General features: G+C 49.1%; 1 protein-coding gene across 1 annotated transcript; it reads right to left on the bottom strand.

Moving 5' to 3' along the window:
* Nucleotides 1-45656: 45656 nt before the first annotated feature.
* Nucleotides 45657-103366, bottom strand: XDH (xanthine dehydrogenase). Its single transcript, XM_021697708.2, has 36 exons — nucleotides 103325-103366; nucleotides 96933-96990; nucleotides 94106-94202; nucleotides 92542-92650; nucleotides 89272-89398; nucleotides 88269-88330; nucleotides 85194-85262; nucleotides 84791-84877; nucleotides 83601-83742; nucleotides 81202-81294; nucleotides 80481-80632; nucleotides 79346-79439; nucleotides 77895-78004; nucleotides 75562-75746; nucleotides 74459-74633; nucleotides 72857-72940; nucleotides 71235-71404; nucleotides 69019-69142; nucleotides 67240-67359; nucleotides 66705-66801; nucleotides 65731-65855; nucleotides 65276-65409; nucleotides 64763-64850; nucleotides 63499-63585; nucleotides 59282-59473; nucleotides 58936-59081; nucleotides 58053-58134; nucleotides 57401-57496; nucleotides 55991-56119; nucleotides 55251-55325; nucleotides 53762-53814; nucleotides 51926-52040; nucleotides 51119-51184; nucleotides 49522-49710; nucleotides 47938-48114; nucleotides 45657-46457 (listed from the first exon to the last, which is right to left on the bottom strand). The coding sequence occupies exons 1-36, from the start codon at nucleotides 103364-103366 to the stop codon at nucleotides 46407-46409; spliced, it is 4002 nt and encodes a 1333-aa protein (XP_021553383.1). The 3' UTR covers nucleotides 45657-46406.
* Between the last annotated feature and the right edge of the window lie 3147 nt (nucleotides 103367-106513).

Below are 106513 nucleotides of genomic sequence, written 5' to 3' on the forward strand. Positions count from 1 at the left end.
TTTTCCCTAGGAGAGGTTAACTGACTCTATACATATTGAATCCTTTATTCTTTCATTTGTCCATCCATCCATCCATCCGTCCATCCATCCATCCATCCATCCATCCTTTCTTTTACTCAGAAGACACTGAGATACTCCTTCAGGAAAGGCCCTAAGGTAAAGACAGAGATTCATTCTTTGACCTACTCAAAAATACTTAGTAAATGCCATCTGTGTAGCAGGGACAATTCTAGATGGATCAAATCAAGTTCTGGCTCTCAGAGAGCTAATGGGGGAAGTGAGGCATTTATACAAAGGTTGATCATGCAATGAGGGACCGGGCCAGGATGGGGGGGTGTGGGAGGCACAGGCAAAGTAGGGACTCAGGAGAGCAGATGGCTTCCAGCTGGGGAGGAGGTGGTCAGCGCAAGCCTGGGTGAGGCACTCGGGCTGAACCCGAGAAACCACCTGGGTTACGCCTCCTGTGCCAATCACCTTCTCCCCCTAATTCAAGAAAGATAAGCAGGGCTTCTATACAAAAGTAAACACGCAGCATTCCCAGCCCACAGAGTCATGACAGACTGAGAACCACAGATGTATTTGAGGAAAAGCATGAGGAGAATTTTGCCTCTGGGGACCGTGCCTGGTTTTTCACAGGCCATTTTCTTTCTTTCTTTTTTTTTAATTTTATTATGTTAGTCGCCATATAATACATCATTGGTTTTTGATGTGGTGATCCATGATCCATTGTTTTCATATAACACCCAGTGCTCCATGCAGTACGTGCCCTCCTTAATACCCATCACCGGGCTAACCAATCCCCTCTAAAACCCTGTTTGTTTCTCAGAGTCCATAGTCTCTCATGGTTCATCTCTACGGCCATACCACCCTGAACGCGCCCGATCTCGTCTGATCTCGGAAGCTAAGCAGGGCCGGGCCTGGATAGTACTTGGATGGGAGACACAGGACATTTTCAAGTAAAAATGGTATCCATATCTTTGAAGCTGTACTTGTCAGGGCCTGAAGGGAAATGGTAATGGGGGAATGTTGAGTGGCCCCAGCTGGAGTGACAGGGAACCAGGACGGTGTAAGGGGTATGGTGCAGGGGGCATGGCTCTCCCTTCCACCTTCCAGCAGAGGTAATCAGTGCTGTTCACCGCACTTTGGTTCTCTGGTCCCTTCAGCACAGGGATGACTACAGTTCTGCCGCCTTGACTCTAGGCGAGCTGGGGGACTTGCTTTGGTTAGTGAAACATGAGTGTCAGCAAATCCTTTCGTCCTTTCCTTGCCAGAAACGAGTGTGTGGTTTGCCACACTCTGTTTTTCCTGCCTCACCAAGAATGCATTTGGGAGCAGGTGTGAAGGTAGAGCTGTGGTCAGCCCAAGGCCCTGGGGCACTCTGAAATCCAGGCCACATTGGACAGGTGGCAGGAACCTGGTGGTGTTAATGCTAAACCCCTGATGGTTGTGGGCTATTGATCCTGCAGCATAACCTAGACTATCGTGACCAAAATACTATCACGACTAAAGTTCTTCCAATGGTTGATTCCCCTGAGTGGGTGTAAAGGAAAGAAAGCCTGGGAGACTGAGTTCCTGCCTTCTTAATGACCAAGGTTGCCTGAAGCTGAAGGCATGTGAGATTTGCACAAGGACCTTCATTGTCTGAGCCATGTTCTGCAGCGTCTCAGAACATCACTGATGGCCCTTCCATGTGGCTTTTTAGGCTGGGGAACTTGGCATGAATGGAGTCAAATACGGATGGGACTTACTTTTCTCCTGTGATGATACAGATACCGGGGATTGACTGAGCATGTGTCTGCCTAGAGCTGAAGAGATGGGGTACAGCTTGGACAAAGAAACACTGCAATTCCCAGACCCCCTTGCAACCAGGTTCAGGGTGTGATTTTAGGTCCTGCCAACCAGACATACTCATGGGAGAGTTTGCTGAAGCAGACCATGCCAGAGGCAGACCCGGTAGCTAATACAACAGCTTCCCCGGCTTCGCAGCTTACTTTCTGTGCTCAAGAAGCTGGAAGCCTTGTTTGTGAGGTCAGATGGAGCAGTGGGCTGCACCAGGAAGCAGCACGGGAAATGGCCACGTGCCACCTTGTGTCTGCCCACATAAGCATGCTGCCTGAGCACCACTGTGATGTGCAGAGGGGGCCCGGGCTGCAGCAGGGGAGGCTCCCTGGAGGGTTGTGTGTGTGTGTGTGTGTGTGTGTTGCGAGGATGTGCTGAAGTGGGTCTTACCAGGTAAGTGAGGAAGAGAGGGTATGGCAGGGCTCCCCAGAGAGACTGATGGCTGGGGAACTTTCAAAGTAATAATCCCATTTCTAAGCATCCAGAGGCTATGAATGTCTGCACTTACAACACTTGAGACTATAGAATAAGGAAACATCAAAAATAGCAGTTGTGTCTCCTCACTCAGAATTTCACGAGGGGCAGGTCCACACCCCTGCCCCATCCCCTGGGGTAGAACTGTGGCCTGAGGCCAGGTCAGCCTGGAGCTGATTGGGGATGCCGGCTGCTTGAATTCTAGCTCAGGACAAGGTGTGTGGCCTCAGGGCCTCCATTTATTTTCCCTCTAAGTGGGGGTCATCTCCATCTTTTGGAGTTTTGTGAGGATGCTGACAGAGGGGAAAGTTCACCAAGAACATAAACACCACACATGTGAATTCTGTTGGGGTAGCTAGAAGAGGCTCAGCTCTGGGAAGAGGTGAGAATCCAATCTACAGGAAAGAAAGCCCTGGAAAGGCACAGAAGAAAGAGTGTGGAAGATCCAGGAAGAGCAAGCGTGCCTGAATACCCCCGCCCAGGGGGTATTCTCTGTGGGCACCTGCAGGCCCTGGCCCACTGTGGCCCCTACACAGCCCGGAGTCCCTGCCTGGCCTCCCAGCCACCATGAGCTCGTGCTGACAGCGGACTTGGAACCCACAAGAAGCACCCATTGGGGTGGGTTTGGGGGGAGGGTGGCTACACAACAGCCTGGGTCCAATGCAGACCACCTGAGACTTTCATAGGCAACAGCAGATCCTCCGATGTCATGAAAGCATGACCCAAATGGCAAATATTTATCTTCATCCATAAAGTCTCAGACTCATACTGTTGTGTAAGGTGAAGGCTCCTTTTCTCCCAGCCAGGGTCTTGTCTGTCATAGCATCTCTCAATCCCTGTCTGAGTAGCAAAAGCCAGCTCAGTGTAGAGAGATGACCCTCACCGCACCCCGATCCCATCTTGGCTTAGGACTGGGATTTGGTTCACCTTTGAGAGAATCGCAGACATGCTGGCACAGTGATGACCCTGGTGAAATCAGGCCTCCTTTCTCCAAGGCCACTGTCTCTTTCATCCCCGTTCCTCCTGCTCTCCTTCCCACCCCCATCCCAGGAGGCCAGAGGCCAGAGGATCTCCCTTCCCCTGACTCCACTGACCAGCGATGCACGCACGCACACATGCACACAAGCATACAAGAACACACACACACACACACACATACACACCATTCCCGTCACACATGTCTCCCCATCCCACGGAGATGGGTCTCACTATGCTGATCTGAGGAACCAAGAGTCTGCTTGTGTGACCATGGGATCCGATGCTGTTGCCACGACTCTGGTCACAGGTAAGTCACAGCAAGGAATGAAACAGAAGCCCTGTGGAAGAGGGTCCTGGTAGCCCACCAGAGAAGAAGGGGAGTGGTTCACGGTCAGGCAGGTGTCGGGCCAGGCCACCAGGCAGGCACCTGCTCACATGCGGGCAGCCTGGCCCTCTGGATCTTATCTGCTTCCTAAATGCCTGCACAGCTTTCTCGGCAGGATGAAGAAACTCCCCTCATTCCAGAAAATCCTACTCCGCAGGAACGTGGCAGGGAATGAAGTGCTAGAATTTGCTGCAGGGAAGTCAGCGGGTGCCCCCTGCTCCGAGCAGAATAGCTGCCCAGGCCCCAGACCAGATGCAGCTTGTCCTCTTACCCTGGCGTGGCCAGTGGCAGCAGGAAGTGAGGCTGGAGATAACTGGAGCCCTGAACTCTTGAGCTACATTTCCTGGAACTTCTTGAGATAAAGCAAGAATAAGCAAACTGCCTCTGAGCTGCGGCACTTGACCAGATGGCCCTCGTCAGCCCCAGGGACTGACTGAGGCCCAGGGGGCTGTGTCAGGGAAGCGCCCCTTGGTGCACCGCATATTTCAACCGGACTACCTGGACTGCATAGTGACAAAACTGCTCAAGGAAGGATTCTCCAACACTCAATTCAAATACTGTCCCCAAGCAAATGCGACACCTCTATGTCCCCCATCGATCCCTCCATCCACAGCTCCCTAGGGCTCTGGGATCTCCATCTGCATACTGCCACCTTAGAGCTCTGGTCACTCGCATTCTTATTTAATTCCACCATCCAGACATTACGCTCCTTAAGGGCATAGAGCGGGCTTAGCACGGTCCCGTGGGTGCCTTGCTGTGCCACCAAAATTGTCCTTGAGTGGTTACTGGCCCACAGCTGCCAGCCCTCAGCCTCAAGCTGACTCTAGAAATTGCCCGCGGCTGCAGAAATCTGCTTCCGCCAGTGCCGCACCCTCTTCCTGAGGCAGCTGCCTTGAGCGGTCCGTGAGGAAACAGAAGGCCGGCTCCCCTCGTCCCAAGCTGGAACAGTTCTGATGGGCCGCCCCACGGCGGGGGAGCTGAGCCCCGTGACCACACGGCAGCCTGACCACTCCCTCCGCCCACCCTGCCTCCCTCCCTTCCCCTTCCCCAGTGCTGAGCCCAAGAGCACTAACACGCTTCCCGCATGCCAACCTCCAGGTCAGAGCCAGCTTCCCGGGCAGCCCACCTCCAACGGGGGTCCTGGCAAGTAGGAGCCGCTCAGTAAATCCCGGCTGGCATCCCATCGAACAGCCAACGCCTCCGTGATAAATCCGATCAGAGGATGGCCTCATGGGGACTAGGCCGTTGACCACGCAAGCAGGAGCCGTGGCCTACGTGGCAGGCCACTGTGAATTACTGGGAGAATCTGGAGCCGCGGAACACAGGGGAAAAGGCAAAAATGGTCCCAGAGTCACACCTCAGGCAGCTCTGGCCAGAAGGCTGTTTCATAGTGAAGGATAAGGACCACAAAACCCTTATTCTGTGCAGAATGAGACCATTGTGCTAATCACTCTCAATCTGTCATTTCTGCTATTCTTACCGACAGAAAGTCCCTGGCATTCTGGGACATGCCACAGTGGAGAGAGACAGAGAGCGAGAGCTGAGGGAGAGAGCATTCTTTCCTGGACTGTGGCTCCAGCCTGGGCTTCTCAGGAAGTAAGCATTGGAGGGGCACCTGGGTGGCGCAGTCGGTTTAGCGTCCGACTCTTGATTTCTGCGCAGGTCGTGATCTCAGGGTCATGAGATCGAGCCTCGTGTCGGGCCCTGTGCTGGGCCTGTAGTCTGCATGGGATCCTCTCTCTCCCCCTCCTTCTACCCTTCCCCACTCCCTCTCTAAAAAAAGGAAGAAGAAGAAGTAAGCATTAAAGGGAAGGAGGCTTCCTGAGGAATGAAGGTGAGGAAGACACTGTCCTTAAGCAGCAACCCAGACAACTGCATACAGAGACTGAAATGTTTCTACATTTGGTATAAAAGCCCTGGTGATAAGCTGGGTTTTGGTTTTTTTTTTTTTTTTTAATTCCAGAGTCATAAGCTATGAAAGATCAGTGGATGACAAAGAACTGGTACAACAAAAGATCTGATGGGGATCAGAACCCCCTCAGCTGCTTTCCACGTCCAGTGGCCACGGATTGGTAGCAGCTGTGGGGACGCCGATGGGAGGACCTGAGTCGCAGTGTGGCTGCCCGATCGCTCAGCAATGTCTTCACCGCCACTGACGTGCGGAACTGTGGCACATTCGTCCTAGGCTAACGTGCCTCCAGGTCCTCAGTGAAGAGGAATCAAATTTAATCCCAGAGCCATACTGTACATTATCTCTGGTTTATTATATACATAATTATATTATATATATGTAATTATATATGCATAGTTAATTAAGTTTAATAAGCCATACAGATCTTATTCCATGTCCTCAATCATTTTATCATCTTTGAAAAGTGTGGAGACAAACAATCCTCTTGAGACATTACCAAACAAATAGAAGCCCAGACACCATGAATCCTGACTGATCCTTATGTTAAAGCCCCATCGGCAGGAGTGGGCAGAATGGGGAAGCAGCACCCCCACAGGATACGGCTTCACGGGTGTGTTCCTCATGGTGGACGGCCAGGTTATAGAAGCGCGGGTCTTGGAGCTGAATGGGCCCTCAGAAACCATCATGTCCCCCCAGCCCCAGACACCCACCAAGTTCTATCTCCTTACAACTGTCCCTGGCCACCCACATGTCAGGACCCATTTCTTCGGAATCCAGTATCTTCTCAGAATCACTCTCTAGTTATTATACTTTGCCTTATAAATATGCACACAGAACCGCATCAGAAAAGAAAGTAGGGTCAACACACATTTGTCAAAACCCATAGAGTATATCACACTGAGAGGGGCCCCTAATGTAAACTGTGGGCTTCACATGATAATGATGTGTTCTCTAGGCTCCTCCAGCCTAACAGTGGACCCCTGCTGTGTGGGATGCCTGTGTGGGGACAGGGCAGATGGGACTCTCTGCACTTTCTTTTTTTTTTTTAAGATTTTATTTATTTTTTTATTTGACAGAGAGAGAGAGAGAACACAAGCAGGGGGAGAGGGAGAGGGAGAAGCAGGCTCTCGCCGAGCAGGGAGCCTGACATGGGGCTCGATGCTTAATCGACTGAGTCACCCAGGGGCCCCTCTCTTCACTTCCTGCTCAGTTTCTCTGTGAACCTAAAACTGCTCTGAAAATAAAGTTTATTAACTTTAAAAAAGGAAGAAAGAAATCAGGCCTTCCCTGTGCATGTGGAGCTCAGCATCTGCACACAGCAATGATGGGGGTGCTGTGGGCGTGAACTCGGGGCTCAGCCGGCTGGGTTCCCTGGCTCTTTCATCCCCTTCTCACTTAAGCAAAATAAAATCCATGCCTGGTAAGTATTGTGAGGGACTGAGTTTTGAGTTGGCGGAATTTGGGTCTAGAAAAGAAAGAAGATGTAAATAGATACTTGTTGAATTAATTATGTGCAAAGTCCTCATCTTTACAAGGGCAGCTAATCTGGGGCACACAGGGATCCCCTTGTGCCCAGATCCCCTTCTCGGCACCCCACTTCAGTTCTTAGAGGGCCTGCCTTCCACCGTGGCTAAGCTTTGAGATCAACTTGTCACTTCCCTTCGTTGTTGGTCTCATTTGATCTAGGCATGGAAAAAAAAATAACCCAAGTTGACTTACTGTTGAAAGAAAAGAAGATAAGTTTCAAGAAGGGAAAGAATTTTTTTTTCTTTACAGCTCAGGAAATGCAACTCTCTAGATAAGTTTAAAAAAAAAAACTACATTTCTTCCAATACAAAAATAAAATTTCCTTTGAAAACCAAATGTATCATTCATGTGTCTCAAACCACAGTTGGGTTTTTTTTTCAATAAAAAGAGCAGATTTGGGATGGGAGGGGGGTGATTAATTTCAGTCTGCTCCCTTTCTCTGTGAGCATTAAACAAGCATGAAGAGTCAGATAATCCTTCTCATGCCCTTCCCCTGGCTCTTCCCACTGCCCCCAAGGGTTTCTTCCAAAGTTATTTCAGTTATTGTAGTTTCTGGCCCTAATCCAACATTTTTGGCAAAGTATGTATTGGGAGCACTGCAGCGTCTACAGGGCTTCAGCATCCGTCTGTGTGTGTATGTGTATGTATTTGTGGGTGCGTGAGAGTCTGTGTGTCTGTGTGTCTGCCTTGTGTGTGAATTTGTGTTTGTGTGTGTGTGTGTTGTTAATTCCTCTCGTCCTGCTTCTCTAGTGATACAACAATTTTGGAGAGTCCTTGGGAACAACTTTGCAAAACGCCATACCAGAACCTTCTTGCCCTGTTTCTATTAAGTAATTCTGGCTTTGGAAAGACAACATTGAAAAGTGCCTCCAGCTGAGCAATCTGCAGATCCAGGACAAGGTTTACATGTGATGAAACAGTCACCTCTCAAGGCCACCAAACCCATCAGCAGTGCCTCTGTAGCATATCATCTGGACAGATAATTGAACCCATCTTTGAACCACATCTGTAAAACACAGATAATTAAACCCACTGTCACAGGGTTGGCATGAGAATAAAACGGGACCCTGTCGGCAAGGGACCCAATCGCCCTCTCCTGCTCCCCTCCGTGTGGCGCTAGACCCTGTCCTCCTTGCACTGGCTGCCAACGTGCTTCCACAGAAAGTGGCCAGGGGATGAGCCCACTCTGGCTGTCTCCACTTTTCCCACTTTCCAGCCTGGTCACAAGTCCACGGTAACTCTCCGAGAGCACCCACGAAGTCAGCATCTCATCACAAAAGACTGAGCGGCTTCTTAAGGGTCTCAAGTGTCTTTGTTTTGTCTGCCAAGCAGACCACAAGGTACCGGAAGATAGGCTTGGGTTTCCTATTCCTGTTCTTCCTCCCAAACCACCTAGACTAAGCAAGGCAATCCACTGGTGTTCGGTGCCGGACGAACTGGCCCAGGCCCAGTGAATGCAGTCCCTGGAGGGCTCACATGACAGCCCTGGGAGCCTGAGGTTTGGGCCACTGGAGGAGAGATCTCCAGCCCTCCCATACTCAAAGCTCATGCCTCTTCTGTCCTCTGCAATTGAGGCAGGCAAATGGTGACAAGGACAAATCTTGGAAGGCAGGCATATGCCTGATGTTGGCAGCTCCCTTTCTTCATGGAGACTCCCCTACATCCACCAGACACCCCGAGACCTACGGAACCTCAACTTCTATAACCATCACTCACTTCCAGACCAGTTGTGAAATTCACCTCCTTGAGCACTAAAGCCTTCTATTTTACTTTCTAGAAGCTCTTGGTGTTATGGGGGGGGGGGGGGCCACTATTACTCTGCACCTTAACAGTGTGTAAATACTGATTCTAGGAAGTCAGAAGCCCAAGCTGGAAGCCCAAATCCACCATGAGCAACTAGTTTCCATGAGCAACTAAATATCAGTGTTCTTCACCTATAAAATAAAGGTAATAATGCTTCTATCACCAAAACTTCTGTAAGAATTCAAGTTATTAATGATCACTAACATTTGTTAATCCATACTGTATACGGGCTGGGCTGCTTACATGCATTTCATCTGGACCCCAGAACAACCCTGTAATGTGATCTCTGTTATGACGGGTGAGATACTTAAAGAGTAAGTCTCAGATGAGACATCAGAGTTACTTGCCCAAGTTTGACATCCATGACGTGGCAGGGCCAAGAGAAGCAGCAAGAAGTCTTTTCAAGGGTTGTTAATCTTATGTATACCTTGTCTTCCCATCTGTAATTGGAGACTTCTCAAGGATAAAAAATATACCTTCCACCTCTTTTATATCCAACTGTATAGTTTTTTAAAACACACAAAAAATTCCTAGTATGAAGGAGTTTTTTGGGGGGGGGTGTTTTTTAAAGAAGCAAAGGGCACAAACTCTTCATGGAAATAAGAATTAGAATATAGAAAATCAGAGATTATTTACATACAGCTCCACTAGAGACAAGAAGAATAGGCAAATTATTCCTCAAAGTCCTTCCTAGACTTGTAACACTGGTACTAAAAATAGTTTAATCATTCAAGTTGTTGACCTTGTTCTCACCTGTGATTTCTTGTGATCTACCTGCTCATTAGTTTCTGACCATCGTTGCTCACTAGAGGGCCACGCTCTGCCCCTGAAGTCCAGTGGAAAAATGAATGAGCCCATGATGAGTGAAAAGGCCTTCATCAACTAGGAGAATTGAACAGAGCTCCCAGGATTTGACTAGCTGGTTCTCTCCTGTCCCTATCAGGGTCCTGACTGTACTGTGAGAGCCTTGTGATTAGGGTTGGGGGGAGGTACAAAGGCAGGTGAAGAGAGAGACTTATGCCACTGTAAGGAGGAGAATTCTTCTCCCAAGTCAAGGACGGGGTATTTCCAAACACTCTCAGAATTCTTGCCAAAGATATATCCAGATCTCCTTCTATGCCTTTGGGTGGAAATATTCCAGTCCCAGGTTGGATGATAAAGCCTCCTCCTCCTTACTTCATGTAGCAGCTGAAATTCAAAAGTGGTGCACTGAAACCAAGGGTAGCCAACTGTCATGAAAACCTGCAAAATAAAAACCTCTCTAAATGGAGCCCATAGTTTCTGGTTCTTCCCATCCTTACTCAGTCTGTCTAATGGACTGCCTTTCCTGCCTGACTCTTGTAGGCATCTGTGCAGATCAGTAAGGACACAGTCCAAGACCTGAGCCTTGAGGGCTATTGCAAATGGGCAGAGAGATAGAGCAGAGGTAGCACTCATGCCCTAGACCTGGGACAGAGAGGCACCTGCTTCACAGCTAGAGGGAGAACATGGGATCCCAGAACCCAGTGGTTATCAAGAATGAGGGCTGGTAAAGTTTGATAGGGAAAGTTCAGGAGTTGTCTGGAAGGTGAGGAGACAGTGAGATGGACTCCAAGTAGAAGAAGTCTAGCAATCCATAGATGAAAGAGAGTGGACTAGGAGCTTAAGGGGAAGCAGAATTGTTTAATGAAGAGGAGTCATGGGCCTGTCCACAGGTTAGGAAGGAGTCAGTGGAGGGAAAGATCTTTAGGGTGACCTACCATCCTGGTTTGCCCAGAACTGAGGGGTTTCCTGGGATGTGGAACTTTCAGTGCTAAAATCGGTAAGATCCCAGGCAAACCCGAACAAGTCGGCCATCCTACAACATGCAAATAGACAGTGTGGGGATGGAGAGAGATCCTGGAAGAGGCAGAAAGGCTAACTGGAAAAGGAGAATGAATTCTCCCTACATTACCAATTTTTATGCTACCAAGAAGTATCTTGGTGCGCAAAGAACACCTGGGTTTGCAGATTATAGAAACACATTCTCAGCTGCTCAGTGAGTTTGGTGCAGAGCTAAAGTCTCAGTGTCCATTCTAGTCCTCATTTCATGCTCTGGCGTAGCTCCCTCTGCTATCTAGAGCCTTCTGGTCACTGACCTTCCAGCTCTCTGCTCTCCATCTCCAAGTCAAGCTTTCGCTGTTAAGTCCTCAGCTCCTGACAAATACAGCTCCCGAGAGCTGAGGCCCCAGGCCCAGCCTCTCCCAAATGCTGCATGGGTGAGAGGCACTCAGGCCTGCAGCAGGTGTGTGGGCGCTAGAATGTCCCCTTTCTTCCCCTCCCACCTGGCCCACATCCTCAAATCCCCCTTTGACACTGTCTCATATCCAGCCTCCCCCATCCTGGGCCCACTTGTTTCAATCGTGGCTTCACGGGAGCAGACTTTAGACACACAATTCCTCTCTAGGGCATATTCTCTTAGAATTTAGGAACTTCTCCAAAGCCGAAAAAGCTCTCCCCCTTGTATCTGGCAGGAGTTAGAAGCAAACAGGAGTCCTGAAAAGACGGGCCAGAAGATCAGGGAATAGCTGTGGCTCTGGGTATTAGCCACATCAGACTCTGGTTAAGTAATTCAAAATCTCTAAGCCTCCATTCCCACATCTGTAAAATGGGTATATAATGCCTACCTCCCAGGGTCAGCCTAATTGAATTAGAGGGATAAAATTCTTATACACACTATAAAGAATTGTAAATTCTTAGACGTGCCATAAATAAGCTAACAGCACAGAAGGTAATACTCAAGTTAAATAGACATACTGAAAAACCAGCAATAAACATTCACTGAATAGATGACTAAAGGCATGGATCAATATGGAATTGCTGAGGTCAGTCAGACCTGCAGAGGACCTAAATACCAGTCAGTGCTGAGGTAGGCATAAAAACAAGGGTGAGTAGTCCCAAGTTCATGAAGGTGGAAATTTAAATTAAGTCAGAGGTGTGAAAACTGACAAAGTGGCAGGATGACAGGTGCCAAGCCCTGGCCGCAGAGGAGGCCTCGCGGGGCTGGGCCCTGCCCTGGCCGTGACAAGCCTCCTGGGCATGAGGCCAAGCACAGGGTAAGCTGTGTGCTAAAGCATCCTAGAATCCCATAACAGAGGCTGGTAGAGCCAGAAGTGGTTCAGACTTGAGTGTAGATGGGTAAAGCAGACAGGAATAAGACCATAGGTATACCGGCTAGTGGAGAGCTGGAGAATGTGTGTCCTTTAAAAGGGAGACATTTAAAAATCAGTTAAAAACAAAACCTTTGCCAGCCAAACAAATATGGATGAAGAAATCGGCTGAGAGAGTGGAACCTGCCAGCTACTGGAAAGTAGATCTTCTGACCTTAAGCAACGCATTGTCCAGACAACGGGGGGGAGAGCGGAGCGTCTGTGAGCAAGACAGGTGGACATAATGAGACACTGAGAGAGACCAGCTGGATTCATTTGCTGGGGCTGCCATAATGGACTGCTCACAGACTGGGTGGCCTAAACAACAGAAATTTCTATCCTCAGAGTCCTGGAGGCTAAAAGCCCAAGATCAAGGGGGCATAGTTTCTTGTAAGACCTTTCTCCTTGGCTTATCTTCTCCATACATCTCCATATGATCTTTCCTCTGTATGTCTCTGCGTCCTGACTGCTTCTTTTTATAACGACACCAGTCACACTGAATTAGGACTCACACTAATGATCTCATCTAACCTTAATTACCTCCTTGAAACCATATTTCCAAATACAGTCATATTCTGAGGTACTTCAACATATGAATTTTGGAAGGGACTCAGGTCAGGCCATAACACTAGCTAGCCCTTGGTAAAAACCAATGATCCTTCAAAATTTTAATGAGATGTGTTTTCTTTGGTGCTATAGACATAATCAAAAGACTTTATGGGAACAGAATGAGGGAGCCTAGGCATAGGATGTCACAGCAAAACTAAGATAATCAGCCTCCCCATTCCCCTCACACCTTAATTCTTCCATTCAAGAACTATTTTGGGGGCTGGAAGCTACTATATTCCAGGCACTGTGCCAGGTGCTGCGGACACAGTGGTGAGCAAAGCCGACCTGGCCCGGGCCTTCAGGTAATTCAGAGTCTACTGAAAACATTATTCTTCTCATTCCAACCTTTCCTACTTAAGTGACTTAGACCAGATTACTTAACCTCGGTGAACCTCAGTTTTCACATCCGTGAGATGGGGAAAATAATCCCCATAGTTAGAGAAGATAACATGACAAAGGGTCTGTCACAATATCTGGAACTCATATGTCCCCAATAAATGTAAACCTTCCCCCCTAAGTCATATTATCTCAGATTCCTCATAAAATAATACATACTAAGGAATTAAACTTTTCAAATTTGAAAAGGAACATCTTTATTTTGCCTAAATTTGGCACTTCCCATTCCAGGGGCAAGATGAAAACAGGACCATAACTTATTAGTGGAGACAATGAACATGTTATCAACAGAAATGCACATTCTGAGATAATGCAGGCCCTGCTTCCCAGGGTCCAGCTTATCCCTCCCTTGTCTACCGCAGTGGGTTGAGGAAGGACTGGCGCCATCTTGAACCATAAATCATTTCCAAACAGTTCCTGGAGGGCACAAACCCCCAGCACAGCACCTTCCACGCAGCTAAAGAATTTCCTGCCAAAACGGATAAGAATTTCCTGTTTTGCTTTTCATTATTATTTTAAATAATCATACTCAGAGTCTTGGATGATCATGAGCAGCAGGGGTTGAGAGGGTGTGTCAATATCTTTTCTAGATTAACTCAGGACAATTGCTTTAGAAGCAGCAAGTTGAGATCTGGACAAAATGCACAAAATGACAAGTCAGGAATGAGCCGGACCTCTGATACACGGACCTCCCCTGGGCTGAGCCCTGGACTTTGCCCATGCCTTTGACCAGGACTCCAGACCAGGCAGGAGTACCGTCCGTGCCCTTGGCCTGATTCTCACTTTAGAGTTCAGGAGGGACCCCTGAAAGCCCTCAGGTTACCCCTGTCCCCTCTCAGGAAAGCCCCGGGTGCCCTTTGGGGCATCTGCACATGATGAGACGACACAGGCTGTAGGGCTAGAGGATCCTCCCTGGGGGTCCTGGGAATACTGACATGAAATTTCACACCCAGGAGGATGGCTCCAGCCCACTGACACACCTGACAACCATCTAGGGCTCTTCGCATGCTCCCTTGCCTTCTGCCTTCCCTGGAGAAGAGAAGAGAGACCCCCTGGTTTATCTCTAGAACTGAGCACAGCTCCGCACCTCCCTCACTCCAGACCAGCTCCCCATCCTGACTTCCTTCTTTCTGCAGATGCCACCTTCCTTCCAGTCGTATGAATTCAAAACCTCCTGCGTATTTTTATTCCTCCCTTTACACCATCAACTGTCACCCCCTTATCACCTCCAGACCCAAGAATACCAATGGCCTCCTACCTGGTGTCCCCCACCGCGATGCCATCCTTACCCCCACTGCCTGGGGCTGCTACCACCATCCCCACACTGCTTCATAAGTTCACAGACCTGCTCAGAACTTTCAGAGCCTAGCAGATAAGGCACACACCCCTCCTTCTGGCACTCCAAGCCCTGAGTGATCTGGTCTCGAATTTCTCTCTGGTTATTCCAGCCTGGTGTACCCACCCTTCAGCCAAACCAGGCAGATCCCCATTAAGTTAGCATTCTTTGTGCTCTTTGCCACACCCTCTAGATTCGAAGATCTCCACACTCTGCCTCCCAGAGTACAGCCTCTTCCAGGAAGCCTTCCCATCAAGTCCACAGGGGGGTGCTCCCATCCCACCTGTCCCACACAGCTCTATTGTTTTGTCACAAAGTAAGGACCCTTAAGGGTGGCAGGACTGCTTTTCAATATTTCCAGTCTCCTCTCCTGGCATATGGTGGATGACCCTGCGACTTGCTCCGGCAGACAAAATATAAGTGAAAGTGATGTGTCAATTTTGGCGAGAAGCTTTAAAAGCCAGGGGGTACTTGCCACGTTTTCTTCCCCACAAAACATGTGTCAAGGTGGAGCCTCCATCGGTCTATGTCCCTGCTGACCTGCCACGATCATATAATGTGAGCAAGAAATAAACCTTCTTCCTAAGCCACTGACATTTGGAGGTTGTTCATTATCCCAGCACAATCTAGTTTGTCCTAATCGTTATAACGTGAGACCTAACAGGCCATCTGGTTCCATCCTCTGCTTCACAGGTAAGGAAACGAAGGGTTGAAGGAAGTAAAATGACCTGCCCAAGGTCACATCATTAGTAGTGGCTCAGAGCTAGCACCAAGTCCCCTTCACATCTGGTCCAATACTTCTCTCAGGACACCATCCTGTAGGATCCTTGAGACAAGAACCTAAAACAGCGGTCTGGGATCCTAGCCCCTGCCTCTACCCCACCCCCCTGACTTAGCTATGCGATCCTAGGTAAGTCACTCCTGGCCAAAGGCCTCCGTTTCTCCTCTTCTAGAACGATAATATGGGACAAAAGTCCCGCTAAGGCGGTCTTGCTCTGTGCCTCTCTGTGTGCATGACCTGCCCCACAGGGTTCATTATGATGCCTCCTACAGAGGAGGCACCTATGATGTGCTCATGATCCCTAGTGGTCTCAGGCATATCCTAGCTTTCCCAAGGGAACGACCAACACTGTGTTCTTCAGGTGGGGCAAAGGCTGGGCAGGTGCGCTGACCCACTCTCGCATCTCCCTTCCCATCTCCTGGGTCCTCATACGGTTGCCCGCAGGGAGGAGGGTATGCTTGAGTCTCATCTACCAGACCCTGCCTTTAGCTGCCCCCCATTGAATTAACACTCACAGACCTTAGCTGATGCCACAGAAGTATGGGCCCTTGGTGACAGGTGCAGCCTACAATGAGAGGCGGGGGCTTGCTTTGTCCCGGATGCGCTGCTTTTGTTTTCTCCTCACACCCCTATTCTTGAGTATCCTAAGAGCTTTCAGCCTTTTCACCTGGTCATTGGGTTTCTGTCTAGGACTAGCTCTTAATTCCTTTTTCTTTGTCTTTTGATCTTTCTTTAGGCTGCCTCTGCATGAAAAGAACCAATTATTTTTATTTTTTTAAGACTGTATTTATTTATTTGACAGAGAGGATGAGTTGGGGGGAGCAGGGTCAGAGGCTGGGGGGGAGGAGGCTCCCCACTGAGCAGATGTTGGGCTCCATCCCAGGACCTTGGGATCATGACCTGAGCTGAAGGCAGACACATAACCGACTGAGCCAGGTGCCCCAAGAACCAATTCTTTAGAAGTTAAGACAGCTATCAAGGTTCTAAAATGTGGCAGACTATCTCTTACTCCTGGACATCGTAGCAAAAATTGAGGCTGCCCCTCAGCCATTAGCCACCTGCCTGGCTAAGGGGGTGGTTAACCCAGAGCAGGAAGGATCTCAGAGTACGCGTGACCTCTTCTTCTTACTGGGGGGCAGACAGCACAGGCCATGAGCTGGTGCAGGGCCTGTCGGGGCAAACATTTTGCCATGGACACCAGTTCGCAAGGACACCTCCGTGGGCCAGCGCCATGGAGGACATTGGAGCGATGACAGAGGAGCAGCGGAGGAAGGGGTTCCTGCAGCCTCAACAGCCTCTGTTAAGCTCCCCAGTCACCTAGCCCTGGACAAGTTACCTGACCAGACCGCAACTGGAAAGGAACCCAGAAGGTCTAGTTCAACCTGTCCATGAGAAACATAGTCCCAATCACATGTATATTTCTAATGTTCTGATAGCCATATTAGTACAAAGAAACAGGCAGTGAAATTAATTTTAACAATCTATTTTGTTTAACCCATTATACCTGAACGATTATCATTTCAACATGTAATCGATATAATTATGATTCATAAAAAGCTGACATTTTTTCCAAGGGTTATTTTCGAAATCCAGGGTGTATTTCGCGTTTGCAACACGTTGCAGTTTAGACGAGTCACGTTTAGGGTGCTCCCGTGTGACTCGTGGCCTCTGGATTGAGAACACGGGTCCTAGTCAAGCCTCTTATTACCACAGATGAGGAGACTCAGGCCCCAAGATGAGAAGTGAATTCCATCAAGATCCCAGCTTCAGGGGCAGAGCTAAAGCCTAGGTGTCGCGCAATGTTCTTTCCGCCGCACCTCTAAAAAATAAACCAAACTAGAACAAACCAAAAATGCCACGCAGCAAGCAAATAAGATGTTGGCTTCTACAAATCCCAGACCAAAGGCTAAGGGTACATTAGCAGGGTTACAAGAAGGAGTCCCATGACTTTCAAGTTGGAGCAAGCGGCCGTTGAGGGAGTTTCTCATCGCCCCCCTGCATGAGGTAGTCACTTGTCCTACAGCGAAAGCCCAGCAAAGGCATCCACCCTGCAAAACAGACCGACGCTCCTTCCAGGAGAAAGGAGTCCTGCAGGGCTGCGAGCCAGCCAGCAGGCAGCGCCCACACGAGTGGCCACTGGGTTCACGGACTTTGCTTCAGACCTGCAGCAAGAGGTTGAACAAAGTACTGGGGGTAAGGAGAAAAGGGAATCTTCTGGAATCACGTCGAGCCAGGTTCCAATCCCCGAGAACCTCTGTGAGTGTCTGCTCTTTCCTCTGTAAAGTGGGGAAGATGCTGACGCTACTTTCTCTGGATGGCTGCTGGACAGATCGAAAGGCCCGGCTCCGCTAGCACCCACCAGTACGTCCCTGGCATACAGTCAGGCCTCAAGAAATGTTGGCTTTCCTTCCCTGATCTTCTCAAGGCTGGTTTCTCACAGCCCATCAATGCCATTCTCCTAACTGCTGGGGGGAAACGGGTCCTCTGACTGAAGGGCCACTCTTGGCCAGGACCTCTGAGGTGGCTTTGGAGTGCAGCCAGCTGGAGCTGAGTGTCTCTGCGGGAGCTCCCCGAGCCTGACCGTGACCTCACGGCCACAACACCGCTGCCTGGGATCAGAGAGAAAACCCAGTGGGGAGGTCACAGCTCCTTGTCTCACCAGGCTGTTGGGGCCAGTCTCGGAGGGTGCAAACCCAGGACCAAGTGCCAGGAGCAACAGTTTTGGAGGGGAGCGCCTTGGTTGGGGAGGGAGGGGGTATATCTAGTGCCCCACGTGGATAGGAGAGTGTCCCTCTCTCCCTGTGGTATTTTTAATTCTAACATCAATAAGGATAGAATTTCCTGTTGATCTGATGAGAAATTCCTGTTTTCCCAGGAAGCGGGGCACCCTATCCTGGGGGGCATGGACCGCAGATCTTACCAACCGCTTCCGACATGGATGATTAAAGGGTCTCAGTTCACATTTATTTATTTTTAAAGTGTAAAGACAACTCATACCAAGAAGAATTGCAGGGTGTGATTAATAGTTTCCTACATACATTGAGGACCTTGGCTGGCTTTGGAAGACCTCTTTCTGCTGATTCCCTGGAGCCAGGGTATTTTTAGTTGGTCCAGACCTCTCAGGCGGAGCTGTCAGACCTCACACAAGGAACATGGCACAGAAGGGCGGCACCTCCCTGGAGCTAGGCAGGTGCCAGGCCCTAACCTTCTCCCCAAATCCCTGGTCACCCAGACTTCTGCTCTGCTCCTAGGACAGACCCAGAGCCTGTGACGCCAGAGCCCCTGCTGTGCTCCCTTCTGCACAGCCCGTGCAAAGAGTTGATCTCTGGTAGACATTTGAGGTTCGGGGGCCTCCCAGCACCCACTTCCTCTTCCTTCTGTTAACAGCTCCCTTGTTGGCATTGGAGAACCACCTCCTCCCCCCCAGGGTGCAGGCCTGATGGAGCTGCCATTCGGGGCATCTTGCCCTCCCCTAGTCTGGTGGCCCATCATCCGGCCCCTCTCCTGGGACCAGGAACCTTGAGTGGAGCCAGGCAAGGAAGAAAAATGACCATCGTTTCTTTGCCCCAGCAGTCAGGCCCGATCCCTGGCGCCCCCAGCCCTTTTGAGGCCAATTATTCATTTCTCCAATTTCTGTGAGCTCCCCAGGAGCCTTCTGAAGATTTTCATTTTCTAATACTTGCCAATAACACCCTGTGACTAACACACAAGTGTACGGAGAGTGGCTCAGGAGTGTCAGCTTGCATGTCTTCTAACAGGGAAATGACAGTTACAGCACAAATGTGTGATCCATCACTGCTTGAGACGCTCCCAGGGAATACAGGTCCTGCAGCCTTCCACGGCACGGTGGGACGGTCTGCAGGGGCCACAGCATATCCTGAGAAAGGAGGTGGTTGAGCTTCAGAGACCTACCCAGCTACTTCCTACCCAGCCTGGGAACAGCAGGGCCATCACTTAAACACCACCCTGCCTTCTGACCCCAGCCTAGAGTGCTCTCCCCTGGACCACACAGTCTCTCCCAGGCCTCTTGAGCTGACTTGGAGCTGTGTCCCCAGGATGGGGGACACCCACCATTTAGCTTCCTCTGCCTACCGACGCCTGTGTCCTGGCTCATCAGTGATTGAAACTGCACGCCTAACCTCTGAAATACATGTCACAGGCTGACTTGTCACTGCATCCAAGCAAAGTACGCATAAAGACACAGCATCAAAGTCATCTTCAAAATGTCATCAGGATGGTATGCTATGTTCCTACTGACTATTCGCCAAATTGTGGAACGGCCCAAATGTCCATTAATGATGAATGTATAAACAAATTCGGTCTATGCACACAATGGAATATTATTCAGCCATTAAAAGGAATGAGGGACTGATGCATGTTCCAGTGTAGATGAAACTCGAAAACACGCTGATTGAAAGATGCCGGATATCAAAGGTCACATATTGTAGGATTCCATTTCTCTGCAATATCCCAGAGAGTTAAATCCATAAAGACAGAAGACAGCTGGTTAGCAGGGACTGGAAGGAGGAGGAAATGGGGAGAAATTGCTTAATGGATACAGGGTCTTACTTGGGAGTAATGGAAAAGTTTGGACCTTGATAAAGGTGGTGGTTCCACAACATTATGAATATCTGAAACCCCTGAATTGTTCACTCTAAGATGGAACTCTAAGACATTCATCTTATGTGAATTTCATGAAAATCATATAAAAAACTTAAGTCGATAAAATAATAAAACTCATTTGAACAAAACAAAAAAATATCGTTAAGACCCATCCCTTCCTTTTTATTCCTATTCGTCTCCCTTTCCCTTCTTTCCCTTCCTTGTTGAAACATTCACTCACCTGTCATCACAGGGCTCCCTTCACCCCGTTTTTAATCACCATGCTGGCTCTCTCAACAACGCCCAATGGCACCCAGGGACTACAGATGAAGGCTCAGTCTGGTGTTCAAAATCCTCCGATCTCTGCATCTAAACCTCCCAGCATTCCCGTCTGCTTTAGCCAGGCTGCTCTCCCCGCTGTCACTGGTCCCTGAGGCCCATGTGCTCTTCCTAACCAGCCCCCGCAGGAGAAAAGATCCTCATGGACTTTCATCCTCCATAAAGATGGAATGATGACAGCAGTACCCATTTACTGGGGCTGTACCACTAAGCGCCTCCGGTCGTCCACAGCCTTCTCTGTCCCAGCTCTCCTAGGTGTTGATATTGGGGTGCAGACGCATCCCCTCAGAACTGAGACCGTCTTCCCGAGCTCCCTGCTTGTGTGGCAGGCTCTGGTGTTAACTCCGCTCTGGCAACTATTTCTTCCCCTTTTCCTTCTGCATTAGATCTGGTGCAGCCTTCTCTCCCCCTGCATTTTGACCATGAACCTCTACTCCTCTTTGTTTTACATTTCCCCTTGACTTCTCCCCTAGTTGATATGTACGATGTATATGGTATTTTTATGACCTACTGAAACCGGACAAGGACATTGGAGCCAAGATCTCAGGACAATCATCATCTATCGGGAACTTTCTCATGGGGTGGTGCTGTGTGTTCACAGGCCAAGAGGTCCTAAGAAGAAGATAAAGTGAGATCTCCTGAGAACAAACATCTCTGCCTGGAGGGCAAAGTTCCATGGGCCGGCTGGCCTTCCCCGTCCACTGCTGGACTGAGAATGTGGCTTAACTACAGTGATGGGAGGGGCTGACTGGGAGAGAGTTGTCAAATGCTGCCATGGGGGTAGGGGGATATTTGTTTGAGGTTTTGACTGAATGGCTGGTTGGTTGCTTGGTTCCTCCTGACTTATATGTCTTTGTCAAACATAGGCATCATGGAGCCAAAGAGAGCTAAGATTCTGAGAGCCAAATTGCAGGGACAGGGCCACCAAAAGAAGAGATGTTCTGGCAACACTTTACATATAGGATTTTACCTAATATTTATAATAATTGTAGCTCGAGAGAGATAGAACTACCTTCACATTAGAGGTGAGGAAACCAACGCTCAGAAAGCTTTGGCCAAGTTGCCCGAGCCACATACCGGTACCCACGGAGTGTAGACTGAGTTCCAAAGTCCCTGCTTTCTCTTCCAACATCAGTGCTGCTTCTCTTCTCCTTTCCTACCCATTCCTTGGACTTTTCTCTCGGAGAATTAACTTGCCCTCGATCAGCTCTCCCACCTTGGAGGGGGGGGTGGGGGTCCCTTTCCTGGACTCCTATGGTACATACTAGCTCCGTTATTCACTTGAACATTGATTTCTTAATCTTCTAATATATTGTGATCTACCCTAATCTTTTAACGCACTACCCCCTGTTTCAAGAGTGTGTATCTTTTATCCTCAGTAAAAGCATAGATTCTGGAATGCCTAGGTGGCTCAGTCAGTTAAGCTTCTGCCTTCGGCTCAGGTCATGATCCCAGGGTCCTGGGATTGAGTCCCGCATCGGGCTCCCTGCTCCACGGGGAGCTTGCTTCTCCCTCTGCCTGCAGCTCCCCACGCTTGTGCTCACACACACTCTCTCTCTCTCTCTCTGACAAATAAATAAATAAACTCTTTTAAAAAAAATCATAGATTCCTTGAGGAGATGACTGGTCTGCTCTCCTTTCCCCAGTCCTGCCTAGCAAGATGCTGAACAAGCAGGAAGTGACCACGACACCCTGGGATCTGGGAACTGAAATCGTCTTAAAAGCTAGTCTCATCTAGGACCAGATCCCTACAGAAACTCTCCAATGATCACAAGAGCAAAGCAGCAAGAGATATATTGTTTCAGCTGTCTTCGTTACTTCTCATGCTTTCCGCCCTTACATATCAATCTGCAATTTCTTTGAGAAGAGTTAATTCCATTCCTTCCAGGGTTTTGGCTCTTGAGAGTTCCAGACCTGACAGTCACTGCTATTGAAAGTCGGTCAGAGGACACGCTGCGCTTAGAAGTAACCCAGGTTCACAATCCCTTGTCCCAAACCCTGGGAACCAGGTGCATTGCAGAATTCAGACTGCTTCAGACTTTAGACGGGTAATATGGCGTGTGTGCAATGCATTATGTTAACAGCCCCAGCAGGCTCCAGAGCCCTGCCTCATTAGCGTTTCTAAATATAGCTCTGTGCCACTTCACGATAGGCTTTGCTTCCAAATGAGTTTTGACACCAACCATACAATTTTCAGAGCTTTTCTGACTTCAGAATTGTAGATAGCAGACCGTGGACCTGTAATAGATAGTAACTATTGCACGCTTATTCTATGTCAGCTCTGCTAAATGCAGCTCTGCAAGGTACCTCATATAACCCACCAAGAGCACCATGAGGCAGATTCTCATTTTACTTCCATTTCACAGATGAGGAAACTGAAGCTTTAAGAACTTGCCTAAAGATCATGCAGGGAATGGGCATTGGAGCAGGACTTCATGCATAGTTTTGGCATCATCCCCCTCCTATGGGTGGTCCCCCCCTCTGCGGACATTTACGATGGGGGACCTAGAAAAGGTAAGTGACTCTCTTGGGATCTGTGGGCCATAGGCGTGGGCAGGTTTCACCCAAGAGCTCGGAGAGGTGGAGCCTCAGGTCTTGTAAGCAAGAGACAAGAAAATACCAGCCACCTTCTTGAAGTACTTGAATGACAGGTTCATGGACAAACCTTAGCCTTGACCATGAATGAGACACACATGACAGGGGCATCACCTGTCCTGAAGGGTCTGCAGCATAGTGCAGTGATTAGGGCAGGAGATCTGAGGTCAGACCATGGGGGTCAAACCCTGTAAGAAGTTGGGGGGTACTGGGCACCCTTGCTTCCTTGGACAACTTCAATTCCCTCTTCCGTAAACTAAGGTTTCGTGATGCTTCTTCACAAGACTGTCTTGAAGATTCCATGAAACAATGCATATAAATGCAGCTCCCAGCATGGAGTGGGCCCTCAATAGTAGCTTCAAATAAAAGCATGTGAGAGAAGAAAATGGGAGAGTACACTGAGAAAACCACAGAGGGAGGGAATCACTGGTCTGATCCTGTTCAGGTGTCCAATGTGAAAAAGAAAAAGAAAATAATCCCAACTTAGGAAAAAGAAAACCACAAGTGGAGTAAATGAGGCTCTGACCTCTAGCTTGAACACAAGTGCAATTATCCTTCTGCACATACACACGTGTGCGCGCACACACGTCATGGCCATCTGGGACAGCATGAGCCGTCGCCCTGTGACTGGCCCCGGAGGCCATCTGGGCAGCCACGATTTGCCTGCGGGGCTGCAAACAGGACCCTGCTCCTTCCCTGGGGTTTTCCAGGGCCAACACCAGAGCCACCTCAGACCTAGGCTACATTCTACATCACGCTGTAGACGACGGAGGCCGTAGAGCCTTCCTTCACTCCGTAAACTCCCGGCCAGACCCCAGCACCAGCTGAAGGGCCCTGGAGAACAAAAAGTTTCACAAAGACAGGGCATTTGGCCCTTCACCGCAGAGATTCACCGTTCACTCTCAGGCCCCCAGGAAAGGACAGCGATTGGCAAACGATAGGTAATTGATCAATGTTTGTTGAGTGACTAGATGAAAAGGACGTGCACAGGTTGGACGTTGCAATGGAGGCTCAGCTTCCCTTGAGGGGCGGGCCCACCTCCCTCTGCCCCTCCTGGCAGGCCCGGGAGCTCAGCGAAGCACCACGCCTGACGCCTGAGGCAAGGAAGGAAGGGAGCCGAGGCCTGAGGAGTCTGCCGGGACTGGCTGGTCCGACATGACGGTCAGCAGTGGCCCGTCAACCGCTTCTTGAAAGCTCACCGTGTCTGCTCTTGTTGCACACAGACCTGCCATTAGGAGCTTTCCAGACCCGACCGCGGCTGCTCTGTAGAGCAGTAATTAAATCAGCTGACTGTGATGTCTGCTTTCTGTTCTTCTCACACCTGTCTGCCCACAGCTGGGTTGCTGGGTAAAAGAAGATCTTGGCCCGGCCCAGACTGGTAAGCACCCTAGGAAAATAACTAAGGCCTGAGGCCAGTGGGGAGGGAAGTGGTGGTCAGCCTGTGCAGGCCAGCCTCTAAGACCAACAGCAACGGGCTGACATTCCCCTGGGGGCTGCCACGTGGCCTGGGGGAGCCGTGGCTGGGGCTGGGATGAAAGAGGCTCACATACAGAGGCAGCAATAGACTATTGACGTCAGCCAGGAATAATCGCCCACTTCCTGAGTATTTACTGGGTGCTCCTAGGCACCAGAGGCCATGCTGACATCTCCGTCTCTCAGGTCCCTCCTTAAGTGGCCCAGAGTTGAGCGATTTCCCCGGGCAGAGGAGAGCCCAGCAGGCCCACAGGAGACATTCTGGAAATACCTTGCAGACGGGGAAGGGGCAGAGGTGGGTGACAGCCCAGAGCCCAAGGCAGGCCCATGAGAGACTCTGCTGCCAGGTTCTCCTCCCTCCCTGGACAGGGTCCTGGGTTTGGAGCACCAGGAGTGGAAAGGAGAAGCCTCTAGACTCCCAGGGGCTCATCAGAATAGAGGTCAGCGTGTCACTTTCCTCCCTGAGGATCCCTGTGGCCTTCTCTAAATACACACAGCCTGGAATTCCTTCTCCGCTGATTGTCCAAGAATAAGAGGAAAATTACCCACACAGCCCCACTGAGCCCTGCCCCATTCCAGGTCACATAAATACTCGATGACTGAAAATACCCAGAGCCCTTAAAGGGGCACCTTCCTCACCAGAGCCCGGTGGGGCCAGGACCCTGAGGCCAAGGGCAGCCCCTAGAAGAGGAAGTAAGGCTGCCTCTGGGCATCTCCAGGGGGGCCTGCGTGCCTCTGCTCTGAGGGGCCACAAACAGAAGTGTCTCTGGGGTCTGCAAGGCCCTAGAAGAAATGATACAGGAGGTCTGTTGATTCCTACTTAGCAAGAAACCCAACTAAGGTCTGTGTATTTCCCTCGGAGCTGAAAAGTTCAGTGAAGTAAGAAACAGAAAAGCCTGTGTTACCACTAAGTGGGGAAGTCGGTACATTTTCTTCCCCACGACTCTACCTTCCAGGAGCTTCCTTGCCTTTTCAGTGTGAGGACAGGCCTGGGTCTGTGTGTGTAGGGGAGAGCCAGCCCTGGAGAGGGGCTGAGGCCAAGGGAAGTTTCTACCCTGGGAAGCAGACTGTGGTCCAAGGCTACACCCCACAGCTGGTGTATGTGTGGATGTGTGTGTGTTTGTGTGTGTATGGGGGGTTGAAGTCTACACCCCACCACTAGGATGTGTATTTGAGGGCGGGTCCAAGTCTGCACCCCACTGCCGACGTGTGTGTGTGTGAATGCATAAGAATGTGTGAGGAAGTGTGTGTGTGTATGAAGGGGGATCGAGGGAGAGAGGGAATATGAATGGGGACTAGACAGGGTGGGGGGTACACAGACACCCGGGAAGGCAGCCACGGACTCCGCAGAAGGGTGTCCCGGGGAGGTGGGGGCACAGTGCGGGAACGCCCCACTCACGCCACACTCCTGGCCCTCGGGCAGAGCGAGCGGGGGCCAGCCAGCCCACTCTGCCTGGAAGACAGCCACCGTGGGAACTGTGCCTCCTCCCTGCGTCCTGGAGATCGAGGGAGCTCTGCAATATTTTAGTTGGAAGTGCATTTGAAACTGCAAAGGGCTATGCAGAAATTCGAGAATATCATTCAGCAAATGGCTGAGGCACTGTGCTCCCTAACTGGACTCAGGGCGCCTGCTGGACACACAGGCCCCTGTGTGGGAGCAAATGGACATCTGGGGGCACCAGGTGGCTCAGTCGGTTAAGCCTCGGACTCTGGACTCTGGCTCAGGTCATGATCTCAGCATTGTGAGATCGAGCCCTGCCTCAGGCTCCACACTCAGTGGGGAGTCTGCTTGAGATTCTCTCTCTCTCTCCCTCTGCTTCTCCCCCTGCTTGTGCACGTGCTTGCTCGCTCTCGCTCTCGCTCTCGCTCCCGCTCTCAAAATCAGTAAATAAAATCTTTCAATGCAATAACCTTCCCCCCACACAAAAAAACAACAGACATCTGTATGACCACCCTAAATGCACCCACCATCCTCCTCATCTAGTTCACCTTGAGACTCACAGATGATAATGAACGTGAGTGCTTTGAACACTGGGCTGGCGGCCGCAGGTGTGAAGCACCGCGTGTGCGCGTGGGGGTAGTGTGAGCTGCACCAGAACCAGGAGAGAAGACCAACTTCCGTCCTTTCTCTACCACTTACCACTCAGTGCCCTTTGGGAAAATCACTTAACTTTTCCTCTGTTAAACAGGAATGGGGACCCATGCTTTGTGCTCCTTACAGAGCTTTTTTCCTTCTCTGTGTGTATGAGGGTCAATGAAAATATGTATTTGGAAGCATTTTGAGGTGGGTCCATTGAGGCCAAGAGACTTGCAAAGTTATTACCTCTTACAGGTGGAGAAGTTAAGTTGGATTGAACCTGGGGGCCATGACTCCCAAGCTCAGCCTCTTTCCATGCCATGCCAAGCAATATTTAGGAATAAAAATAACAGTAATGCAGGTTATAAACAGTGATCACCATTGCTTTTGAAAACACCTCAGGCCACCTGGCACTTCCATGTTCATTAGAGACGCCCCTCTGGGCTGAGGGGACCTGGCTTGGTCAGGACAGCAAGGTCTCCAACTCAGACCCCACTCATCACTCATCCCCTCCACCAGCCACCCTTGGACAGTGCACAACCTGTCCAACTCCACATTGGCAGCCTTGATGGTTATCACCTTAAGTTCTGAGCTCCTTTTCTACAGCAGAGTGGCTGTGCACTCAACATTTTACTGTCATTCAGGTTGTCCCCCGACAGAGAGCAGTGAAATCAGTGGGCTAACGGGTAGATTTTGGCCAAGAAAGAGAGGTGCCAGACTGCCAGCCAGCCAGACATGGGCAGCACCCTCCACCTTTCCTGAGAGAACAGGGAAGGAGGTGAGGCCTACAAGCAAAGGGAAGAAAGACTAGAAGGAGAGGAAGACCACTGTGGTCAGGATTTACATCAGGCACATTCCCAGCCCACAGAGGAGGAGAAGGCATTGTCAAACTTCCCTCAAAAGAGGAGACAGAGAGAGAAAGGAGTCTTGAATTTTCCCAGGGTTTCTAAAGAGCCTCTCCATCCCTGTTGCCAGCTTCCCCCCACAACCAGGAGATCCGGCCAGCACAGAATCCCAATACCCTCAAGGGAAGAATAGCTGAGCCTTCTCTGGTGAGAAGTGAGGGAAGCCCAGTGACTTCCCTTGCCTCTTCTCTCCATCTATTACACACCCCTTTCTTCAGGGTGTGGACCAATGACAAAGCTGTTTTTTGTGCATCTTGCCTTGGTGAAGACATGACCCAAGTCCTAGGGTTCATGGGACTCCCTCCACACTCAGCAGCTGCTGGAATAACTCAACACAGAGCGAAAGTCATATAGTACCTGGTAGGTGGAGGCAACCAGCCGAGACACCACTCTGTATGCTTCTAGGCCAAAGGGTCAATTAATTACCTGACGAGAACACAGAGTTTTGAGTCAGCTGACCTAGATTCAAGTTCCCACTCAGCTAGTCACCCACCCAGCTGGTGACTCGAGTGAGTTAACTAACCTCTCTGAGCCTACTTCCTTATCTGGAAAACAGAATTAATGGCCACTTGATGGAATCACTGTCAGTTAAAGTATGAAAGCCTACAGTGGGGTAGGTCAGCATGAAAGTGAAGAACAGGGTATTTGGAATTAAAGAGCCCTTCATTGGGGTCCCAGTTCCATTGTCCCATTCATTGGGGTAGTTCCTTAGACAGGTACTGACATTTTTTTTCCTTTTAATATGGACTCTATTTCTTAGAGCAGTCTTAGGGTCACAGTAAAGTTGACTGGAAATTACAGCATTCCATATACCACAACCCTACCCCCCGGAAGAGCCTACCCCGTCAGAGTGGCACATTTGTTACCATCAGTGAACCTACACTGACACATCATCACCCAGAGCCCAGAGTTTACATCAGGGTTCACTTCTGGTGTACATTCTATGGGTTTTGACAAATGAATAATGATATGTATCCACCATTACAGTACCACACAGAATGGTTACACTGCCCTAAAAATCCTCTGAGCTCCACCTATTCATCCCTCCCTCCCCTGAATTCCTGGCAGCCACTGGTCTTCTATTCTCCCCGTTGTTTTGCCTTTTCGACAATGTTGTATGGTTGGAATCATACTCTATGTAGCCTGACCAGATTGGCTTTTTTCACTTAGTCATGTGTATTTAAGATTCCACCATGTCTTTTCATGACTTGATAACTCATTTCTTGTTAACACTGAATAATAATCCACTGTTTAGATAGACCACAGTTTATTTATCCTTCCACCTACTGAAGGACATCTTGGTTGCTTCCAAGTTTGAGCAATTATGAATAAAGCTGCTATAAACATCCATGTGCAAGTTTTTGTGTAGACACAAGTTTTCCACTCATTTGAGTAAACACTGAAGAGCACCATTGCTGGATCATATGGTTGCTCTCACTTTCCTGAGCCTCATTTTCTTCACTAGTGAAGTGGAGAGAATATAGTCCTTCAGGGTATTGTGAGGTTTCTTTGAGCTAATGCGCGAGAAGCATTTAGCACAGTGCCCAGCACGTAGGCAGTGCTCAGCTAAAGGTTGTCCTGCTCAAGCGCTGATGGGAACACGAACATGAGAAATGCGCATCCAAGCACAGACCGGAGGAGAGGACGTTAGGGTGTCATAGCCATGGGTCATCTGTCCACAGTCCAAGAAGGCACAGGGCAACAGGGAACGGTGACAAGCCAGCAGAGTACTACTCCCTCCATCAAGGGGGAATATGGTGGCCTCCTATGGGCTGTGACCCCGAGTGCTGCAGGCCTGAGCAGCCTGAGCTGGGAGGGGAGGTGGAGATAAACCCACATCACTGGTCACAGGGAAGCTGTCTTTCTCAGGTTCAGCAAGTCAGAGCCCCCGGGGATCACGGACCCTCAGACATCTGCTGTCCTCTACTGAGTCCTCCTCAACTTCCCAAGCCCTCTCTCCCCTTCCTCCACTTGACTCATCTGAAGCTGAGCCCTGACCATAACCAGAAGCTCAGAGGTGACAAAAACAAGGGTTTTGTTTTGTTTTGTTTTATCTTTTCACCTACTTCCTGTGTACTCACTTCATTGTTCCCAGAATTACCAAGTCACCAGGAAGCTTTGCTAGCTCAGGACTTTTTCTTGTTGTTTTTCTTTTTGCTTCTCTGGAGACAAGGCCTACTTGGGGTCTAGACTCATATACAGAGTATGAGCTGGTGGTAGTTCTTTGGAACCCACTTCTTTGGGATGTCTTTGGAGACAGAGTGAGGCCATGGGGCTGAATAACAAAATGAGCCCCACTGTGTGGTGTGTGGTTTCAGAAGGCCATGCATTTTTTTCTACAGAAGGGACTGGAGCCCCATTCCCTGGGCCTCGGGCGCTGGGCCATGCTAGCTGGAACTGGTTGTGCTTTGCTGTTTATATCTCACTCTTCCTTCTCTAGGCTACCATGGAATTATTAAATGGTTTGAGTCAGAATCAGGCCTGAGCCTTCCGGGAAGCTTTGCTTACTCAGCCCCTGCCTGTAGCTCCTTACTTCACCTTCTGTCCAACGGGGTCATCAGGCCATCCGCACACCCTTCTCCCCTGCCCCCGTCCCCCTCCTCACTGACAAACCTTGGGGAACAGTGAGAAGCACTTGTTCTTGAAGCAAAGCCTTTTGGAGAGCTGGCGCTTCTGCCAACAATGCTTACAAAGCAGGCACGTGGAGGAGGCTGCCGGCTGAGAGCCTGGCGTAGGCACCACTCTAGTGACATCTACAGAGCATCCTCGGGCACGTCGCCTCCAACAGGAGGGTGTTGGACTTGATGACCTCTTCGATCTCCTCTAGGACCTAAATAAAAGTATTTTAAATACTTTTCCAAGTGACCCCAGCACTGTCCAGTAGAAGTTTCTGCAATGGTGGAAAAGTTCACTAAAGCTTCACTGTCCGATAAATGGCCACTGAGCACATGAAATGTGCCTAAGGCGGGCAAGCAGCATTATTTCATTTATTTTATTAAAATTTATTATTAAAAATTATTAAAACTATTGGTAAAATTAATTATTTTAATTAATTTAAATTTAAGCAGCCACGGTGGCTACCGTATTAGACAACACAGATCTAGGAAGCTGGATTCTGTCTTTAAAACCGTGGATTCTGTCAATTATACCTGAAAATTATATCACAAATCCACCCACTTCTCTTCATTCCCATTTTCCACCTTCAGCTGAACCACCAGCATCTTGTCCTCCTTCGTTTCTCTTCTCCCACTTTCACCCCCTATGATGCTTTTGCCCCAGCCCAGAGCAATATTCTTAAGACATAAAATTGACCAAGATACGCCTCTTCTCAAAACCCTTCAACATCCCCATCGCAGTAAACCTGAAAACCCACATGAGGCCCGCAGGTGTCTGTACTCTGAAGGCTATTTCCTACAGGCCTCATCTGGCTCCCGCCTCCCCATTGTACCCTACACCTTAGGCTCCTGGAAGCCACCAAACCCTTTTTGAGCTCAGAGGCTTTGCATAAACTTTCCCATTGTGCTGCCCAATACAATGGCCACTAGACACATGAGGCTCTTTACATATCTATATTTAAATGAAGTAAAACTAAATAAAATTAGAAATTCGGGTCCTTGGCCACACTAGACATATTTCAAGCACTCCATCGTCACAAGTGGCTTGTAGCTACCATGTTGGATTGCACAGACATGGAATATTTCCATCCTCACAGAAAGTTCCTTTGGACAGTGCAGTTCTGGAACATTCTTCCCCACACTCGAGCTAGGCTAATTCCTACCCATTTTCCAAGTCTCAGCTCAATATCACATTCTCACAGAGGCCTTTTCTGGTCCCTCAGTCTAAATGAAGAGCCCCTGCCGTCTTTCTTATAAAGCCTGCAATTTTCCTTTTTCGTTCTTACAACTGTTTGCAAAGTGATAGGTACACACATGGTTGTCTAATGTATGTGTTTTCTTTCAAAGTCTCAGAAAGTGTCGTTTTTGTTTACCAATCAATCCCCTACCCTTATCTCAGCTCTTCACACTTAGTAGAAGCTCATTCATGCTGAGTGAATGAATGAAATAATGAATAAATGTTGGATGGAGTGGTTGCGTATCATTTACTTGCCTGACAAAGCACTAGATAAAGAGCAAGAGCTCAGGAACTCTATGAACCTGGGATGAAGTCCTGACTTCCATACTTATTTTGGCCAATTGATTAATCATTCCAAGCACCGTCTCCCCACTGGTATGAAGGTATGCTAATGCCCAGCTCAGAGCACAGTGGTGAGCAGTGAATGAGGTGGGTAATCAGTGCCGTGTGTATTTCTTTTCCTTTACTACTTCCCCTATGTCCTTCCAGTCTTCTCCATGGTCCTCTCCCTCTCACACGGCCTCTCTGGCCTTGACCTCTAGTCTCTCATCCCTCAGTCCCACCCTCACTAGGAGGCCTTTATTTCTCTCCAAGCTGCCACCACTCATTGATCAACCACAATATTCCTCCCACAGAGAGAGCCCCCCTTGTTTGGGCCCTTCTTCACTGCCTTCCCTGCCTTTGGCTATATGAACCAGCCTGACCCCCCACCCACCCAGAACTCATAAAAGCACACATCCCTCCTGGAGATGCTCTCAGAATAGCAGGTGCACACAGCACCTGGCCTAGATACCAATCAATTCCTATTTGTGGACCACCTACATCAGCTTCCCTTCCAGTGCTTGTTTAAAATGCAGATTCCTGAGTCCCAATCCTGACTCATCTAATCTCTACAAGGGGAGCCCTGGAAGCTGCATTTTTCAATAACCACCTCAGGCAACTCTATTGCTGCAGGCCAAGTCTTGGCAGTGTATAATATTTAATCCCATGGAGCGCTGGGAGGATTCATCTGATGAGTCACTCACCGATCCTCCCTTTAACTTGTATAAAATTTCATTTTACATCGAAAGATGACTTAGCAAATACCTACCTAGTAAGTTATGAAGTGAATTACTAGTATTTGGGACTTGTAAACCCATGTTAAAAATTTACTGAGATTTACAGTGAGCCCCACCTCACTGCTCTCCCAGGGAAGGAGGCAGCCACACTGTACGAGGCCTTCCTCTGGACTGCATGAGGCATGGGTCCAAAAAAGTCACTGCAAGTCCCCAGTGAGTTTAGAAGGATTTGCTGCAATAAGAGGACGATCACCGTTGTCTTGAGGGTCATGACTTTAAATTGCTGCTCTTCTTGGTCTTTGAGGATAATTTCTGGTTGGTTCATCTTTGCTGATTAATTTATTATGGGCTGCATGGTGAGCCCTGTAGTTTGTAGGGGTGCAGGTTGATAATGATGCAAGCGTGGCCTAGACATACACTCTCAGGAACTAGACTTTAAGGCGTACAGCTTGCTGTTCAAATAGGAATAATCAGAATAATGTTAAAACTAAAGCCGATGTGTATTTATGTAATCTCTCCAAAATTTACTTTAGATTAGTATTTCATTATTGTAACCAGGTTCATGTTCCATGTGGCAGCATAAAGGGTGGGGTGGGCCGGCTTCAGGCAGAGTCACGTGACCAGCACTCTGCTGCACGCAGCTATGTGGCTCCTTTTTATCTGCTTTGCACCCCAGGCCGCCTCCTCCGGTCAGAACTGCCAGGTCCCCTGGGCCCCTGCCTCACCCCCCTGCAGAGTCTGTCTCCACTGACCACTTTCCCTGGTACCTATCCCAGAAAGGCACTGAGCGGCAGTCCTAGGTGGGGGTTTCTCAGAAGTAACAGTTAGAAGCATCCCCAGACCCTATCTTCGTTCTCCTCTTCCTGGGGGTCCCCTTGTGACTCTTCCCCACCCTGCCTAGGAAATTACAGAGCACAGCATCTGCCTGATATCCCTGGAAAAGTTTCAGGATGACTCCCACATGTTGACGCCCTGTCCTTCAGCAGACACCACGCTGGGCTGTTATACACAGGATCTGAAACCCTTACCCCTTACCACAGCACCAGCCTGCAAGGCGGGGCTGTGTCTCCTTCACCCACATGAGGGCTGAGGGTCAGAGCCCGCTATGCTGAGTTTCTCCCCGGGGAGCCCAAGGAGGTCAGCACCAGGACAGCCCCTCCTGTGCCTTCCTTCCTGTTTCTCCTCCACCTTATCCCATTTATATTAACTTGCACAAAAATAGCAAGATCCTGTTGGTTTGCAAATGTAGAACACTTAAATTTTTTTGTTAAATATTGAGGATCATTTATATACAGTGAAATGCATAGCTCTTAATTGCAACAGTCCCTGGGTTTTAATACATGTGTAACCCACACCCCAGTTAACATACAGAATGTTTCCTCACCCCAGAAGGATCCCTGTGCTCTTTCCCAGTCAATCCCCCCCCAGCCCCCCCCCCCCCCCAGCCAGAGGAACACATTTAGTTCTCAGATCTTCCATTCTGTTCAGGCAGCTGGGAGCAAGGGAGGAGAAAACAGAGTAGCAGGAGTTGGATACAGGCAAGGAAGTACAAATATTGTCACTGTCCTAGTTACAGCCCACAGCAACTCTTTGTCCATCCTCCTTCAGCCTATTAAAGCAACATGTCTTTGCTGTGTTCTTCCCTTTCCTTCCAAAGGAAACAACTTCCAAGAGGCATCCTGGGAAGCTCGGGTGCGTCTCCCTGGGGGTTCCGCTCACCAGGATTCAGGGCCTGCTCAGCCCCACCGACCCTGGGGGCTCACACCCAGCTGAGCTCCCACGGTCCTCCACAGCCCTCAGCTGCTGCTCTGAGGCCCCTCTTCATGCCACAGCTCCAGCATCCCCTGCAGAGCCCTCAGGTGCAGCCGGATCAAGTTAACAACAAACAACACACCTGGGGACAGCCAAGAGGCCCGGATGAAGAAACTGGGCAAGGGGCCACGCACCCTAGCCGCTGGGACTGCGCCCAGGCCCCCCCTCTGCATTCCTGCTGAGGGTCTCATGACATCCTGTTCAACATGCCTGTACAAACAATCCTTGTTGTGGTCATCTCAGAGTTGTTTATGATAGTGAAACAACTCGGCACCGAGCCAAATGTCAACATCGGGCAACTCGTTAAATAAACCATGGTGCCACCCATACAATAGAAAACCACCTAGCCAGTAAAAATAACATCGAGGGAGACTATTAATAGACCTGGAAAGCCAGGCGCATCTATCACTAACTTTTAAAGGCATCTCACAAAAAACATAGCATGTACAGTTCCGTCTGAGTGCTCAGGTGACAGGTGCTTGTCACATTCTTCTTCTGATTTGCCAGTACTCTGTACAACGGATATGTAATAATACATAAAAGTTACTTACTGCAGGTGCCCAGCTTTTACACTCATAAATCACGAGGAACGAAGCATACACAGGAAGCGTAGAAATGCTACAAGAGCAATTTCACCCCCAGGGCTGAGGGGAAGGCCCTGCACTCCCCCATGCTCCCGGGCAGGAGTCTGCGGCTCTCTTTCAGAAGGTCTTACTCTGCCCAAGAGCTTGCACACGTATCTCATCATTTGCAAGAAACTGGCCCGCTTACGCCCAAGCAAAGCCAGCTATTCGCAGGGCTCCGTGCACGTGGTCTCCTGCCTCCTCAGCCTGAGAGCCCTCTGGCATGGCCCAACATAGGTACATTCTACCCATCGGTGCTGGGCGGGTAATGGCTCTCCCAAGACGTCCACGCCCTAATCCCTGGATCCTGTAACTGTCACCTTGCATGGCGAAAGGGAGTCTGCAGATGCAGGGCAGGTTACAGACTCGGAAATAGGGAGACTAGCCTGGCTTCTCCAGGTGGGCCCAATATAATCACAGGAGCCCTTAAAAGCAGAGAAGGTGCTCCAGCTGGGGTCAGAAGAGATGTGGCAAAGGAAGTCAGAAAAATCCACAGCATGAGAGGGACTCGCCTCCCACTGCTGGAGGTGACCGCATGTAAAGCATAAAGGGGAGTGGGGTGGCCTCAGGGAGCAGACAGGCCCCCAGCTGACAGCCAGCAGGGAGGCGGGACCTCAGTCCTGCCACCATAAGGAACTAAACAACTTGAACGAGCTTCGAGCTTGGGGGCAGATTCATCCCCAGAGCCTCTGGAAAGGAATGCAGCCCTGCCAGCACCCTGATTTTGACCTTGTGAAACAAAGCAAAGGACCTAGGAGAGCCACACTGTACTCACACGTCAGACCCACAGAACTGTGGGACACTAACTCTCAACAGCTTTCAAACAGGCAATACCGTATTACTACCTATAGTCCCAGGCTGTACCTTACAAGGTGTTGTTTTAATGCACTGAACTTGCGGTAATTTGTTACGGCAACAATGGAGAATGAACACACCATCCTTCAGCACCAGTACAAATGCCACTTCCACGAAGCCTTCTCTGATTTCTCCATGTATGGGTGAGGTCCCCTCTGAATTCTCAAAGCATTCTGCTCCTGAGTTTCTTCACCCATTACCATGGTCCACCTGTATCGGGGGTATATTTCTCCCGCCAGACTGTGTGCTCATCGGGGCAGTAGCTGAGGCTTCCTCATCTTCATTTTCCTTCCAGGGCAGAGCACACACCTCATATGTAGTCAGTGTTAAATTTTCCTTGGAAGGATGTCTCATGACCTATATGCGTGGTTACTGTTTAATAAAATGAATTGCTGTGGCAATGGACCGTAGAAATATTTGCAGATATACAAAGGAGTAGCTGACTGATGACGGAAACCGACAGCATAAGAAAAACCAGAATGTGCAGAAGTAGGATATGCTAATTTTCGGATGCTTGGAATCTGAGCGCCCTGGCAGTTGGCTCTGAGATGTAAATTCATACACAAAATAAACAGGATTGAAAGTTGGGATCGAAAATGTTTTAGAATATAACCTCTTAAAACATTTCAACTTCTGGCACCATGAAGTTTTAATTAAATGAATGTTCTTCTTCTGCTTCAAATGGATATAAATATTGTCGAACATGCAAAATGATGTAACACCCAGCTGAGCTCAAAAGAAAGAAAGGGAAACCTCCCAAGTTCCAGAAAAGAAGAATGTCCAGAGCGCAAGCTCCAAAAGAGCTCCTATCCCCATTGGTGAGACTCCTCCTACATGAGGGAGCCTCTTATCCTTGGTCTCTGAGTGACTGTGTAGAATGGACCCCCACCAGCATCCTCTGATGCCGACATAGGAATGAAGAAGCGAGTGAACCCCAAGCATAATAAAAGTTTCTCCATACCTAGGTAGCAGAATACCTTAAAATAAACTACCTTCACAGAAGAAAAGCAGGCAGTGAGCCAGAAGATATCTTGCCTGCAAAGGAATGGCTGTTGGACTGACATCAGAAAACTATGGTCCAAGGACTGGGAGAAAGAGCTGAGACCTACCATTCGGTGCCCAGAGAAGCCGTCATTTGGGGAGGAGGGGAAAATAAAGATGTTTTGACAAAAGACGGAGCTGACCATTCACAAACTCTGACTGGAAAACTGCTAACAGGTGTGTTTCTGAAAGAAGGAAATTGAACCCAGAAGGAAGGAGTGGGTTATAAAAGCAGAGATGAGAAAAACAAAGGTAAACATATGAGTATAACTAAACACAGGACTGCGCAAGCGTCACGCCACCGACGACTAATGGGAGTGTTCAAACCAGGTGAGACCATGGCGCCCAGGGATGGAGGCATGGTGGAAGGGAGAGATCAGAGTGAATACGTTCAAAGGCTCTTCCACTGTGTGGTGACAGCATGTAAATCTTAAATAAGCGCTGGCCTTGCTAAATACAGTGGGCAGGTGAAAAATGTACCAAAGACCTTTAAAAGAGTAGAAAGAAAATGCAGAACTGCCGAACTAGCAGAGAGAACAGGGAGGGAAGGGAAGAGAAAGCTTGACACCGATGGAAGACCATGAGAAAAAGAGAACATGGTCAGTAGAGAAACACCAAATGGTGTCGTTTGTAATCATGAAAGATTGGAAATAGCATGAACATCCCTTAGCAGAGGGATGAAAAAATACATTTTGACAAATACATTTAAGAAAACACAATGTAACCGATAAATGACTGAACCAGATCAAATGAGCCAAGATGGCTACATATCAAAAGGGTAATGTTGAGGGGTGCCTAGGTGGCTCAGTGGGTTAAGCCAGCTGACTCTTGATTTCAGCTCAGGTCATGATCTCAGGGTTGTGAGATCGAGCCCCGCATGGGGCTCGGTGCTGGACGTGGACTCTTCTTGAGATTCTCTCTCTCCCTTTCCCCTTACCCCTCCCCCCACACGAGCTCAAGCACACATGCACTCTTTCTTTTAAAAAAAGGGGGGTGAGGTAATGTTGAATAGAAACTCCAGTTGGAGAAAGTTATCCCCATATGATATCATGGACGTAGATTTTTTCAAAGGAAACTTTATATCAAAGAAAAATATACATATATGAAAGTGTACAAATCATAATGGACAGTTCGATGAGTTTTCACAAAGTGACAGGCCCTTGTACCCAGCACCCAGATTAAGAACTAGCACATTCCCAAGCATCCCAGAAAGATCCCTTCACTTTCCTTCAGGTACTATCCCCCTCCAAAGGTAACTACTGTCGTAACCCCGTAGGTTAGTTTTGCCTGGTTTTGAATGTATATACATGGGATCATACACACAAAAAGTTTGTGCTCACCTTCTGTCTCACCTCTTTCATTCCATATTATGTGTGTGAGCTACATCGTTGCTGAAGCATGAAGCTACACCTTATTCACTCTTGCGTGAGCTCGGGTTCCCCTGCATGAATATGCCACAGTTAATTTATGGACTCCATTAGTGATCTACCCTTGGGGTTTTTCAGTTTGGGACTGTACAAGCAGAGCTGCTGTGATCAATCTTGGACTTCTCCTTTGGTGCACATGTGCACGCATTTCCCTTGGGTATAGCTCAGCAATTGCTGGGTCAGTGGGTATGCGTGCTTTCTGCTTCCGCAGACTCCCAGTTCTCCAAAGTGGTTTTACCAATTTACTTCCCTAACATTATAGGAGAGCTCCAGTAACTCTACATCTTATTTACACTTGAGTTTTTAGTCTTTCAAATGTGAGCTATTCTGGTGGTTAATGGGTATGAATTTTAAAACACACTCACACACAAGCACTGTAACTTGCCCATGGATATATGTATATATACAGTAAAAATATAAAAACATGAATTGATAGACACCAATCTTAGGATACTGATTACCTCAAGGCAGGAGAGGAAAGCCTGAGGGTGGGAGATACATTGGAAAGTTTCAACTGTTCTTATAACATTAATTTTTAAACATAGGAAACAAATATGGACAAACATTTTTGGAACTAGATGGGAAGTATATATTTGTGATTTTTCTATGTATTACTTATGTTTGATATATACTATAATTAAAGAAAAAAGTTCTTAAAAGAAAAAAATAGACCATAAAGAAGCAAACAAATTCACAGTATATCTGGTTATAAAATTCAACACTTGAAACTTGACTAATAGACCAGATATTCCCCCATTCCCCTTCTGGGGAATATATATATATCTATACATATATATATAGATAGATAGATAGATATATATATGTATATATATGAATAGATACATATGAGATATATATGTATATCAGAGATAGAGATATCTGTAGATAGATGATAGATAGTTGATAGATATGATATATAGATCTATGTATAGATCTATATTTTGCAGGGAGGGTAATTCCTCATGCTGAGTGGATACCACTTGAGTGTCCATTTAGAAATAAGAACTTCTGGGTGTGCTCTTGCACTAGGAGGTTTCCATTCTACAAGTTTGGAATCTCTACAAGAGATTGTTGTCACACGCTTGCTACACAGAACTGAAGCTATAACATATAGAGACAACAGGTCAGTAGAAAGAACAAGTCAGGCTCGAATTCTGCCACCGCCATCTCTGGAGCCCTCAGTCACCTCCTTGATATCAAGGTGGTCGGATGGACTAGGGTTTCTCAACTTCAGCAATGTTGATATTTGGGGCCAAGTAATTCTCTGCTTCAGGGGGCTGCCCTGGGCATTGCAGGATGTTAGTGGCATCCTTGGACTCTACCCACCAGATGCCAGGAGTCACCACCCCCTCCCTAGTGGTGGCAACCAAAGAGGTCTCCAGACATTGCCAAATGTCCCCTGAGGGACAAATTGGCCCCACCTGAGGACCACCGAGCTGTTCCAGCTCTAAAATGTTTTGCTTTTGGTGTATACCACTGGAGCAGTGCCTGTCATTGTCTCAGAGCCCAGGCACATGGGAACATAGAAGGAACCAACAATGGCAAGGCACACAGCCCTGGTCGCTTTTGTGTGGGGCTCATCTGCTATCTGAGGAAAAGAGGAGGATTCAGTGGAACAGTAGAGGAAACTGATGATGCTTTGACCAGAGGACATTTTTGTGAGAATGGGGCAAGTGGCCCTGAGTAATGAAGGAGACTCGGGAGAGACTCAAGGTACTGTCAAGAGCAACCAAGCACACACACCTGATCTCATTAGACTGACTTTGAACTCCCAGTAAGTTGGGAATCCCCAGCCACACATTACCTTACAAGACAGTGAGGACTTCCAGCCATACAGTACCCAGAGGGCAGGGATACAAGAATGTAATGTGGTTTTAAATGATGCGAGTAGAAAACAGCCTACGACCTATCCTATGGTGGGTTCCCAAGAAGCCAGGATTTAGAAGAGATTGACTGCAGTGATTTGGGGAGGGGAGGGGGAGCTGCTCTCAGGACAGAGAGAATGAGCAGGGCAGGGGAAGGTGCAAAGCAACTCTGGGGGCTCAGCGGGAGTCTAGTTTCAGCCTTGTCCCCTAGACAGTCAGCAGCAGAAATCGTACCACCAGGACAGGTGGACAAATCTTGAGGCAAGGGCCCATTCTTCTGCACCTGCTGACAGTCAGTCGTTGTCTGTGAGCTGCGCTCAGGGGTGAGGGGTGCAGAGGGCTTCTAACCTTCTAACCTCCCTAGAGCTTCTGTTCTAGCTGCAGGCAATTCTCCAGATAACAGGCAGCAGATACGAGACATCAGCAGCCAACACTTAGAGAAACTGGTAACTCGCAGCCCAGTAGGAGGATTTCCAACAGTGTCTCCTGCAAGTACACAGTATAAACATGTTTGCCACCAAACTTACAACATTTTGTCCAGAGGCTGGGCACGTCTTGCAACAGCAACGGGTTGACTTTATGGAGCGGCCAAGTGGGGCCAAGTACGGTGCTGGACGCTTTCACAGTTGACCTCACTGAGTGTCAAAATACTGACAGCAGGTCTTGCCACTTTGCTTTTCTCAGCGAGGAGATTGAGGCTCAGAGGGTGAGTCACTGACCCAAGGGAAGAGAGCTCAGATGCTGCCGGAGCAGAGAAGAGGCTTCATGGGCAGCCCATGCTCCTTCCACTCTAACCCTGGGCTCAGCCCAGTGCCTGGCCATTAAGCAGCACAGGGAGCATGCTCTGAGCAATGAGAAGACCATGTGGGATTTCGGCAAATGAGGGCTGAGCTCCTCTCAAGCCAGTGTCCTCATCAGCTGAGGTCCGCACATCACCACCGGCTGGACCACAGCCCCATCACCCAGAGAGGTGGCAATCCCAGGCCCCAGGGGCAGGGTGGGAGTGAGCACTGGTGAGGAAGGCTATTGCCAGATTAGAGGGGAAAGTACAGTACAAAGATTTGAACAATTTGCTCAAGATCACAGAGCAACTAAGTGAGAGACCCAAGATGGGACCGTATCTGTGGAGGTCACAGCTAGTGCTCTTGACTGCACCACCACCTTCTTGCCCTGAGCCTCTGCTCCCTCATCGGTAAAATGGGTATGATTGTAACACACTGCATAGGTTTACTGCAAGAGTTCCATTAAACAGTAAAAGGTCAAGTGCCTTGCAAATTTCTTTAAGAATGTCAGTTGTCATTATCAGACAAGATTAAATGGCTGAGGTGACAGAAGTGAAGGACTGTCTCCTTCCAGCCTTTTGGTAAAGGCCTGGGGAGACGCCAGATGTGCTCTGCCCCCACTCTCATGGGTATCTCTTAGTTAGCCGTGGGGAGCTGAGAGCCAGCTCTCCTCCCCAGGCCAGTGTGCTGGGAAAGTCGCATCAGTGTGAAAAGCTGAGACATGCTAATCAATCATCTTTGTCATTTGTGCCAAAATATAATGACATGAAACGGTCTTACTTGGTTTAAGACCACAGCCATCTGGCAGCAGAGGAGGTGATTATCCATCCCCATTTCACAGATGGGAAGACTGAGGTTCCGAGCAGCTAAGCGAGTTGCCCAAGAGAGAAGAGGGAAGAGGAGAAGCAGAGGGTCTCGGCCCCCGGGTGTTACACTCAGCTCCTACATAACCCAGCGTGGGCCCAGGCAGGGAGCCTGCCACCGCCCCAGGGTAGGCCCTCAGTCCAGCCTAGGTGGGAAGCAAGGAACGGCAGTGCCCCACAAGGCTGTCATGCAGCAAGGAGGACCCCTGGACCACCTCATGGAGGAAGAACACAGGGAAATGCGTGGGCCAGTTCAGTATTTGTCAAAAGTTCAAAGGTTGAGACAACTGGCTGCACAGGGGAAGAGCCCTGGTCTCCACCCCAGGTAGGATGTGTGGGAGATGGGAAAGCAGGGGAGGGAGATATATGCTGCTCAGACTCTCAAAAATGTGCTCTGTGCTCCCTGATCTGAGCCAGGAGCCCATCAGGACAATGGGAGTGGCCCAGGCCCAGCCTCCTTATGCTCCCTACTCCCAACATCCAGGGGTCAAGTTCAGGAAAGGGACTCTTGGTCTCAGTGTCAGGCTGTCATCGAGGCACAGGCAAGAGCTCTGCTACCTTCCTCCCTGCAAAAGGTCTGTGTGTGGTGGGGCTGGGTGGGGCGAGGGGTGTTAGAGAGCGGCTGGGTGGATGTCCGGCTGGGTGGATGTCCGGCTGGGTGGATGTCCGGCTGGGTCAGAGGAGGCAGGCCATGAGGTGTGAGTATTTCCCATGGGCCACACTGGAGAAAGCTCACCTGAGGCCATTTTGAGTCCTGGGCATAAGACTGTCCCACCATCGTATTTACCCCAAAGACACAGATGTAGTGAAAAGAAGGGCCATATGCACCCCAATGTTCATAGCAGCAATGTCCACAATAGCCAAACTGTGGAAAGAGCCGAGATGCCCTTCAACAGATGAATGGATAAAGAAGATGTGGTCCATATATACAATGGAATATTACTCAGCCATCGGAAAGGATGAATACCCAACTTTGACATCAACATGGATGGGACTGGAGATTATGCTAAGTGAAATAAGTCAAGCAGAGAAAGTCAATTACCATATGGTTTCACTTATTTGTGGAACATAAGGAATAGCATGGAGGACATTAGGAGAAGGAAGGGAAAAATGAAGGGGGGGAAATCGGAGGGAGAGATGAACCATGAGAAACTATGGACTCTGAGAAACAAACTGAGGGTGTTAGAGGGGATGGGGGTGGGAGGATGGGTTAGCCCGGTGATGGGTATTAAGGAGGGCACGTACTGCATGGAGCACTGGGTGTTATATGAAAACAATGGATCATGGATCACCACATCAAAAACCAATGATGTATTGTATGGTGACTAACATAACATAATAAAATTAAAAAAAAAAAAAAAGACTGTTCCACTGTCTCCAGGCAGTCCTCCTAGGTGACACCCAGTGGGGCCACACTGGAGGATGTGCGGCTCGCTCAAGCTCCCTCCCCGTCTCTCTCCTGCTGCCTCCAGCTGATTCAACTGCAGCTTCTCAAGCAACTGTCATGGTTCGGGTCTTTGAGTGGTCCCTTTGAAGTTGCCCCTCCAACGGCCTGGTCGGGGAGACCTTCCCCCCTAGAATACATTCTCATTCTCTCTCTCTCCTCTTTGGCAGAGAGGATGTACAGCTTGCTATCTTCAGAGAAATCCTCTCTCCAATCTCTCAAACTCCACTTGAACCCTTTATTTCCTTGAGGTAGGGGATGAGCTACAGGGGGCACAATCAGTTTCCGCCCCTGCAAGTCTTGCATAGACGTCTTTGCATCTCACTCTGGAACGAAGGGATGTTTTCCACTAACTGTTTTGTTCCTGTCGGTGGGGCTTAAGAAAGAAGCCCGTTTTAGGATCCTGCCCTAGGACTTGAAGCAACAGTAAGGCACATGCCTCCTTTGCCACAGTGTTTCTCTCAGGCCCCAAGATCTCTGTATCTTCTTCCCAACCAGCATTAAGTAGATTTCCATCAGATCCCCCAGCAATCTGACCCAACTGCATAAGAGAAGGCTCACTATGATTTAAAGAGTCTGGACCTGCAGTCAGGCATCCTTGTCTTAAGCCTGCCCCTCTCACTGAAGGGCTGTGGGACCCTAAACAAGTCAGTTACCCTCTCTGCTCTGAAACAAAGAGCTTGAGCTTGATGGTCCCCATGCTCCAGAAAGCTAAGTCGGTCTGGGGAAATGTGCAGGGCCGGGGCTGGGCCAGTTCAAGGGCAAAGCCTGACATCTCCACTCCCATCCGTGGGCTGCTTTGTTCCAGGTGACAAGATTGTCACAAGATCTGTCTCCCGCCTTAGGGGCATGTACTCCTGCAGTTCAGGATAGAGACAGAACAAAGGGGCAGGCCCCGTGCCTGGGGCCCCAGGGCTATGTCAAGCCTCTGCCAAGGAAGCCGCATGTTCCAAATAGCCTTATCCCAGGATCTAAAATAGTCAGCCAGTGGTTTCCAGGCTCCCCCTCAACTAAAGATAAAAATATCATGGGCTCGGGGATGTTCCCAGTCATCAGTCAATAAGCTAGGACTATTTCTGTCCTCATCCTTTGCCTGGGGCTTCTCCTACGCCCTCCATCCATCCTGTCCTTCCCGTCCTGGCCTTTCAGTCACCCCAGCTCTGAGTAGGGTGTCATTCCTCAGCTGCCTTCAGACAACAGCTCGGCAGCCTGGCCACGCCGACGTTTGAACCCAACACTGCCTACAGGCGAAAAGATAGCATTCAGGTGCCTCCCATAGCCTCTGGGAGGCTGCCTAGCCCGAGTCCACTCTGTCAGGCTGATCAGCTCCAGGTCTACACCAGCTTCCTGGCTGCGTGGCCCGTGGGGGCTCTCCGGGAGTAAACACCACCGGCTGAGGAAGTCCTCTGTGTAGCTGTGGGTCGGGCTTCTTCATGCGGCTGCAGAGATTAAATGAACACCTCTTAGGGCCACGGGGCGGATCAAATGACAACCCTGTAGGTAAAGCACTAAATGTGGCACCTGGCAAGTTACAGACAGAAAAGAAGACTCGCCTTCCCCCTTCCCCCAAGTAGCCGTTCATCAAGAGCTCAGGCTGCCATGGCTGACCCACATCGTCTGAGGGCTCTTTTGAGATCTTGTCATCCTGAAACCCTAAGTCAGCTTTAAGTCCAGGTAGTGGAGAGGCCTTTGAAGACACTCCGTCTACACGGAGAGCCTCGGTCAGTTTCCTGGTAACTAACCCCAGATGCAGCGGGGCTGGGCCCGCTGAGGCTTTGGTTTCATGTCCGGTCTTCCATCGCCCTCTGCAGGTCGCAGTGGGATACTGCAGGCAGTGTTGGCCGCATTCCTTGTGCAATACCAGGAAGACCAAGCACCCTCCCCTTACAGACTTCAGACAGTTTTGTGTTTTTTTAAGATTTTATTTATTTTATTTTGACAGAGAGAGAGAGAAAGCACAAGCAGGGGGCAGAGGGAGAAGCAGGCTTCCCCGTAGAGCAAGGAGCCTGATGTGGGACTCGATCCCAGAACTCTGGGATCATGACCTGAGCCCAAGGCAGATGCTCAACTGACTGACTCCAGACAGTTCACAGATTAAGATGGCAGGGTGAGGCCAGGTGTCTGAGAGAACAGCCCCTCAGCATAACACAGTGATGTACAGCTCACAAAGCACCTGCTTGTTGGATTTTCACAACCATTCTGCCTTGCCTCTGTTCCTAAGCTCAGAAGAAAATTCAGTCATTGTTTAGTCCTTGCAGGCTCACTAATGACAGCACACATCTCAGTCTTAGGCTAGTGTCCTAATGTCCTAGAACATTCCAGAAAGTCAATGAAATGGACATGCATGGATCTCCATGTAAATATCAGTTCAATCTCTAATGTTCTTTACTCTTACTGTGCTGTAAAAGAGCTGGCTTATCCAGAATACTCTGAGGAAGGGAATTTTGTAAGAAAGTGTGTGGGGCACCTGGGTGGCTAAGTCGCGATGAATCACCTGTTGCAGCAACTAGATGGATGTTTGCTCCTCTCCTGTTCTCTTTACCAACCTCAGGAACTTGGGAGAATCAAAGCAGGATTCATTAAGCCCAGAAAGCACATCACAGTAAGGAAGCCAAGTTTCTGATAGCTGCAGATCCCTTATATAACTGGAGTTTTCAGGTCATATATTTATAGACTTTTGGAGCTGGAGAAGGCCTTAGAGATTATTCCAGTCTAATCCTTTCATTCTGCAGTAAAATGAAGCACAGAAAAAGAAATGACAGACCAAGGTCACACAGATACACAGCTGGGATGAGAACCCAGGCTCCTTGACTGTTATTCCTCTGGCTGATCTTGATTTTGGTAGCATGACTTCTAGATGGAAATTACTCTGGCTTCCATTGAAGATTTTCAACCTGATTTTTTTTTTTTTTTTTTAACATACAAAGGGGAAGAGAAAGAAACCTAGCATGATGTAGGTGCTCAATAACTGGGTTGGTTGGCTTTTGATGGTATAGAATAATTTACTTTCTGCCACTTAACAAGATCAGATTCAATTAACCTTGAATTTGTTTCATTGTTCATTTTCTTCAATGACCCAAAGGTGGTTAGAGGTTTGAATCTCACCCCACTGTCCCACTGCAAATTGGAGTATGGATCTGAGGTTATAATATGATGTTCATTGGTTTGAAGGGGAGGCTTTCTGAGGATGGCACGTGGATTTAGAATTTAAGCTTCCGGAGGTTTGTGGGCATCCTCCTTGAAGGACAGACACTGTCAGCACCTGAGGTTATACAGCCTGTGAGTTAGGATTATGGCACAAATACTTCTTAAACCTATTTTAAATGCATGATTAAAACAGACATAAAAAGATTCTAATTGCATATTAGTTACATTAGTTACAGTTCTGAATTGGCTTATCATTAAGTTTGCAAAGCAGATTTTTGATCAACATCTTCCAGTGCATTCAGTGTTCTTCCAAACACCATCCTGATGAATCAAGCATCATCATCCCATGACTTGTACAGGCTCATGTTCTGCAGGGAATGTCCCATGCTCCATGGAAGCTCCAGTGTCGCATAAGAAGGCTCTGCTTGGGGCCTTCTCTTCAGACCCTCACAGACCAGGGCTTACAGTTTTCTGGTACACCGGTGACACACTAGGAAGGAATGGCAGAGAACTCATTGCCAGGGTCTTCCCATAGCACAGGACGTGTGACCCCCTCTGATGCACATGCCACCTCCAACCACTGCCAACCCCCATTCCAAGACCAAACACCCCTCTGTAGTCCCAGCTGTTGGAAGTGCCCCCAGGGCAGGACCCCTTAATTTCCTAGCCATTCATTTATTTTTGCTAAGCACTTTCCATGTGGAAATCTTTGCTTTAGGTCTGGGGACCCAGAGGGGCTCATTAAATCAGTGAGTTCTGCATCGGACTGTTTGCAAGGAGCTAACTTGCAACCTGTGTAAGCTTACAGGGAGCCACGCAGCACCTCACCTCCCAGGGAACGGAGTTTGGGGAACTGTCAGCATCGTGGCCATGGTGGGAAGGTTCTGGGCTGTGGGAAGGTTGCTGCAGAGCTGTGGGCATTCCTCACTGCCTGGAAGCTCCACACATAATCTGGTGGTTCTTACCCCATAGCTGAAGCTACTGGCAGAGGAGGGTGGCCTACCTGGGGTCCCGTCGGCCTCCCTCACCCTCAGTGCTGAGGCCTGGGATGGCAGGTCTGCCTGCTCTGGAGACTCTCCTGGACCCTCCCCATCCCTGGAACACTTTGGGTCCATGAGTACCCATTTCACATCTAAACCCAAACCCCAAAAGGCCTATCAAATCTGCTATCAAACGCCCGGGAGGAAATCCAACTTGGGTTGGCAGGAAGAGCCGGGTCCTGCTAAGTCAGCAGAGACAGCTGCGGCAAAGGCAGCCAGAGAGTCCTGTGTGTGCGGCGCCCACTTCAGCTCAGCTCAGGGGCAATGGCGAGGAAACTGTCCTGCACGGTCTTCTTTTGCCAGGCATTGCCCACTACAAGTACCTTCTAGGGACTTCCCAAAATGATTCCAATGGCCACAGAACTCCTGCTACATTCTGCTACGTACACTGACATAGTAACCAATCGCCCTGTAACACGATCACCTGGTTTCCTGCAAGACCGCCAAGTCTTCCCGGGCACCCACATGTGCCCGCCTCAGCCTGGCCCACAGCCAACCACAGAACAAATGTGCTGCCTCCAGTTCATTCATTAACTCCCCTTTTTGTCTCTGGCTCCATAGTACGCACACAGTGGCCTTCACAAAGAAGGGTCTCAGGAGTGCCAGGGATGGACACGAGAGATTAGGCTCTTGGGGACCTTTATCCATCACCCTCGTCTTCATGGGAAACAATGAAATCGTGGGTGATAGCTGTGTACCAAAGAGCCTCTTCCCTCAGAGAAGGCCCAGCTGCAAGCGGCAGCTTTAAGGAGATTTCTTGCTGTTTTCCAGCAAGTTCGAGGGGGTGCCTCAATGGCAGAAGGAAGGCAACATGGACCCAAGGCTGCCCAGTGGAGAGAGAGAGCCTGGCATCCCACTGTCCTCTCTGTAGTGCTCAGGCCTCTGCCCCAGCCTCCCCCAGACTGAGTGGGTGCTCCAGGGGCCTCATACCAGGGTGGTGAACCTGTCCACACAGGCGTTGCGGATCTTCTCTGGGGTGGCGGGGCTGTCGAGCCGGAAAAGCTTCTCCATCTTACAATCTGCGTTCTTAGTTCGAGCTGCACGGATGGCGTCTTTGATGGCAAAGAAGATAGAAGCTGCCAGGAAGAGGGGCGGCTCCCCGACGCCCTGGGCACACAGAGCGCAGGACAGGGAATCAGGCAACGGGACCCCAGCCTCCACACCCGGAGGGCTGGTGACGCCGGGAACCCCAGCCAGCACCAGCAGGCTGCACCCAGTAAGGCAGGGAGGATGGTCAAAATTCCTCAGGGGCAGAGAACAAGCAACCCTAGTAAATGATTCAACCTCATTGGCATATTTCTTTTAACTCTCACTATGTGATTTTCTCTGATGCCATCATGCAAACAAAATGCCATCATGCAAATAAAATGTACCATTAAAAGTTGTGTTAAATACTTATATTTTATGGACAAAAATGTCTGACAAGAATTTTGACCCTTTCCTCACAGTTATGAGGCTAGGGGCCTCATCTACCTGCGACTCTGCCCACATTTGCAGGCACCATCATCATATTTACAGGCAACAGCATCGTCCAGAATATAGGCATCATGACCAACAGGAATTGAACATCTCCTAGCAGAGGCTGTTTTGTCCCCGGAAGCTCAGAAACTTCCCACAGAGACACGGTCACTCTGCTTCCCCCACCCTCGAAGGACAGATAACTGCTTCCCACATCAGGCACCAAGCCTCAGAAACTGCCTGTATCAAAATCACTAGGGACACTGGTTAAAAACGCACATTCCAGGGCCCTACTCCTTCTACTACTGAATCAAAATTTCTAGGGATGGGCCCCACAGAGCTGCATTTTTATCACGCGTCCGCAGTGATCCTGATGCGTGCCACGGCGTGAAAGTCGATGGCAAGGATCAGAGTGTCCAGCCCCAAGCACAGTAAGTAAACCATGAGATGAGCAAATGGGTGTGTTTCACTGGTTACAAGTGATCATCTGTCTTCCTTCTTAGATCCAGGACTATATCAATCAGCTTATTTGATTTTCAACCATTTTTTCATCCTTACTGGGGACAGCAAGGAAATAGAGGATGGCTACAATCCTTCAGGCATGCAGATCAAGTTTAAGGTCAGATGCCAGCCACTGAAGGGGGTAACGGGTTTGCGCGGAGGTGTTGCCCGATCTGCAATGGACAGGCTATTCTTGTGGGATAACTGGGAAGGGTGTGTATCTGCGGGATCATCTTTAGGACCAAGCATCAAGATGCACACCTGAGACATGGGTGGAGGTCAGGCCTTGACCTACAGGACTGGATTAAGGAATCCCTCTGAGTGCACGCAAAGGAGCTAGCTTTGACCACACAGAGGTGGTGTCATTCCAGTTGTTTTCTCAGGCAGGGACTGCCCACCCCCCTGCCATCCTCACCAAAACTAGTGTCAAGCCCTCTTGTCCTTCCACACGAGCCGCCTGCAGACCCACAGGGTGGGTGGCTGGAGCCCCTCCTTCCCACCCGGAGCCTCCCACGGTGCAGACCAGAAGGCAGCACAGACCCAGGGCAACAGTACCTTGGACGCATAAATGGCCTTCTTGTTGGGGCAGTCACGGAGCAGGGACACCCTGAACTCAATGGGGATGCTGCCAAATGCGGGGATCTTATAGGTGCTGGGGCCACGGGTGTGCAGGCTTCCCTCTGGGGAGTAGTGCAGCTCTTCCAGGGTGAAGAGGCCAAGGCCCTGCACAAAGGCCCCTTCCACCTGCAAGGCAGACAGAGACCATGGTCACTCTGCTTCCCCCCAAGGACAGATACTGCTTCCCACATCAGGCACGAAGCCTCACCTGGAGTGGGCCTGGAAAGAAGCTGAAAACAGCCCTCCACAGCCTACCTGGCTCCTGCCCATCCAGCTGGGCCTTTGCCAGGCATTGAGGTAGGCCGGGCAAAGGCATTAACACTGAAGGTTAGTTTTAGAATTGGGCAGCAATTCCAGAAGGGCCACACCGTGGAAGGCATAATTTTTCACTAAAATCTGCTGCAGGGTGGGCGGAGCTGTTCCCTCCATGTCACTACTGGGGAAACGGCAACTTGGAGCTGAGAAGCAGGCTCCCAGGCTGACAGTTGCCCAACGTCCCTCAGGGGCCCACGCGCCTCCTGTGTGCCAAGTGGGGCCATGCGCTTGCAGGCAGCCTCACAAGACAGGAGGAATTTCTGGGACCGTAGACTTAGGCTTTGTGAACTCCCAGCCCTGCCTGCCCTCTGGGAGAAGCAGTGCCCCTGCTGTGGGCTTACGGACCTCTCCGAGGGCACCTGCCACGCTCTGCGGGCCCACACGTCTGTTCCCCCAGCCTCCCTGCTCACCACGAAACTCGGGGGGCCCACCGCCAAACACGTGTGTTCTCCCGACCAGGTGCTCATCATCTCTGGGTCCGAGGCACCGGGCTCAGTGCCTGCCTCCAGGAGGGGCTCCCCCAGTGGTTGTGGAGTGAATTAATGAACACAGCGACTAATGACTAAGTTTCCGTATACTCGTAACTGTCCGTTTTTGAGGAATACAACTTCTGTTTTCTACCAGATGCTCAGTACTCCAGTTCTCGATGCCTCCCTCTGTCTCCTGTTCCACCCGTCCTCCCCATCACTCTCATATTTTCCAAAAGTGATTTTCTTCGAGCCATCCCTTTGGTCCTCTTGATTGAACCCGTGTCTTTTGCCCCAGTGTTCTCTAGCATTCCATTGACGTTTACTTCCTAGAGGACAAAATGCATCCTGGGTGTAAGAGGTACGAGGAGGGAGAAGCTCCTCTGGCCTCAGACCCCACCACCTGCACACCAATCCCAGACTCAATCTCCATTCCACAGTGTGCCCCTTCTCACACTGTGCATGTGTGTGCATGCATGTGTGCGTGCGTGTGCACCCAGTGTTTGCACCATTCATCATCTTGTCCTCTGAGGTGTGAGTGCCCTTTCCAGAACCTACATTAATGTGTCTTCTACCTCAAGAGGTGGGTGTGCTCTCATCAATCTAACTCCTGCTGAGGGAGACTCACATGGTACCCTGGTCAGACCTGCTTTACAATGATGTTGGACAAAATGCGGTTGGCTGGTGACCCTAGGAGAAGGGACACGCCCGTGGCTGAGTCCATCACCACCCTGGTCACCCATGTGCCTTACCTGTCCAATATCAATGGCAGGGTTCAGACTGGAGCCAACATCCATGACAATGTTGGTGCGGAGGTTCTGAAGTGGGGAGGAGAATGAAAAAGCAGGGTGAGAAGAAAGGAAGGTGTGGGATGATAATGGGGCTTGGTGACCCTTAAATTACTGTGTCAACCAAACAGCACTTTCAGAAGCAGAGTGCCCCGGGCATGCTCAGTTGGCACTGGCATTGTTGATGCTCAAGTTTGAGTTGGGGCCAGCTGGGCAGGGCACGGCAGTGGCCACAGTCTCCTGGTGAGCATGAGTCACCGTGCACACACCTCCGCATGAGTGGGAAGGCCAGGTCCCAGGTCCCTGGGCTCTGAACCCGGGTCTGGGTTGATTGTGTCAGGAAGGGGACATGGGCTGATTCCAGCTTGAGCCCCATTTCTGTAGGACCTGTGAGCTAATAATGGTGTTTGCCTTTTTAAATGACAAAAATAAGAGGAATATGGTGCGACACGTGAAAATTATATGAAATTCACAGCCAGCGCACACAAACCACTTCGTAGGGGAACATGGCCGTGCCTGTTCGTTTGCATTCGTCTGTGGCTGTTCTCATGCTTCGGGGATGGGGCAGAGGATTGAGGCAGAGTCTTTGGGGCCTAGAAAGCTTCAAATATTTGCTCACCGGTCCTTTCTAGGAAGTTTGCCAGGCTGTGATGTCAAACTTATTATTTTCCAAGCCAGAAAGTGTGTCTCTATCAGTTCTTGGTGTTTGCAATTCACTTGTTTCTCCTCTCTTCCCCCTAACTTAGTGCAAAGGTTTTGCAAACTCCTTACTTTGTGATCCCCTGTTAAGCAGTCAATTTCCACTTCGGAGCAAGCCACCCCATAGGAGAAGTAGTGGAAGGGATTCCCTGAGTTTGTCTCAAAGCTGTAGCCGAGGTTGGGTGTCCTGGGGAAGAAAAGAGAAAACATTGCACATGTGTTAAGATGAGCATCCCCCCACACCATACACACATACACACACACACACACACACACACACAAGCTTGATCCACAAAATTCTAAGACTCCAAAGGTTTTATTTTTTCATTCAGCTGTTCTTCATAAAAGTCCATGTGTTTTTAATACTTTGAACCTGTTAATGAAATCCAGGGTTGCAGAGCATTCTGCCTCCTGTCTGCTCAATTCTGCCCAAGGCCCTTATGTGAATCATTCTGTACAGCCAAGCGGCAGATAGCATCAGAGTGCTGCCCTCTATGTGGTAGAAACGGGATACATTTGCCCAAGCTCACGAAGGACATGAAGGCCACGCTCCAAAGGATCTGCTGAATTGGAATTCAAGGTCTCAGAACCAGAGATCCTGCCTGTACCGCCTCCTGGGCTGCTCACCTTTCTCCAGGTGAGAGCTGAGATCAGCATCTCATGCCTCTTTAACCACTTGCCTGCATTACTCCTTGGCTACGGGCCCCTTCTCAGTTGCAACAAATGATTTGAGGAAAGTGTTATTGATAAAAGCAGATGCTCTCTTATATTCCTTCTTCTTTAATCCTGAGTATCTTACACAATTCCAGGTTCACATGAGTCATACGTGTGTGTGTGTGTGCATCTTCTCACACCCGGAATTAATAGTCGCCCATACCCATGTTTTTCTATGCATGACACAGAAAACTGTGAGCTGATGGGATCAGAATCTCCATGAACACAAAACCAGCACAGAGTTGAGGGAAAAGACTTCTCCCAGGAGAACCTGCCACCTTCTCTGACCTCTGATTTCACCATCTTCACTTGGGTGTTCCTTTATATTACCCAGTTTTATCAACTCTGAAAATGAAGCAAGAACTTCTGAGAAAATCTGCACGTGTGCATGTTTGCACAGGTCAAGTATCACATAACCCAGGGAGCACTGGCAAAATGTAGCTTTGCCTAAAATACATATTGAACTATTTCTCCAAACCATTGATGTGTGAAAGAAAAGGTCCTAGTTCAACTTCCCAGAGAAAGCTAGAACGTTATGGCTGGTAGGAAATATAATCGCATCTTTTTACAACCTTGGAATCAGATTGGCACTTTACAACCTCAGAATCAGATTGGCATGGTCTCTAGCTCTTCATGCTGCTACTGAATTTCAAAGTAGCTGAAGGTATGTGCTCTTTTCCAAATCTCACTTTCAGCTCCACCGAATTCTGCATTTTGTAACGAGGCCACGTGCTCTAAATCCTCCTGTGGTTCTTTCCAAGGAAAGCCTCCATGCAGAAATCCAATGCATGGTACAGAGGAACATACACGGGTAACTCCGCCCCTGGTTCTAGGAGAACGCCCAGGGAGGGGTGGCTGGGGATGGTCCCACTATGTCATCAATGAGGAAACAGGCTCAGAGAGATCCCTGATTTCTCCAAGTGCAACAATACACTTCCAGACCAGAACTAGAGCGCAGGTCTTCGGATACAGCAGCTCATGTTTTTGCCTCCTTGGCACATAGACTGGTGATGCCGGGTATCTTAGAGCATCTTCAGAGTGAAATTAGCAGCAGTCCATTGAAGAGATAGGAGTTTCAGGGGACCAAAACCTGAGAGCCTGACCAAAGGCTGAGAGCATTCGGTGCAAGAGGGGACTTCAGAGGTTAGGATGACAACACATGATGAGGAAAGCTGACATCAGCTCTGTACTTACTTATAAAACCCAGTTGCAGACAAGCTCACTGCATCAAGGTAGGCAGCTGAGACCTGAGGAGAGGAGATAGACAACAGGAAGGGCTGAGCATGGTTTCAGAATCCCTGCCCCAGCACTAAGATTTCATGGGTTCACCCTCCTCATCTGGAAGCTGACCAACTCTGTGAACCACAGCTTGCCTCACACACTCACTGCATTGAGGAGACTGCACCGGAAGCCTGGGGGCTACAGCACCCTCTCAGCTGGTCTTCGGCCTTCGAGTAGCCTCCCCACCCCGCCGGGGAGCCCAGCCCAACCACAATGAGCATCTTAATGTACCACGCTGCCCACGTCACCCCCCTGCTCTAGAGCTTTGGATGACTCCCCATTGTCTCTAGAGCACATGCTTGACATTCAGGACCCCAGTGTTCTCTCTGGTTTCAGGTCGCACACACATCATGGCCGCACCAGCCAAACTCAAGTGTCAGCTCTCTCCCAGCCGCTCCGTATCCCCACAGCTCTACACCTTCGTTCACGCGGTTCCTCCACTGTATCTGCCCAAATCCTTTTCTCCCCTCAACGTCCAGCTCAAGCTTGCCTCTCCGTGTCTCTGTGCTGAACTCCAAACTACCAAAACCAACCTAGATTCATATGGTATTTACGTGTGTGGTATCTGTGAGTGTGGGAAGGGAAGTGGAGGTCAGTCACATAAGGCACAGTAAGGTGAGGGGATCTGAGAGAAATAGCTTATTTTCTTTGGGTCTGTTGAGGGAAACGTATACTATCTGACTGGGTCATGTGTGGGCTCATGCTATATGTTACCATTGTGCCCACTTTTCCCACCCCAACTCTGGGAGATGATAAAGACGGGCTGTCACTGAGGTGTCTGCTTGTTGGAAGAGATGCAGTCTCCCGCCAGAGAGAGACATCCTTGCGGCTTCCCTCTGAGGGTTCCCGACACACAGCCTCCAAACCAGAAACCAGAGAACTGGGCTCCTTCTTATTATGAGTGCTTGCCTGTCACTTCTAAAACCACAGGAATGATATAAACTCCTGGGTAATGTCTTTTTCCCCCACTCCTTCACAGACGGAGCCTCAGTGGACCCAGACTACAGAGCTGCTAGCAGCAGTCCTCTGACAGCAGGAGGTTTGAAGAAAACCAGGCTCATCAAGACTGAGGATGAGCGGGGTGTGCAACCAGGCCCGAGTGAGGCACATTCAGCAGTCACCCCACCTTCTGAGGCTCAGGGCAGTCAATCCCCCAGTCCCCACAGGGTTGTCAAGATCCTGGATCAAAATTTTTCCTCAGGTGCCTTCCTTCAACTATGAAAACCACAGACCAGGGGGCCCAGCAAGGTGGAGCATTTCCTTGTCCTGTGAAACCATACACACCACTTCAGCTTCTCTGCCTGTGACTAGACCACGACCCTATTCCTGCAGCGGGAGGGACAGAGAGCCTGCCTTTAATGTCTCTCATTTTCAAAAGCAACTTGGATCAGCTCAGACTTACCCATTCTTCCCAGGTGCCAGTAGGATTCTTTTTCTTGAAGGGTTCCAGCCTTTTCAGGATGGTCTGACAAGCTTCCTAAGAACACATCCACCACATACCAGACATATTAATCTTCTGCATTTCCTGGCCCGGGCAAAACCCCAAGGACCTCAGCGAGGCCACCTCCAAGTAATGTTGTGCCATTCAGATAGCCTTTCCACCTTCTCAGGAACGACTGAGACCCAGGGTGGAAGCCACAAGACCCCGCCAAAGGAAACGGCATTGACCCTTGCTGGGAGAACACCCAGTTCTTAGGCTACAGAAGATGAAATATTTGAGGGTTCTCAAAGGAGATGACTTCTCCCATCAAACCGTTTTCTTAATTACATCCCTCACGTGGAAAGAGAAGCAAGTGAGTCTGACCTGGCCAACGCCAAAATCCAATTCCAATCTCAGTCCATAGTCTTACAGCCAGTTCTAATGCTGGGGAGTATCTTTCCAGAACGCTCCCTGTGACCCTCCAAATCTCCTCCCCATCCTACACTCATCCTTCTTGGCTTTAATGGAAGCGATATGGCTCTTAGGTATCTCTTTCAGCTTGGTGTCAGGAGGAAGAGCATTCTCCTGGATAAGAGAGCCCAGGCATGGCCACAGCCCAAGAGCCTACGAGGACCATTCCAGCTCCCACCCCAGGGTTCTCTCTGGGCCCAAAGCCCTGGGCTGGCCCTCAGCTCTGGTGGCTGCCCAGGCTCCTTACTTACATAGATAGCCTGTCCGTTGAGGTCAGAGCTGACGGAGGCGGCCGTGGGAGAGGTGTTCGGCACGGTGTTAGTGCTCGTCTCACTGATGTAAATCTTAGAGATGGGGATTTTCAGAGCTCTGCTGGCCACCTGGGAAAAGAGACAATATCACCCTCTCAGGGAGGGGTTAGCACGGGGCTTGGATGCCTTCTTCCCAAGCCAGACTCAGGTTCGCTGTTGCAAGCAACAAAATAATTTTATAAACTATAATCCTATTGAGACTGGGATGTTTTCATACCTGTCTCAGTTTGAAGCAGAACTTTATGGATTGATTTTGTTGGATAAAAAAATTCATAAACCCAATGGTGACTCACAGCACTTTTTAAAGCTAACCTTGGTTTTTTATTTTTTTAATTTTTTTTAAAGATTTTATTTATTTATTTGACAGAGAGAGATACAGCGAGAGCAGGAACACAAGCAGGGGGAGTGGGAGAGGGAGAAGCAGGCTTCCCAAGGAGCAGGGAGCCCGATGCGGGGCTCGATCCCAGGACCCTGAGATCATGACCTGAGCTGAAGGCAGATGCTTAAAGACTGAGCCACCCAGGTGCCCCTAACCTTGGCTTTTTTTAAAAAAAAATACAATTTGGCCAGTCCATGAGCCAAGCAGGTGTGCCAACTCTAATCCAGTTCCAATATCCGAGCTCCACTGTGTGGGGGAAACTGGCTACCTTTTTACCCACAACACACCCACTTATACACTGTTAGGGAAGGGCATCCAAAAGATGTGACCCCCAGTTGACCCTTGAGCTGGACCTGGGGGATCGGAGGCTCCTCACCCCTTCCCCTGTCCTTGGAATATGGGTTCCGCTTGCCTTTCCTGCTCCCAAAGGCTACTCCAAGGACACGGCCTCCAAGGACGATGATGTGGGGTTGAGCACACCTGCACAGGACCTTAACTAAACCCAGTTAAGGCCTCTCTCTCTATGACCTTTTAAGACTCGGTGGGCAGGCGTGGGGATCATTCATCTTGCCACCACCCAAGGCAAGTCTCTTCTGTAAGTTCCTTTTGCTTATTAAAACTGTGACCTGCCAACCTGGGCCTCTTTTTTCTGTCTCTGAGTAAAGGGACCAGTGTCCGATCACACCCGGGAAGCTCCCCCAGGAGCTTGCAAACCAACACAATCACAGAGCCCTAGAATGTTGGCAACGGAAGTGACCTCAGGGGTCACCTGGTCAACCCCTTTGCACAGATGAGGAAACAGAGGCCAGGAGGGGAGAAGACTTGCCCATGACCTCATGTCGGCAGAGCCTGGGCCAGAGCTGGGGCCTGCTTCTCCTTCTGCTGTGCGCCGCGGCCCAGCATCTCACCACACCCTCCCTCCCCTGGAAGCCACAGGGCCAGAGAGGGCTCCCAGTCTCCAGGTTGCTCACCTGGATCATCTTGGTGTGCAGGCCTTGGCCCATCTCCATGCCCCCATGGGCCAGCAGCACGGAGCCATCTGTATACACATGAATCAGGGCTCCTGCCTAAGGGAAAACAAGGACACCAAACACAAAATTCGGTAAATCCTAACTCAACTTGAGGCTTGGGACCAACGGTGCTGGAGCCCAGGAGGAAGAAAACCAGTGGCAGCATTTTGGATAGAAATCTCAGATGAAAACTGAAGCGGTATAAATCTTGGGATTTAATGATGTAGCCATTCAACAGTTTGTGAACATTTTCCTATTTCTCTACGTGTATCTCCCATCCCCAGAAGGAAAGAGGTCAAATAAATGTCTTTGTGTTCACTCTACGGATGAAGCCATAGGATCAGAAAGGCAGAGTAGCTGTCTGTGGCCCTACAACCAGGAAGAGTAAGAACTAGAAGTTGACCCCAGATCTCTGAGTCCCATGCTGCCCTCACTGACCTATGACATTCTGGACAAACAGGAATATGCAAGTTCAACTTCATTTAAACAGCAGAGAGCCCTTCCACTCAGCTCTGTTACCAGGGACAATGGCCCTTCCCTTGCAATACTGCAGACAGAGGGGAAATGGGGCCCCAGCCCAGTGGAGAGGGACAAAACTATAAAAAGTAATTACCTGGTTCAGAAAAGGAATACTGAAGCTTATTCCAAACTTGGTAGGAATGATGCACAATCCTCTCTTCTTCCAACAATTCTCCCTGGAGAAAAAGGGAGATTCTCATAGAACCTTCTCTATCATGTTTGTGTCAGCTCATAGTTTCAGACAACATCTTTGCAAAATTGGAACAAGGCATCCTTGGAGCTGCCCACATAGTACTTATCATAACTGAGTTATGCCCCACTTAGGTAAACCAAATGAGAAAAGTCGGATTTGGGTTCTGGGTCCTTCCGCACAGCTGAAGCAGGGCCCACCCCTGAGAGCCTGGACTTCAAAGTATTGTCACTTCCCCCCAGAGTGGAGTTGAGATGGGGTCAGGGTGCCCTGGTGATCTCGGACTGTGACTGTCCCAGGATGAACTGTGCTCAGTGATGATACTGGTAACACTTCCTTGGCGCTTTCTACCTGGTTTTCTGGGTAAGTCAGTGAGGAAACAGAGCCAGTGTCATTATCCCCATTGTGCAGATGTTGAAACTGAGGCCCAAGCTGATGGAGTGACATAAATGTGGCAAGGTCACATTTATAGATTCATGTCAGAGGCAGACATATAACTGTGGTGTTCTGAGTTCTGGGCCAGTGTACCCCTAAGGTGGACAAATGCATAAAGACGAACCATACTGATGGGCTATGATGCTGAGGGCAGGCTGGAAGCCTATCTGCTCCCAGGCTCAACATCATTTCAGAATCTTAAAGAGATGGCTACAAAAGGGGCAGCACTCAGCACTCCCACAAGTTATCTGTTAAATTCTTAGCCTGGTATTCTGAGTTCAGCAAAGAGGCTGCAGAATAGGAGACCTGAGAGAGCACCAGAACACTGGACTCCTCCCCTCCCCGTGCTTACTCATTGAACTTGTCAATCTCACTCCTCCGGGCGTGATACTGAGAGCTTGCGAGGCACTCATCCCAGCACCTGGACAAGGTGAACGCCTCAAGCTTCTGGTTGAAGTGTGTCAGGTCCCCTTCCTTATACAGGTTTTTCCTCCGCACCTTTGCAAGGAGAGAGAGACACTGAGGGCTCGCTGGTGGCAAGGGATGAAGGGGTACAACCTCAAGTTAAGCTTCTGACCCCCTCCACAGCACCTGCCTCTCCTCTGCCCCCCTGGGAGATGCCCAAGACACAAAGCCACTGTCCCCTCAAAGTAGGTTAACCCCTCTGACCCGCGCCACCAAACTCCCGGCTGACTCACTTCCTCTGCAGGCAGCCCGCAGGTCAGAGCGACTTCACTCATCCAATACTCGGCAATGAGCATCCCCTGGGGCCCCCCAAAGCCCCGGAAGGCTGTGTTGGAGGGCAGGTTGGTCTTACAGAGCCGCCCAGTGCCCAGGATGTTGGGGATTTTGTAACAGTTGTCCATGTGGAATAGGGCTCGTTCCATTATCTGGAGCAGAAGAAACCAAAATGGGAGAGAAGAGTGCGCCAATGTCATTGGCTCCTCAAAAAAAGGACTTCAAGGGCTGCACCCTCTCTGTCTTCCCCAGCCCTGCTTGGCCCCTCAGGCCCAAGTTACTTCTTCCCTGGTATGCAACCCAGGACTCCTGACTGGGCTCCCAGCCTCTGTGTCTCTCCATCCTCTAACCTACTCCTCAAACGAAAATATAAGGTCATCTCAGCTCAACCACTTGCTTAAAAATGCCCCTTACTCTCTTTGGAATGAAGTCTGTATATCTCTCAGCATGGAATTCAAGACTCTTTATGACCTTCCCCCAGTGTATTCTTTATCCTCTGACTATACATATGTTCCTCTTACCTGGTATGCCTCTCCTCACCTTACCCACCTACTACCTAACATCCTCATTCAGCTCCTCCCTGGGGAAGCCCTTCCCAAACTCTCCAGTTAGGATTGATCACTTGCCTATTCCAAAAAAAATAGGTGATCTTATGAATTAATTTTAAAGTAGTTCGTATTCCCATTAGAGTTGTATGGCAAACAGTTTCAAGAGTCAAATATTTCTGTAAGTTTGTGTTATGCAAAACAGCAACCCCCACTTTCCTTCTTTCTACTCCACTTACAATTCTCCTAGCTCATTCTTTAGCAGCTCTTTACATTAACTTCCACATCTCTAAATAATGCCTTACACTGAAACTTCTTGATGTTTTCAGCTGTAGATGCTTAGACTGTTTTCTTGTTACAGAAAAGGGGGATTTCATTCCCGCCTAATCCCCTTCCCCTGAAAATACATCACCTTCCTGTCCCCCGTCCTCCCCATATAGTTCTATTTGGATCTGATCAATAGTCAGTTTGATATCATCCGTAAACATTACTGACAGCTGAACCACATAGTTATACTATGATTACTTCTTTCTTGATAACATTTCTCCCCCCCCTGGAGTTAACAATTATCTTTACTTTTTAATTTTCTTAGTTTTCTATGCAATTATTACTAATCAACTTAAAGTTTTCCCCAGTGCTAGAAATCTGCTCTCAAGATGTTTGAACACTTTAGACTTTCTAGCAGCCTTATCTTTTTAAAGAAATTGTTCCTGGAGCCTTCTGGTCGACTCCAATTTCAACGGGCAGCCCATTAGACCCACTGTTCAGCTGTTACCTTGGGATCTTCCTCTCACATTCATCCCAGATTGTCTTTGCCTCTCTCCATATTGAATCTCCCCTTCCTGGAACCCATATCTTCCCCTTTCCTAGTCATACACCCTTATTTTGTTGGAGTACATCTTTGAATATCTTCTCAAAAAAAAAAAAGTGTGTAGAGAGGAACATTTTTGAGACTTGCATGCCTGAAATGTCTTTCTGAAACTCTCATCCTTAATGATTCGGCCATATATAGGATTCTAGGTTGGAAATAGGTCTTCCAGTTTCCCTCAGCATTCTGAAGGCATTTTACTGGCACATCCTAGCTCTCCAGTATTGACAAATCCAATCAATATCCTTCCAATTCTTGGAAACAGTTCTGCTTTTCTCCTTCCTGAAAATTGTAAAATCTTCTTTATCCCCAGGTTTCTCAAAGTTACCAATGATGTAACTTAGCATAGGTCTATTTTCCTTCATTGTGCTGGTTACTGGACAGGCTCTTTTAATCTCAAAATGTATGCCCATCAGTTTGGGGGGATTTCCTGAGTCACTTCCTGACAGTTTCCTCCTCTTTCTTGTTTCCATTCTTTCTCTCTGAAACTTTGATTATTTGGATCTCCTGGACGGGTCCTTGAATTTTGTAGTATCTTCTCTCCTATTTTTCCATATTTTTTGTCTTTACTTGGGGAGATTTGCTCAAGTTTCTTCCAACCCTTCTGCTTTCAGAGTTTTAATTCACCAGAGTTCATTTTTATTCTCTGACTGTTCCATTTTTATGGCATCCTATTCTTTCTTGAAGGTATAATAATTCATCTCTCTGATGAGACCAATGGCAGCTTTTATTTGTTTGTTTCATTTGGGGTTTGGTTTACTTCCCTGTGTATAGACTCTCTTTCCCACAGGTTGCTTTTTGTGTCTTTGGTTATTTCAGTCTTAGGCATCCTAGATGCTTTTAGTATGTCTCAATTAATTCCACTTTTGCTTTCCCTTAGCACTCTATCAACTTGTACTTCTATTTCATTTTGTCTTTTATTATCTGTCTCCCCCGCCACACTGTGAACTTCCTGAGGGCAGAAACAATGCCGTATATTCTTCTTTATGTTGCCACTCTAGGCACTCAATAAATGTTTGCTGGATTGAATTTAAAAGCTTCTAAGATCTTTGGGGACAAGCACTGTATCTTTTTCAACCTGATTTTTCCTACAACACCAAGAGGCATGTGTTGCAAATGGTGAGAATGCTAAATGTGTTTCTTTTTTTTGAGACGTTTTCACACTAGATCTGAAGTGTGAAGTTTTCTAATTGAGCCAGTTAGCCCCTAGCAAAGAAGAGAGGCACAGGGGGTGTGGATTCATGGGAACTTCTGTTTTTCCTGAAATGTGACTTATTGTTACAAGAAGAATCTATGCATATATAACTAATATGGTTATAAAATTAAGACTTTTAAAAAATTATAAAAAGTAGTATCACAAAGGTAACTGTTAACTTTCAAAATTAACAAAAATACATGTCTACATAAGACTCAAAGGAGGGGGCCGCCTGGGTGGCTCAGTCGTTAAGCGACTGCCTTCGGCTCAGGTCATGATCCTAGCTAGAGTCCCTGGATCGAGTCCCGCATCGGGCTCCCTGCTCGGCAGGGAGTCTGCTTCTCCCTCTGACCCTCCCCCCTCTCATGTGCTCTCTCTCATTCTCTCTCTCTCTCAAATAAATAAATAAAATCTTTAAAAAAAAAAAAAAAGACTCAAAGGAGGGGCGCCTGGGTGGCTCAGTCATTAGGCGGCTGCCTTCGGCTCGGGTCATGGTCCCAGGGTCCTGGGATCGAGTCCCACCTCGGGCTCCCAGCTCAGCAGGGAGCCTGCTTCTCTCTCTCTCCCCTGCTTATGCTTTCTCTCTCACACTCTCAAATGAATAAAATCTTTAAAAAATAAATAAATAAATAGCCTTTATCCATAAAGGCTAAACACTGGAAACAACTCAAATGCTCATCAAGTGGTGAATGGAAAACAAAATATGGTCTATCCATATGATGAAATATTATCAACAGAAAAGAATGAAGGACTAACGCATACTATAACATGGATGAACCTAAAAACTTTAATCTGAGATAAAAAACCAGACACAAAAAATTACATAGTATATGAGTCTGTTTATATGAATCAACTACAGGAGGAAAATCTATAAAGACAGAAAGTAGACTGGTGGGTGTCTAGGCCTGGGGTTGGGTGGGGGTGAGAACAGGAGCAACTGCAAGAGATCACTTTGAAGTGATGAAAATGTTTGAAAACTAGATCATGATAATGGTTGCATGACTCTTTAAATTTACTAAAAACCATTAAATTATATACTTCAAATGGGTGAATTTTATGGTGTATAAACTATACTTCAATGAAACTGTTACCAAAAAAAAGAAATTCAATTCATTACTGAAAATTCAAACATTACAAAAATGTATTATATAGGAAATGACAGTGAGTGCCCCCCCCCCTTTGTCCCACCCAATCATTGTTTAGTGTATGTTCTTTTGGAATCTTCCATGCATATCATTATATATATATATAATAGAGGCATATGTTAATTTTACATATACATACATGCAATATCACCAGACTATGCATCAAGTTTTGTAACTAACTTTGCTTGTTTGGCAAAGTATCTTGAAAAAGCAGGAAGGGTTTCCAATCAGGAAAGTAATATGATTATCTTTGTGCTTTAGAGATGAGCCAAGGGTGGAGAACCTGAGGATGGGGACCAATGAGGAGGCTACTACCACAGTAACAGGCAGGAACTGAGGAGGCCCATGCCAGGATGGCTGTGGGGCCCGCCCTTGACCTCCCAGTCACCCCCCCCGCCGGGATGCAGGGGTGCCTTGTACTTACACTCTGGGAGAGATCCAAGGTGTTCCCCGCATTGCTGTAGTGCTCCACCTTCAAAGCCACCACCTTCCCATCCTTCATGAAGCCAACCTGTTGAGGAGAGGGGTTTCTCACCAGTGCCCTTCCTCTGCTAACCCGAGTCATCCCCTCCCACCTATGCTACCTGGAGGAAGCAGAAAGAATAAGACATCACACCATGAAAACGAGGTCACCAGAGCTTAACAGGTGAAGCAGAGAGGAACTAACATCTCTCCAGTGACGTTCCATGGCTCCTCAACCCTGGACACACCTTCTCCCCACACTCCTCCTTCCTCCTACCTACTCCTGGCTTCTGGTTGTGTGAGAGGGAGTGAGGAGGCAGAGAGGGGAGGGCTGGGCAGAAAAACTGAGAAAGATACTGGAGACATCCCTTACAGCATTTGGCCAGCAGACACCAAGTTACCCCCCAAACAAGCATGAATGTGCTTTCATATCCCTGACATTATGTGGCCATCAGAACAAACTTTACAGGCCATTCCATAAGTGAGGAACTGGGACTCAGGAGACCGAGTTCCTTTCTTTGGGCCCAAATGAATTTGGGAATAAGGGAAATATGATCCCTTTGGGGGAGTTCAATCATGAAACAAAATCAGAAGAGGTCAAAGGGGAGATGTTCAACGCCAGCTCATGGAGAGGACTCCCAGACTGGGATCTGGCAGGTTATGCTCGTGTTTAGAGGGACAGGATGCATAGTAATCCAAAGGGACCCAGAAAAGGGACCATCCCACAGAGGAACTGGCAGTGACCAGCCATACACGGTCTGATGGGGCAGGTGCCCACCCTAACAACTTGGGCCTGTCCAGACCCTGGGCAGTTTCATTTCTCATTGTAAATTACTAAGCACTAAGCAGTCGTTCTGGTTTTTATATCAGGCAGTGAACACATGAACATTAGAACATTCTGCAGGATGGATTTACCCCCGGGCTGCTGAAAAGTCATGCTTCTCAGCCTGAGTGGACAAAGACCAGATATGGACCAGAGCAAATTCACAAAAGGTATAGATACCACACTGGGACATCACTTGGGAGGTGGCCAGCCAGCATCACCCCTCTATGTTGCTGTTGGCCAATTTGAATTTTTCTCGTGGCTATTTCTTCTTTGAACTTCTACAGGTAGTCATGAAAAATGTTAAGAATATGTCCCAGGATCCCTGGACCTTCATCCCCAGCTTTCCCAGTGAGATGGCACTGTCCCTCCCATCCCCTGCATAGCTGCCGACATCTGGAACCTTGTATTTGGCCAAGAAGGGATGTCTGCCACCAGTTATCAGCATGTCCTCATCACGATCCAGCATGCAGCGCACAGGGCGGCCAGTCCTGAGGGAGGCATCAGAGGGTTAGAACCCCGGGAGCCTCTGCAATGGCCCATTCTTGTCAGTCCCAGGGATGAAAACAGCACAGGACAATTCTCTTTCCACCTGGCACATGCAGACCTGTGCTTGGCTGCCTTGCTGTCTAGCTGTGTAGGCACCGTGCTGGACAAGGCAGGGAATAGAAGGATGTGAGGTGTGTCCTGGCCCCGCAGGGCCCTCACAGCCAGATAGGGAAGACAAGACACGATCCATGCGTGGAACACAAAGAAACAGGGTATTACCCTCATCCCAATGCCCAAGAGCTCTAAAAACAGAAGGCTGGGAAAATTCAAAGCAAGGGGAATCTACTTCTTAAAGGGGGAAATCCAGAAAGCCTTCCTGGCAGAGGCAGCCTATTCTCCTTCCCAGGAACTGGCAGGGAGGACTCACTTGTGTGCAGCCAGGGCCACTGCTGTGGATACCACAGTGCTCCGGGTCTCTTTCCCTCCAAAACCTCCTCCGATTCTCTTCACTCGGACCAAAATCCGGTTTGCTGGAACCCCCAACATGTTTGCAACAAAGCTCTGTGGACAAAAGAAAAATTACTTGCACTGAATGTATCATCTGGACTTACTTCAGGCCTGAGCTGGAGCCTGTCCGACATCCATGAGCCTAATTACTGCTGTGAATATGGAGACTTTCCTTGATTCCAGAAGCTCCCCCTCCCCCTACATACCCAGGCAGCCATTGAGCTGCTGGTGTTGGGATCCAGCACTCCAGACCCTCAAATCCCCTTCTGGCCCAGCCCAGATCTCCCTTTCCCCATGTCCCACACTGCCATGCCTAGTCTACCACACTCCCCAGTGTCCTCCCCGGGCCCCGGAGCTGACCCACAGGACGCCTACCTGGGTCTTCATGGTGTTCTGTGTAGACACAAAGAGCTCCATCTCCCCCTGCTCGCCTTTCGGGACAGCGATGGTACAGTGAGTCTCCAGGTAGAAGTGCTCTTGGCCACCAACGTGCACCTCGCCTGGGGGAGCAACAAGACCCCCACAGTGATCCTGAGTTTGCTCAAGGAGATCATGCTCGCCCTGGGCCCTGGGCAGGAACCAACCGCTCACAGGTCACCTCCAGGTTCCCAACATGGGTGGAAAGGGTCTCAAAGCCTTAGCCATCTGGGAGCCGAATCCCCCACCCCAACAAAGAAACCAGAATGATACCAAAATGCAGCACGCATGACGCTTTCTTTCACTGCAAACATTAAAGACTTTTAAACTATTATTGTAAAATTTTGGGAAAGGTAAAGAAGGAATTAACAGATGTGACTGAAAAGCTGAAAATGAGATCATCTTCTGAAACTGAAGGTATCCGGCCAACTGGAAAGCTGGCTCAGCAGAGACTTAGCAGTGCACGAGGGACCGTGTAGGTGACAATTCCAGAAGGGGTCTGGTCGGCAGCCCTGCGCTGTGTGGGAGCTAGAGGCCTAACTCCATGGTGTGGGGGTGGGAAAGGAGGGGGGGAGGGCAGAGGAGGGGGAGAGGGGGAGAGCCCTGGCTGCAGATGGGTGAGGACTGCCTGCGGGCCCACAGTGGGGGGCCAGGATCTGTGGCCGCTACCTTCCCTGGACAGTCTTCCAAATTCGACATACTACCAGTTCCCAAGAATCCCTTAGGTCTAATCTAGCCTAGAGACTGGAGGGCAGAGATGAAGATGACAGAGGGTCGTTCCCTGCCAACTGTCTACTATTTGGTTACAAATGTCAGGAGGACTCTTCTGGTAAAAATTCACTCCCCTGCTCTAGGACTCAAGGTCCAGCCCTTGAATTTAATTCATAAACCAGGGCCAACTCGTGCCTGGGACCCCATGGTACCGGCTGTACCTGAAACAATATTGTCTGCTTCCGAAAATCCCTTCATGAGGTCTCCTTTCCCAATCTTCAGCTCAGACCCATGAAAGGAGTTGTTTTTTATAGCATCCTGAGGACCAGAAAGAGGCTTCAGTGAGTGGACTTTCAGAGGAGAAGGAAGGTCGTTTTTGACCTGGGAAGAGAAGCTGCTGGAACTCCCTCTCTCTTCTCACACAGACATCTCTACAAATGTCTTACACAGACTTAAAGTAAGCTTGTGTGTGGCCCAGGGGGTTGCATTCCTCCATTTCCTCAGAGATAGGTGGACAACCTTGAATCTTGAGGAAAAGTGGGGTCCCTCAGGGAACCAATGGGAGCTGGCATTGGGAAGGAGGAACCTAATTTGGCCACTAGTGGACTGAGTCTGGGACCATGATGGGGAAGGTTTCGGAAGACCACACAATCCTGGGACTGGAAGAGATTTAAAAATCCTCCCTAAAGGATCCCAGTAAAGGTGCCTCCAGGCGCAGGGAGCTCACCCATTTCCATGTGGCCCTTTCTCAATTACCTCAATTGTGATAATGGCAGGAAGTTCTTCATAGGTGATTTTCACCCCTTGAGCAGCTCTCTGTGCGTGTTCTGGGGTGTCGGTGACCACAGCGCCAATGATGTGCCCAACACAGGTCACCTGGGAACAGAGCCAGACTGTTAAAGAATATCACGTGTTCTTCACGAAGCAAATTATTTTGGATTGTTCAAAAGGCAAAGGAAGTCTTTGCCCCCACAGTTTCCTTAAGGTACCTTTCAGGAATGCCCTGGAGTCTTTTCATGTCTTTGTCCTACTATTTGGGATTATGTGCTTCTTTATAAGTGTTTAGAATCAGTGGAATTGGAATAGGACTTGGAGATCACTAGTATCAGGATGGTAAACTCACTTCATCTCAAAGACCAATTCTGATGATTTACTACTGGCAGATTGTTGAGAAGTTGCCCAGGATAAAATGTGGCAATTGATTAGTCATGTCATGAGCAGCAGAACGGGAGGTATGGCAGCATGAAGTCTCTCTGTTGACTCAGATCCACTCCAGCACCCTTGTTCTTAGGGGAAAGAGATGCAGACCCAGAAGGCAAGATGACAATCTTGCCTTGGCACATTGCTAGACCGCGACTAAATCTTAGCACCAACTTCCAGTTTCATTCTCTTCTGCCACCCCACTCTCTTTTATCTTGTTTCCAGATTTACACCAAAAGCTTCTCAAAGGCAGTACTCATGTCTTATACTTCATCTAGATGCCGAGAAGCAGTAGTTTCCAAATGCTGGTTCTTAGACTGGATGACCCATAAACCAGTTTTTTGTTAGATTTATAGAATAAGGATTGTCATTTTCTCATTACTTAATGATTCAATTCCTTCACAGGTAATTTTCTTCCAACATTCCCCAAAATATAAACCAAAAAAAAAAAAAAAAAATTGTCCAATTCATCACTTTGGAATATGAGGTTTCTGACACTAGAAACCCATACTGTCTCTGATTGTTATCTCTTGAGGACCCAGTTAAGTTGTTGACTTAATTGATTAGGGCTGTGGTGGTTATACTTGGCTGATTCTCACTACCCATAATACTAGCAGTGGTCTTAGAGGCTCTTGAAGTTTGTAAAAGTAATTTGTTCTTCTGTCAGATGGAGTTCTTGTGTCTCATGGTTGTAGTTTTTGATTGCTCTCCTTCACTTGCACATTAATAAGAAAGTGAATTTGCCCTTCAGCAACACCTGCTCATCTCCAAATTGCATTTGATCTGTACTGGAATCGTAAAGTGACTGAGAACTATCCTAGAAGTTTTCGTAGCCGCCATTTTGAATGTTTGGAAAGTGTGTGTGTGTGTGTGTGTGTGTCAGAACTCTGTATATCAATAGATGAACTTTCATATAAGTGAATTATCAATACACATAGTGATGGTATTGTGATTTCTATTCTGGTTAGTTTGTTTGCCACATTTTTATTTTCTTTAATAAAGGAACTTAACATCAAACCCCTAAGAACATAACTGGTAGTTCAAAAACAATCACCAGTCTTGTTTTAATGTCACTTTGGCTGGGACTCATCCTACTATGTGCAATTAGCAACCATCAGTTAAATAAACAAGTAAACACTAAGTGAAAGTTTAAAGTGCCACCAGACAGACTCCGTCCCTATACCGATTGTCCTGCACCCTGGCCAATCGGATGATGGCCGCAGTATGTGCAAATATGGAATCTTTTCAAGATTAGGGATTTGGAGGCATGAGCATAAATTAAAACTCAAGCATTCATTCCACTAACTTCATATCTGAAAAAAATCCAAGACCTACCTCATCCTTTGCAAAGACTGTTTCATCATTAAAAATTCCTGTTTTATTACTTCCAGGAACATCCTCAGCAGAGATAAAGCAAACAAACCCTGGCACCTTCTGAGCTTCTGAAATATCTATGCACCTGCAAGAATGAGCACAGTGAGGGGCCCAGGCAGGAAACCAGAGCAAAAGACCCACCACCCCACTGGATACCTCTGTCCTCACACTGATGGTTTTTCCTCCACTTGAATTCCTCCTTTCTCCACTTCTAGTCTGTTCTATTCTATCCTATCCTATATTCTATATCCTATCTTATCCTATCCTATCCTACCCTATCCTATTCTGCAAATGCTGATTGAATGCTTCCCCTATGAAGGCCACCATGCTGAGTGCTGTGGGGGATGGAAGACGAACAGGACAGCCCGTCCCCATGGACCCTCTGTGAGGGAACTGAATCACAGTGAGTAGCATCGACTCTTGAAAGCTCCAGCTCAAACCCACATCACAGCTAATTCCCACACTGAATCAGCATGTTGGGGCCCTTGCTGCACCACTGATCAAATGGCCCTGAACATCGTCACACAGCCAAATTTCTCTCCTCACCTTCATGGAGCTATCCCAGAACGGCAGGGCACCCCGGCCCTCAGCAGTCCTGAGAGGGAGAATGCCTGGAGACTGCATCACTTATAACAGTCACAACTATGTACTGCTCACTCTGGCCCGGGCCCCCATGGGGAAATAGCACAGAGGCACCTCAGAGAAAAGTATGGAAACTATTCTGAGTACCAACCAACTTCCAAATGGGCAAGCCACATCACAGCCCCCAGAAAGTCATTGTCATTATTCCCAGGTTACATTTGGGGAACCTCAGCTCGGGGAAATTAAGTGGCTTATCCAAAGTCACCCAGCCAGAGAGCAGCATTGCTGGGGTTAGGCATGAGGTTAGGTTACAAAAAAGCCCAAGCCAGGTCCACTTCCGCTATACCTTACTGCCCTCCACGTACACACAGCCAGGAAAGCCCGGATCTTTGCAGTTGCTACAGAGTCCCCCGTCCTCCTACTATATTCATTCACACACCGCTCTGGTGGAGCAAAGTTCTCTGAATATAGACAATGTGGATCGTGGTCAGTGAGGTCAGTATGAGCTCAAGACAAGGACAAAGGCAAATGAATTTACCCTAAAGCAGGCAACCGTATCTTCTTAAACTTTTTTTTTTCTTTTTTTTTCTCAGAGAGCTGGAGGGGTTTACTTATCTGTTAGGTTTTATCTGTGTCCATGTTACCATTCCCAGAGCCTGTCTCCAGGTGGCTGGGAGCAGCAGAGGAAAAACCAGTGACTCTGAAGAGACTGGGTTGCTAATCCCTGCAGGGGTGGGACCCAAGGAGGGTTTCTCCGTTCAGCAGGCTCTGCGTCTAATGCCCACGCACAAATCACAGTCAGCTTCTGGCCTGAGCATCCAGCGGCCAGTGCTGCCTGCTTTCAAACTCTGGCTTTGCCGCCGACTCTGGGACGCGGGGCAGGTAACTGACCGTGTTTGTGCCTGTCTCCTTATCTGGAACATGGGGATAACGGGACCTGCCGATAGGGTTGCTGAGAGTAGTAAATGTGCCAATCTGTGGAAAATGCTTTAAACCAAGCTGCAGCAAATATTAAGTGCCCTATGAGCATTGGGTATTATTGTTATTATCATAGAGGCGGCCATTCTTGTCATTTGGGTTCTCCAAGTTCAACAAACAGGTACAAGTGATTATTCTCTGCTAGGTCCTTTGTGGACTCCATCACTGATCCTCATGAAAACATCCTATTGTGAATGGGGAAACTGAGAGCTTAAGCATGCAGGCCAACGTCTCGGTGGCAAAGCGCCGGAGCAGGGACACAATCTCTAAGGCCATGCACTTCCCCTTAATACTGACTCAAGTCCTCCTGAAATTCGGCATTGACGTTTAGCCCAACATCAAAGTGCAGATCTAACCTGTTCCTGTTAAAAGCTCCTCACTGCTTTTCAGGCCACGTGTTATCTCCCGGTTCAGCATCCAAGGCTTCCCTCATCGGGCCCCTATCTATACCTCCAACATCATCCCCTCAACCTCCCAGGCACCACTGAGCCCCCGAAGCCTCCGGCTCCTCCCCGGGCTGGTTTCAAGAAGAGTCCCCATGTTCCTCTCCAGACCGGAAGGCCCTGGATGAGCCTCCCAGGGCCCTTCCCCACGACGAGAATATTTCCTATACTCACGTGATCTTGGCATGGGCCTTGGTGCTGGTGACCAGCCGGAGGGACAGCTCATTCTCGTAGCGAGGGATGTCGTCACAGTACATAGCCTCCCCAGAAGCCTGCATGGCCGCAGCCAGGTGGGGCAGGGGCCGGCCCACCATGTCCTCCTCTGACTGACCCTCAGGCACCTCCTGGAACAACATGGTCACCAGTCAAGCTGAGCTGCGGAGGACAATGTTTCCCTACAGGCCCAGGGAAAGTACGGAGAGCTTCAAGCCAAAGCACACCTGAGGAGTGAGGACGAAGACGGCAGGAGGGGCACAGGAACAGAAAGGCAGATAAGAATTCATTAGAAAGGAACTCAAAGTATCACTCTACACAGGAACAAAAAATAAATAACTAAAGAGGAACCTCTATGTCCATTCATTGAGGATGGAGTAAAAAGATTCTGCTATATGCATACAACACAATAGTATGCAACTGTTAAGACATACTTTTGAAGAATTTTAATGAGAAGAATGCTCATGTGAGGTGTAGAAACAGGCTATAAAACATTGTGTGTGTGTGTGTGTATGATCATTTGAATTCTGTAGGACAAAAATATACATGTTATAAATGTAGTATATACATGTCTATGTATGCATAGGAAAAAACGGAAAGAAGTAAACAAAAATGGAATGATTTTCTCTTGGAGGTAAGATCTTGGGTGATTTTTGTTTTCTTCTTCATATCTTTCTGTACTTTCCAAAATGTTCTAAAATGTATTTATAATAAAATTCTGGTTTTGTGTTTTTTCAAAGTAATAATAATAATGGCTAATATTTTATTGAATGTTTAATACATGGCAGGAGCTATCTAAGCTATTCACTTGTACTGATACATTTAATCCTCAGAGCCATCTTATGAAAGAGATGCCATCATTATGCACACTTGCAGGTAGGCATATGTAACTTGTCCAAAAGGTACAGAGACGAAGTGACCTGTCCTAAGTTATAGTTATGACATGGCAGAGTTTGGATTTAAATCCTGGCAGTCAGGCCCCAGAGTTCACACTTTGGACCACCATACTCTAGTGCAGGGGTCCACAAATTGTGGCCTGTGGGTCAAATCTGGCCCACTGGCTGCTTTTATAAATAAAGCTTTATTGGTACACACACGTTCTTTTATGTATTACCTCTGGCTGCTTTTAGGCTACAATGACAAAGTTGAGGAGTTGCAACAGAGACTGTATGGCCCACAAAATCCAAAATGTTTATAGGAAAAGCTAATCCTTTATCTAGTACTTCTCAAAAAGTTGCTGTTTTGTTTTGTATCCATGTTCAGGAGAACGCCTGGCTTTGCACACTAGCCCCACGGAGGTACCAGAAAAGACAAAATGGAAAAAAAAAATTTTTTTCTTTTTCTTTAAAGAGCAGGTGAAGATGAGAGTAATCCCAAGAGAGAAATTTAAGTAGGGAAGGGGGAAGGGGGAAGCTTCATCAACATGAATATGATTCCCATTTGCTTCACTGGATATCTATGCAAAGCAGTAAGGAGTTTTGAGCACCTATATCCAACTCGAGTCGGTCATTCACCAATGGTTAGCGTCATCTGATATGCTCTGCAAGGGCCCATGATATTAGGCAGCCATCATGTATACTCACTTGGAAGAACTGGACATTGGCTGGAGGGTCTTTCTGAAAGAGTGACGTAGCACTGGCATCAGTGGGGTCCAGCTTCGCACAATTCTGTGGAGGCAAGATAACCATGGTGATCATGACTCTATCACTGATCCCACCCTTGGTTGTCCCCAGGGGGTAAAAGTTACAACTGTTCCCCTCATCTCCTCATTTCACATGCCGTCTAGTTCTGGCTGGATCTAGCTCAACATCAGCTCAGGGGCTCGAGAACTCAGTATTTAATATCAGCCTCAGCTCCTCTCCCACCCCTGCAGCCTGCATGGTGCATGGTCTGTACTTCTCCAACACATCAAATGGTTTCCCTCCCTACTGCATTTATGCACGCTGCTCTTTCTCCCCCAGGCTTGCTGGGAAAGGCTTCTTCCTCCTCATTTCTGTGGGAAATATTTAATGATATGGGAAATGTGCACAGTATCATCTCAACAGAATCAAGGGGGGCATAAAACTCTATATGCCGCATGCCTCCGAATCTGTTTAGAAAAATGATATGTTCCAGATCAAAAGCTAGGAAGATGGCAGGTCTATAGGTAGGTGGGCGGAAGGAGAGATAGAGAGAGAGAGAGGAAACATAATGACAGAGAGATGGACAGATAAATGTAGGGAAAAAATCAGAGAAATAAGCAAAAATAATAGCACTGGTTTTCTATAGGATCTGAGAGAAGAGAAATTTCAATTTCAAAAACAGTTAATTTAAATTTTTTTTAATTTAATATTTTTCATTCAAAAAATGTTTAATTTTTTTATTTTCAATTTTAACTTTTAACACATTTCTGTGTTTTCAAAGTTTTCCACAATAAGTGTATTGCTTTTATAATCAGAAGAAAATAAGTATTACAAATGTTTTTCAAAGGGGGATTTCAGTCAGCTGTCCCCACATCTGTGGAGCCTTCTCTCCTTTGTGCTCCCCATAGCATCTTCTCAGTTGTTACTCTAGGCTGGCCTTTATTGACCAGGTTCTCTCCCACACGAGGCTGCCCCCTAGCGCCTAGTGCAATGTTATACATAAAAGGTACAAAATAAACACTTGATGAACCAATGTGGGGAGACGGGCTCCCGTTCAGCCACACCCCCTCCAGAACACACACCGCCACAGTGACCACTGGCCCCTGGCTGTAGCAGCCCCACCTCATATCCCCATTCCACAGACTACCTTCTCATCTCACTCCACATTCCCATTCTAACTACAAAACCACAGCTGTATCAGCTCTCCTTTGGAAGGATCATCTGGTCTACCCACCCCCTTTTGCAGATTTTCCAGGGGAGAGTTCGAGAGAGTTGTGACCTATTCAGGTTCTCAGGTGAGGTAATGACTCAGCCAGGAACCAGAACCCATGTCACTGATGCCCAGACCAGTGCTCTGCCTCTCAGCCACCCTGCTGGCTCCCATCTCCATGCGGCTCCCTGGGCTATGCGTCCTTCGCGTACTTTCTCCTCTGCGCTTAGACGTCAGAAGGGAGAAGCAAATTTACCACCTGGTCCACAGTACTCCCTCACTCAGACTGGCTTCTTAAATCCCCAAACGCATCCTGCAGAGCGTCTCTATCTTGCCCCCACCCCCACACTCACATTTTCCAAGTTTCCTTTGCCCAGTTTCTGAAGCACCGTCAGGTAGAACTTGAAGAAGAAGCTGAGGGTGAGGGTCCGCCGGAACTCCACCATGCCACCAGGGGCATCAGGGGACAGGTACAGCTCCTCCACCAGGCCTGCACACACGTCCTGCAGCAGCTCCTTGTTCCAGAAACTGCCAGAGAGCAGATGGTGGGAGAGCGCTCCTATCCAGCCCTCAGAATCATTTGTATGGGATGGGATGCTCAGGGTGACAGGCATATGAACCTTGTTTCCAAATTTGGCTCAGATACTTATAGTTTTGTAACTTTAGGCAAGTTCCTTGCCTGAGCCTCAGTGTCCTCATCTTTAGAGACACAGTAAGGAAAACACCACAAAAATAATAATACAATCTACTGAGTCCTCATCATAGGCACTAGGCAACGTCCTACGTGCCTTATATGAAACATCACTTTTCATTTCAATTTAAAAGTGCACCAGGGAAGATTTGTATACTCATTTCAGCAGCGAGACAACTGAGGCATGGGAAGGTTACGTAACTGCACTTACATAACCCAGCTGGTAAGTGCCCGAGCCAGGAACTGGAACCAAGGAGCCAAACTCCAAAGGGAGGCTTTATTTATCCATGCGGTCATCGTGCGGACTACAGCGGACGGTGCCGGGGCAGGGCGTGGTCACCTGCTGCCCTAGCCTAGCCGCAGCAATAGCAGTAGAAGTCATACTGGCTGCGGTACCAACAGCAAGAGCAGCGGTTAGCCCCGGGGGGCTCCTGGTCAGGGTAGTGACGGTGGCAGGAAGAGCAGGAGCAACAGCGGCGGGAGCGGTGGGAGGAGTAGGAGCGGTAACAAGAGGAGTAGCCCTGGCCGTAGTAATTGTAGTAGAAGCGGCGGCTGTGGCTGCAGCAGCGGCGGGACCAGCCGTAGCAACGCGGGCAGCAGCCATAACGCTAGCGCCGCTAGGGGGCAGCAGTAGCCGGAGCAGCGCGGTAACCATGGTGATAGCGGTAGGCAGGTGTACACTACGCTACGCTACGCTACGCTAGCAGTACTAGCAGTCGGAGCGGCCGCGGTGGCTTCTGGCTTCGTTTTGCTGGGAGCTCTCACCTTGCGGTCTGCTTCCGCGTGGTCTTGAGGGCGGAGATGGTTCTGTCGGCCATTCCGCCATAGCAAAGGGCCAGCTCCTTTACCTGCGCCGTTTCCGGCTGGAACAGGACTCTCATGCCGCAGGTCACCTTGGCTATGTCATCTTCCCTCCGGGAGGCCTGCTTGAATGCTGAGAAATACTCACCCTAAAAAAGAACAGAAGGGCTCTTGCTTCCCACCTTGTCTGGCGAGGACCACAGCGGGCGAAGCTGGAGCATGGGGACACAGGACAGGCTGAAGGGACAACGCCATCGCAAACCCGCAAGGGGCCGGTGGGAGGATTCAAAGATCCAGGCGGAACCGACTAGCACATTCTCAGAAGTTCCAGGTAACATGCCCGGAAGCTGAGAAGGGTTGGGATTTCTCCCTGGTAGTCAGGAAAATTGAAAGTCAAGGACAAAGGAGAACGGGGTGCTCTCGGCCAACAGCTGGGAAGAGGAAAGACGGTTTCACAGAGGCTCCTCAGAGAGCCCCAGTCCCTCACCTTCCCATCCTGCTGCCCGGCATCTGAACCCACCCAGCCTCTCGGGCTGTGCCAAAACCTCTGCTGGCCTGACCGTCTCTCAAGCAGGTGCAACGAGAGCCAGGGGGTGTTGGAAGCACACCTTCAGCTGGCTGCCAGCGCACCTGCTCCCTCTAGCTTGTGCCTCCCACGGGTCTACTGGCTACGGTTAGAAACCTCGCTTCCCGAAAGAATGAGTCACACTAGGAAACAATAGCCACCTTGGTGCTTTGAACATCCCTTTCCCCCTGGATTCAAGCCAGGCCCTCTCTTGCAGGATAGGAGGGGAGTGTGAGTTACTTTCCAGGTAAGAACCCTCTGATATCAAGCCCTTCGTGGGCCAAGCTCTGCTCGAGGTCTGAACTCACCCCAAATTCTGATTAACATCAAAGGTAGAAGTTTACGGGAAGGCTTATTGGAGAAAGCACAAGGAGGCCCATTGTGGAGGCCCAAAATGGCTACAGGCTTCTTCTGTTCCAAGAAGCCACAGGCACTCCCCCCCCCCCCATCATAAAGCTAGTCCAGATTCCTGATGTCAAACATGGCCCTGGGACAGTGAGCCCAGAGCTCGAGTTTGGTTGTGGAACAGAGGTTCTAGCTGCTCACTTCCGGGACCATGCTGGTCCGAGGGGACGTTTCCGCTGGGCTGCCACGAAATGCCAGTAGCAGATTGGCAGCTGTTCTTTCTTGAGAAATCCTTCCTAATTCTGGGTATGGAAATCTCCTTTCTTTTATGAGGTGGTTTTTTGTCAGTGTCCCTATCTGGCAAAATAAAAACTGGGCAGTGCTATGCCTGTTTCCCCCTCCTTCCCCAACTCACAATTAAACAAAAGAAAAATGTACTGATCCATGAAATACAAAAATTCTGGGAATCACTGCTCAAAAGGGTCCATAAGGACAAGCTAGGAAATCATGAAGAAGCCACCTCAGGGATGAAATGGCTCTAATTTCATTAGCATTCTCATTAAGGAGGCCAAAATCAGCCAGGGCAAACATGCCTTGTAACACTCGCTCGAGCACTAGCTGGGGTGAGACCCATAATACTCTCCATTACGGCTGGGTTCCCGGCCTCGTACAGATCACCTTTCTACAAGGCCCATTACAGAATGTGTGGCTGCTGAGGGAGGAGAGAACCGAACCAGGTGAAGACACCGTAGCCCCCAAGGAACAATAGCAAGACAGCCAGAAATGCCCAGACCTGCCTGAACAGGGCAGAGAAACTGCCCATGAAGCAGAAATCCAACCGAGCCAACCCAGAGCAAGGTCAGGAAATAAACACCTCATCAGCATGTGAGGGCCTGACACAGGCAGCTTCTCCACTCAGCATGGAAACCCATCTCCTCTGACCTCCACAGCTGGATGTGTTTTTGAAACTGTGTTGCTAGCTATCAGCTGTGGATCCCGTGTTGCTAGCTATCAGCTGTGGATCCCCGCTGGCTCCCAGACATCTGCCTGGAACCTTATGAATTCTTGATTTCAATTTGCACAGTAACCTGCACAGTGGGTAACACTGTGCCCACTTTACAGAAGAGGAAATTGAGGCTCAGAAAGCAGACCCGATTTGCTCAGGATCACCTGTCTAGCTGTCGGTTTCACAGTCCATGGCACACCCCGTGCCCCCTACCCTGAAACTCCTCATTGTCCAGAAAGAAATAGGGTTGGTCAAAGGCAAAGTTCAGAAACAATGTTAAAGTTGAGAGATGCTAAGGTTGGTGCCCAAGGCCGACTCTGGTCTCCTCGCCTGGAGCCTAGCCTGGGTAAGAGTGATTCGGGATGCACCTGAGCACCTCACCTCCCTGCTGTAGGGGATCTCGATGGAAAGCAGGATCTCCTCCGGAGCCAGCAGGGTCTTTCTGTAGCCAGGGAAGAAGGTGTGGTCCATCCGAACCATTCTCTTGGTGCCTGTACGGAGGCCAGAGCAGAGCGGCCAATGTGAGAAAGCAGAGAACAATCCACTGGTGAATTCCCCATCCTGGTCTCTGGTGCCCACAAGTCAGAGGGAGTTTCTGGCACAGCTGGGGACAAGATCTTCCATCTGAAATCCTAACTCAAGGATGTGCTGGTGCATGTTTAACAATTGTGTGTGGGCAGGGGGCAGCCCTGACTTGTAGGATTTGCTAGTTTCTACAGTATCAATACTCCTGCTACTAATTTCAAGCTATCAGGGTGACATCAGTGAACATGACGTTGGAAAGAGGGTAGCAAGGAGTTGACACAGCAGGCCTGCTATCCTCTGAAAATCCTGCTCACAAGGTTGGCCGGGGGCTGTCCTCTGCAAACTTGGATTTCAGCAGAGTTCCCACGTTCCCTGGGGAGAATGACTCACTCTGTCTAAACTGTTCATACAAACAGCATGGTGTATGCTGAACGGCTGCTTTCCTTCTGGGTGTCTGGACTTTTGGTTCATGCCCGGCAGAGCTCCATGATCACCCCCAATAAGAGCCCTAGGTGCTCAGTCTCCAAAGAGCTTCCCTGGCAGACGGTACTTCACATGCATTATCATGATGCAACTTGTTGCTGAGGGAATGAAGTGTGTCCCGTGTGACTCCACTGGGAGTAGGCTCTGGAAGTCTGTGCCTGGTTTCCTCCAGACGGTGCCCCATGTCCTTCTCCACTTAGCGGACTTTGCTTTGTATTCTCCCACTTATAAGTCATAGTCATGAGTACGATATACTGAGTCCAGGGAGTCCTCTCTGACCTCCTATGAGTCATCAAACCTGGGGGTGGTCTCGGGGACCCTCAGACAAGCAAGATGCACCGTTATATAGCATTTCCACTCCACAGGTAGAACAGAGGGGAAGAACCATAAGAGCATGGGCAATAGTAAAATAGATTCAAATAATTAGAAAGTGATGAATTTTGAGTATTTACTACCTTGCTTTTTAATGTAATTTATTCTATTGTAAGTTTATATAATTCAATTTTTAATAGTGGCCATTTTAACAAACACACAGACTCCCTAAAAATCCAGCAGTTTACAGCGGCGAGCCTGTGCATCCCAGCTCTAGCACACCGCAGGTAAGGATCTGCATGATAGACCCTGTTGTGAATTCTTCATAAAGACATGGTCCAGCTCTCCTGACCCCCAACCTGGGTCCATCTCCCTTGCAGTTTCCAGGGATCTGAACCTTAGGACAGACGGGTCATTGAGCTTTGGGCTCTATCTCTCCAGAAAGTGACCTATCTTGTGAGACTTCTCCCCAACCTGGCCCTCAGTCCCGACTTCTGCATGACGTAGCTCACCTGTGGACACGATGGTCAGCTTGGCCCCACTGGCCATGAACACAGGGTTGAGGTCAGAGATGGGGCTGGCGGTGATGATGTTCCCTCCAATGGACTAGAACAAGCGGAGAGTGTGTGAGAGCCCAGCCCACCCAGGAAAAGGTTGCTCTCACAACTGTCTCCCAACCACAGGGCACGTGGGTGACACCTGCTGAAGGCACAAGGCCAGCCACACTCAGGCATCCAGAACAAGGTGCAAAACTTGGGATCCGAACAGTTGGGATTGGATCCCTGCTCTGAAATTTACCAGTCAGTAATCTGGGTCAGCTCCTTTAAATTTGTTCAATTTCACCCAAACTTTTTCTGAAAGAGCTGAGGTGGTTTATTACACAATGAAAGCAAGTGTTTCCTGGAGGTAGAGTCCAGCCGAGCTGGGGAACTCAGTAGAGCTTTCTGAGTTTCTGCCTCCTGATCCACAATCAGAGGTGGCAGATGCTTGGGGTAGGGTGAGGGAATGGGAGTGGGCTGTTAGCTTTTTGGTTTTGTTCTAATTGAAAACAACAACCAAACCAAATGGAAGGGGTGGCTTCCCACCCAGCACTATCAGCTGTCGTGAGCCTCCAATGGCCCCGGGTGTGTGAACACCATTAGCAAACGGGGAACTTGGGACTAGTCTGAAGTTTGGTTGTGAACAGGCAATGGCTGGACCTCTCCTTCCTCTCAGGGTTGGCGGGGGGGTCCGCCTCTGGTTCTCCCCCAACTCTGAAAGGCAGTCCCCCTCCCGATTTGGCTTCTCCCTAACTTATCTCATCCACTTGCTGATAGCCTCGCCGAGTCCGGGAACAGGGTGGGCATGCCAACCTCAGGGGTAAAGACTGAGTCACACCGTGCATGCTTCCCAGAGCGACCCACAGGCCACCTTCATCAGAAGCATTTTCGGGCTCCATCCCAGCCCTACTGAGTCAGAATCTCTGAGAGCGGGCCCAGGAATCTGCATTTTTAATAAGCATCCCAGGCATTTCTAAGCACTAAAGTTTGAGGCCTGCTGGGTCTTCAGCAGAGGCCAGATTAGTCCCCTCCGCAATCTCCCCCCCCCCCTGCTTTTGACAAAAGGCCTCGTGCCCTGAGCCTTGAGGGCCCCCAAACAAGGACTCACCGCCACAGACTTGACCTGCATCCCAGCAAACCAACGCAGCTGCTCCAGGACACCTTTGAACACCTCTGTTTTGTAGGCAGGAAGGTTGTCAACTGCTTCATGCAGTGTCTTTTCCACAGAGCTCAAGGGGCAAGAGGCTCCAAAGGAGATACCTGGAAACACAAGCTTAGAATAACAGCGAATCCCTTCACAGCTCAGAAAACACTTTCATACACAGCTCCTAGGACACTCTACTGGTCCCTGAGTGAGGCTGGACCAGATCTCACATCCTTATATGGGTGAGGAAATTAAGGCCCAGAGAGGTTAAGTGACTTGCCCAATGCCACACAGCTAATGTAAGAGCCAGGACTCAACCACATGTCTCTTGATCCTACAACCAGAATGCACTGCTCTCTAAACCAGTGGTTCTTAACTCAATAAAATCAGATCCCTGAGGGTGAAGTCCTGGCTTTTTTTTAAAAAAGCCCCCAAGACCTCCCCGCACTGACCCCCTGCCCCAGGAGTGATTCTAATGTGTAGGTAGGATTGAGAATGACTACTGAAAATCTCACAGCCCCCCTTTGCCCCCGGCACCCTACCATGGATGCTCAGTGGACGAAGGCAATGAAGGGGTCCCCTTCTCCCCGTGCAGGGAGGCTTCCCTGGCACCCACCACCCCATGTGACCCATCCCCAGTACCCCAGCCCCTTCCTCCAGGGGCTCCAGGCACACCTCTCCTTACCCTCCGGTCCATGCTCCACTGCATTCAGCTCAGGGATCCAGGCTGGGCAGACGATCATAGGAAACAGTTTATTCTTGAACTTCATCTCAATGCCTTGAGAGAAACAAGAAACCTGAAGTTAGAGGCTCCTACCAGGCAGGCCTCAGCACTTTTCCCGCCACTCATGCAGGATCTATGTTCACAACTGCATCATGTTCTGTGGGGGTCTCAGGATTAGCAGGCACGGGGGACAAGATATGGGGGCTCAGTGTGGTTTCCACACTATCAGCCTGAACACTGTGTCTTTCTCTCCCTCCCAAGAAAAAACCCTACCAGAATTCAAATGAGATGAACTTTTGGTGTTTTTGGTCTTTTGATGTTTTTATTACTCAAAAAAGCTTCATTTTTTTTTCATTTAGCTCTCTCTGCTTGTGTCTTCAATACCTTCCCAACGATTTCTGCTCTTCAATAAGGAAAGCACACCCGATCCTGTCACGAACAAACTCAGCACACGTGGAACCACCATAGGCCCCGCTGACGTGATTCTTCGTTTCAAATGAGATGAACTTGAATTTGTGTGTGTGTGTGTGTGTGTGTGTGCGGCAGGGGCGGAGGGGATAATATACGAAGGCACAGCATGCTAAAATATGTCAGGAACCCATCGAAACACTTTACATATTTTAACTCATTACATCCTCACAGTAGCCCTTGTGAGATACTGATTTTCTGTTTATGGATGAAGAAGCTGAGGCACAGGAAGGTTAGGTTCTTGCCCAAATTACACAGCTAAGAACAGGCATGTTTCAGTCTGTGAGCAATTCTTAAGGGTTGGGGTATCATAGTAATAATAACATGAAAGTCTAGCATTCAGACAAAAAGGAAAACTGAGAGAACATCAAATCTGCCTCCTCGGTCCCCAGCGTCTGCCTCAACTCTTCCAGGCTCATGGCTCTGCGGGACCACACATCTGTATCCGGTTTCTGTTCTCGGCTAGTCAAGGTAGAGAGCTCTGTGAACAGACTCACCTCTGGTCCTCAGACCCTGTTAGCTCTGCACCTCTCCCAGCCCCTCCCACAGAGCTACAGATGGGAAGGTTCACAAAGAGAAGTCTGTGTCCTCCCCACCCTCTCGTGTGCTGTGTAGAGTCTCCAATGGGTGGTCCAGGCTTTGAGGAGTCTGGCCTGTTTGAATATGGGCTCCCAGGACAAAGAATGCAGGTTGCCCGCCCCTCTACAAGGCTCTCTCTAGGCCTGCTTCCCCCAGCCCCCTGCCTGGTTGTCAGTGTTTAGTTACACTCTTGGGTGTACATATAAGGGAGAAGGGGTGAGACAGATGGAGTGGTCTTCAGAAGCTATTGCTAACTTGAAGCTTACAAAATGTTTGTGGATTCATTCCCTTCCATTAGAATCTAATTGGGTCCAGGATGTTATGTGACCCATGGCAAAGAACATGTCATGGGTCAAAGGAGCTCGAAAATTCTTCCAGCCAGTCATTCTCTACTTTAACTCATGCCACCCTGGACCCCAGGGCCACGGCCACACAGGCTATCAGGGTCACATCACTGGAGGCACATCTCCATCCTGCCACCGTGCCATCCCAGTGTGTCATGTTTCTGCAGCTGGGGTCTCGGTCCTGCGCCTGTGCTCACAAGGGCGGGGCCTACTCTGTCCTCCACCAGCTTGGAACCAAGCCAGGCCCTCCTCTCTGTGTCTACAGATCTAACAAGAATCCAGGGCCCAGGGGGCTCCTTCCAGAACCAGAGCCAAGAGTCTCCCAAAGGACTGCCTGTGGTTGCTTAAAAGCGTGTCAAGTCCCCCCACACCAGAGGTCCTCTAAGGCAGAGCTTGGCTACACCACAATCCTTTCCTCGGAGCCTCACTGGACTCGGGACCCAGCAAAGTGGAAATGGGCCAAGCCAGCTCCAGAAATGGATGGATTTCTGTCCCTTTGAGCACCCGGGAGGACAGCAACACAACCTGAGTCTCCCTGGCCCATTTGCATATGGTGAGCCTCATGTCCCAGGTGGTGGCACCAACAGGCAGGTGGCCACATCACCCCTAGAAAAAGGGAGGGGCAAGAGAATGACATTGGGGGAACCCCTAATGTCTGTCAGGCACCAGCCTAGACATGTGACCCCCAACACTCCTTCCTCTCTTAGACTGGGAGATACTCGGGGAAGGAATGATGACAAGTGATCTTGTTGCCCCAGCTCCTCCCATAGTACCCGACACAGAGCAGGTGCTCTATGTGCTTATGGAGAGTCAGCAAGGGTCTCCTCGGGCCTGAGAACAGCCCCGATATGTGAAATGGGAAATGAGGGCAGGGGCGGAGAAGCAAGATTTTTGAGGACACATGGCCAGCAAGGGGTTGCCCCCCGTCCACTGGCCCCGGGCAGGCTGCAGGGCTGCCCCGGCTCTCACCGATCTCCGTGTTCCCCACCACCAGCTTGGCCTCGGGGTACTGGGCTTTGAGGTCCAGCAGCTCCTTCAGGGTGGAGGCCTGGATCCAGGTCACGCGCTCGCCTTCAAAACGCAGCTGCTTCCGAGGAACATCTTTCAGCCTCTGGAAAATGTAGCTTTTTACCGCACTGTCTCCTTTCCACCGCCATTTCCTGATATACTGAAGTCTGCAATGGGATCAACTCTCCTACCGATTTGTTGAATACCGAATTCAGAATGAAGAGACAGGTCCAGGGAGAACGGAGGGCAACGTCCTCGTGTTGAGGCAGGGGATGTGTTGTGGCTCTTACATTATCTCGCTTACTCTTTAGGAGGTGATGGGACCTTCACCTGCCACAAGGCAACCTGAACTGTCCTGACCGAAAGCCTGGGTTCCGGAGCAGTGCCCCCTCGTCCCAATATCCCCCAGAAGTGCAGTGGACAAGGTGTGGGACAGGGCAGAGGTGGCAAAGGAAGGTGTCAGGAGAGAATGCAACAGAGGCCAGTTCTAGTGTGTGAGGGGTGCTGTGGGGCTGGGAGAGAAAACCTCCAGATCAAACTGACAGTTTTTCCAAGGTTGCACCATCCAGAGAAAGATATGCTGGTGGCCTGCTGCCAAGCCCTTCTTTCTGGCCCACTGGACTCACTAGGCTGTCTTCATGTGCTCAGCACCCCCCGGAATCTGCACTTGAGAACTTGGAGAGAGGCTTGATTCTTTCCTTGCCATAAATGTCGGAGTGAAGGAGCAGCATCGTCCCAGTGAGAGGGTGCGTGTGAGGGTGTCCTTAAAACAGAGCAGCAAGCCATGGATTGTGCCCTTTGAGCACAGCTTTGTTTCTTTGATTGTCTTAAATAAATGGACTGCTTACAGAGAGGAGAATGGGTTGCTTGGGGACTTCTATGTTCAACTTAGCCAGGAGACCAGCAGATGCTTCTGAAGCACCTGTTACTCTACATGGAGTAGAGTCCAGAGAGATCCACTCTCTGTGCTCAGAGCAACATGTGTAAGAGAAGTGGGGGTCCCTTTGGGAGTATGTGACAGAGGGACTTGACCTCTGGGTGTCAGAGGAAGGACAAAGACACAAAGGTCCCAGCTGGTATGAAATAAAGCGGGTCTCCAGAGGCTCCTGGCACAGAGACTGAGTTGGGCCTCTCCCTGGGGCATCACCTACCAGCAACTCTGGGGGGAAGATGGGCTCCTGGGTGGGATCCAGGGGCATGAACTCCTCCGGGTTGAATAAAGATGGCAAGAGAGTGACCTGTTAGAAAACGGAACAGTTGGGTGATACCGTATCTCCTCCTTTAAAATGTCCTGTAGGACCTCCCCAGCCCCTTGTCCAAGTGAGCTTGTTTGCAGCCCCCATCCGGCTTGGTGGAGGGCCAGGAAGCTCCTGGAAGGCAGGATAAGGAGGTCTTGCCAGAGGACCCAGGGCTAACTTGCACATTCATCACCCTCACGGTCTGGGCATAACCATTCCCTCTTCTGGCTGCACTGTCCGGAGTGTGAAAAGAATCCATTGCCTCGTTGATCTGAGACTGGCCCCCAGGTTTCCAAGGAGAGGAGGACCCACTTACGTTGGAGTCTTTCTTCTGGTTCATGCAACAGTTTGGGTTGTCCCCACTTCCTCCACAGCACCCACCATCCTAGAGAGATGACAAATATTCACACAAAAAATATTTGCAACGAGTTTTCACAGAAGCTAAAGATAGTCACTACTATCCAGTGAAATCTAGCTCTGCTCCTACCCCAGCATCAGTGGGAACAGCAGATGGCCACTCCCCATCCCACTCACGTCTGCATGGACGTAAGACCTCTGCTTTAACCACTTTCCCTTTCTTGGTTGATGGAAACTAAGCAACTCATGAATAAACAAATAGGATCTCTCCTGGAAGCAGCAGGAAAATTTAATTTTAAGAAAATTTCTCTGTAGGGGTGCCTGCGTGGCTCAGTCAGTTAAGCATCGGACTCTTGATTTCAGCTGAGGTCATGATCTCAGGGTGTGAGATGAAGCCCCAAGTCGGGCTCTGTGCTAGGTGTGAAGCCTCTTCAGGACTTTTTCTCTCTCTCTCTGCCCCTCCCAGCGCCGTTCATGGTCTCGCTCTCTCTCTAAGACTTCTCTATAAAAGCTAAGTCCTACTTTATCAAAACATATCTTTATGCCATTTCCCCCCCTCAGGGCTTCCTCCTTAGGAAACTTCTCTGAAAGGAATCCCCACGGGTGCTCTCGGCATGTGCCTCAGTCAAGTTCTAGGGGCTTGGCTGGGCTCCTTCCAGGCTCCAGTCTTTATGGGGCTCCTTCCAAGCAGGTCCAAGACCAGTGCTGACTTCAGAGAGGCTTCCAGCCAGTGTGCCAGATGACCTCATCACTACCTATTAGATGCTTCTTGCCAGAAGACTAAACACTCCTCCCTCCTCACTGTGACCCTGTGCTAAAGGAAGCATACAGGTCCAATGACCACCACTCCTGGGAAAGAAATGGTTCAGGACCTCTCAGGGTGCCAGAGGCAGAGCATGGAGTAAGTTCAGATCGCTGCCTCCCAGAACCGAGGCGCTGACGGTGGGGAAGTGGTGTGTCACCTGACTGATTTGTGCCAAGAAGGCAGGAGTCTCAGCTCAGGATCTGGGAGACACTCCAGAATCCTGAAGTTATGCCAAGAGGCAAAGGTGGGAGAAACTCCCCAGCATGGCTCCAAGCCCATGTCCAAGGCGGCCAGTTCCTGCAGAAGCAGGTCTGGGGCAGCCCTTTTGCCCGTGAATCACAGGAGACACATTTCCCAAGGGATGAGTCACACACCCCCCCCCCCCGACTAATGTGCCCAGGAAAGCCCTCAAAGGGCCATGGAGGCGGAAAGGGTGGCCTTTGAGAATCTGAAAGCACTGTCAGACCTGTCATGGGGAGAGGAGCCTCCCGTGCCTCGGCCCCCATGCACATGCTGCCCTGCCTGCAGACCCCAGGCCCCTCCTGCACTCACAGCCTTGCCGCTGGGTCTCAGAGCGCTCTGTCCATTTTGGACCTTCCCACCACTGCCTTGCCCTTACCCTCTGTGTTTAGGCAAAAAGGAAGAGAGAAATCAAGTTCCTCTAGTGTCTCTTCTCACTTTTCTTCTTGGAGACAGGTGATGCAGGGGACTCACCAGACCCCACCTGACTTGAGGGAACCCACGTACAGCAAGCCATCAGCCTCACTCACCCAGTCCTTGTGGGGAAGGACGTATTTCACAGAAGTACATTTTCCAGATAAAGTGTCAGCACATTCTTCCTTAGATCTTTTTTCTTGATAATTCATGGACACGTCCATGACATAAATTACTGTGACATACAATAATGGGTCACTGCCCTCATTATCCACCGATGTTGGATAAGGCTGGTTTTTTTCCCCTGGAGAGATTTCTCCTTTTCTCAGCAGCCTGGACTACTAGGCTTGTGACAATTTTTACAGTTCCTCCATGCCATTCTTTGCTGCTAGATGGACATCGTCATTTCTTGCTGTGAACAGCGTACCTCCTTCTAGCAAACCCTCCTCACCTTCCTAATGTGTGCTATGGGCTTGAGAATGAGCTAAGCAGGTTTGTTAGAACTGTGTGTAAAGTCAGAGTGCAGAGGCTCCGGATAAGGCCTTGGGGGGTCTCCAGTGAGCATTCAGCGGGATGTGCTGCCTTCCCTCCCTGTAGACCCCATCCCTATCTCCACCCTCTGTGGTCATCTGGATACAACACTCCTTTTCAGAAGGTAGCAGCCCTAAAGGTCCGTGAAATTTCAGACACAGGTGTCTGTGACTCTCCCCTCAACCCAGAGTCAAACTGAGAAGAGACAGTTTGATTGGAGTCAGGGTCAACTTGCCCCAGTTGGAGAATCAGGTGAAATCTGGGGAGACAAGCCAGGAAGGGAGAGGCCAGCCCTCTGTCCTCCCTGCCGGATGGCGTGTGTGTGTGTGTGTGTGTGTGCACGTGCACGTGCGTGTATGTGTGCGGCACGTGTGCGCGTGTGTATGTGTGCGCGTGTGTGTATGTGTGCGCGCGTGCACGTGCGCGTGTGCATGTGTGTGTGTATGTCTGCGCGCGTGTGTGCGCGTGTGCATGCGTGCGTGTGTATGTGTGCGTGTGTGTGCACGTGCGCGTGTGCGTGCGTGTGTATGTGTGCGCGCGCGTGTGTGTGTGTGTAAGCAGCCCCTGCAGAGCCGGGCTGTGGCTTCTCCCTCGGAGGTATACAAACACTGCAGGGATGCACAAACTGGAGATCTAATTAGCAGTTTCACAAGCCCCACAGAGTGCCAAGTGCAGACAGCAGCTCGGGGAGGAACAGAGAAGCTCAGGTGCTGAGGGCTGGGTTGTTACTTAACACCAGGCTCAACACCTGGCCCACAGGAGCGCTTCAGACCCGAATGCCTGGAGGAAGTTAGCTCTTGGACCGCACGCCTCTTCTGGGAGCCAGCCTTCCTGGGAAGGACAGTCCTCGTGCTATTGCCGAGAACCCTCCGCCTAAGAATGGCAGAGTCCGATGCCTGACGCCAGGTACCCACAGCAGGACAACCCACAGGCTGGGTTTCTTCTCTTTCTTCCAGAGGCCCCGGGCCTCCCTCCCAACTGGGATTCCCGAGTGCTACTGCTTTAGGAGCAGGGCTGCAGCCCCCCAGGGGGGCCCCCACTTACCCTGGCGAAGGTCCGGAAGCCCTGGAGGATGGCTCTGTAGCCTGTGCAGCGACACAGGTTTCCTGGGGGGGTGGGGGGCGGGGGGCGGGGGGACAAAAAGCTGTTGTGAGCGCAGGCCCCAGGGCAGGGGACGGGTTTGTGACTTTGCTTCTGACTCAGGGAGACGCTCGGTTTCCTTATTCTGTTTTCTCTGCCTGAACACCCTGTCCTCCTCCTTGTGTTCCTGTATCACTTCTCCCAGGAAGCCTCCCTGGACTGCCCAGACTGAATCAGGTGCCTCTTCTGAGCGCCCCCATGATGCCTGGTCATAGACTTAGCAGTGAGCTCATCCAACCACATTCTAAGCTCTCTTCCCCTTCAGAGCGCAAATTCCTTGAGGGTAGAGACTGTCTTTCATCCCCTGGGGCATCCCTGTGTCCCTTGTACCTTGCATAATGCCTAACATGGTAGGACTCAATACAACTAACTGAATAAATGATGAATTGAAATGGTGAATGGATGCGGAGTCTGTTCAATCCAGAGGAACAGACACCTTGTCCAGGCTCCTGGGCCCATTCACAGAAGGCAAAGTGAGAAGCCCGTTCCTACCCAAGGCTCAGAATCATGGCCACCTTCCTCATTATGTGGCCTGTGCAGAATCCTGCTCCAGCACAAGCTGAGGAGAAAGGGAGCCATGTGACTAACCTCTGTGGAATTTCCCAAATGATCTCCTCCTGCGCCAACCTCCCAGTGCCACCCCATCCCAGCGCAGGACACCTCAGGAAGATGAACACTAAGGCAGGAGACCCCAGAGGTCTCCAAACCGTGCAGGTGTTCCTCAGACCAAGAGAGGGCTCAGCTCCAGCAGACCTGAGCCACCACATTGGGGTAGCCTGAGCCTTTCCTCCAAAGGGCAGTGCCTCAACCTCCTAGCCCATTCCTGGCTTCCACTCTGGCCCTGCCCTAACCTCCACAAAGCCCCGTTTGCTATTCCCCCTTCTAGGCGGTGCCTCAAGGCCTCTACCTTGGAAGGCATTCTCAATCTCCTCAATGGTGGGCTCGGGCTGGTTCCGAAGCAGTGTGTACATGCTCATGACGATGCCAGGGGTGCAGAACCCACACTGGGAGCCATGGCTTTTGGAAATTCTCTCCTAAAAGGGGCAGACGACATAGACCCATGTGTTGGCAGAAGCTCTGTCAGGCTCTCTAGGTGACACAGCAGAAGCCCGTCCATGTCAACCGTCAGGGTGGAGGAGCGGCCCCTGCATGAAGTCAGTCCTGGTGCCCACGGTGGCCTTGGCCAGTCACCAAGCCTCTCTGGAGCCCTAGGTTCCTCACCTGTATGGTGACGACCACCCTAGGACTTATCTCTGGAGCTGTGGTAAGGATTTAATGAGATCATTCATGTTAAACTCTTAACATTGTTATACTTGGCACATAGTAGATGGTCAACCAATGTTGGTTATTCATAAGAAAGTCTCTTCAAAGAATAGTGACCATTCGAACCAGAAGGGCTTCTCACCCTCCATTCTCTGCATTGGACAGAGGAGGAAGTGGGCCCAGAGATTTGAGAGATTTAGCCAAGAACACACATGGTGAATGGAAGAGCGGTCTCATGTTCTTTTAATACACTAGCCTGCAATCCAGCACAACCAACATTTATTAAGAACCAAATGAATGCATTTTTTTTCCAAACTAGAATATCACTACATTCTTAAATGAAGGTAATACTTGGAGTCCATGGGGACATAAGAATTTGGAAATGTGCCATATGCACTGAATGTCACAGAATTGTCATTCAAACTCTGCAAGATTTTTAGTACAAGAGATTCTCCAGGTCCATATTTATTATTATTATTATTATTTTGTCTCTTGGGAGTCTCTCTTGGTACTTAAGTAAAATTGCTAAAGTACTATATTTCCAGTGCCTCACATATATGTTCATCCATTTTATAAATATTTACTGAGAACTTATTCTGTGCCAGGCATGGTAAAGGCACTGGAGACAGAACAATGAAGAAGAAAGATGAGATCACCAGTCTCGTAAAGCTAGTAGGGGAAATACTGACAAAAGAAACAGGAAAATTCCAGGTGGAGGTCAATGCTATGTAGGGATTTAGTAGAGGCTGATGGGACCCAGAGTGACCAGTGGTCACTTAGGAGTGCTCAGAAACAGCCACTCTGAAGAGGTGACTTTTAAGTTGAATTTAATAACATGACTTGGATCAGGGAAGAGTGTATATGATCTAATTATGTTTGTTAAGAATCACCCTAGGGGGACCTGGGTGGCTGAGTGGGTTAAGTGTCCAACTCTTGATTTTGACTCAGGTCATGATCTCAGGGTCATGAGATCGAGCCCCATGTCAGGCTCCGCACTGAGCACGGAGCCTACCTAAGATTCTCTCTCTCCCTCTGCTCCTGCCCTGTTCTCTCTCCCTCTCCCTCTGCCCCTGCCCTGCTCTCTCTTTCTCTCCTAAAAAAAAAAAAAAAGAATTACTCTAGCTGTGGGTAGGGAATGAGTAGGTTACAGGGGACAAGAGTAGAAATGGGGACCAGGACACAGTGGTCCAGGCAAGAGGGGATGGTGGCTCAGACCAAGCAGTAACAGAGGAAAGAAAAGGAAGGCTTCATCGTAGGGTTTGGAAGTAGACACCACGTCTGAATGGATTGGGTATGGTGCAGGAGAGAAAGAATCAAAGGTGACTCCTAGGTTTTTATCTTGAGCAATTGGGTGGATGCTTTCGCCATTGACTCAGATGGAGGAAGACTGGGGAAGAAAGGGGAAAAAATAGGGTTTGGGAAGTTTGAGACAGACATCCATATAGGATGTCAAGTAGGCAGTTAGAAATATGAATCTAACCTCTGAAGAGAGGTCAAAGCTGAAGATACAAATGGGAGTGCTGTTCGCCCATAGATGGTACTGAACTTGCCGGGGGGGGGGGGCGGGGGGGGGGGGTGTGCAGAGGGAGAGGGGAAGGGACCCGGCCTGAGCCCCAGGAGCGCTGCAGCAATTAGGAACTCAGCAGGCCCAGAGCCAGCACCGGGCACCAGCCTGGAGGTGGGAGGAACATGAGCAAAGCGTCACGTCCTAGGAACCACAAGGAAAAAAACCAGTGGACGAGGAGAAGCAGGATCTGGCTCTGCAAGTTACTTGAGGCCAGAACAAGTGCGTGCAGAGTAAGGATCTGTACCATTGGAAAGAGAGGGGTTTAGTGGATTATTCAGATACGGTCCCTGTGTTTAAACTATTCTGTCTTTTCATCTGCTTGTTTCAAATTCCAAGCCCGAATTAACCCTTTCACATCTCCTGCAGGTTGGACAAGTTTAGTAATCTCCCCTTCTGCTGCCTAAGGAATGAAGCTGTAGAGGTGACACATTACGTGCTGTGACCCTCACAGGACTCGTTCAAGCCGCCCCTCCCCTCCCCTGGCTCAGCCCGAGGCCCTGGCCCGGCACCCACATAAGGTGCCCAAGGAAGGCACGGTCTGAGCAACAGGTCTCCTCAAGTGGCCGACAGGCCTGCCTCAGGCACCTTCTGTGACTGTCATGTCTGGAAGACCCCCTGCCTCAGTTTCCCCATACGAAAAGCACTGGAAACAATGGCCTTTCCTTCCCACAATATTCTGTTTCCATGTGTTGCCATGCTGCCTAAGAGTATCCTGATTCTCTCCACAAAACCTCCCAGATTACTGTCCACTCTTGGTTCCTAATTTCAATCCATTGACAGGCAGCCTGATACCATCAGAAAAAAAGCCTTGGTCAGACACTCCGACACCTCTATCCTCTTATTAAGCCCTTACTAACCTCCATGTTAATGGGGTGGAGGCCTACGTCCATATTACCTGCAGGTGACACTCCAGAGGAGCAATGGGATTACCATTTGAGGGAGCAGGGAGTAGGGGGGCTTTTTAATCAAGGGCACAGAGCATTTGGAATCTTGAACCTGAGGGGGGGGGGGTTTCCCAAGCCCCCCGGGGGGGGGGGGGGGGGGAGGGGCTGCGTGAGGCAGTCCCTTGCCCCTTCTTCCTCCAGGTCTGGCATAGCCGGCCAGCCCTGGCCACCAGATCTGGCTGACCTCATGGTTCCCTCAGGGTCATGCAATGTCACGCTCCCACAGGAGGGAGCTTCAGGCTCAGGGCCTCATCTTTCTGCCTCACAGCCCCCACCACCCCACCCCGGGTGGAGGTGAGGGAGGTGGCTGGACCACAGTGCCTCCTGTCCAGGCAGTGACACTCAGCCTCACAGCCCAAAAAAGCCTGCAGCCCTGGCATGACCCTCCCTTGCCTCCAGTTACCTGCACAGGATGCAGCCTCGACTTGGTGCTTCCTATGCCTTCCACGGTCGTCACGGCAACATGATGCAAAGAGCAGATGGGGGCCAGGCAGGCATTGGCGGAAAAGTGGCTGAAGCCCCAGATTAAGGTCATTCCGTTGTTGACTCGGGCCATCGGAGACTTTGAGATGCTTTGTCACGACCCCCCACTCTACATTACATTCTGGGCTCTTCCATGGGTGTCCTCGCCTGTCTACCCAGGCCTCTGGGCTAGCAACAAAGGAAGCTCCGCCCACCCCAATGAGGCACAAGCCCCTGCAGAGTTCTGTGGGGCACTGGGCCTCCAAGCTGGAACACGGGGCCAGGGTCACCCTCAGCCACCGCAATACTCAGCCCGACCCTGGAGGCTGAGTCAAGAGGAAATTTCTGGCAGGTTCCAGGCCCAGTGCTTGCTCTTCTCTCTGCAGGGCCCTTCCTTAGCCTCTTCAATTTCAGAACCTCCAGTCACTTTTGCTCCTCTGCTCTCACCCTTTGTCTCCCATCCTCTGTGGGGGAAAAAGGAGGGGGTGATCCCCAGGAAACATGAGACAGCAACCCCTTAAACAGAGCTTCTTGATGTCCATTTTTCTATTCACCCTTTATCCACTTATACAAGCAATATCAGTTCCTGAGGGCCAATCACATGCCAGGCACTCTGCTGAGGGCTGAGGAAATAAAGGTGAGTAAGATGTTCTTCAATAGCCTATGGTCAACCTGGGAAAATGTGTGAAGCCAGTGTGAAAATGCAATTTAAACAGCTTATGGTGACTGTTTCAGGAGGGCTGAGCACAGAGTACTGTGGGACCAGCACAGACATAGGGTACCTAACCCAATCTTGGGGGTCAAGGAAGGCTTCCCGGAGGAGGTGATATTTTACCCAGTCCTAAAGAGCTAGCAAGAGTTAGCCAGGTGGAGAAGTCCTAGAAGAAAGGACATTCAAGACCTGGGCAACAGCTTATACAAAGACCAGGAGGGCGCCTGGGTGGCTCAGTTGGTTAAGCGTCTGCCTTTGGCTCAGGTCATAATCTCAGGGTCCTGGAGCGCCTGGGTGGCTCAGTTGGTTAAGCGACTGCCTTTGGCTCAGGTCATGATCCCAGAGTCCAGGGATCGAGTCCTGCATGGGGCTCCCTGCTCAGCAGGGAGTCTGCTTCTTCCTCTGACCCTACCCCGTCTTGTGCTCTCTCTTGCTCAAAAAAATAAATAAATAAAATAAAATCTTAAAAAAAACAAAGACCGGGAAATGAGTAGGCAGAGAGTGTCAGTTCACAATTGTCCCTGCAAGGATGGAGTGCTGGGCCCACTGAGAAAGACAGCTGGAGAGGAAAGATGGGGCATGCCGTGAGGGGCTCCGAGCACTAAGCACAGAAATTGGACTTTCTCCTGAAGGCAGTGGAGACTGACTGAAGGATTTCATGGGATTGGAAATGAGTCTGGATCTTAGAAAGGTCACACGTGGTGTGCACACACACACATGCACACACTCACTCACAACCTGACCCCTGCCTCACAGTCCTCGCATGGACAATCAGCCAGTGGGCAAAGGATACACAATCTTGTTCTGGAAACGATCGTACTTGGAAAGCATCACGGTGCAAGCCCCACAGCCCCCTTCTCCACAGCCCAGCTTGGTCCCGCTCAGCTGCACTGGATGGTAGGGGGTTAAGGAACATGAATTCACAGAAGAGTCTTTGCTGGGCTGCTGGGAAGTGCGTGGGCAGAGCTGGAAGTATAGAACCATCCACTGCCACACACAGGATCGGGCCCCTCAACACAGGGAGGCAGCAGACCCACATGGCCCCATCATCCAGAAAGTCTGCACTGCGCTCCAGAAGGCAGAGAATGGGATCATCTCCACTGCACAGATGACGAAAAGCATCAGGGTCCCATCGGACAGCACCCAAGTATCTTCCAGGACTGGAGTCCTACTGCTCTCCAATCCTGGAGATGTTTCTTGGCATCGGGGTCCTCCTGCCATGGTCTTAGAGGCTCCCAACCCCATGGTCTCACTGGGCAGGTGAATCAGGCACCTCCAAGGCCTGCACACGGGGCAGCCCTCATGTCACCGCAGCTGGGTGCACAATGAAGCCACTTGGGCCAGACAGAGACATTGATCTGTTCTGGGACCTACTGAGTCCCGACTTGTCACCTTGGACCTTTTGGGTTGATGAAGTCCAGGAACCAAAATTAGGGTTGGACCAGGGGCTTTTGAATACCCACCCATAGGATATGTGACCAGAAATGAAAATGAAGATAATCTTTGAGGTCGGCGGGGGGCAGGATTGGAGCCATCTCTTACATGTACTTGCAGAAATAATCTGATAACTTTGAGTCTATTAACGTGCCTCAGTACTAGATTATTCTAGAGAGCAGCACTGCACTTTCCCTGAGACACACGGGCTCTGGTCCTGCTCTTCCCACAGGCTGCAGGCCTCTGAGCCATCGGGCTCTCTACTGAAGATGGAGGTCATTATTGCTGGTTGCTTCCCACATTTGCAAAATGAAATGAAAATTCATCACAAATTCTAGATAGCCATGAATGGTTTGATTCTTCAGTCATTTCAGAAATATTTACTTATTACCTTTAATATGCTGGACATTAGTCTTTAAACAATGACATAGCATCTTATACTTGAAAAATACTTATACCTGTGGACCCATTTGATCTTCACAATAATTTCGGGAGCGGGTAGGGCAGGAGCTCCTATTTCCCCACAGATTAAAACAAAACACAGCAAACTGAGGCCCAGGAGGTAAGGTGAGCCCAGCAAGACAACACGGTCACTCAGCTCACCTGGTGGGAGGGCCCAGACACAATCATCTGACTCCAGATTTGGGGGCTCCTCCTTCACCCTGTGGCTCCCTCTTCTAAAACACATCTGGGAAGAGCTCCCTATATTCTAAGCAATTCTTCTGACTCATCAGAATATCTGCAGTTAGCAGTAGTTCAGACAACTTAATAGCCCAAAGTCTAGCAACATCTTCTAGCCGGGGGATTTTTTTGGAAGCCGGTGTAGAAGTCAAGCCTGGGGTTTTTCCTCTTTTCCAGAATTCTCAGAAATGAACTCTCACCACAGTCCACAAAAAGCCACCTGACCTTCATTTCCATGAAAACTTTCAGTTTTCATTTGAGATTTGACCTTTAAACTAGCAATTGCTATGATTGGGATTATCTGAGGCTTTCGGGCCTTCAAAACTGCATCAGAAAACTACCACTGGTGTCCACAATCTCTGAGAATGTGCCTCTCTTCTCAGACCCCCTAGCAGTGGAGTTCTGTGCAGTCTCCCAATCCTATTGACTGATTCCACCTCTGCAAAAGAGCCACTGGGTTCATGGGCCGTGAAACTCTGGACTTGCCCTCTCCATGGAAAATCCAGGACAAAGTATGCTGGAGCCAGACACCATCTGGTAAGAGGTGAGTGAACCAGAGGGAAGGCCATGGACTTCAGGCTTGTTTCTGTGGGTACTGAAACAATACTCTGCTGTCCTCAAATAGGGGACCTGCATGAGCCACAGACCATCCCTAACTCCAGGAGTGAGAGGGATTTGTTAACAGAAGTCAGGATGAGCATCATCCCAATGACCAACCCTGAAGAGTTTCCAGTATGACTGGAAGGTTAAGAGCATGGCTCTAGGCTTTAGTCCGGGCTCTGCCAGGATTGGCCCAGAATACAAGCAAGAAGCAGGTCCCTTCTCATGAGTCAACCTCACTTCCTCCTCTGTCAAAGGAATTGCTGTGGGGATCAGTGAGATCACCCATGAAAATCACCTTGAACTCCACCTATGTACAATAAGTGCTCAGGAGTCCCCTGTCCCTTGCCTCCCAGTGCCTGCCATCTCCACAATGGAAGGTACCTCTACGCATTTCCCCACTCAGGCGTCCTTTCCCAACAAACATGCCTTCTTCTGACATTCCTTCCACCTTCACAGAACTGGAAAGATTCCCTAGGAAGCCCTTTATGGATGAGCAAAGATCTCCTGAGGAAGGCCCACTCCTCCTGACAGCAATGGCCACAGAGTTTACCAGGGCTAATGAGGGCCTTTCACAGCTATTCATTTTACAGGCCCGGGATTAACCCTTGGCATCACTAGAGTCTTACCTGGAAGAGATCTTAAGAAACATCAAAAATAATCCTCTCAATAGACGGTCGATAATTTTATACCTGGAGAGCTCAAAAGACTTCCCAGGGTCACACAGGTGCTGAGTGACAGAGCTACAACTAAGATGCAGGGGTCTTAGCAGGGGTCTATAGCCCTACTCCAGGGCTTTGTCCTCCACATTGCACGGCCTCCCACAGTCACTAGAAAATGACATAAGGCCTAGAGAATGAGTCCTCACTGCCCCCCCACACACCCCCACTCCAAAGTCAGGATACATTTTCTCCTCAGGTAGACCAAAAGGGTTGTTTCTGGATCTGCATTTTTCTCCACCACCTATAAGAACAAAAAGAAAAGAAACATGTATCCTGGGTATACTTAGCCATTGTCTCGCCCAAGAATTTGTGGAGTTAATAGGGATGTGCTCAATGTATCATGAAAATGAAGGTCTTTTTCTTGACAATTCCATAAGAATGAACATACTAACTATGAGCTGAACTGTGTACATGCTGATATTCCCCAATTCTGACCTTCCACTTCAGTGCTCAGCTCTGGACCCACCCCAGAGGGCTCAGGTGTTGCACCCTGCACATTGGGCTGACCCAGACAGAGCCCCCTTCAAATCAAACATGTCATCTCATTTCCAGCTGCTGGATCACACCAGGGACAGCTAAAATGGCAGCATGCAGATATTTGGCTGTGCCCCCTGGCATGTACATTCTCAGAGAATAGAGGGGTGGTTGTTGGCCTGTGCTCACAGCGGAGTATTCCAAGTGTTGGGTTACCAGAGCCAACAACATGACACATGTCAGACATGGAGGAGAAATCACAACCCATTTGGTTGAGAGTCCACAAAGGGTTTATTTAATAAGATGGAAAGCTTGTCTACAAAGTCAGGTGCCAGTTTCCAATGCAAAGAGTCAAAGGAAATCCACAAAAACCTGTGTCACCACGAATACTCATCATATGTTATGAAGGGTAATAGGGTTTGGGTGACTGGGATGGTTAAGGAGAGAGAATATGTGACAAGAGTTTCTTTAGAGAGAGCAGCACTATGAGTCTTCCATCTTCCTAAGGTTGAGGAAAGGAGGTATCTGCCTCACCCCTCAACCTTCGTGAGGGGGCTTCCATAGCCCTACAGGTGAAGCTAACACACAGCCTTAGTAGGACAGGGCATATGGTGGTCTGGCATATCTAAAAGCTAGAGATAGGCTTACCAGAGAAGCCGAAGAAGAAATGGCAGTGTTAGGATTGGTGTGCACTCCCCGAGTCCGGGAGGGCAGAGGATGTGAAGTGTTGGCTATGGACCTGGTGTAGGCCATGCAAGAGAGAGAGAGAGAGCTGACATGGAGGTGTTTCAATCATCCCCCAAACACTGACTACAGAAGGCTTGGGACCTCCAACAGAGTCTGTGTGGAGCAGACCTCCCAGAACTGGAGGCTGAGGAAGGGCCATTGGCCAGAGAAAAGCACATCCCACGTGTAATGAGACTTGCAACTGAATGTTCCCGGCGGTGGGAAGGTATCTTCCACCAGCACTGATTAAATGAGAACTTTTTTGCTAACCCCACCTCTCTATCCTGACCTGAGGCTGTGTATGGAAACTCAGAAGTGACCATAGGATTTTTTTATTGAATCCAGAAAGTCATAAAACTGCCAGAATTTGCCCCCTGACAAAAGCTTAAAGGAAAATAGAAAATCAAATTAGTTTCCCTTCAAGATTACACCCCACAAGTCCGGTTTGTTCAAAGTCCTGGGTACAAAGTTCACACGGGAAGCTATTTCTTTTCTCTTAGAGATAAATGCACAAATAAAGATCCCTATCACATTGCTTGGAAATGGCAGGAAGAGCCTCTTGGCTTACTGCCTTCCCCCTGAGCTGTTGTTTGCTCGTCTTCCAGCTCAGCTTTCATCACATCAGTCCCCTGCTCTGTGCCTTCCTTGACTTCCCACATATGCCAGGAACATCAAGTTCCCTAGGCTGCCTTCCAAGGTCCTTTTCCATACGGTCCCTAATCTTCATTTTCAGCCTTTTCCCCTCCTACCTCCCTGTGAACCTGGTCCTCACACTCCAGAGAAAATACAATGTATACCTCTGACTCTGTGCCTTTGACCATTCCATTCCTCTTCCACCTGCGTCTTGACTTAGAAGACCCCAAACGCTTCCCTGGCAAAGGCTTTTTATATCACCCCAGCCATGAGTGGTCCAACCTTCCTTGCATTCATACAAAGAATGGCTGTGCCCCTCTCACGGCTGCAGGGTTGGGCTGGCAAACGCCATGGAACCTTCTCTGAACAGGATGTCAATGGGTATCCCAAAGGACAAATACTTTGTGGGGATATGAGCTTAGGAGATGCTGGGTTCAGCAGATTTTTCTGATAAGATTTAAGCATCAAAACAAATAATAGCTCTAATGGATTATAACCCATTCAATAAGATTAAAACTTGTAAGTCCAAAAGTGATACCTAATAAATAAACAAATTGGAGAGAAGAGTAAAGTCTGCCTGACAGAGGAATGCCAACTAATGAATACGGTTGGCCATCTTGCAATCAGCCCAATAACTGAGCCAGTCTAGAATCATCAATGGGTGCTAAAACTAGTGGGTGAAAGTTTAATGATCAAGATACTCACATAGACTCAAAGTATCTTCTCACAGATTATAAAGAGTAAAGAAGTTATCTTACAGTAGAGAAAACTGATGGATACCACCTTAACCAAGCAGTCAAAGTTCACATTCCAAATAATGGGGGAAGCTGACATCCTGTGCCTCCCGATGTAATGCACCGAGAAACACTTACCGCTTCTCTAGCATTTCTGCCCAAAATGCAGACTCTGAATCTAATTATAAGAAAGCATAGCACAGGGTGCCTGGGTGGCTCAGATGGTTAAGCGTCTGCCTTCGGCTCAGGTCATGATCCCAGGGTCCTGGGATCAAGTCCCACATCGGGCTCCCGGCTCAGCGGGGAGCCTGCTTCTCCCTCTGACCCTCTCCCCTCTCATGCTGTTTCTCTCTCGCTCGCTCTCTAAAAAATAAATAAAATCTAAAAAAAAGAAAGCATAGCACACACTCAAAATGAGAGATGTTCTACAAAATAATGGCCTATTCTCTTCATAAACATCAATGTCACAAAAGACAAGGAAAGGTAAAGAGCTGTTCCAGCTTAAAGGAAACTTAAGAGACATGGCAACCGACTGCATAGTATGACCCTGTGTCCCGGGCTTGGGGGAAAAGTTATAAATGACATTATTGGGAAAATTGGAATATATTGCAGAAGGGCTATAGATTAGATAATGGTATTATACCAACACTGGATTTCCTGATTTTTATAGAGACTGGGTCTATAAGAATATTCTTACTCTTAGTTTAGGGGTAAAAAGGGCATGATATTGGAAATTTACCCTCAAATGGTTCAGAAAGAAAATTTTATATTTTATGTACTTATTTCTATTGATTATATACATAACTAAATATATGAAATTATTTAGGTACTTACATACATCTACATATCTACATATATATCTATAAACATATCCGTACATATCTAATACATGTGTGTATCACATAAACACCTATTCATGTGTGTGTGTATGTACAGGGAGAGAGAGCATGAAGGAGATAATGATAAAGCAAATGTGGCAAAATGTGAACAGTTGGTGAATGTCAGTAGTCTATATTTCTTTGTATTCTTCGTGCAACTTTTTTGTACATTTAAAATAATTTCAAAATGCAAAAAAAAAGTTTAAAAAATAAATCTCCTCAGTAGAGGATTTCTAAGGGCTTTTAATACTCATGCATTCATTCTGTCCTCATTAACTGGGCACCTAGGTGTCAACGTTGTGCTAAGTGGTTTCAGAATATCTGAAAAGAGGGGCCGCCTGGGTGGCTCTGCCGGTTAAGACTCGTGACTTCAGCTCAGGTCATGATCTCATGGGTTGTGGGATGGAGCCCTGTGTCAGGCTCCGCACGGAGTCTGCTGGAGATTCTCTCCCTCTGCCCCTCCCCCCCACTCTCATGTGTGCACATTCTCTCTCTCTCCCTCTCCCTCTAAAATAAATAAATTTTTAGAAAGGATATCTGAAAAGAGCATTTCATGGGAATAGTTTTCTGTAAAATACATTTTGTAATATATTACTTCGCCTAATTATAATCCATCTCTTTAACTGGTCCGTAAGGTCCCGAGGGGCAAGTGCCTGGCCTCTTCTTAGAGAGCATATTCATCCAGTGCCTACATACCCCGCAGGCGCAGGCTTGGGGGGAGCTTGTAAATGTGAGTGAGTGAGTCAAAGCCACCATGAGGCTCTCTGTAGCTACCACCTGCTTTTTGGGGATCCCTCCTGGACGCCTTTAGCCGCGCCCTGAACGCCAAGTCTGCCAGACTACTCCGTGCGCCACAATCTCCCCTAAACAGAGAGCGACTGCTCAGAAATTCTAGAATCCCACCCACTAGAATGTCACTACAATAACACCAAAATCCTGGGCAGCTCCTTCTTTCCCTCCAACTCTGACTCTAGAACAGAAGACATGGAATGATGGTTATCAAGGCCCATCACCCCCACAGAAGGCCCCTGAGATATTTGATTGTTGGCATCAGGACCCTCTCCAGGACCCTCTCCAGGACCCCAGTCAGTAGAGACAGAGTCCTGGACAGCCTGAAATGGGGAGAATAAGAGGCTTACATTTAAGAGTGAGTCACCCATTCCAACAGCTTCTTTGGTAACTTCTCTGCATAATATCCAGTACCGAAAGATCTAGATCTAGCAAGATCTTGGAAATAGAAACGGGAACACACTCACAGCTGCCTTGATCTGACTGGGAATTCCTTCTTGGTCTTGTTTGCAAAGCTCTGCTTTCACCTCATCACTCCTTTGCACCTTTCTAGCAGTTTCTCAAGAGGCCACAGGCTTATAAATTACAAACATGAGTATGCATCACAGAAACTGACACTAGTAAAAGCTTCCAGAGATAGTAGGGTCTGATATGACAATACCACCTAAAAATGTTAAATTGCCTTCCTAAAGTGGATCTAAGACACAGGGGTAAACAACTTCACCAAGCCAGATTTACCTTGAAACGCTCCTTTTCATGTCCCGGGCATCATAGCACACCCTCCCTAAGGAAGAGCAGAACCTTGTCCTGTCACACACGAATTGATAGCATGATAAATAAGATAATCTTAGAGTAAGATGTGGCCTTGGAAGTCATTGAATCCAGCTGCCCACTTAACGTAAAAACTGCTTAGAAAAATTCCACCGAAGATGCTTTGTGTAAATAACACTTCTAGAAAGTCAACTCAGCTGTTAGTTGAATCTCTCCAAGCAATCGCTGAATGCAACAAAGTTGTTGGAAATGCTGGGTGCAAGTTTCATAACCGTCAACACGGAGGCTGTACCCTACCTCTTGGTTTGCTGCCAGATGCCAGTCCTGAAAAGAGATTGGCATGGAGAGACACATGGAACCTGGAAGAACATGGCTGACCACACCCTCAGAGCCTCCCGGTGGCACCCCTCACAATGAACCCAAAGGTCTTCAGAGCACCAATGTCACCATGGCTCATGGAACTCCCCTGCTAGTCACCAGACACATCCTGACAATTTAAGCACGAGATGCCCCACGAAGTGCATTTTAGTTCTTGAAAATTACCTCAAACGTCACCCAGTTTCTCAATGCAAAAGTGCCAATAGAACAAAACAAATAAAACGACCCTTCTTTGGGGGCCCCTTGGGCACAACCATTGCTCACGCTGTCCGTATGGCCATTTACAAGGTACAACTATTACTATCCTTCTCCTGTCCCTTTCATTCCTGACCGGGGAGCTAGAGCTGACTGGGGCACCTCAGCAGTGGTGGAGGGAGGGGTATGGGGACAATGCAATGTGCTTGCATCCTCCCTCCCTGCACCTGCAGTGAAATTTGCAGATTCACACCCTTGCAGGGCCTGGAGTACTGGTACCCATGTCTGAAGTCCCCCTCTGCTCCCCCAACCCCCCATGTCCCTGCACACCAATAAAGTTCATCCAAGTGGACAATTTTTATCAAAGTAAGAGACTTGAAATATTTACATGCAGTACTAAGTGAGAGGAAGGGGAGAAACATGCCCCTTATGAAAAAAAAATTGTGGCTTGCCACAAGATGTTAGTAAATGTCCTCACACAAGTTAGCTGTCACATTAAGCATGAAATACCAGAATCAAATGCTATGTCTATCTTATACCCTGGTATTAGCAAGAAAACAAGTTCCTGTTCCTTCTCTCAGCAAAGAAAACAACAAAAGCCGGAGGACACACTGGATTAAACACGGAGATGGAGGCGTGGTGGGTGACCTCCGGTCTCACCGAGGACCCTGTGCCCCGTTCTAGCTTTGGGCCAGTGTCTCAGCTGCTGTACACTGGGTGGGGACTCAAGCCTCTCTTCTCGCTCGCCTCTCCTGCACTCCTTGGCCCCTGGAGAGTCTTGCCTGTCTTCCAGCTCTGAAAAGGTTTTCTGGTCCTAGTGTCACCCAAAATGCAGCAACACTTTGGCGGGAGAGGGGGTGCGGAATGAGTGAGAGAGGAGATGAAAGAGAAAGACTAGAACCGCCTTTTCCAAAGGACAAACATCTGCCCCCCGGGGGAGGGGCGGGGGGGCGGGGGGGGAGCAGAGAAGTCAGCTGGAAGGCCGGGTCCTTCTTACCTTTTTGCCATTCACAAAGAAAACCAACTCATCCGCTGTCATTGTTACCGGTTGGGTCCCTGAACTCCAGGTACCTCACTCCCAAAAGACACTGACATGTATCGATGCTCAGCAGCTTGAAAAAATACACCTCCCAAGAAAACGAAACTTGGCCGGCCAATAGGAAAAAAGCCGCCCAGAGCTCCAGGGCACAGGGAGTTCCTGGCAAAAGCCACCAGTTTACATAACCGAGGAAAACGCAAACAATTTTAGCCAGGAAACCACACCCTCAAGAGCTGTGTCAAAGAGCACAGAGGAAGGCACATGCAGATATCAGCCAGGGGAGGGCCCTGTGGCCAGGTGACCTGTGGTCTTAAGCACCACCTCCCAGAACCTGCTTCAGGCCCCCCTGTGGCCAGCAGAGAAGGAGGAAGGGCCGCGGTCAGAGCCGCGGCGACAGAAATGAGTCACACCTTCCCCCTCTACACTGGTCATTTTCCCACTCAGGTTTACAGCAGCCTGGACTCAGCACTTACACAGAGGACTCATTCTTGCACAGCCCGGAGGAAGACAGTGGTCACGAGCCATGGAGCCCAGTGACCCAGAACCCAAACCTGGCATCTGACCTCGGCCGTGTCGTCTTCAGAACTCAGTCGTTTTCTTCCTGTGAATGGGCCTACGAATGGCACCAAGAGCAGAAGGCAGAGAGACGAATGATGTGTTTTAGGAGTAAGTTGTGAGGTTGCCAAGAACCAAAATCTTCATTACTGTTGCAAGTGTATTCTCAGCAGCACAACAAAAATTATCCTGTTAACAAACCATTTCTGAGGTTCTTCTTTTGCTCGTTTCTCCCAGGAAAAGGCCCCTGATAAGTGATCAGAGTAACTCATTAAGGATATTTCAAAATATCAAATAAATTAAAAAACCCACACCTTACAGGACCTGGGCCAAGTTGACACAGAGCTGCAAACCTTCCGCCTCCGGTGTCCATTACCTTCTGGCGGGCACAAGCACATGGCCCACCTGGGCAGTGCCAATGAGCTCTCTGTGGTCAGCACCCAACTGTGCCTCCCCGCTCGCACACACATGCACACCCGCACCAGCAATCCCTCCGGTCTCCTGTAGTCCTGGAACAGCCAGCCTCTCTGTAGTGGGTCACTCCCCTGTGCCCCTTGCAGGCTACATGGGGGACGAGAGGAGCCTTCGGCGGATGTACTCAGAGGGTAGCAGCAGCCTAGGGAAACTGCAGCCTGCCAGGACATTATCAACACAATGTCCTCTCCTTCCACACACTTTATTTAAGCAGGAGATGAGATCTCACTTGTAGGGTGACCAAGCATCCCTGTTTGGTCCCAACTATCCTGCTTGAAGAACGGAAACTGTGACCAATCTCTCAGTCCAGGGCAAACTGGGATGGTTGGTCACCATAAAACAATGGTTCTTAACTGGGGGACTGAGTAGAGGAGACATCCCCGTGTCGATACGTTTCATGGTCATGACCGAGAGACGCTCCTGGTGTCTTTGCTACTAAACACCCCACAATACACAGGACGGCCCCCCACAACAAAGAATTATTTGGTCTTAAGATGTCAAGAGAGCCAAGATTGAGAAACCCCACTCTAAAAAGAAGAAGAAAGAAAGAGGTGGGGAGAAGCAGAGGGGCTGATTCTGGGCAGTGTTTCATAACAGCTCAGTCCTCGCTGACCACACTAACTTCTCCGTGGTTGGGAGGTTTTCCTCTGTCCACTGACCCACCCAGCTTTGCAAGCCCTCTACCTTCTCTTGGCTCGGCTCTGGCCAAAGTTCCAGGAAACTCTCAAGATCAAGAGGAAGGACTGAGGAAAGAGCTTGGGGTTGGGGGTTCGATAGTTTGGCTTAAATAGTAGCTCTAGCACTTCTGTGAGACCTTTGGCAAAAATCACTCTCTTGGCTTCAATCTCACATACGAAATGGGGGTGCCTGCCTACTTTGTAAGAATCCTGCCTGGTAAGGATGGAAGAGATATCCAAACTTCAGCCTCTTTCTCTTAATCTGGAGGTGAAATTCCTCTCTGTTATTGTAGAGCATTAAAAAAAAACAGAAGTGAAATAAATATTTAATAAGGGCTTCTGTTGTTCAGATATTATTTCTGTGGTAACTATGGTAACTAGTTTATTTCTGTAATACTGAGATTTGGCAAAATGCTGACTTTGTAAGATTATTCATTATTTGGCAAAATATCGGTGACCATTGCCTTCCCTGTAATTTTTCAAAATGTTACAAATTAGAAGAACAGTCTAAAATAAGCATTTTTCCCCCAAGCTGAAGACCTCCTGCTTATGCTTTCAATATTGAGATGAATTCTCAAATTTGGGCTGAATTAACGGGATTTCGGGGTTTGGAGCTAGAGCAACTCTAACTTACATTACATTAACTTACCCTATTTTTCCTAAGGAATGCCTTGGTTTCTAATAGGCACTGTATTGGCGTGAGGTCTCAAAGCCGCAGAAAAGCCAGATAAGCCCTGAGGCCTCCCGGACAGAAGCTTCTTCCCTCCTGGAACAATTGCAGGAAATCAAGAGTTAAGAATGAAAAGGACAGAGTCCTGATTTCTTGATAGCGAGCTCCCTTGGGGCCAAGGATTCCCAGCAGGAAGTGATGAGGGAGCAGAAGGCTAGCTGAGGACAAAGCACAAGCTGACACCTTGCAACCTCCCCCTTCCCCGCCCACCCACCACCACACTCCGGGGTGGGATATGTGTGACATTCTTCCTGGAAGCTCCCAACTGTCTTAAAGTTAAAGCCTTGCTAGAGGGAAAAACAACCTGAACTTGGCAATGGCAAGGCCTCCGGTATCCCAATCAGTCACCCCTTAATCCCGGGGCAGCAGAGCTCTTTCTGCCCAAGGGTCCTGTCCCCATGCTTTAATAAAACCACCATTTTGTACTAAAGATGTCCCAAAAATTCTTTCTTGGTTGTCGGCTCCAGACCTCACCCCACCGAACCTCACCTGTATTCCAAAACTACATCAGAAGAACAATTCAGGAGAACTTTTGGAATGTTCTCCGGAGGCCTGGTTAGGGCCAGGCGACAGCTGTCCAGGCTTCCCTGCTTTGGAGCAGGTGCTCTGGCCCGCAGTGCATGTCCTGGCAGGTCCCAGCAGGTCCTGGCAGGTCTGGGGACATCCTGGCAGGTCCGGGGAGGTCCAGGCAGGTGCTGGCAGGTCTGGGGA

The sequence above is a fragment of the Neomonachus schauinslandi genome, chromosome 10, assembly GCF_002201575.2.
Source record: "Neomonachus schauinslandi chromosome 10, ASM220157v2, whole genome shotgun sequence".
NCBI classification, from domain to species: Eukaryota; Metazoa; Chordata; class Mammalia; order Carnivora; family Phocidae; genus Neomonachus; species Neomonachus schauinslandi.

Bases quoted from the DNA above. Each gene is read 5' to 3' on its own strand.
- XDH (XM_021697708.2), bottom strand. From the start codon at position 103,366: ATGACAGCGGATGAGTTGGTTTTCTTTGTGAATGGCAAAAAG. The intron at 88,331-89,271 runs GTAGAGGCCTTG...CCACCCCCCCAG, and splicing joins GATTGAGAATGCCTTCCAAG to GAAACCTGTGTCGCTGCACA. The intron at 79,440-80,480 runs GTGAGTCCTTGT...CGCTTGTTCTAG, and splicing joins TGCAGGTCAAGTCTGTGGCG to TCCATTGGAGGGAACATCAT.